The 144,179-nt window shown below is 39.7% G+C and overlaps 2 pseudogenes; both read right to left on the bottom strand.

Moving 5' to 3' along the window:
* Positions 1-81,161: 81,161 nt before the first annotated feature.
* Positions 81,162-137,794, bottom strand: LOC118522059 (heat shock cognate 71 kDa protein-like; annotated as a pseudogene).
* A 444-nt stretch (positions 137,795-138,238) lies between these two features.
* On the bottom strand, positions 138,239-139,570 carry LOC118522134 (26S proteasome regulatory subunit 10B pseudogene; annotated as a pseudogene).
* Between the last annotated feature and the right edge of the window lie 4,609 nt (positions 139,571-144,179).

Genomic DNA, 144,179 nt, shown 5'->3' with positions numbered 1-144,179 from the left:
TAGATAAAAAAAAAAAAAGGTATTACTCCAGGATGCATTGTATATATTTTAGTTTAAAAAATTGAGTAATTGTTCCACTAAAAGAATGACTTGTAAAATAAAAAGTATTAATAATCCTGCTGAGACCCTGCTTTCAGTCTGGAAATTCTTACTTTTCTGTTTATCTATATTGAGTCAGACTGGAGGTACAGGATTAAGGGCTAAAATCTGAATAATTATAAACCAAAGCTGACAGTGTTCCTGTTCATCTTCACACAGAATTCAAGGGGACCTCATTTTTAAATGTAGGGTCTGACTCTTTTGGTGTGCGTCTCTCCCTCTCTGACTCATACTTTGAATACATTGAAAGCATCCTATGAATACACTGGATGATTTATAAGCCGGAGAATGTACATATGCAGGGAATTAGCCTTTTGCAGTTGCATTTTGTTGTCTTTAAAGTAGTCTTCCTTCAGAATTGCCATGAATGAAGAGCCGTCCCGTTTTAGAGGCTAAAAGGTGAGCTCAGGATGTGCACAGAGAGCAGGAAGTGGCAGCGAGTGGCCCTGCTCCCTCAAGATTTAAAAGGCTAGGAAGTGGCTGGGCAATAAGCAACACCAGGACTGTTCACACTGCAGCCTGGCCCAGAGGCTTGCTGCATAAGTTTTTGTGCTCACTGCCTACTTTCAGATGTAGGATTAAGGGATGGTGTGGGCTGGGTTGCTTCTTCCTCACCCTGCTCCTTCTGGTCTTGACTGCGAGCGGAGTAGCCCCCAGACCTTGTTGGGAACCAGCAGAGGGAACCTTTTAAGTGCATGCTGCAGTGACATGCTGGGGCTCTGAGGCAGGAAGAGGTTCACCGAGGGCAGGATGCTGGTCTTGGAAAATGAGGAATCCCAGCTGGCCCACTTCTAGGCTTCCCCAAGGACTTCTGCTGTCCCAGAGAGAACTGTTAGCGATTTTAAAGGCCACCCAGGCCTCAAAAATTCTTGATCTTTGACCTATGACTGGGTCATAGAAGAGAATAATGATCAGATAGAAATTCCAAAGGCATTAGAAATTCCAAGCCTGACAAGCTGATGAAACTGCTTTAAGAGACAGGAACCTGTGCCAGATCATCTACGGGCCGCTATCTCTGATTTCAACTAGAAGGAAATTGACACTGAGAGCCACACTTACCTTATTTCCTTGATATCCAAGAAATACAAACCGTTGATTATGAAAATTGCATATGACTATGTTTCTTTCTTGCTTGCTTTTTCTAAAGAGTTATCACTAAATCAGTGTTTTAGAAATTAAGACCTTAAGGTATATCCCCCACCAAAAAACCACAAGGGTGAAAGGCAAAGGTGGATAAAAATATGCCCAAGATGGTTGCCCAAAGGTACAAATAACAGCCTTCAGAGGAAGCAACCACACTGGCCGTGGGGAGTACCATGAGCTGGGAGAAGGAACACTGAAACTTTCAAGACAAGAGAAGCTCATCTCAGATTGTTTAGGTCCATAAGCCAATCATTGATGGATCCACGTGTTTCTCCCAGAATTTCATGCCCACCGTGGAATCCATGCAAATTCTGCAGTTTGGGGAAGGTCTCAGAAAAAGGCATCTAGACCTGGGCACAGCCATGTTTTGGACTTGTGGCTGGGAGCTGAACCCAGCCACCAAGGGTAGCCTTTTAACAGACAGCAAGGTCTGAGGCAGAGGCCACATTTTGGGCTCTTGACTGGAACATGTGACTGATGATGGGACAAATGTCCTGATTGTGAGCATTCTGTTTCCCTGTGATATGGGTTTTTGTTTTGTACCTTATCACTGAATCTCTCTCACTTTTAATGTATTGCTGAAATGAATTAGCTAGTCATTTGCATAAGGCTTTCTTTCACATCTATTCAAGATGGGTTTTTTTTGTTTGTTTGTTTTTGAGCTTTTTTGTTAAATTTTGAAAACATGATTGGAAAGCTTTGCGAGATCATATAAGGCTTTTTTTTTTATCTCTCGCTACAATTTGATAGTCTGAACAGAGTGTGTGATATTGGAATGGGTGGTTCCCAGAGAGTTTGAAAGTGCTCATGAGTAAATCTATCGGGATCCAAAAAACAGAGCACAACACAGGAAAAGAGATCATTGGTTTTTCTTTTTATATGTTTTTCATTCCTGGATTCATTTCTTTTGAAGTATAATGATTTAAACTGCAGATAACTGAAGCCAGATGTTTGCTATAATTTATGACTTGACTTCTACTTCAAAGTCAGGAACATTGAAAATCCCTATCATCAAAGTCTTCCAAAAAGTTTTCTCCTATGTTGTGAAAAATGAAAAAGGTGTTGAATGTAATACCAAGATCCTCCTAGAAATCAGAGGGAAAAATCAGAATTAGAAATTCCAGGATCCTTATTAAAATGCATGTTTAAATATATTCTGATTATGTCTGTAATGTGTATATGTTCATTGTAATAAATTAAATACACAGAAAAAAGAGTCAGAAAAGACAGGCAAACCACTCATACTTATATCCATCCAGAGAAAAAGGTTACTTATATTTTGAAATATGTCTACCCTTTTTGCAAACATACAGTATATAGCTAATGTTGACATAATCTTTTGTTGCCAGATTTTTGCAACATGATATATCATAAAAATTTTCTCTTGGAAAATATGAAAAATACAAAAAAGAAAAAGAAAAATTATTTAAAATTTCCCATCCTAGAAATAATTACTTTTTAGATGTAGTTTACTTGCTTCCTGTATTTTTGTATGCATAGACCAGGAATTGCAGATTTTTCTGTAAAGAGCCAGATAGTAAATATTTTAGGCTTTTCACACAGATGGTTTTGGTCACAACTAATCTCCTCTGCCATTGTCATCCAAAAGCAGACACACATGATATATAAACAAATGGGTGTAGCTGTGTGCCAATAAAACTTTATCTACAAACAGTCATGTGCCAAAATTGGCCTTCGGGTTGCAGATGGCCAATCCCTGGCATAGACATAGTAAATTTGTGTAAACAGTTGTTTAGTAACATGTTGTACTGTTACTGTTTGTAACCAGATTTCTTCTCAGCTTTCTTACCATTTCAGGTGATAAAATATATTTCTAAAACATACATGCAGACAGTTTCAATGTATTATTTTTATATGTGTATACCATGATGTATATATTAAATCTCACATTATTGGATGCCATGGTTTACATTTTTTTTAACATTATAACTGATGAAAATAATTTATACATAATTTTGTGTGCATGTTTTTTATTTTTTTATGTAGAATAAAATTATGGAAATCAAATTATTGGATCAAGTAGAATAAATGTTCCTTAAGCTTTTGAAACTTATTACCAGGATGCCTGGGTGGCTCAGTTGGTTGAGCTGCTGCCTTCGGCTCGGGTCATGATCCCAGGGTCCTGGGATCGAGCCCCACATCGGGCTCCTTGCTCAGCGGGGAGCCTGCTTCTCCCTCTGCCTGCCTCTCCCCCTGCTTGTGTTCTGTCTCTCTCTCTGACAAATAAATAAAATCTTTAAAAAATAAAAAAAAAGAAACTTATTACCAAATTGCCCAATAGAAAGTTTGTACTGATTTATGTAATACCAAAAGTAAGTGAAAGTGACTATTTCCTAACATATTCTGTATCTCTTGAGTCTAACATCATTTAATTCTTTATTAGTGTTTCTCTGCCAATAATATTCATTTTTTTATATGTTTATAGGCTGTTGAATTTCTTTTTTTATGAATTTCTTCTTTCATGTTTTTAAATCATTTTTCTTATTGGTAGTTTTAATTTTTTCCTATTGATTAGTAAGAGTTTTTGTGACACCTGGAGGCTATAAATCTTTCATCATGCATATTATAAATTTTGCCCTAGTTTGTTGCTTTCTTTACATTTATTTGATTGGGTTTTTATTTCAATTCAGAAAACTTATTTTAAAGTAATCCTGTAAATAATATTTCTATTATAATTTTTTATAGAAAAGAAGAACTTCTTGTTATCTTCAAGGTCATATTTATGTTCTTTTAACATGTCATTCTAATTCATCTGGAATTTACATACATTAATGATATAGTTATATGTATTTAGTTTTTTCAAATAGCCAATTGTTTAAGAACAATTTTATGTGAAATATCCCCTTAATCATAAAGTCAATCCTTCTATTTACTAAGATCTATTTTTGTATATTTTATTCTGTTGCACTAATCTTGCTGCAGACTATTTCAGCAGTACCAATAGCATTTCATGTAATTTGTTTTCTTCATTAGGGTTCTGCATATTTATTTCCTAAGTATGTTTTAATTCCATGTTGCTATTATAAATTGATTTTTTTCATTATATATTCCAAAGTGTCATCTCTATAAAACTACTCCCCCAAGTCTGGAGTCTAAGGGTAATTCTGACCCCCTCCCTTCAAATCCAGCCCATCCTTGTGTTCTGTAGACTAGCCTTTCTTCTTCACCCCCACTGCCACTGGCTTCATACAAGCTCCGAACATCTCTTGGCTGGATGATTAAATTTTTCTATATTAATCTCTCTGGTTCCAAAATAATTTCACTCTAACCCCCACTTTGATGAGGAGTGATTGTTCTAAAATTCAAATATTATCATATTTCTCTTCAAAATCTTTTTTTCTTTTTTTAAAGATTTTTTATTTATTTGTCAGAGAGAGCAAGAGAGAGAGAGCACAAGCAGGGGGAGCAGCAGAGGCAGAAGCAGGCTCCCCGCGGAGCAGGGAGCCCGATGCAGGACTCGATCCCAGGACCCTGGGATCATGACCTGAGCCGAAGGCAGACACTTAACTGACTGAGCCACCCAGGCATCCCTCTTTTCAAAGTCTTGAATCTTGGGAAGATTCCCATTGACTTATGTCAAATTTTTAAGCATAGATGGTCCCGCAGTCAGCTTGTTGTCCCCTTTTGTCTCCCACCCCATTCTCAGTTGCCACTAAGCTCCAACCTTCCAGGCTGTTCACAGTTTGGAGTGAGTAATAAGTAGAGGACTCCATAGTTTGCATGCACTGTCTCCTCTGCCACAATGTCATCAAAATCATTCTTGTTGTTAGACTGAACATTGTAGTATTCAAAATAATTGAATTACTATCTGGAACAACCAAATCCCAAATTTTAATGGCTTAACACAGTGAAAGTCTGTGGTTCTCCTAGGCAGCTCATGTCCAAGTGGTGATTCAGAAACTCAGTTTCCTTCCACTTTGTGATGCTGCCATCTTAGACATGTGGCCTCCATGGTTTCCCCAGAGAGGGAAGAGAAGATGTGAGGATCTTGTGGGGGGTATTTTGACCAACCTTTGACATCCTTATGTCCATAGTTCATTGACCAAAACTCATAATAGGCTCTAACATGACTTCATGGAAAGCTGGGAAAGGAAAAGAAATTGATGAATACCAAACCAATCTCTGCCACAACTATTCAAGGGCAAGATCTATATTCCATTAGCTTCAGTATTCCCAGCATCTAGCACAGTGTTTGATATATAGAAAGGGTTTGTAAATATAGAGCAAACTGATAAATGCATAAATAATTGAATGAATGAGCTCAAAGTCTATTAACTATGCAAATTAATTCAATTTCTAGAATCCAAATAGGATAAATGGCTACAAAGGTAAGACTCTATTTGGGAGGGGGGTATAGTTTTAGGGAGGGGTGCTTTCAGGGAGAAGGTGTTACTTCAAGAGAGGCTTGCAAACAAATTCAAATGAAAAAAGATGCCAGTTCATTTGCTATATCTTGGGAGTTCCTTGATTTAGTTCTTCATCTACCTTTTCTTCTCATTATAGGTTTCATCTCTGGACAATTACATTCATACCCATGGTTTCAAGAGTCCTCTATGGATAGGCTCATGACTTACATATTTATATCCAAATTTAAACCTTTCTGTTGCAGGTCAAACCTGCACTTAAAAGCTATTTAGTTAGATTCTACCTTCAGTTTAAGACTCAAAGGAGACCTCTATTTCCAACTCAACATGGATCTTGCCTCCAAATCTTGGTCCTCCACAATATTTCCCTACGACAACAATGTTTTCCCTACAGCTCCATCCATACTGTTGCACAACGTGCTTGCTCCCACAGGCTTCTTCTGGGTTCTGCACTGGTGTGACTTGCCCAGGAGACAATGGGAGAGACCTTCCATTCCTATACTTCTCCACTCAATCCTAAGGAACTAATAAAGATACTACCTAAGGATGGGGGTGGAGCAAGATGGCGGAGGAGTAGGAGACCTGGATTTCATCTCCTCTCAGGAATTCAGCTGGATAAGGGTCAAACCATTCTGAACACCTACGAACTCAACAGGAGATCAAAGAAAAGAAGAGCAACAACTCTCTGAACAGAAAAGCGACCACTTTCTGGAAGGTAGGACGTGCGGAGAAGTGAATCTGAGGCGATATTCGGGAGGATAGACGGCGGGGGAGGGGCCTCCGTCAGCCGCTTCTGGCAAGTGATAGAGCCACGGAGCACAAAATCGGAACTTTTAGAAGTCTGCTCCACTGAGGGACGTCACTCTGGTGGCTAACTGGGGGGTGGAACCCTCGTGGGACAGTGTGGTCTCAGGACCCTCAGGGTCACAGAAAGACCGGGGGTGCCTGAATGCGGCAGAGCTCCCAGGTATCAGAGCGAGGAAGCCGGCTGCAGAGACAGAGCCCAGGCGCGGGCTCTCAGCTCGGGGTTGCCATAAACCGTGATCCGCGGCACAGTCGGGCCACTGCTCCTACAGCAGGGACCCAACAAGCGGCAGATCCGGGGAGACTCCCCTTCCTCCCCGGGAGGAGCAGCGCAGGAGTGCACCGCGGGGATCTGCTGGGTTTGGAGACTCCACGCGGGGTCGGGTGCCAGAGATAGAAACGTGCGGTCACAGGCCAGGTGAGCACGAGTGCGGCCGGAGACCGGGGAGATGGGAGTGACTGACTGCTTTTCTCTGGGGGCTCACTGAGGAGCAGGCCCGAGTTCTCGGCTCCTCCGAGGCGGAGATTGGGAGGCCGCCATTTTCACTCTCCGCCTCCAAAGCTGTACGGAAAGCTTGCAGGGAACAAAAGCTCCTGAGAACAAACCCGAGCAGATTACTTAGCCCAGACCGGGCAAGGGCGGGACAATTCCGCCTCCAGCAAAGACTTTTGGGAACCACAGCAACAGGCCCCTGCCCCAGAAGATCAGCGAGAACAGCCAGCCAAGACCAAGTTTACCGATCAATGAGAACAGCAGAACTCCAGCGCTAGGGGAATACTGCACATACAATTCATGGCTTTTTTACCATGATTCTTTAGTCTTTCAAAGTTAATTTTTTTTTAACTGTCTTTTTTTATTTTTGAATTTTTCTTTTTCCCTTTTTCAACCAACATCTTATCAATCCCTTTTTTAAAAAAAAAATTTTATTTTTCATTTTTATTTTTCATTTTTAGAGTCATATTCTATCCCTTCATAGTAGTTACCCGTATTTTTGAAATATATATATAAGTTGTTCTCTCTTTAAAATTTTGAGATAGTTTCTTCTAACAGATCAAAATATACCCTAAATCTCTAGTGTATGGTTTTTTTCTACTCCCCTGCCTGATCACATTCTCTCCCTTTTTTTTTCCTTTTTTTAATCCTCTTCTTTCTTTTTTCAAACAACTTCTTATCAATTCCTTTTATAAAATTTTTTATAATTTCCATCTTTACAGTCATATTCCATCCCTTCATCATATCAACCCTTATTTTTGTACATATATAAGTTTTTCTTTCTTTAAAATTTTGGGAGGCACTTTCTTCTATCAGACCAAAATACACCCCAAATCTAGTGTGTGGCACTGATCTATATACCACCCTGATCATATTTGATCACAGTCTGTTTTTTTTGTTTTGTTCTGTTTTTGTTTGTTTTTATCTTTATCTTTTTCTTTTTCTTTTTTCTCTCTTTCCCTTTCTTTTCCCACTGCTTCAAGTCTTTTCTGATTTGTTTAGAGTATATTTTCTGGGAACGTTGTTACCCTGTTAGCATTTTGTTCTCTCATTAATCTATTCTCCTCTGGACAAAATGACAAGATGGAAAAAAATCACCTCAACAAAAAGAACAAGAGGTAGTACCGACTGCCAGGGACCTACTCAATATGGACATTAGTACGATGTCAGATCTAGAGTTCAGAATCATCACTTTAAAGATACTAGCTGGGCTTGAAAAAAGCATGGAAGTTATTAGAGAAACCCTTTCTGGAGAAGTAAAAGAACTAAAATCTAACCAAGTAGAAATCAAAAAGGCTATTAATGAGGTGCAATCAAATATGGGGGCACTAACTGCTAGGATAAATGAGGCAGAAGAGAGAATCAGTGATATAGAAGACCAAATGATGGAAAATAAAGAAGCTGAGAATAAGAGAGATAAACAACTACTGGATCACGAGGGCAGAATTCGAGAGATAAGCGATACCATAAGACAAAACAACCTTAGAATAATTGGGATCCCAGAAGAAGAAGAAAGAGAGAGAGGGGCAGAAGGTGTAATGGAGCAAATTATAGCAGAGAACTTCCCTAATTTGGGGAAGGAAACAGGCATCAAAATCCAGGAAGCACAGAGAACCCCTCTCAAAATCAATAAAAATAGGTCAACACCCCGACATCTAATAGTAAAACTTACGAGTCTCAGAGACAAAGAGAAAATCCTGAAAGCAGCTTGGGAGAAGAGATATGTAACCTACAATGGTAGAAACATTAGATTGGCAACAGACCTATCCACAGAGACCTGGCAGGCAGAAAGGACTGGCAGGATATATTCAGAGCACTAAATGAGAAAAATATGCAGCCAAGAATACTATATCCAGCTAGGCTGTCATTGAAAATAGAAGGAGAGATAAAAAGCTTCCAGGACAAACAAAAACTAAAGGAATTTGCAAACACGAAAGCAGCCCTACAAGAAATACTGAAAGGGGTCCTCTAAGCAAAAAGAGAGCCTAAAAGCAACATAGACCAGAAAGGAACACAGACAATATACAGTAACAGTCACCTTACAGGAAATACAATGGCACTAAATTCCTATCTTTCAATAGTTACCCTGAATGTAAATGGGCTAAATGCCCCAATCAAAAGACACAGGCTATCAGATTGGATTAAAAAACAAGACCCATCGATATGCTATCTGCAAGAGACTCATTTTAGACCCAAAGACACCCCCAGATTGAAAGTGAGGGGTGGAAAACCATTTACCATGCTAATGGACACCAAAAGAAAGCTGGGGTGGCAATCCTTATATCAGACAAATTAGATTTTAAACCAAAGACTGTAATAAGAGATGAGGAAGGACACTATATCCTACTTAAAGGGTCTATCCAACAAGAAGATCTAACAATTGTAAATATCTATGCCCCTAACATGGGAGCAGCCAATTAGATAAGGCAATTAATAACAAAAGCAAAGAAACACATCAACAACAATACAATAATAGTGGGGAACTTTAACACCCCCCTCACTGAAATGGACAGATCATCTAAGCAAAAGATCAACAAGGAAATAAAGTCTTTAAATGACACACTGGACCAAATGGACTTCACAGATATATTCAGAACATTCCATCCCAAAGCAACGGAATACACATTCTTCTCTAGTGCCCATGGAACATTCTCCAGAATCGATCACATCCTAGGTCATAAATCAGGTCTCAACCGGTACCAAAAGATTGGGATCATTCCCTGCCTATTTTCAGACCACAATGCTTTGAAACTAGAACTCAATCACAAGAGGAAAGTTGGAAAGAACTCAAATACATGGAGGCTAAAGAGCATCCTACTAAAGAATGAATGGGTCAACCAGGAAATTAAAGAAGAATTAAAAAAATTCATGGAAACCAATGAAAATGAAAACACAACTATTCAAAATCTTTGGGATGCAGCAAAGGCAGTCCTAAGAGGAAAGTATAAAGCAATACAAGCCTTTCTCAAGAAACAAGAAAGGTCTCAAGTACACAACCTAACCCTACACCTAAAGGAGCTGGAGAAAGAACAGCAAATAAAGGCTAAACCCAGCAGGAGAAGAGAAATAATAAAGATCAGAGCAGAAATCAATGAAATAGAAACTAAAAGAACAGTAGAACAGATCAACGAAACTAGGAGCTGGTTCTTTGAAAGAATTAACAAGATTGATAAACCCCTGGCCGGACTTATCAAAAAGAAAAGAGAAATGACCCAAATCAACAAAATCATGAATGAAAGAGGAGAAATCACAACCAACACCAAAGAAATACAAACAATTATAAGAACATATTATGAGCAACTCTATGCCAGCAAATTCGATAACCTGGAAGAAATGGATGCATTCCTAGAGATGTATCAACTACCGAAACTGAACCAGGAAGAAATAGAAAACTTGAACAGACCTATAACCACTAAGGAAATTGAAGCAGTCATCAAAAATCTCCCAACAAACAAGAGCCCAGGGCCAGATGGCTTCCCAGGGGAATTCTACCAAACATTTAAAGAAGAATTAATACCTATTCTTCTGAAACTGTTCCAAAAAATAGAAATGGAAGGAAAACTTCCAAACTCATTTTATGAGGCCAGCATTACCTTGATCCCAAAACCAGACAAAGACCCCATCAAAAAGGAGAATTACAGACCAATATCCCTGATGAGCATGGATGCAAAAATTCTCACCAAAATATTAGCCAATAGGATCCAACAGTACATTAAAAGGATTATTCACGACGACCAAGTGGGATTTACCCCTGGGCTGCAAGGGTTCAACATCCACAAATCAATCAACGTGATACAATACATTAACAAAAGAAAGAACAAGAACCATATGATCCTCTCAATAGATGCAGAAAAAGCATTTGACAAAGTACAGCATCCTTTCTTGATCAAAACTCTTCAGAGTATAGGCATAGAGGGTACATACCTCAATATCATAAAAGCCATCTATGAAAAACCTACAGCGAATATCATTCTCAATGGGGAAAAACTGAGAGCTTTCCCCCTAAGGTCAGGAACGCAGCAGGGATGTCTACTATCACCACTGCTATTCAACATAGTATTAGAAGTCCTAGCCACAGCAATCAGACAACAAAAAGAAATCAAAGGCATCCAAATCAGCAAAGAAGAAGTCAAACTCTCACTCTTTGCAGATGATATGATACTTTATGTGGAAAATCCCAAAGACTCCACCCCAAAACTGCTAGAACTCATACAGGAATTCAGTAAAGTGGCAGGATATAAAATCAATGCACAGAAGTCAGTGGCATTCCTATACGCCAACAACAAGACAGAAGAAAGAGAAATGAAGGAGTCGATCCCATTTACAATTGCACCCAAAACCAGAAGATACCTAGGAATAAATCTAACCAAAGAGGCAAAGGATCTGTACTCAGAAAACTATAAAATACTCATGAAAGAAATTGAGGAAGACACAAAGAAATGGAAAAACGTTCCATGCTCATGGATTGGAAGAACAAATATTGTGAAGATGTCAATGCTACCTAGAGCAATCTACACATTCAATGCAATCCCCATCAAAATACCATCCACTTTTTTCAAAGAAATGGAACAAATAATCCTAAAATTTGTATGGAACCAGAAAAGACCCCGAATAGCCAGAGGAATGTTGAAAAAGAAAAGCAAAGCTGGCGGCATCACAATTCCGGACTTCCAGCTCTATTACAAAGCTGTCCTCATCAAGACAGTATGGTACTGGCACAAAAACAGACACATAGATCAATGGAACAGAATAGAGAGCCCAGAAATGGACCCTCAACTCTATGGTCAACTAATCTTCAACAAAGCAGGAAGGAATGTCCAATGGAAAAAAGACAGTCTCTTCAACAAATGGTGTTGGGAAAATTGGACAGCCACATGCAGAAGAATGAAACTGGACCATTTCCTTACACCACACACAAAAATAGACTCCAAATGGTTGAAAGACCTCAGTGTGAGACAGGAGTCCATCAAAATCCTAAAGGAGAACACAGGCAGCAACCTCTTTGACCTCAGCCGCAGCAACTTCTTCCTAGAAACATCGCCAAAGGCAAGGGAAGCAAGGGCAAAAATGAACTATTGGGACTTCATCAAGATAAAAAGCTTTTGCAAAGCAAAGGAAACAGTCAACGAAAAGACAACCGACAGAATGGGAGAAGATATTTGCAAATGACGTATCAGATAAAGGGCTAGTATCCAAAATCTATAGAACTTATCAAACTCAACACCCAAAGAAGAAAGAATCCAATCAAGAAATGGGCAGAAGACATGAACGGACATTTTTCCAAAGAAGACATCCAAATGGCCAACAGACACATGAAAAAGTGCTCAATATCGCTCGGCATCAGGGAAATCCAAATCAAAACCTCAATGAGATATCACCTCACACCAGTCAGAATGGCTAAAATTAACAAGTCAGGAAATGACAGATGTTGGCGGGGATGCGGAGAAAGGAGAACCCTCCTACGCTGTTGGTGGGAATGCAAGCTGGTGCAGCCACTCTGGAAAACAGTATGGAGGTTCCTCAAACAGTTGAAAATAGAGCTACCATACGACCCAGCAATTGCACTACTCGGTATTTATCCCAAAGATACAAAAGTAGGGATCCGAAAGGGTACGTGCACCCCGATGTTTATAGCAGCAATGTCCACAATAGCCAAACTGTGGAAAGAGCCAAGATGTCCATCGACAGATGAATGGATAAAGAAGAAGTGGTATATATATACAATGGAATATTATGCAGCCATCAAAAAGAATGAGATCTTGCCATTTGCAACGATGTGGATGGAACTGGAGGGTATTATGCTGAGCGAAATAAGTCAAACAGAGAAAGACATGTATCATATGACCTCACTGATATGAGGAATTCTTAATCTCAGGAAACAAACTGAGGGTTGCTGGAGTGGTGGGGGGTGGGAGGGATGGGGTGGCTGGGTGATAGACACTGGGGAGGTTATGTGCTCTGGTAAGAGCTGTGAATTGTGCAAGACTGTTGAATCTCAGATCTGTACCTCTGAAACAAATAATGCAATATATGTTAAGGAAAAAAAAAAAGAAGATAGCAGGAAGGGAAGAATGAAAGGGAGGAGATCGGAGGGGTAGACGAACCATGAGTGATGATGGACTCTGAGAAACAAACTGAGGGTTCTAGAGGGGAGGGGGGTGGGAGGATGGGTTAGCCTGGTGATGGGTATTGAGGAGGGCACGTTCTGCATGGAGCGCTGGGTGTTATGCACAAACAATGAATCATGGAACACTATATCTAAAACTAATGATGTAATGTATGGGGATTAACATAACAATAAAAAAATTTTAAAAAAGAGATACTACCTAAGAAATCCTATTTTTAAAATATCTGTCCCATTATTTCAACAAATGACAACTGGTGTGTAGTGTTAAGGCAGAAAACCAGGGCATGACATTGTGTGTGTGCTATGTTTACAAACTACATAAAAGAGACATTTCTAAGAATGACTGAAAGGGAAAATACAGCAATAACTATGTTTGGATGAGGGCATTATGGGTAATTTTTCTATTATTTAGAAAGACATTTATTTTCTAAATGTTCTGTAATATTATTATGGCAAGTGTACTTTCACAATGAATATCAAGAAGTAGAAAAAAACATTTTCCCTGAAAGATACAAACAAGAGAATTAATGATTTTCATTTCAGCTGGATAAGTGTGATGAGCAAACCCAAATAAACTGTGGGACTTCTCAAGCCATCTAAACCTGTCCAGAGATTGGATAAACCCCACTAGGGGTAGGTCTTCTTCCCTTCATGAGAGTCCTGGTCTGATGAGCGAATCTCACCAATGGAAGGAGCAATCAATGTGCAGAAACTAGGGCTACCAGCCTTGGGAGTTGGGAAGACTCCATGACAGGGAGCATTTGCCTGCACCTTAAAGGAAGAGCAGAATGACAGTGGTCATCAGACGTCCAAGGAGGAAAGCAGATTCTATCTAAATAACAGGTAATAATGTCTACAAGGGCAAATGCAGAGCGGTATCTGGTGTGCTTGGAGACTTGCAGTGAGGGGTAGGCTGATGAGACTGGGAGGCAGGTAGGGCCAGATCAAAGAAATTAGACTGATGGAGGGAAAGGGGGCCATAGTGACTGGTATCTGTCAATTACAATGAAAAGGGAAACCCTCATAGTCCCGGGTGATGTAACTAGTCATATTTTCCAAAGTACCACCCCATACCCCAGGACCTCTCAGGGGCTTCTCTTCTGGTGACTGGACCTCCAGCTGCATACCCTCTTTTTGGTAACTCTCCTCCCTTGATGTGACCTTCCATACCTCCCATTTCCAAATAACTCTCAGAATTCCCTGAGTCAAGCACAAAAGTCACAGAATATTTACTTCTGCTGGGTATTTATACTGAGGTATTGTAATCTCCTTAAAGAGCAGAGCAGAGCAGAAAAAAGGTGAAGTATGAGAGAGATGTTAAAGGGAACAGTAGAGAGAAGTAGGAGATTCATTAACTAAAGAAAGAACTGTATGTTTTAGCAATTAACAAATATAGCAAGATGTTTTTAAAATGTAAAATTATTCATGATCTCTTTGAAAAGCAATCATCTTGATTTAAAAAAAAAAAAATCCTTCTTCAGGTCACCTGGGTGGCTCAGTTGGTTAAGTAGCTGCCTTCGGCTCAGGTCGTGATCCCAGGGTCCTGGGATTGAGCCCCACATTGGGCTCCTTGCTCAGCAGGGAGTCTACTTCTCCCTCTGCCTGCCATTCCCCCCTGCTTGTGCTCTCTCTCTCTTTCTCTGACAAATAAATAAAATTTTAAAAATCCTTCTTCGATTCTAGAGAAAATAATCATCTGATAAATCTAGAGGTGAGCCAATTGGGTACAAATAAGGCCAAAATGGAGCCAAGGAAAGTTGCACAGGGCATCCCGTGGACTCTCTCAGGTGACTGCTGTGATTAAACTGATGATCTGATACACATTAAAAGGTTGGAGTTTTAAAAAAAGAAAGTTGGAAAAAAATGAAAGGAAAAAGATAATTGGGAACACCTGGGTGGCTCAGTTGGTTAAGCGTTGGACTCAATTTCAGCTCAGGTCACAATCTCAGGATTGTGAGATCAAGTCCCCTGTTGGGCTCTGTGCTGGGCCTGGAGCCTGTTTGAAATTCTCTCTCCCACTCCCTCCGTCCCCAACCCCCACTCATGCTCTCTTTCTTAAAAAAAAAAAAAAAAAAAAAAGATGCTTATATACAGATGTGATTTTTAATAAGGAATAGGAGATTTAGTGATGACCACACTTTTAATTTTTGTGTGAATTAAGCTATTATTTTTAAAATTGTATCCACATATTGTTGAACTCATGCGCATGATAGAATGTTACTGTATTTTTAACATAATGGTAGATAAATTAGAAAAGTGTCCTGACTTCGGAAGGTAATTTTATAGTTATCATTGGAGGTCCTAGCTACTTTTACTGACAACTTTGTGATATCAATTCATTTTGAAAGATTATGCTTATATAAAGTTTCTTACCTAGAACCAAATTCATCCAAACAGGGTGATCTTGTTTCCACCTTGTTGATGGGCCGTAATTCCTTCATCAACATCATCAGGTTTCTGAAGGTGTGGCATTTATTTACCTTTCCACATCTTCGCTTCCATTTTGCTCACATGAAGACTGCAAATAATGATAACCAGTAGCCTTGGCCTTTCATGGAAATCAGTCATCACTGATTTGACGTCATCTTTTTACGTTCTTTCCTCACCTCCTATCCTTGTCCTCACCTCCATGTCTTCCACTTTTATTGAACATAAATGTGTCAAGTACTTGGTCCCTACTCTTCATGACCTTACAATCTAGGCAGGGATTACTGGTAGACACATTAATACTATCAATTGTAATTGTTATACAACAGGGTGTTAACAATGAGTTATGTGAACAACTAATTTCTGTGAGGAGTGAGGTGAATATTCTGGAAAAGCTTCAGAAAGATGACACCTGAACTCAACAAAGAGTGAGTAGGAGCTGGAAAATGTATCCTGGAAACTCTTCAGGTGTGTTTGGGTACGTCCCTAGTCCATTCCACCCACATGCCTCATATGTTTGAGAGTTTGCTTTCTGGACCAAACATCTACATTTTCCCCTCAATAATGTGTTTTTTTAAAAAGATTTTATTTATTTATTTATTTATTTATTTATTTATTTATTTGACAGAGACAGAGATTGCGACAGAGATAACGAGAGAGAGAGAGCATCAGCGGGAAGGAGAGGGCGAAGCAGGCTCCCCACTGAGCAAGGAGCCCGATGCGGAGCTCGATCCCAGGACCCTGATATCATCACCTGAGCTGAAGGCAGACATTTAACCAACTGAGCCACCCAAGTGCCCGTCCTCAACAATGTGTTTCTTCTCTACTTTGGCAGAGATTAAATTCAAACTTAAGACTGTCATTCTAGAATACCATTGGCAATTAACTACCTAGTAAGTTTGCTTAATAAATTTTCCCATATTTATATGGATTGTGTCTACACTAAACACACACATACACACACACACACAACCCAACAACAACCCTAGAGATTAATTACTCTTTATAATTGAAGTGATGCCATTTTTATATTTTCCTCCAACCAAAATCTCTAGAGAAAGTTCAGGGAGGCCCAGATATCTGGAGAAGTGGACCAAATGTGAGCCAATTTTAGACTACTGTCTTCAGAAAATTTTGGACAATTTCTACCACTTAATGACCTAGCAAAATCCCAAAATATACTGCCCATTTTGAAACTATGTAATCCCCTCTAACGCTGAAATGCTCAATAAGCCTGTTTTCAATAAAAGGATCAAGTTAGCTATCGTAAAAGAACTTCCTGGAAGCTACAAGAAAATCTTGCTTATCATTTTACAAACTTCTACCTTTGGTGATAATCTCTTAAAGCTGTTTCTTGGTGGATTTCACCTATTGAAAATATCAAGGCTTTGGTGACTCAGGCCTTTGGTTGACTCAAGAGGGGAATGGATATAATTCCAAGCCCACCTGCTCTTTGACATTAGCGGTTGTTATAACAAAATGAGTTGGTGCCTTAAGGAATTTTGCACCCTTATAACTTTACTGAGGCTCCTTTTGTGCCAGGCTCCATGCTAAGTCATTTATATCCTTTCTTTTACTTAATCCAAACAGCAATTGATGAGATGCATAATATTATTTGACAGATAAGGAAACTAAGATTTAGATAAATTAAATAACTTGCTCAGGGTCAGAACTAAGAATTGATGAAGCTGGGATTCAAATTCAGATGGGCGTGACTTGAAAGCCGCCAGCACTGGGATATACTTGGTCTTCTCACAACTCAACAGAAGCTCCAGGAGAAGCATCTGGTGACTTGTGAAAGAAATCATTAAAGAACAAAGACACAATTGGAGGATATTTAAGATTTAACACAGAGACTTGTAAAACCTAGTCATCCTCATTCTTGGTGTGTGTCCTACTTTTGAACACTCCGTCTTTTATTTGTGGCAATTAACCTTGAGTTGCAGCCTGCCATGCTATTTCCTAAAATAAACTGCTACCCAAGTTGAGAATGTTTGTATTGGAATTATATATTCACATCCTCAAACACAGGCTGGAAAATGAAACTGCATCTCATAACTCAAACTGTCATTGATGAGCTCACAGCATACTGTCGATCATATTTGGGGGGCATGATGTGTGTCCCCAGGATGCCATAAGTATTTGGACACTTCATAAATCACAATGATAACCATAATATTGACATGGTTATTATACATAATTAAGACTATTAACACAATTTTGTCGCTTTCACTTACACACAGACCTTCTTTGGCTATCATACATAAAATCATTCTAAGTTTGGGGAATGGAGTGGGTTGAAGGAACAAAAGGAGGGAGTGAATTGATATAACTGTTTCTGTTTATGGAGAGGCTAAATTGCTCATGTATTTAAAAGATGCACAGCTTTGAATGAGATTTTAACTGAAGATGAATTCAATCTCTTCCAGTACATGTTGTGGACCTTTCCAATTAAATAAGTGGGAGAACATTTTCTTTCAACTACTGGGTTTAAGGCAGAGCAAAGAAAACAACTGATACAGCATTCAAAAAAAAATCAAGTAATATTAAGACTTGAGACACAAGAAGGGGGTGGGATAAATTGAAATGCCGACTTGCTAGCCCAGAGCACACCTAGACAAATTGAAAATGTGCTGTCCACAGGGGTCAGCTTTAGCATGTACTGATGCTTGGTATTGGAGTAACTGCTTCACTTCACTGCAAGCATGTGACTGAGCCCCTGTGCAAGGCGTTCCCTGATTCTCAGGCTCGGTTTCCTCTTTGTGAAGTGGAGGGATTCAACTAGATAAGAATTAGTCCTAAGAGTCCATCTAGATCAAATATTTAATTCTTAATCCAGAATAGCTTCCCCTGGGTACCCAGAATGGTCTACTAGAAACCTAATGTGCATTTATTACATATTCAGATATAAATTATTTTCATATTAACCCAAACCAAGCACACCGTATTAGGAAAGCAAATATTATAATTGTTAAATTATCTTTAATGCATATGAACAGTTTTTGGATAATGGGCATTACACCTTCCTTTTAATTATGTGGATAATAAAAAGTTAGCCATGGCACAGTATTCCAGACTACACTTACGCTGAATATAACATTAGTTCCTATTCAGGAAAATGGTTTTTCTCTCTATACCGTCAGGATTGTTTCTAAATGGAAAGGGATAAAATATGAAGATTGCAACACATTTCACTTTATTGAGGACTTGGAGCAACTTGAGTAATCACGATGAAGTAGATACACAGAAAGACACTCTTTGTGCAGTTTCTTCCACTCTCTACATTCAGGACAAAAATTATTTGGTAGGCACAATTAGATATTAGTGTATCTAATGTCCTGGATTTTCCCCCCAAATACGGTGCTAAGGATTGATCCCTTACTGAATTCTGTATTTGCCAAAATGACACAGTAGGTGTGTTAGTCACCAGACTAGCTGCACAATAGAATTACTGAAGGAGTTTGTTAAAAACTCAGGCTCAGTGGTGCCTGGGTGGCTCAGTCGGCTAAGCATCTGCCTTCAGCTCAGGTCATGATCCCAGGGTCCTGGGATCGAACCCCGCATTGGGCTCCTTGCTCAGCAGGAAGCCTGCTTCTCCCTCTCCCACTCCCCCTGCTTGTGTTCTCTCTCTCTCTGTCAAAATAAATAAATAAAATATTAATAATAAAAAATAAAATATTAAAAAAGTATCCCTCCTGAAGCCTCCTATCTGCAGATTCCTAGGAAAATGCATTTTCAAGAACAGCCTAGGTGATTTTTATAAAATAAGCCATTTAAAGAAATCTCTAAAAGGAACATATATGCCCAGTGTTTTCAAATAAGCTGCACAACCAAACCCTAAAGTTAAAGACTATTGCAACTTACTTGTTTCCTCAACCCACATTCACTGAGTGCTGATCACAGACCAAATACTCTTCTGAAGTAGATGTTATTTTAATTAATCAAGGCAAATATCATCTCTGCCCCTTTACGAGGGAAATAGACATAATCTAAGACATAAATAAGAATAAAAATATCTATACATTATGATGAAAGATGTATTATGAAGGAAATAAAATGCTTTGGGAAAGGTTATCAGGAAAGGCTTAGCTTAAAGGGGAATGTTATGAAAGGGTCAACACACAACACACAAGGGCTCATGCAGTGCAAACAGCAGGTGCAAAATTCCTGCAGGTGGACCAAAGTTTGAGTGTTTGAAAAAATGAGGCGAGAGTACCAGATGGAGTGTAGCAAACAAGGGAACAAGGGGCCAGGTTGTGCCAGAAAGGAAGAGGAGATCTGATTGCAGACACCTTCTTGGTCATGAACAGAGATTGGGGTTTTCTTTTAATTGCAAGGGGAAAACATGGATGAGTTTCAAGCTGGAAATGATATGATACAAGCTATGAGTGGACAATGGGTTACATAGAGGCAAGGAAGGGAACAATTCATATGTTTTTGTATAGATTTCAAGAATATTACTTAAAAGATTCTGAGATGCACACACACACACAATCTGATGTGTACTGATAAGATAGTAATTGCTGTTTTAATAAAAAGATGTTTTTCTTAAATTGTATATAAAATATTGTCTATTAATATTTATTAAAATTGTATATTTCCATAAATCATTTCTTTTTGATTGGAGTAAACAAAATGAGGTGCTGATTTCAAAGTGATTGGAAAAACCAAACACATCAGGACAAAGTGAAAGAGAGACATTAAAAACTGGGCAGTTGAAATCAATACCTGAAGGAAATAATTAAGATCTTCAAGGAATGTTTACCAGCCAAATGATCCTGCTTGATTATCCATGTTTATCAAATCATTTGTCTAGGGGCGCCTGGGTGGCTCAGTCGGTTAAGCATCTGCCATTGGCTCTGGTCATGATCCCAGGGTCCTGGGATCAAGCCCCGCATCGGGTTCCCTGCTCAGCGGGAGTCTGCTTCTCCTTCTCCCCCTGCCCTTCCCCCCCATTCACATTCTCTCTTGCTTACTCTCTCTCTCAAATAAATAAAATCTTTAAAAAAAATCATGGGACACCTGGGTGGCTCAGTGAGTTAAGTGTCTGCCTTCAGCTCAGGTCATGATCCCGGGGTCCTGGGATCAAGTCCCACTTCGGGCTCCTTGCTCAGCGGGGAGCCTGCTTCTCCCTCTGCCTGCCACTCCCCCTGCTTGTGCTTGCTCTCTCTCTCTCTCTCTGACAAATAAATAAAAATAAAATCTTTAAAAAAATCATTTGTCTAGCAGCTCTGGTTTCCACTTATCTCTGCAAGGGCTAACAGATTTTAAAAATATTATATTTTCAAAATGATGGATTATGAAAAGATAGAAGTCTACATAGATGCATAGCTATTTTATAAACTAAATGTAGCAAAACATTCATTTAGAATCTTTTAGGTGGTACATTGGTCCCCACACAATTCTTTCATTTTTCTGTAATTTCTCATAATGAAATATTGGGGAACATAACACACTGAAAAATTATCACACTTTCCTACAATATGCAGCAGAAAGTGTCTAATTCCATGAAACATGTGTATCAGGCACATTTTAGTATACATACAGTTTAATTGAAATTTACCCAATATACTAAGAATTTTTAAATTTATTTTTAGTTTTTTAATTTTTAGTATTTACTTGAAAATATATTTTTCTCTTTCCCCTCGTTTCTGGCAGAGTTCCTGAAACCCTTGTAATTTCCTGGGTGATAGGAGTGTCTTTTGTTCTGATGAGGCAACTCTGGGTGGGCCCCTGGATGGCTCCTGGATGGGACCTGGTCACTGGAAAAAATAAGCCATGATTAGAAGCTTGGAATTTTCAGCCTCACCCTGCATTCTCTGGAGAAGGGAGAAGGGCTGAAAATGGAGTTCAGGACCCATTACGCCTACATGAGGAAACCTCCGTAAAAGTCCCAAAAGTATGGAGTTTGGAGAGCTTCCAGGTTAGTGAACACATCCATGCCAGGAGGGTGATGCACCCCAAGCTCCTGTGCTCCCAACCCTCCAAAACCTCTCCCTATGTATCTCTTCATCTGGCTGTTTATCTCTAGCCTTTGTCCTATGCTTTAATAAACTGGTAAATATAAATCAGTGTTTCATGGAGTTCTGTGAGCTGCTCTAGCAAATCAAATGAACTTGAAGAGGGGGTCATTGGAGCCCTGGATAGGTAGCCCAATAAGAAGTTGTGGCATCTGGAGTGAAGTGGGAGCAGAATCACGTTAAAGTGTAGGACACCCAGCTGGTGTCCCTGAGGAATGCCTTGGTGGGGGAAAACTTCCACACATTTGGTGACCAGACCCAAGCGTTCTATGTGAGTGTGGTTGTGGAAAGAGAGGAGACAGGGGAGAAACACGGGCGGGGAGGGGGGACTACACAGAAGAGAAAAAAACGTGTTTCTTTAATATATTACTAAACAACATTTTGAATGACGGGGACTCCACATTTTAACAGAAGTCTCCAAATGATGGCCCGATAGCTTCCGAATAATATGTCATATCTTTTTTTCTGAGAAACCATGGAATTTTGGTAAAAAAAAAATTTCAAGAAAAGAGTTATGTGTTTATTTTCTGTAATTTCTCAGGGGAGTGACTGAGCACATTGCTTTTTTATTTTTTAATTGAATTTAGTTAAAAAGAAAACATAAAAGAGAAAGTAAATATCACCAATATTCCCACAGTCCCAGAGCTGACCACTGATAACACATGGCTATATATTATAGTCAAGGCATTTTTCTATCCATATCACATGTGTCTATGTATGTTTAATCCTACAGGCAGTTTAGTAGTAAGTGGAGCTCTGGGAGCACAAAGCAGGAGAAAAAAATCACAGGGTTATACTCAGCATGTTCACTGGGGAGAGAGGATGGGCTTAGTGTGGAAAAGAAGAAAGGAGCATCCAGGAGAGGTGGCCCTAGATCCAGGGCAGGAGGGGTAAGAAGGGGTGCATAGGAGAGAGGAAAGGAGAGGTCAGCGAGGGACAAAAAAAGGAAAGGGCAGCGTGCCTGGGTGGCTCAGTCTGTTAAGTGTCTGCGTTCTGGCTCAGGTCATGATCCCAAGGTCCTGGGATCCAGTCTCCCATCGGGCTCCCAGCTCAGCGGGAAGCCTGCTTCTTCATCTGCCCCTCCCACTGGCACACACACACTCTCTCTCTTTCAAATAAATAAATAAAATATTTTTTTTAAAAAAAGGAAAGGGCAGAAAATTAGGGCCAAGGAGACTAAACACAGGCCTGCCCTGTGCATGGTACCCTGTGCATGGTCCTCTGGCAGAAGCCTGATGTCTGGCTCTCCACATCAGAGCGTGGCTCCCCATCCCAGCATGTGCTCTCCACTCCAGCAAACGGCTTCCGCTTCAGCTCCAAATGTGGCCTCGTGCACTGGCATTTTCTGACCAAAGCATGCATGCGGATATATTCCACGGTCCCCTTCCGAGGGGATTTGCAGCTTCCTGCCGTGGAAACTGCTACACGACAGAGGGGTGGACATGACACTGAGGGAAAATTGTTAGTGCCCAGTGCTTCATTCTTCCTAAATGAAATATTTGACAGCACTCAACGAACGCCCAGATGGAAGAGGAAAGAGGTAGCCGTGCTCCTGAGGGTCATGTTTCAGAAAGCAGAGGACCTGAGGGAAGGCAATTGGAAGTGGTTGAGCTGAGAACTTCCTGAGTCAGCAAGAAAGGGCTTGCAAGGCACTGTCTGCATTTCAGCTGTCTTCCGGCATCAGCAGGAGTGAAAAGCTGAGCTAGCTCCCTTCTTCACTACAGGGGCTGGAATTCACTCCAGGTTTGCTTTGTTGCCCGGCAGGGCACCTCTGTTTCCTGTCCTCACTCATCAGAACAACAGGGTTTTGTGAGAAATGTCCCTCAACTAGGAAACCAAGGCTTGACTTAGGGGATCAGGCCCTGACCTCCTCAGGGAAGGCACTAGGCTGTCTGGCTTCCCATTTTCTTCTCTGTAAAATGGGGGAGACAGATTAGTTCCAAGTTGCTGGGATTGCTCTTCCAAGACATCTGCAAAGACAACTGAACTGTTCAGCCATGGGTCATTCCAAAACGCAACACCTCATTAGCTTTACGGATTGGAATGGATCTTTGAACATTACTCTTGCTCTTGCAAGGTAGTCTTTCTTCACACCCATTTGTTCTATTCCTTCTTGGATTAAGAACAAGCATCAGCAACCTGTGGTTCAGGAGTTACCTGTGTTCTAATGTAAAGAGATGTGGCAGTTATCACAACTGGCAATAGAGCATCCCCTGGTCTGTCACCTGACAGCTAACTTTGTAAATTGGACACAACCGAAGAGCATATGAAGTGTGCCTCATGAACGTATCTCTCAATATTTCTCTCTCTTCAGAGCCAACTTTTTGGACAAGTGACTACACTTCCATCAGTATCAGCAAAATGGTTTCCTTGCGGCTGTCATCAGAAATGTGAGGTTTGGTTTCTAAGGGCAAAGGGAAGCAGTGATGTGAGTGCACTCATCAGCATCATGTCCAAGGCCACAACTTCCAAAGAGAAATGCAAACCTTCTTTCCCCCTTGGCAGTCTCTAGAAGTATGCTATCCAGAGGCAATCCACTGCTTCTCAAACATAGATTTGCTATTTTATAAATGGTGAGCTCTGAAAAGGCAAGGCTGGAAGATTCTGCTCTGTACTATGTATACACCATGGCTCCAGTGGGAGATATGCTCACAGGAATGAAATTTCTACCGTTTGAGCAAATTGTTTAATGGAGGACATTAAGGTAGAGAACTGCTTAAGCTCTGCAGGAGGAGAGCCATGGGTTACTCTCCTCTCAGTTGTGTCTTTCCTTGTAAGTGAACTATGACATGGGCAATGGCTTAGGTTATATAGATATGGAAATTCATAAAGTGAATTGATGATAATTGTGTACCTTGACATATAAGTGATTTGATATATATTAGCTATTAAGAGTGAGTGTTTGTAAACTAAAAACAGTAAATGGTTCATTGCTTTTTAAAGGGAAGGCTCTACCATGTTTTAATTAACCTTTTTGTTCTCTGACTTCTTCTGCCATATTTGTATGGACCTGTGAAAAGACGAGGTAAATAAATGGACTACTTGCTCATTCACATGTCGAGCTAATAGGTTTGAGAAGCCATAGAGAGAAGACTCCAATGTCAGAGCTTTGTGAGATGAAATGCAGTTGAAAAATCAAGTCATTTCAGATCATTCTTTTAAAAATGTGGGATGTGCCTCTACCGCATTGAAAAGTTGGTTCAGGTTGATTGAATAACTCAAGATGGTAAAAGTATTTTTGCCTGTGAAAGCGTACATCATGTCCTTCCAGGCCCCTTAAGACATAAGCACAAATTAACAACAGAGGTGTTTGATGTTCCAAAATGAACAACTGTTAAAATTAAGTTCCTTGGAGAGCATAAAAATCACTCTCTCCAAGCAAGCCAAATCTGATTCAATTCAACCAATTGTTGAACGTCTACCATGAGCTCCGCCTGCATCTGGGAGCCGAGAGTGCATGACTAGAGTGACACTTTCATATATTGAGTGTGTTCAAAAAAACCCCTCAGCACAACCCTTTCAAAATTATTATCTATATTTTACAAATGACAGGCTTTAGAATTTAAAAATGTCAAGGCACTGACCTGATTTCACACAGCTAGTAGAGAGCAGAACTAGGACTAGATCTCAAAGTTTCCTTCACTCATTTATCCATTTACCTAACATTGTTGAGTACCTCCTAAGGGCAAGTACTGTGCCACATGCTGGGTACATGATTCTATTCTAAGAACAGAAGAGAAAAGAGTCTCACCATTATGGCCCTTATCGTTCTGAAAGGTAGACATTCATGAAACAAATAACCCTGAGTAAATTTGCAATGATAAATTATTTGATTGAAGGGCTCTCTGAGGAAAGGACATTTTATGCTGAGACTTGCAAGAGTTAATTAGGTGAAGAAAGTGGTATGTGCATGGGGAGGCAGGTGGGGGCAGATGGTCACCTGGCATTTCTTGACCCCCAGCCCCCCAAGGTAACAGGCAATCAAGGCTCTGTGGAGATAGATGGAGAAAGCCAGTGGGTGAGCATACTGCTGTTGAAAGAGCATGGCTTTCCCGTCACCCAGCCACTCAGGACAGAGTATCACGTCTGTCACAAATTATCTAGGCTGGGGGTTTTTGAAGTGTGATCCTGGGACCAGAGTCAGCCTTACTTGGGAACTTGTTAAAAATGCACATTCTCTAGACCCGTCCCAGATCTATCAAATTAAAACTCTGAAAGTGGGGCCTGAAATCTAAATTTTAACCTGCCCTTCAAGGGTTTCTCATGTACTCTAAAGTTTGGGAACCTGCTCTATGTTACTTTGAACAACTTTATTTCTCTGAGTCTCCATTTCTTCAGCTGCAAAATAGGGCTAATCCTCCGAGGGTCAAATGAGATACATTTGCTAAATACCTGTCTTCAGTGAAAGATGTTACTGTAGTAGATACTGAATCAGTAACTCCTCTTGAGGTACTCCAAGCGTGGTAGAAGCAAAAGGCAGGAACAATTATAACACTCCGAAGCCATGAGTGCTTAAATCAAGGGAGTATCTTTTCTGCTGAGATACCGTGTCTGCTTCTCCGCCTCACCTCCACCAGGAAAAACAAAGTCACTGTTTATTTTGTAGGCTGGGAAACTCTAGTATAGATTTTTAAAACCACTTGTATGATTAATCGATGATGGTTTGATGCAGGGTAATATACATTTTGGTCTATTTACACTGTACTCTCCCCTTTGTGAGGTTTATTCAGTGCATCAGGCTTCATCCATCCCAGTGAACTACAAACATGCAGCAAAGCTTCATTTATTCTGCCTAGAGGTAAGTGAAGGACTACCCACAGGCCCTGTTTGAACCTCAACCACAACCGTCTTAACCGTACAACACCAAAGGTGACTATCCAGAGAATTCTGGACACTCTGTATTTAGGAGAGAACTTTGAAATTCCAACCCCAGCTGCTATAAAATTAAAATTCGGCTATTTGGAGCTGAAAGATAGCCCCAGTTGACTGTTAATTCATAGAATGTGATTCATTAAAAATACCAATTCTGTCTTCCTGCAATTATGGGTGCCTCATATACCTTCTTTTTCTTAAGGTGAAATTCATTTTCTTAAGGTGAAAAAGGTGTGTGAATTTCTAAGCTCGACTTGCCTTAAGATCTTCACAAAAGGCCACCCAAAATGCGTATCTGTCTTCAGCTCTATTCCCACCCTCAAACTGTCACAGCTCAGTTTGAGGACTTAAAACAGGAAGTCTGACATTTCGACGGCTAAGCTAGTGTAAGCAACCCAGAGGAAAGTTCCGTGCCAAGTAAGCTTTATAGAAACCAAGTCATGGGTCATTTTCTCCAGTTACTGTGGGATACTGGAGGTAACCAAGACCGATTGAACTGGGTGGGAGTGGGGGGTCTCTGCTCTTTTTTTTTTTTTAAAGATTTTATTTATTTATTTGAGAGAGAGATCACGAGCAGGGGGGAGGGCAGACGGAGAAGCAGACTCTCCACTTAGCAAGGAGCCCGATGGGAGACTGGATCCCAGGGCTCCAGGATCATGACTTGAGCCGAAGGCAGATGCTTAACTCACCGCACCACCCAGGCGCCCAGGGATCTCCGCCCTTTAGCCACAAACCACATGCCAATGGCACAGGCAGCTCTATTGCATGTGTTTTCATGAAAATCCTGGGATTTACAAACACAAAGATATCATCTATATTCCTACTACTCCACTTTTCTGAGAGGTAACCACTAAAGTTATGCTTGCATTTTAAAAAGAAGGAATTGTATACCTGAAACTAATATGACATAGAATATATTCTAATTATACTTAATAAAATAAATAAAAAATGTAAGAGAAAGAATGTATTAAATGAATATAATTATATCTTTTTCATTTCCTTCCAGGCCAGAGACACAAATGAAAGGAATCTGAATCAGCCCAGCCAACAGCAAACTCCAGAGCCAAAGGTGAACACACCTTATAAATCAGAGACCTCGCTATGGCTCCTCGGAAGACACACCCAACGGCTGCTGAGCAAAGAGCAGATGATGGGAACGGGGGCTCTCTGCTGGCGCTCTCATGGGAAAGGGTGGCCTTTCCCAAGTTGATGGTGGTGAAATCCAGAAGGAGCTAATGAGGGAGTCTCACATGTTGGCAGTGCTATGAGAACATGCTTGAGTGTCATTATACTATCTCTACCCATATGATCATGTCTCCCACCGTGTTATTTCTGGGCAGTGACTGGGGTCTTGGTTAATAAACTGCAGATCTTATTACTGTCTGGCGTTGGCTTAGCCGTGATGTGCTTTCCCTTTCTCGTCATTCATAAACTACAACCCTGTTTGACTCTGCGAATTCTAGAACAACTTTCTCTCCTCTGGAATTGGTATGTGTTTTGTGTTATTTGCTTGGACTGGTTGTTGTTGCCTCTTGTGGACTGAAGTGAAGGAATAACAGAAGACAAGATCATCTTTTTTCTTGGGTGGGAGGAGTGGTGGTGCTGATTTTGGCTCTCCCCGTAACCAGAGACAAAGTTGGCCATTCACACATCCATCACATATGCTGCTTTGATTGTGACTTGCAGGTAGATGAGATATTAGTTCAAGTTGTAGTTTATGAATTTGCATGGAAAGTGGCCATTCAATTTAGGGGTTCTGTACACAGCTTACAAAGCATATCTGTTTGTCAGAGATCATTTACTTTGGAAGATTAAAATGAAATCTCTTTTCTCAGAAGCCAAGGGTGAAATAGCTAGTGTTAGTTCTTTAATATGTGAACGAATAGGTTTCCTGATAGGCAAGCAGGCCTCTGATCTCTTCCTATTGTTCTTCAGAAAAAAATAACTAAAAATCTTAATAACGAACAAACATACAAATTACATGACAAACAAAAGAATAAGCAAATGAAGATTTTTATTGGAACAGAGATTTTATTAGCATAAATTCTGTCATATGAAAATAGCAAAGAAACTTAAAAACACATGACCTTTTATTTTCCCTTTAGTAATAAATTAACATACATAAAAACTCAAAAAAATAGCCTTAAAGAATCCTAAATGCTTTTCAACATTTTATGTTATTTTTGATTTACATAATACAACTTCTAAAAATTTTTACTAAACTTTATACTTTCGAACAATTTAAAATTTACGGTAAACTCGCACAGAAAGTAGAGACTTCCTATAAACTCCCTCCAACTCACACACAATGGCCCCTGTTATTAACATATTGCATTGGGGTCGTACATTTGTTACAATTGATGAACCAATATCAATACATTATTATTTTTATTTTTAAAAAGGATTTTATTTGTTTATTTGAGAGAGAGTGAGTGACAGAGAGCACGAATGGGGTGGAGGGGCAGGGGGAAAGGGAGACGCACACTTCCCGCTGAGCAGGGAGCCTGACACGGGGCTCCATCCCAGGACTCTGGGATCATGACCTGAGCCGAAGGCAGATGCTTAACCAACCGAGCCACCCAGGTGCCCCACTACATTATTATTAAATGAAGTCCACAGTTTACATTAGGGCTCGCTCTATGCTATGCACTCAATGAGTTTTGACAAATGCATGTATCCACCACTATAATATCACCCAGAGTAGTTCTGTTGCTCTAAAGGTCTCCTGGGCTCCATGTATTCATCCCGGCCCCAGCCCTGTGCCCACTGTGAACCCTTGGCAACCACTCATCTTTTTCCTTTGCTATAGCTTTTCCTATTTTAGATGCCATGTAGGGAGCCTCTTAGGATTGGCTTCTTTCATTTAGCAATATGCATTTAAATTTCCTCTGTGTCTTTTCATTGCTTGAGAGCTCATTTCCTTTTATCATCGAATAATATTCCATTGTCTGGAAGTACTACAGTTTTTTCATTCAGAACAACATTTTTATGATGAAATCGTTGTAAAATAGTATTTCAGTGTATTATATGTGGGTTAGTACACTAATCTTTATTTCTGTAATGTGGCACATTGTGTTAATTTTTTTATAACCTGTATGAACTAATGTGCTTATTTGTGAAGAGAAGTCTTCCCCAGGAACTTACTCTTTGTCATCACTGGGAATCACCAATCTTTCTTTCCCCTCCTTTGGTTTTTTTCACCTGAGCAAGTCTCTGTGATGAGTCAAGCTTTCCCATCTCGTTTTTTTTTTTTTTTAAGATCTTATTTATCTATTCTACAGAGAGAGCAAGATAACATAGCAGGGGGAGCAGCAGAGTGAGAGGGAGAAGCAAGCTTCCCCTGAGCAGGGAGCCGGATGCAGGGCTCGATCCCAGGACCTTGGGATCATGACCTGAGCTGAAGGCAGACATTCAACTGACTGAGCCACCTAAGCGCCCCTCCCATCTGATTTTTACCCTAGTTTTCTCCTCCACTTCAATGTGAATCTTGGGATGACTCTACATTCCACCTATATTTTCACCGGTGTACTAAATACCTAAACTCATAATTTCTTTCAATTCACAACTTGGCTGATAACTCACAGCATTTGCCCTGTTGAGCAACTTTTCCTGAGAGACACCATCCTGTCCTGGTTTTGTCTACCTTCTAGGGCCTTGTTTAGCTTCTGTTGAATTCACTCTGCTTCCTCTGCCTGCCTTCCTCATTAGCGATGATCCCAGAAATCTATCATCACTACCTCCTTATTCTCCCAGCCTCAAGTATATGCTGTAGCTGAAAAGCCTCAATCCAATATGACAAATTGACATCCAGGCAACTGGACAAGATACAGGATTATAAAGAGAAGTAAGACACAGTTACCCATCTCATGGAGTTTTTGGACAAATATTAGATAAGAGAAGTAGCCTTGTCCCCTTTTTAAGCAATGAATTGTTTCTTTAATCACAGTAAGATGATTATGATTATTCTGAGCACTGCTGAGCTTCCAACACTATCTTGACTGGGATGTCATGCACTATGATGGCTTTTCTTTGGCGTCTTCTAAAGTATTAAAATCTTCACCTTCTTCCCATTTTCCCTGGATGTCTGCATCTTTCTGATTTGCTACATTCAATGACAAAATACTAGCATCCTTATTTTTATTTTTTTGAAGATTTGTTTATTTATTGGAGAGAGAGAGCACATGGGAGGGTGGGGCAGAGGGAGAGGGAGAGAGAGAATCTTCAAGCAGACTCCCCACTGAACACAGAGCTGGATGCAGGGCTCCATCCCATGATCCATGAGATCATGACCTGAGTCAAAACCAAGAGTTGGACGCTTAACCAACTGAGCCACCCAGGGCCTCCCAACATTCTTATTTTAGATTAGCTCCCCCAGCCAAGGATTCACCCCTCTCTCTGCTGCTCTCTACCTCACACCCCATCACCTCACTGTATGGCACCATCCTGCCATCACTGTCCCACTCCAAAACAACTTGTTTGGTTGTTACTCAGGGAATCTTTTTTTTTTTTAAAGATTTTATTTTTCATTTATTTGAGAGAGAGAGAACACGAAGGGAGAGGGGCAGAGGGAGAGGAAGAAGCAGACTCCCTGCTGAACAGGGAGCCCAACATGGGGCTTAATCTCAAGACCCTGAGATCATGATCTGAGATGAAGGCAGGCACTTAACCGACTAAGCCACCCAGGTACCCCATCATTCAGGGAATCTTAATTGATATCTAATTTCCCATTCTAAAAGAAATTCACCAAATCACAAATAGATTTCCAAAGGGGTGATTTGATTTGCCTATAATCAAGACAATGTTGAGTCTGAACATAGCATTTTATTCTGACTTTTCATTTTGAAAATTTTATGAATGTCCTATTTGATAATTACAGGCCATCCCTCTTTCCCCCTCACCAAAAACACATGTGCAAACTAAGACACATGCATTTTTTATCTCCTGCAATTATACAAGTTAAAGAACAGAAAGAGGTTATTTAGTAATCATGAACATAGGAATGGGCAATATCGTGTTGAGGCTGGAGTCAGCATGTCTCCAATAAGCAGCCTCTCATCTTGTTTTTTTCCTCATTGTTCCATGGCCTCAACACCCCTCACCCCAAGAGAACCACTTTCCCATACTCCTTCCCAGGTCAAACATCGAGGGTGCGGGTCTTGACAGTTAGCTGACTGACACCCACTTTCTCAGCATCAGGAATATTCAGAATTGTCACAGTGATATCCTGTGGCGTCTCACTGGCCAGCAAGCATTTGTCCCTGCAATTTTGTCTGTGTCCCCTTGCCCTATTAAATCCACTTCATTTTCCTTCCACCTGAGAGTGTGGTGGACACACACATAGTAACTAACAAAAATAAATGGGCTGTGGAAGGGCTGCATAATAGTGTATTACTTATTTGTGCAAAGTACCTAAACCATGGTGTTGGGTTTTTCTTTGTGGCTTATGTAAAGTTCTCTCATTACATTAGAGTCACAATATCCATGGAAGTTGGTTGCAAGTTCTCTCCATATTTATTGCCTGCCCTGCAGTCCCTAGGACTGAAATCATTCTGCCTGCTACCAAATTGATGACAATTCCTCACAGTCATTTCCAAGTTAGGTACAAAGTCAAGTGTAAGACACCCAAGTTTCTTACAGAGGTTTGTCTATGGCACAAGGATTTTATTTTTTTGTTGTTCGCCAAGTAGTTTCCACACAAATATTTTCTTTCTTGTCTCTCCTTGTTACCTGAGTTGAAACCTCTAAAAATGTATTGAAAGATGTCCAGCTTAAGAGATACACTCTCAAAAAGTAACTTCATCTCTGCATAAGTTTACCTGTAAGAACATCAACTCTAAGGGAATTTAGTGACTGAATACTTGCTGGGCATTGGAATCTCAGTTTAAGGCTGGGAGGCAATGCAAGAACCATTTATAGAGAATGGTAGATGTAAGGACACCTGTCAATGACATTAGGAAAAGGTTACTACACTTTTAAATGTAAGATAGCTGTCAATATATTAGATTAAAAAAATCAATTTGGACAAGAAAAGCATTTAGCATTGAGCTGCCTACATTGAGCATTACCATGAGCAGACAAAGTATGCCTTCAGAAACGTTGATTGTCAAGAAACATCATTATCTTACCAAATCTGTGTATGCATATTGGAGCACTGCTGTATTAGCATTCATTTAATTGAAAGCAATCTCATCATTATTCATTGATACAAACTCTTAAATGAGGGCAATTACTTTCCCAGCAAGGGATCATTAGGGGGGATATATAAATTATATTATCTTTCCTTTAGATATAGGGGGAATTGCATAGGATGGGAACTGAGGTGAAGCTGCTTCTCCATGTATGGTGTAGTGTTAGAGAGCTCAAATAGGAATCTTCAAAGTGAGTCTTTCTCTGTCCGGTTTCTAGAGAAGATGAATTGTGTCAAGTGTTTGCAGAGTTACTGAGCACTTACTCTCCCGGGACTTGATGTCATTTGCTATTTTTTATTTTTTTATTATTTTGTTATTGTTTTTGTTTTTGCTATTTGTTTTATTGAGGTATACTTGATACGTAATATGATATTAGCTTCAGGTGTACAACGTAATGGTAATCACCACAAAAAGTTTAGTTACCATCTGTCACCATGCAAAATTTCAAAAATTTTTACTTGTCATAAGAACTTTTTAAGATTTACTCTCTTAGCAACTTTCAAATATGCAATACAGTATTATTGACTGTAGTCATCATGCTGTGCATTACATTCTGAAGATTTACTTATTTTATAATAGGAATTTTGTACCTCTTGACCCCTTTTACCCATTTTACCCATCCCATCCCCGACAAACAACAATCTGTTCTCTGTATCTATGAGTTTTGTTTTGTTCATTCATTTGTTTTGTTTTTTAGATTCCACAAAGAAGTGAAAGCATATGGTATTTGTCCTTCTCTGAGTGACTTATTTCATTTGGCATAATACCCTCTAGGTCCACCCATGTTGTGGCTAATGGCAAGATTTCATCATTTGTCATGGCTGAGTAGTACTCATTATATGTTTCTCCATTCATCTTCTTTATTCATTCATCCACTGATGGATGCTTGGGTTGCTTGCATGTCTTAGTGATTATAAATAATGCTGCAATGAACATGGGGTACAGATATCTTTTTGAATTAGAGTTTTTGTTTTCTTAAGATAAATACCAAGAAGTGAAATTGCTGACTCATATGGTAGTTCTATTTCCAATTTTTTTGTGCCAATTTATAATCCCACCAATAGTGCACGAGGGTTCCCTTGTCTCCATATCTTAACCAAAACTTGTTATTTCTTGTCTTTCTAAGCCATTCTAACAGATATGAAGTGGTATCTCATTGTGGTTTTGATTTACATTTCCCTGATGGTTAATGATGTGGAGCATTTTTCATGTGCCTATTGGCTATCTGGATGTCTTTTCTGAATAAATGTCTATTGGAATCCTCTGCCCAATTTTAAATTGGATTGCTTGGGGGTTTTTTTGTTGTTGTTATTGAGTTGTACGAGTTCTTTATATATTTTGGACATTAAACCCTTGTCAGATATATGATTTATAAACATTCAGTAGATTGGCTTTTCATTTTGTTGACAGTTTCCTTTGCTCTGCAGAAGCTTTCTAGTCTGATGTAGTCCCACTGTTTATTGTTTGCTTTTGTTGCCACTGTCATCTAGTTTGTGTAAGCTTTTTTAGAGTAACATTAAGGCTTTCGTACTTTTTAGGCCTAAATATTGGAGTTCTTTATATATGTGTTTCACCTCCTTAGAGTGGCTCTGGAAAGAGAATAAATACAATTTCTTTCAACTACTTGAACCTCATTTGTTCTTACTGACTTGGTACACAGCCTTGAATGAAGCTATTTAAAGGAAAGAAAACACTGCAGGAGCAAAACTTCCTTTTTTCTTGAGAGAAAATTAGGAATGTCTGCAAATAAGATGGGAAGATTTGCCAGAGGAAATATCTTCTGAACCCTGACTTTACATCCCACTGAAAAACTATGGATAGAGGTTAATAAGCCCAGGCTGTCAGTCACCCTGTGCACCCCAGAGGAGAGGGAGCTCCCACTATCTGAAATAAAAAACTAATTTATTTAAATTTCCTGTTGTGTTCTGAAATTGCTTTCCATTGCTTCTGTAGAGTTTCATAGTCCACTACGAAAAGATATAAATTTTTGGTTAGGAATTCAGTGTGGCAATATCCACAAGAATGTTCCAGCATTTCTTCCCATTCTTTCTTAAAACATCCTCTTCATATATTGCGTAAGTAATGACCTTGAAAAACCATTTTTATCCTATGAAAAGAGGATATATGAACATCTCCAGGCCGTCACAAAGTAAAAATAAATCAAAGCTCATGTTTTTGCATAGTACACCATGGTAATTGAAAATAAACACCACGATACACATTTCCCTTCTCCATTTCCTTAAATATACTGGCCTTGACCTCTAGTAGCTTAGAATTTGGAATAATATAGACATTAGAGAATTTTTTTTCTAAAAAAAAAATGCATGAGAAAAGAATATATCCTACTTTTAGAAGAAACTAAAATCTTACTGTAATCCCTTCCACACTTTGCTTTCTCTATGACATGTTTTGGTTACTGATACTTTATCATTGAGCTCTCTAGTTATTAAGAAACACATTGATAAGAGAGACAAAGAGTCATGTTTAATAGTATCTGACATGGCTTTTTGAATAGACTAGCTGGTTTTTATAACCTCCCTGGATGTTCTAAGAACTTCTGCTAATTGAAACAATATTTATCACTGGCTTCTGAGAAACTTTGGAGAAACCAAGCTCACAGAAATCAATTCCTTAATCTCACTGAAAGAAACTCTCTTGTCCCCGGTATTTTTTTCTTGGAAGGCTGAGAGCCCTTTGGGAGGGGCCAATATTACTACAATTTTAAAATGGGAAAATTTCCACAAATATCCATTTCTATACAGATGAACAACAAGCAGTTAAAAAAGAAGTGATCTGGGGTGCCTGGGAGGCTCAGTAGGTTAAGCACCGACCCTTGGTTTCTGCTAAGGTGATTATGATCTCAGGGTCTTGAGATCAAGCCCACCTTGGGCTCTCTCTCTCTCTCAAATAAACAAACAAATAAAATCTTTTTAAAAATAAAGAAAAATAAAAACCAAGTGATCAAACAAAATAGGCTACAATCTTATCCTAGAAATGAACAGTCTTTCTTCAAAGCACAGACTTTTCTAAATGTCCCCCACAGGGAGACAGGGAGCATCTATGCTAGAGACATGCCTCTCACCAAACTTTGGAGCTCTGCATCAGGAAACTGTCCAGGACTTGTAGTAGTATGGGGGACACTAAAACCAGACTGAAGAGTAAAAACGCAGGCAAAAAATAAATAAATAAAAAATAAAGATGTGGGCAAAAATGTATTTTCAGTTAAGGAAGCCAGGGTTTAAAGAGGAGTAATGACTTTTCCATGATTACCCAACTAGTTCTTTGGATATTTAGTGAGTAGGAGAATTTCTGACAAGTATTATTGAGGGCAGCAAGTTTAATTTCTTTGTGGAATCTGAGACAAGATTTTAACCACTGGGCAATTTCTCTACCCATTAGTATGGGGGAAGGAAAGTTAGTGAACAACCATTTCTAACATATGTTCTTCCACTTATGTATTCCTTACTTAGTCTTTAGCACTGAACTGGCAAGAGTGATACAATGACAAGAAAGGCATAAGAGAACAGTAATGGAGAAATAGGTTATAAAACCTTTCATTCATTTATTCAATCAAGATTCATTGAACATTTATTATGTGCCAGTCTCTGATATAGGCACTGGAAATGAAGTCCTGGACAGACAATAAAGACCCCTAGTTCTTTTTAGATCTTATGTTCTATTAGGCAGAGAAATAAGCAAATATATAGCATAACATGAAAGATCACCATGGAGATTAGTCCTAGATGAATACGGGGTGAGGGAGGGATGTGAAATGTAGGACAAAGGAAATCCATGATTCTTTGGACTGGGGGGCTGTGCTTCCTTGGGGAGGTGACATTTGAGCTAAGCCCTACTGATTAAAATGAACCATCCATGTGCAGATGCAATGATGGAGCATGCCATGTAGAGAGAATCTAGGAGAGTCATGGGCAAGAGAAACCTTGATATTGTTAAGCAGCAGAAGAGAGGCTAGGAGGCTGGCACTCATGCGTAACACTGGCCCCAGCTCTAGTCTCCATCTCCTTGCACACATCCATGTAGTTAACCCCAGCTACCTTTTTATATATAAATTAATGACTTGAACTTCGCAACAGAAAATGAGAGTGTATTTATTTGTGGTAAGCTCTTAGTTTCCTTCCCCATGGCCATGGCCCTGGTCCCTGTCTCCTAGTCTCAGCCCTGGGCTCAGTGCGATGGTCTCCCATGTACATGCTCTCCTTCAGTCATCCTGGAGCTCCAGATTAAACTCTCTGAGATTTTTACTACTCAAAAGCATATAATACTTTACAGTAATCTAATCCAAAAGCCTTATTCTACCACTGAAGTTTTTTCTCAAATAGACTTCCAACATCAACCTTATTCTTGAAGGGACTCCCCTTCCAATCTAACAAACAGTGATTTGCTCTCTTTCTACACACATTATCCATTTCTGTCACTTTGGTCTTGTCATGTCATTCCCCGTACTCAGAATTCCCTTGTCTTATCAAAACACTTCCCATTGTTTAAAATTTAGCTCAAATTCCACCTTCTTCATAAATACCCTCCAGTCACTGCAGTGACTTGGAAATCCAACTATGCCATTGAAGAATGTCTTCTTCTTATTTTTTATTTTTAAAATTCTGCTAAAATGGAACCCTTCAAGTACGTGCCAATGCCTGTTGATTTGAAGTGAATAGACTTTCTGTCGGTTTATTTGTTATGAGCCTATGGCCTTGAAATAAACATCTTTTTTGTGACTGCCATGGTGCTTCTCTATGTTGGATTTTATATTCGACAATACATCGGACTAGACAGGCTTATGTTGCTGATTTAAACCCGCCATATCTGTTGGTGATGGAGGCCATTCAAAAGCTACTATCTGCTGAAAGAACAATAGATTATCATGATCTCCTTTCAGGGCTAAATGTTTTCCAAAAATAATTGAAGGTATTTTCTTAAAGTCGGTTGTGAGATTAGAAACGGATATGAATTATATTGTTCTCAAATCATCATAGGTTATATTTTCTGCACAAAGATGGGAAAGAGAAAGCACTATTGCATATGGAGAAAGCAACTAACTTTTGACATTTAATTTCTTTCTTCCTGAAAAATGGTAACTCCTTCTGTTTCTAAATTACAGTAGACAAAATGATAAGCAACTGCCTGGAACAAATACATCCTGAATTTCCCATCATCACAGTCCACACAAACCTAATAAAAATAAAAAAAGAGCCCAGAAGCAAACTATAAAGAGTTGTATGTGTGGGCCAACGTCTTGGTTTCTTGTTATGCTCATCCCGAGTCTTTGTGGCCTAGTGCCAGTTGTCATAAAGGCTCTGATGTGGTTAGTTAGCCCAGCCAGGTACTTAATAAAAGACGAAGCGAGAAATGTCTTCTGAGTCTTTGAGAGTTAGTTGGCATTCGCCCATTCTATAGTCACCAGAGTCATAGCAGGACCCATCACTAACCTTGTGGGTGAGTCTTGTGGGGAGGTCAGTGCAAAACCACCCTGATGGCATAAGACCAGGAGGGCCAGGAGAGCCCACAACACAGTGGAAAGTCATCTGCTCATGAACTTGTAAATGGGTGACATACAACTTCCAGGACCTCCTCTACCCCTCAGTCCTCCCTTGGTCTTCTCCCATCCTTATTTCTAAAATGCTCTTTCATCCCCTGACTACTAGCACCTTATTTTTAGTGGTTTACCTTGACCTCAGCATAATTCCAAGCCCTAAGTTTTTTTCTTAAATGTCCCCACCTTTATTATGTTTTAAAGATTTAATTATTTATTTCTCAGAGAGAAAGAGAGAGAGAGCACATGAGCAGGGGAATGGCAGGCAGAGGGAGAGGGAGAAGCAGACTCCCTGCTGAGCAAGGAGCCCAACACGAGGCTTGATCCCAGGACCCTGGGATCATGACCTGAGCCGAAGGCAGACGCTTAACCAACTGAGCCACCCAGGCATCCCAAATGCCCCCACCTCTAATCAAAACAGCTCATCTATTCATTTTATGGAGCAAAGGCTTCACCCCATGAGGTGTGATGACTATCACAATGAATCACCTAGAGGTGAGGTGAAGAGCTTATACAATGGGAATTTCAGGGCCAGGGCCTCTACAGGAGTTGCATTTTACAAAGATTTTAGAATTCTTTTTTTTTTTTTTTTTAGATTGGACTTCTCTGAAATTATACCATGTAGGCAGGTATCTGTTCTACTTAACCATAAAGTCCATGCTGATTGGCACATTTCTATCACTTCAGGCAAAATCTAATCAATATGATTTTTGACAAATTGCAAGGTTAAGCTCAACCCAATAATCTGAATTTGAACAGGTTCTTTGTAAGACTTGAAAATAGTTTCAAAAAACCAGGTGCACAGAACAGAAAGACTAGAACAAATTTAGCAATATTACTGGGAAGGGTGGGGAGAGGACAGGGTAGGAGAGCTTTATTTGACCAAAAGAAATTTAAGAAAGTTTCACCGTATACATGGAATTTTTACCTTAGTAATCTTAAGCTGGATGTGTTAATAAATATTACATGGAGATCGTTCCTTTATTTCAAATTAAAATCATCTTATCTTTGGAATTATAAATTACCTGGGGTCATGGATGAACAATAGGATATAAAAACATGGAGGGGCTTATTAAAAAGGGTCTTGAACTTATAAAAGACATCATTCTCTTGAATCACTTGCTCTGGGGGAGGTCAGCTGCCACGGCACAAGGACACTCAAGCAGTCATTGGAGATGCCCAGGAGGTGAGGAACTGAGACCTCCCACACACAACCACCACCAACATTCCAGAAATGTGGATGAGCCATCTTGAAATTGAATCTTCCAACTGTGGTCAAGCCATCAGATGGCTGCGGTGGTGCTGACAACTTGACAGCAAACCGAGGAGGCAGCCTGAGTCAGAACCACCCAACTAAGCTGCTCCCAAATTCCTGACCCACCACCATGGAAAGAAAATTCACACTCATCGTTCTTTTAAACAAATAAGTTTTTGATGGGGTGCCTGGGTGGCTCAGTCGTTAAGCGTCTGCCTTCGGCTCAGGTCATGATCCCAGGGTCCTGGGATCGAGCCCCACATCGGGCTCGCTGCTCGGCAGGAAGCCTGCTTCTCCCTCTCCCACTCCCCCTACTTGTGTTCCCTCTCTCGCTGTGCCTCTTTCTGTCAAATAAATAAATAAAATAAAATAAAATAAATAAGTTTTTGAGGTAATTTGTATGGATGAGAAGAAAGTTTCTGAAGCATGGCTGTGGAAAGGAGAGAAGAGATGGGGAAGAGGCCAGCTAAAGGAAGGTTTACTTTTAAGGAAGGGTATTCGTACAGAGTTGTCAGACATATGACTGCAAATACGTGGTTATCCAGAGATCACTGTGGACTTCTTACAATTTCAGGCAAATTGTGAGGACCAAAACCAAACTGCATGGGTTGAGAAATAAATAGATGATAAGATAGAGGAAGCAGATGACTTTATTTTATTTTTTTAAATACTAGTTACCTGTTTTTAAAGTACTAGTTACCTTACCACATTTTGCATTGGCAGGATCACATGGAGGAAAGAGTAGCAATTTGAGACACCTTATTGTGGGGGAAAATTACAGGTTATCAATCATTCAGAGATGCCACAGGGAACAGACTTCCTGGTGAGGCAGGGCACACTCCACCCCCAGTATCTATGTGAAGATTGTCTATCTCTCAGGCATTTTAGGAGGGATCTTGTCTTTCATGGAAGATTATTATCCCCTAAGTTCTTCTGGCTTCTAAAACACGTGTCACATATAAAAAAAAAAGTCTCGGAGTAAGCGCACAGTATATAGTTGTTGAATGATTCGAGCTATCAAAATACCCTGCCCTTGAAATAGATCGTATTTTCTGCATTCTATCTGAAGCTTTTGTGCTTAACTTTAATGCAATTTCACTCTAGTGAGCAGAATTATTTTTTGATGTGTAACTTTCAGCAAGTATTTTTAATGTTAATTTAGTGAAGTAAGCAGTTTGGCATCCATTGGTATACATGTGTCAATTGGAAAAAATGAATTTTTAAAGTGTTCTTTATCATATGGAAGACAGAAAAGGCTAGTATACCATGCAAAGGTGACTTCACTTTTATAAATCTCTGCAAAGCATATTTTTAATTCCAAGCTAATAGGTTAGGTAGGAGAAGTTAGAGAATTGGAGACAGTTTCGCAACTCTTTTTTTTTTCTCATCACCTTATGCTGACAAGGATTTCCAGGGCACCTGCATTATCAAAGAGAAATTCGATAAGTCAATTTGCACAAAGGAGTTGAGATAAATGGATTCATTTAAAGATCAGTAGCCATGTTTCCCTCACTACAGCATCCTCAAAAGGAAAGTTTCATAGGTATGTGTTGATATGAACAAACTTCTGTTATTTGCTTTCCTCATGTTTAAATGAAAGTAAAGCACATTTAAGGAAGGGTTTCTCTCAGAGCACCATAGCCTGTGAGTTTTGCATCTCTTTTCCTTAGTATGCACAGATCCTGATACATCTGGGCCTGTTATGGAAGACCTTTCACAAACTTATGTGAGCCATTTCTGGATTTCCTGAAATTGCAATGCTTATCATCAGCTTCAAAAGTTCTTAAATTCTACTAATGGCCTCCTCTGATAAATTATATTCAGAAATGTCTTCACTTTATACCCTAAGGCAACAATCTTCAAACTGGGGCACATTTACCCTTGTGGGTACACAAATACTTTTCAAGGTTTTGTGGGCAAGGAATGAATGTCTATATCTTCATCTTTCTTAGGCACTGCTTCCTAAAATGCACCTGCCTACAGTCAAGTTAGGAGGCCATTCTTTTCTCCGCTTTCTCTTGTACAGTTCTCACTTGCCCATTTACAAAAGAAAGACGTACCATCACTCTGAATTCCAGATGGTTCATTGTCCCTGCAGTACAAAATCCTCTGCACTATGAAGGATGGTCCAAAACATTAGCACCATCAAACCTTTAACCAAGTGCCATAATTCTAACAATGTCTTTTCTTAACTTATACGTATTTCTGATAAAAGGAAAGCTTGACTTTAAAAATGAGCTATCTCAATCCTTTTTGGAATGTTCCAATTTCAGTTACTGTGTATTACAGAATGAGGGATGAGAGTGACAACGCTCTCGCTTAACATCATCTCTTCTATAGAGACCGCATTGCTCCAAGGGAGAGGCCATGAGAACCAAGCAAAGAGAATGTCAGGAAGCAACACTGAAGGGCACTATTGAAAATCACTGAGGGTCAGTACTGAGGCTAGTACTGAGGGGCAGTTCTGAGGAACAAAGCTCTGCTTCAGCTACCTTTCTATCCACTTACCATCGGTTTAACTTTGGAAGTCATTTAGTTGTCGCAAGAATGCATTTTAACACATTTATTCAAATTGAAATGAGTCAGGTTTTCGGAAACAAAGTAAATATAATTTATCTGATTGCTTGATAAATCGCATTTTTGGTTGGATGGTGTGGTTTTTTTAACTGAATAAATTTGGAGCACCACGGTTTCATTGGAAATATCTTTAAAGCAAATAAACATATCTTGTATATTAAAAATGTGTGTTGGGATTAGTATCTTTATTTTCTAACTATTTCTGAAAAAAAATCAGTTTAAACAGGGGTCTATAAGTCAAAGAGGTAGGTATGAATAAGGGCAAGTTGACAGCACTGGTGGGGCCTCTTGGGTACAGGTCTTGGAGGCTGAGGAAGTAGGTTGCTAATGACTGGGGACAGATCCTCTTTGTGTGGAGTATTTTCCGTATATTTGCTTTCAATAAATAAAAGGAGAAACTAGCTGAGTCACCAGGAGGGCTTAATTGCCTCACTAACTGATAGAAGTATTAAAATTGTTGTTGATCACAGTAGGATTGTTTTGGCACAGAATCCAGAAGGAGTTCAAAAACTGGGTAAGATTCCTATAATAAAATTCCCTCCATTTCTCCATTTACTTATATACATGAACAAGGTATTTTGGTATCAATGAATAATTTTTTTGAGATACTAGAATTGATGCTGAAGCCTGCCTTGCTGTACCAGTAAATAATTAACATCTACAAATATGTGAGCTAATTTTAAAAGCCCCAACTACTACCAGGATTTACTGCTACTACCACTATCATTAATAATAATGGTAATGATAAGTCACTTTAGAACAAATCTAATTTGTCACAGCTGTTGTCACAGAAAATAAGAAAATTAATTTATGTATGTGTATTTTTAACAGAAAAGAATGACAGGGTGACCCTTAGAAGAATTTCCTGCACAGAAATACATTATATGAGGAGACAGGTTCTGTCTCCATTAATATGGAGAATGATAATAGAACTTCAAAGAGAAAACAATGTAAAATTTTCATCTGTTGGAAAACTTATTCAGGTATGTTTTAAATGGATGATGGCTGGTATCAAATTACTATGGTAATTAAATCCAATAAATGCCTTTAAGTGGTGATGTGAAAATTTCATTTAAAATCATCAATATTTATAATACTGAAGAAATTACACCTCATAATTGCTTAATTTATGATGAATTTTAAGTGTTAACCTAAAAATATGCAATGGTTGTGTATTTCCCAAGTTTCTTTTAGAAAGCACATAATAAACCATTTTGAAGATCACTGACAGAATATAGGCACATGATCCCTTTTCTTGGGTTCCAGATTCTTCAAAGAATGGGCAGTAGCTACAAGTATCCATGTCAGCTATTGGAAAAGTGGATGCATCATGGCACCACAAAGGATACTCTGACGTCAGAGCCCTGGGTTCATGTTCTAGTTTTTTACAGTGTCATTTACAAACTGTGTGATGATGGACAAGTTAACTAACCTCTTAGCCTGTCTCCCGCCAATCCGATGATTCCAGCAGGGACAAGAGAAGACTCCATCAAGTAACACATGTCAAGTCCAGGTTGTGTCCAGGATTCAAGCGTTGCTCATAGAGTGTAGGTATTAGGAAGATCTATTAGGGGCACCTCGGTGGCTCAGTCAGTTAAGCGTCTGCCTTCAGCTCAGGTCATGATCTCAGGGTCCTGGGATCGAGTCCCACATCAGGCTCTCCTTTCAGTGGCGAGTCTGCTTCTCCTTCTCCCTCTGTGCTCTCTCTCACTTTCGCTCTCTCTTAAATAAATAAATAAAATCTTTAAAAAAAAAAGATCCATTAAATGGATCTGCTCAGAGTTTCTCTATAAAAAGGTCATTAGTTTTTAGTTTTAAGCATCAGTTGGTTTTAATAGCTTTAATTTTCACTTTTCTTGGAATACAAGATACAGTTTCTCATTCTGATTCCCATTTTTTTGTGCAGCTTCATCTCCAAACCAAAAATGTTAAGAAGAGATAAGACATAGAAATTATGTTTGCTTTTAGTGTAGAGACATTGAACAAAAATATAAGGGAAGGAAAAGTGAGAAAGGTGTTAGAAGATGCTTCTTTAGAACCTGAAATAGGGACATTGAAAAAAATGACCTCAAACTAACATTAATAATAACAAATATGCAGTTTATGAAAATGGATACCCATCAAACTATGAAAGAAATTATGGTAGGAAGTAAAACAACATAGACAACTGAGACCGTTAAGAATAAACAGCAAGCCCTCTGCTTTAGGCACCAAAGGGCAGTTCTCACTCTCAGAAGAGAAGTATATCCTGGTCAGTGAAGTAAAGGTGGAAGGTATTTATGCCCTCAAGTAGGAGTACGTGCCCTAAGACCATTTCACCTAGGGACTGTGAATCAAACCAATAACCCATTCATGACAGGGCAGGCCCGGAACATGCAGCCTACAATTCTCAAATTGCAGCAGAATGGTGTGTAGCTAATGTATCTCCCAGTTGGGTTTGGTTGAGGTCGGAAGAGTAGGAAAAGCAATGGATGTAGAAAAGATAAAATTGTCAGTCCTCAAGGTCAGGGAGTGAGCCTTACTTGTTTCTGTGTTTCCAGATCTAACACAGGTGTAGTTTATTTAGGAAGTGCCTGCTCATTAAATATTTGTTGAACTGGACTGACCCTCCAGCTGGCAAGAGGGAGAGCAAGGGTAAGCCACATTGATCCCACTGTGAGAACCACTGCCGAGATTCCCTGAGCATAGCACCAAAGCCCAGAATTCCTGCCTCTTCCCTTACTCCTTCCTCAGTATCTATGTAAAAGGAAAATCCGATTTTAAACAATCAAGATCATACTAGTGTGGATGCCTTCATAAGGATGCCATTGAGAGGGACACTTGGGTGGCTCAGTCAGTTGAGCATCTGCTTTTGGCTCAGGTCATGATCCTGGGGTCCTGGGATCAAGTCCTGCATTGGGCTCCTTGCTCAGCGGGGAGCCTGCTTCTCCCTCTGCCTGCCGCTCCCCCTGCTTGTGTGTGCACACTCTCTCTCTCTCTCTGACAAATAAACAAAATCTTTTTGGGGCGCCTGGGTGGCTCAGTCGTTAAGCGTCTGCCTTCGGCTCAGGTCATGATCCCAGGGTCCTGGGATCGAGCCCCGCATCAGGCTCCCTGCTCAGCGGGAAGCCTGCTTCTCCCTCTCCCACTCCCCCTGCTTGTGTTCCCTCTCTAGCTGTCTCTCTCTCTGTCAAATAAATAAATAAAATCTTTAAAAAAAAAAAAAATCTTTTTTTTTTTAAAGGATGCCATTGAGATTCCCTAATCATAAACCAAGTGTGAATGTCATTTAGCTATTGCCTTGGTTCACTCCAGTGCCAAGTTCAAGCTGGATCATCAGGCAAAGATCCCTGGTATCGAACAGCCCTGGACTGAGTCATAACTCTGATATATAATCACTGTGTGATCTTGGGCCAATCACTTAAACTCTGACTTTGGTTTCACCTGTAAATTAGAGATAATAATAACTATCTTGAAGGACTATTATAAGGATTTAAGATACTGCATAGCACATAACCACTTAATGAAGAGGAGTCTAGTATTAAATGTTTTTATTGTGTCTGAGGTCATGCTACGATGTGCAGACTTCCTCAGAAAAAGGTTTTGGCCAGATAACTCTAAGATCATGAATGCACTGAGCAAATGTAAATCATATTCATTTCCATATATTGAGTGAGTCTATGAGATCATCAAAAAGTTTAAGCTGTGTGCTCACTTCATTAAAAATAATTCAGAAGATGGTTTCATTCATGTACAACCTGATAAAACTTGCTGACAAAAAAACCCAATGTGATACATTTTAATGACATCATTTTATGATCTAGTACCAAGTATCCATTTATGCTAGAATACCACTAGAGGTAGGTTGGGATGCATATCTCAGTGTAACAAATTTAAATTGTTTAAATCTAAAGGCAGAGGATGACGGTTGAAGGTTGGAGAAAGAACATTACTTTTTGATTTAAAAAAAATCAGAAGATATAGGTAAATGGTGAAGGATCTCATAAGTACTAAGCCTGTTCCTGGTTGAGCTTGAGAATGCTGAGGGTTATTACCATTTTGTCAGGCAAGACGCGAGTAGACAATTCTCTTAACCATCTGGAAAGTTGGTCTTTAAAGTGTCCTAAAATCGCTCCTGATGTCATTGTATTTTAAGTGCTATTTCAAATATTTGAATTTTCAAGTGAAAGGGAATGGCTTTTTATTAAGTTTGGCTTTCACCCTTGGTCAAATAGAAATGAACAGAAAAAAAAACTACTGGAAATTTGCTTCAGATTTCAAGAAATGTCACTTTTATCTGTGCAGCTCAAAAAACTTGAATTATTTTTTTATTTTGAAAATAAAGCAACACATTCTATGGCTATTGAAACTGGTTACTAACCTGACCATTTTCATCCCAGGAGGCTCTTCTGAAGTTGAAACACACCATTGTTTCATCAATAAGGAAACAAACAAAGGAGCAACAGATAAATAAAACCATTGTTTCGGTCAAAGTTCCCACAAATGGTAAACAGTTATTTGGTTTTTTTTTTTTTTTTGCCCTAGAACAACTTAAAATCTGAGGTCAAGATACTGTACAATGGAAGCACAGAGAATAAAATAAGTTGCTGACCAACCCAAAGGGCTTAAAGATTGACCCACCCAAATAGTCGGAGTCCTGGAAAAATCTCAGAGCCTCATTCCCCCTGCCACCAAATGGAAGCACCTTCCTCTCATAGTTCATCTCATGATCCCCACATTTTTAACGTGATATACTTTTATCATATTAAACATGGATTTAGCTAAATAATAAGTGGATGGTTAAAAAAATCAAGCAATTTTTTTATTTGTTAATGCATTTAAAAAATACATGCAAAAGATAGGGTAAGTTTAATTCATAGTGGCTTGGTAAGATGATCACAGAAGTTTATATGACAGTATTATCTAGAAGTATTGAGGAGAAGTCAACACACCTTATTAATCCAGCAGATCAATGCGTAGAAATAGTTCCCTTAGGAGGTAAGAGAGTCACAGTCACTGGAGTACTTTATTCCTGATTCAGAAGCAAAGCTCCTCCAAAGCTATTACATAAATGGAGGCAATGCCAATTCTAGTTGCATCTTACTGGTCCCTTGGTACAGAAAAAAAAAATTTAACAGTGCCACTGAAGGATTTCGAGAAATATGGTGGACTTGATTATTGAACAATCCTTCTACTGCTTCCTGCTTCTTCAGCACTTAGAAATGCTGCTGGATTAAAAAAAAAAAAAAAAGTCTTTAAAATCCTAGCTCATCACTAAGAAAAATAAGGGGAATCTTCACAAGCCAGAAGGAAAAGGAAAGTGAAAAACAGAGCAATAAAGGGAACTGACTCCTCGAGATTTTCCAGTCCCGGTGACCGGAAGAGGGTTTAGGTTTATTGGTCACACAAGGACTAAGTGCCAGACCTTGGCCACAAAGAGGTGGGTTCTACCTGCTCCTGGAAGGACTACATACTCTATGAAAGGGTGAAATAGGACCTAGATCCAGTCTGAGGTGCAGGGAGAAGAAAAGAATTATTTACAGTCTTTGCTCAGGGCTAAAGTAAAGATAGAGGAAACTTGGAAGAGAATTTGTATCTATGGGCTTGTTTTCATTTTGACCGGGATTTCACTTCATCTTTATGGCCCAAGGATGCCCAAACTGAGAACTCAAATTCTTTTAGACTGGTCATATTCCAATAGGGTTACCTATTGGAAACAAATGCAAAATGTTTTTCGGGGAACACAGTTTCAATCTGTACTGTATAAGATCTCCACACAGAAAAATGAATTAGATTGACTTTCAGTTATTATTGAATGATTTTGACTTCATGGACACCCAAGGTTGTCAACGTTTGTTAAGTTCCAACACTCCTGTGGGAATCAACAGGTTTTCTTCCAGCAAATTCTAGTAAGGCAGTAAATCTCAATGAAGGTAAATGTCCACATTTTTGGACAGATGGAATGAAGAGGGTTTCTGAGTTTGAAGCATGTAAATGCACACATATACACTTTGAATTCCCTCCTAATGAATAGTTGATTAAATCTTTAATGTACAAGAGGATTTCTTGGAAATTAAATCAGGGGAATCCCAGGCTCACTGATACCATCTTCTTTGTTCTTTCTATATTCCTTTTTCTCCTCTCTCACATCTTTTCTCCTCTCTTTCCATCTTCTCTTCCATCCTTCCTTCCTGCTTTCTCCAATGTACACAAACAGCTTTGAACCAGTAGATTTGTTTCTTATTTCCATTATGAAAAAAACTTACGGCAACAGCTATAGTAATGGAAAAGTTCTGCTATTTGTCCACAGTTTAAACCTTTGATGCTTTTGGAAGTGGTGTTTATTCCGAAAGAGGAGGATGTAAAAATCTAGGGTCACTGGTTAAATCCATGGAAAAACAAGTTAGCCTTACCCTAGTTCACTGTGTTGTGAGCCTTCATTTACTTTTTTCTCCTCCTTCCTCCCTTTCTTCTCTTTTCTGTCTTAACTCCATTAGAAACAATTCTAAGGTAGCTGATAAATAAGCTGATGAGGAAATTGCAAGTATAAAAATAGAGATAATAAAACCAAAAAGAGGCCAAGTGTGAGGCTGGTACATAGACTCTGTGCATTGAAATCTGGTTGTCCTCCGGGTAGATCACCATGCCCCCTCCTGGTTTCTCAGGGAATCAGACTAAAGACCATGGAGGGAGACAACTTCAAGATACAACACCAGGTATGGGTCTGAACCACCTCCATACTCTGGAAAACACCACTCAAATGTGACTAGTCCCCCCGCCCATGACATTCTCTCCTATGCCCCCATTAAAGAACTTAGCTCTTCCTCACTCCCCACCTCCAAAGGAAATCAAACCCCACAGTTAACTAGTAAATACTTTACATTTTATTAAAGGTTTTATGGGGAGACTAAGAAAAGTTAAATTGTAACTAAAAGCACACCTTAAGGAAAGTTCTCTGGAGAACACCTGTTTGCCCCTACAAAAATGCTCTTATGTGCCAGGCACCATCTTTCCAAATCATTTTCAGGGTGGGCTGAAGCTCTGGGAAGAGTGGGATATCTAAAAAATGGTAGTGACCACCAAGTGTGTAGGGTGGAGCAACAGGAATCTTAATCTTCCCCCCACCCCCAAAGAGAGAGAGAGAGAGAGCACCAGCAGGGGGAACAGCAGAGGGAGAGGGAGAAGCAGGCTCTCCACTGAGCAGGGAGCCCGATGCGGGGCTCGATCCCAGAACCCTGGGATCATGACCTGAGCCGAAGGCAGACACGACCAGCTGAGCCACCCAGGCGCCCCACAAATCTTAGTCTGAATTGCATCCTGGTGCCTTAAATTTGGCATCATATGTGCCCATCTATGGCAATGTCCGGTAAGGTTCTATTTGCAGTACGTGCCCAGTCGATCAAAATCATCAGGTAGTTTTTCCAACCTGCAAAGGCATGTCACTGTGAGACCACTGTGGCAGATTCAAAGAAGGATTTGTACCATAAAGGAACTTACAGTCTGACCAGGGAGATGACAACGTACAAAAAGAATCATTGGAAAGTGGCACAGTAAACATGACAAAAGAGTGCCAGGGGGTGTAAGTGCCCACGTGGTGAGGTCTCCTCCCTGCGAGCAGTTGTCCTGCAGGCGTGGGTGATCATAAGCAGGGTTCACTTGTACCATAGAGGCAGCTGTGGGCGGATGGAGAGCTGCCATGACTGTGAATTTCCTTCTGGGGACGTTGTGTCTTAGGAGGTTACTGGAAGTTACGAGAGGTTTCTACCCTCTGACTATTGCCTGAGGCTCACCGAGGAATGGGAGAAACATAGATCCACAGCAGGAAAAGAGATCCTTTTCTTCTTGTGCTTCTAATGCATAAGCTCCAGGTGCCTGCCATGTGGGGATAGGTTTCCATACCCACTATATGTTATTTACTCATATTTTAGTGAATCTAAATTCCATAGAGGCTTCTGCTGTTTTGAACGCTTAGGATTGTGTTTTATCCTTCGCGAAAGCTGAAGAAGAGATGAACCCTCATATGAGATTTGTGGTGAGGGGGGCAGATGCTGCTTTTATGTTGCTAGTGATAGATTTCTAAGAGCAGAACAATTCCCCTCCACTTGGATGGCTATGACATTGATTCTACAATAGAAGCATGCATTATCCACCTTGTAAAAGATTTCTTAGGTCATCATTGAACAGGTTACTAAGGGCCCACTGGAAACACAACTTTATCCCCTCTGCCTGGAAGTCTTTTATCCTTTGCTCCAATGCATTTAACTCTTTAAGAACAGTCTCAAATGCCTCCTGCATCCCCAAGCCTGCCCTGACCACTCCTTCTTCATATAGCTGCTTCCTCTCTAGAACTTTCTAAGATCTCTTTACCTCTTTTATGCCACTTAACATAATCCGCTTTGCAGAGTAATCATTGATTTCTGTCTCAACCCTCCACAAGTTTTTGGTTACCTAAGGACAGGAACAAGATTCAATCATGATGCAATAACCTGAGTCCCCAGCATAATGGACCGAACACAGTGATTACAATCATGTTGAATTGAATTAAAACTTTTTAGGGGCGCCTGGGTGGCTCAGATGGTTAAGCGTCTGCCTTCGGCTCAGGTCATGGTTCCAGGGTCCTGGGATCAAGCCCCATGTCGGGCTCCTGGCTTAGCGGGGAGCCTGCTTCTCCCTCTCCCTCTGCCTCCCCCCCGCTCATGCTTGCTCTCTCTCTGTGTCTCTGTGTCTCAAATGAATAAATAAAATCTTTAAAAAAAAAACTTTTTAAATGATCTCGCCTGAGGCTGTATTTGTCAATCTAAAATTCTCTTCTTTCCAGCATTTTGGAGGATTCTGTGTTGCACTGCTCAGATCCCCCTCCAGGAACAGAAGACTTCTTGCACCAGCTGCTGAGAGTCCATCCTCAGCTCCCAACACCTTCAGGAATTAGCTCAACTGCCCAGCGCTTCGTCACCAAGGTCACAGGTGACCAGGGGGCATAAAGGCGGGGCACTGTCGAGTCATCTGTTTTCAGGATGCCCTGAGGGTTTGCACAAGTGAGTACGTCACAGCCGGACTCTTCCCTCTGCTTGATCCCACTTCCTTTCCTTCCCCGTGTATTTATCCCAAGAGCACTCACCATAAACCTCCTACCCACTAATCTTCTCAGTCAGTCCCCTTTCCAGGAACATAGTCTGAAAAAACAATAGTGCTCCAAGGCTTTACCTCTCACCAGACTCATGAGAAGAGTGGATGGAGGTGGGTGTGGGGGGTCTCATATTTTCATGGTGATGTTCCACTCCGTGACTCGCTGTATTTTATTTAATAGCCAAGGTATGCTGCCTCTCCTCTTTTTGTTTTTTTGTTTTGTTTTGTTTTTTGTTTTGTTTTTTTTCTGGAAATAAATACAGCAGATGGTTGGTGGAAGAAATGAAATTCTACTTCTAGCTCTCCTGGGCCTTGTTTAACTTAACTTTTCAAAACAAATAGTCATACTATGTTTACTTGCCAAAAGAGAAATGCCTGAATTCATATCCCTTTTCCTATTTGCAGAAGTTATAAATGTCAGAAAGGTTGAGATAATTTTCTAGGTGCTTTGAAAAGCCTCTTAGAAAGAAAATCCCTACACTATAAATTATGTATGAAAGACACATATAAAAATGCTTCTGTGGAAACAAAGTAAGTTAATGAAAGGAAACTTATTTTCAATCTTTTCTGAGATAAAAGGCATGAGCCGATTTTGGGAGAAAGCAGTTGAAAATCTACATGTGAGGCCACAGCATCAGAAATAACATTCTTGACAAATATAAATTTCAAGTGGTATTATAAAGCTAGTCCAGAAAATTCAATCTTTTCTGAACATTTGATTTGTGGGATGTCAAACTCGTATTAGGTATTGTGATATTTTGGGAATCCATTAAAGTTCTTTAGAGGAAAAAACGTGGTCCACAGAAATCACATTTTAAACTTGCAACAAGTTTAAAGTAAGTAAAGATTAATAAATGCAGGGAAATGGCTTAGTGATAAAAATATTATAAATAGAAAATAAGCCATATTTTCATGGCAGGATTTCTTACCATAGAAATCTTTATGATCATCAACAAAATCAACTCTGAAAATAATTCACGATATGAGCTTGAATTTTGTTGTGTTTTTTTTTTTTTTTTTTTAAAGATTTTATTTATTTATTTGACAGAGAGAGAGACAGCGAGAGCAGGAACACAAGCAGGGGGAGTGGGAGAGGGAGAAGCAGGCTTCCTGCCAAGCAGGGAGCCCGATGTGGGACTCGATCCCAGGACCCTGGGATCATGACCTGAGCCGAAGGCAGACGCTTACCGACTGAGCCACCCAGGCGCCCTGTTGTGTTGTTAATATTAAGAGCTACATCAAGTGCTTTTAAGGGAAACCATGCCATGACCACAATTTTAAGCGGATTATACTTTTAAATGTGAATTCCCAGAAACTAGCTCCCTTTAGGAATTTATTAAGTGCCTTAAAATTTCGCTTCTGTGAACATGTGTGATATGCCCGATGTTTCCAGTGTATAAATGAACTTAATTTTCACACCTATCTTTTTGAGGTATCACCGTCCCATTTTAAAGACATGAAGACTGAGGCTCAGAGAGATTACCTAACTTGCCTAAGGCAGGATTCCAACGAGGATCTAGAAACTAAAAGATCACTTCTAGCCAACATAAAATCAATACCAACATGGATTTGCTTTTCAGGTTTTAGGACTGGTTCAGTTTTTCTCTTTTCTTTTTTATTAGATTTTATTTATTTATTTATTTATTTATTTATTTATTTAAGAGAGAGAGAGAGAGAGCATGAGCTGGGGGAGAAGTATAGGGGGAGGGAGAGAGAATCTGAAGCAGACTCCATGCTGAGCAGGGAGCCGGAGCCTGGGCTGGATCTCAGGACTGCGAGATCATGCCCTGAGCAAAACCAAGAGTCTAACGCTTAACAGACTGAGCCATGCAAGCACCCAGGACTGGTTCAGTTTCTGATTGGGCACTATATTTAGTTCTTGGACATGGTTGTCCCCGTTTTTGATTTGGGGTGGGGGAGATTCTGAAACTCTTCGAAGTGTATTTATTCTTTTTGAATTTTTTTTGAACTTACCAAAAAGTGATCTTTTTACCCAAAGATCTAGATGATCATTTTCTTTCTCTTGCAAGTATGATCATTGCGTTTGAGGATGGATTTCTCAGAATCTATCATTAAAGATCTATTTTCCCAAATCCACCATGGGCCCTTTTAACAGGTCTTTCTTTTCAGATTTTAAATATTAGTTTAGTTCTGTGCCTGGTTTTTCTTCTTCAGGGACTCTATGGTAGATTCTCTTTCTTCTGTGTCTATATCTTTCCTTTTGCCTTCAATATTCTTGAATATTTCTTTTTCTGTTTCTTTATTTCTGTTGTTTTTCATAGTTCTATTTTCATGCCTCTTTTCAATGTCCCTTATTATATTTTCAGTTGATTCTAGTCTCCATTGGATATTTGTAATTGGTGTTCATTTCTAATATGACATTGCCTCGTCCTCAATTTTTTTCTTGAAATTAGTCAAGCCTTACTTCCCATCTTTCTTTGGTTGCTGTTGCTGTTTGTTTTTTTGTGCTGAGTGTTTGAGTTTTGAGTCAGGGTGCTGTTTCATATCTAATACTGCTTTTGATGATCTGTAACTCGTGCTGGAGTGCTGGTTCACAGCTTTCCTCCTCTTTGTATTTGATTTTTGGTTCTTTGTAAAGGTTTTAGGTTTCTGCCAAACCATGAATAACAGTTCATTTCCTTCAGGGGGAGTGAATATGAGTGGCTTGTGGGGTTTCTTAGTTAAAAAGTGCCTTCTTGGGGGCACCCGGGTGGCTCAGTCGGTTAAGCAGCTGCCTTTGACTCAGGTCATGATCCCAGGGTCCTGGGATGGAGCCCCTGGGGTCCTGTAGGGCTCCCTGCCCAGTGGGGAGCCTGCCTGCCTCCCTCTCCCTCTGCCCCTCCCCCCTCTCATGCTCTCTCTCAATCTCTCTCAAATAAATACATAACATCTTTAAATAAATAAATAAATAAATAAAAAGTGCCTTCTTACGAACAAAAAACCAGACTCTTAAACACAGAAAACAGGGCGCCTGGGTGGCTCAGTTGGTTAAGCGACTGCCTTCGGCTCAGGTCATGATCCTGGAGTCCCAGGATCGAGTCCCGCATCGGGCTCCCTGCTCGGCAGGGAGTCTGCTTCTCCCTCTGACCCTCCTCCCTCTCATGCTCTCTGTCTCTCATTCTCTCTCTCTCAAATAAATAAATAAAATCTTAAAAAAAAAAAAAAAACACACAGAAAACACACTGGTGGTTGCCAGAGGGGAGGTGTGCGGGAGATGGCGAGATGGGTGAAAGGGGTTAAGGGTACACTTACCGTGATGGGCTCTGACAAATGTATAGAATTGTTGAATCATTTTACTGTACCCTTGAAACTTACATAACCCCATATGGTAATTATACTTTAACTTCAATTATACATTAATTAAAAAGGAAAATAATAACTTAACAATACCCTCTTCTATTGTAACCCAAACATTTTTAGTTTCTTGACAATGTGGCCTTTTGGACAAACAGGTTTCGTTGTTGTTGTTCCTTATTCCCATGATATGCTTTGACTTAAGTAGGATTCTTCCTTGGCATTGGTTGCTTCCTTCTTTCCCTGCATAGGTGAGCCTGCGAAGCATTTCACTCATGGGAGATTCCTTCTCAGGACTGGCCCTCTGGTCTGCACACTGCCAAGGCTCTTCCTTTCTCTGCCCAGGAGACAGTTCTCCACCTCGGGGTCTCACTTGTCAGTATTCCCCCTCAGGCTGGGACCTACCTCCTGTGTGGGCGATTTCTATCTGGTCTGTTACCACTTCTCCCCGGGCCCTCTCGCCTGCTCTGTGTACTCTCCAACCCCACTTCCTGCTCTCCCAGGGCCTCTGGAGCTGGCTCCTCTGGTCTGGGATATTCATTTCCCCACCTACAGGCAAACTGGCATGTAAAATAGTCCATGTGTCCTTGTTACCCTGTGGGCACGGGTTTATCTCTCTATGTTCTTTGGAACTATGTGGAGACTCAGAGTTCAAAGCTCTAAAGTAGACCTGTTGATTCTAATTTTGTGTCTTCGTCTATACTTTCACCTGTAAAATCTGTCAAATTCTGAGAATACACACCAAACATATCCCATTACCATCGTGCTTTTATCTGGTCCTCTTGTATCTCCAAAGTGAATATTGCTGCATTATTTGGTACCATCTATAGGCAAGGAAAATGTTTTCCCTGACTCTCTTGGGGTCCCTGGCTGAGTCTAAAAATTAAACCAACAGATTAATGGGAGAAAAGCATACGCATTTTATTAAATATTTACATGACCCTGGGGAGCCTTCACAAGAGCATGAAGACCCGAAGCACGGACAAGAGGAAGAAAATTTTATACCTCCTTCTAGACAAAGAAATAATAAATTTGTGAAGAATTGACAAGACAAAGAGGTTTGGCCTAGGGAAGTAAATGATGAAGAAGTGACAATGTTTGTTTTCCAGCCTTTTGGCCCTAAAGTCAAGACATGGATGAATCCCTTCCTCCCTGTACAAGGAGAGTACATTCACGTGGGAGATGGATCTCCTGCCTTCAGGGAGGAAGGTGGTTGGGGGAGGTCAGAGTGACCTTCCTGCTTTTGTCATTTTCACAAACTCCCTAAGATATTCAATATGCCAAGGTAGCATGTCTTGAACCCCATCTGTGCATAAAAGATTATGACAACCCTGTTTTCTTTGTGGATGATAACTTCTGTCCATTTGTAACTTTTGACACATTAACTGCTTTGGCCTCAAATTCCACTACTCTGATATTACTGTTGCAATTTCTGGCTTCTTATGACCTGAATTTTCCTGGTAACTCTGACCAGGAATTGTCAATTCCTCTTTGTTACTTACATTACATGTGTCTTGTGAACAACACAGAGCTGTGTTTTGCTTCTGAACCAAAGAGGAAATTCTTTAATTTTACAAGAAGAATCCAGCCACACACATTTAGTAAAATAATTTACACCCTTGCTTTTATTCCTACTATAGCATTTTGCCAGTTTATTTTGTTAACTTTTGTTTGGTCAAATACATTTATCCCTCCCATCTATATTGTCACACTCGATCTGAATTATCTCAAGCCTCAGGCACCTCATTTTGTCATCCTCACTTGTCTTTCAGTTCAGTCTCCATACAGTAGCCAAAGGAAGATGTAAACCAATCAGGTCACTTTCAGGTTGCAATTGGAATAAGTCACAGATTTGCATCATGCAATGAGTCTCTGGAATCTTCTGTCTTCTTGTCTGGCTCTCCAACCTCCTGCCATTTTTCCTTTCGCTAATTTACTCTGCAACAGCAACACTGCTTTCTCTTCCTCCTCCTCTTCCCCCTCTTCTCTTTCTCCTCCTCCTCCTTCTCATCCTGTTGTTGTTCCTCCTCCTCCTCCTCTTCCTCCTCTTCCTCTTCTTCTTCTTCTTTTCCTTCCTCTCCTTCTCTTTCTCCTTTTTCTTATTCCTCTCCCTTTCCTTCCTCTCCTTCTCTTTCTCCTTCTTCTTCTTCCTCTCCTTCTCCTCCTCCTCCTCCTCCTCCTCCTCCTTCTTCTTCTTCTTCTTCTACTTCCTCTTCTTCCTTTTAAAACTATTTCTTCAAAGTGCTAAAATCATTTGAATGAACTTAAGGACTTCTCCTTTACTCACTTTGGAAATTCTTTTCCCTAACTCTTTACCCAGCAAGCTCCTTTCAACCCCTCAGATCTCAGATTAGATGGCATTTTCCTTGACAATGTCCATCATATCCAATGATTGATTTCCTACAGAGCAACAGGCAATAAATAAATAAATTATATAATTATAAGTTGTGATGTTACAGGTACTAAAACATAAGCTTTATAAGGCCAAGGGCCATGCTTGTCTAACATCGTATCATATGAAGCACTTAAACATCTGTGGGATGCAAATGTAAATGTACCCTATGTTTAAAACTATATCAGATAAATACTCAGGACTCTGCCATTTCTCTCACTCATGTGTTACCAAAGCAGCTTCCTCCCCCCTCCAATCTGCTGGTACTGAAATTTACCCTGTGGTGATTTCCTCCTACTTGTAAAATCCAATAGCTCTGTTTCAGGCCTCTTTCTCTGGATCTCTCTGCAGTCTTTGAGTGCTGGCCATTCCCTTCTCCTGAGAATACAACCTGAAGTGCCCAGCTGCCTCAGCTGGAATCCCAGCTCCCCTGTTGGCCACTGCGTGGTGTTGAGGAATTTTCTTATATACTCTTCCTCAGTTTTCTCATCTTTAAGGTCTGATTAGGTATGTTATGAAAATTAAAGAGTTAGTATGTGTGAAGTCTTCCAAGAGTACCTGCCATATAACCAATTGCCACGTATGTTTATTTATTTACTTTTATTATGTTATGTTAATCACCATATGTTACATCATTAGTTTTTGATGTAGTGTTCCATGATTCATTGTTTGCGTATAACACCCAGTGCTCCATGCCGTACGTGCCCTCCTTAATACCCATCACCAGGCTAACCCATTCCCCCACCCCCCTCCCCTTGAGAATCCTCAGTTTGTTTCTCAGAGTCCATAGACTCTCATGGTTCATCTCCCCCTCCAATTTCCCACCTCCTTCATTCTTCTCTTCCTGCTATCTTCTTCTTCTTCTTTTTTTTTTTTAACATATAATGTATTATTTGTTTCAGAGGTACAGGTCTGTGATTCAACATTCTTACACAATTCACAGCGCTCACCATAGCACATACCCTCCCCAATGTCTATTACCCAGCCACCCCATCCCTCCCACCCCCCACCACTCCAGCAACCCTCAGTTTGTTTCCTGAGATTAAGAATTCCTCATATCAGTGAAGTCATATGATACATGTCTTTCTCTGATTGACTTGTTTCACTCAGCATAATACCCTCCAGTTCCAATACAAATGGGAAGATTTTATTCCTTCTGATGGCTGCATAATATTCCATTGTATATATATAACACTCTTCTTTATCCATTCATCTGTCGATGGACATCATGGCTCTTTCCATAGTTTGGCTACTGGGGACATTGCAGCTATAAACATCGGGGTGCACATACCCCTTCAGATCCCTCCATTTGTATCTTTGGGGTAAATACCCAGTAGTGCAATTGCTGGGTCATATGGTAGCTCTATTTTCAGCTTTTTGAAGAACCTCCATACTGTTTTCCAGAGTGGCTGCACCAGCTTGCATTCCCACCAACAGTGTAGGAGGGTTCCCCTTTCTCTGCATCCCCGCCAACATCTCGTTTCCTGACTTGTTAATTTTAGCCATTCTGACTGGTGTGAGGTGGTATCTCATTGAGGATTTGATTTGGATTTCCCTGATGCCGAGCGATGTTTAGCACTTTTTCATGTGTCTGTTGGTCATTTGGATGTCTTCTTTGGAAAAATGTCTGTTCATGTCTTCTGCCCATTTCTTGATTGGATCATTTGTTCTTTGGGTGTTGAGTTTAAGAAGTTCTTTATAGATTTTGGATACTAGCCCTTTATCTGATATGTCATTTGCAAATATCTTCTCCCATTCTGTCGGTTGTCTTTTGGTTTTGTTGACTGTTTCTTTTGCTGTGCAAAAGCTTCTTGTCTTGATGAAGTCCCAATAGCTCATTTTTGCCCTTGCTTCCCTTGTCTTTGGTGATGTTTCTAGGAAGAAGTTGCTGCGGCTGAGGTCGAAGAGGTTGCTGCCTGTGTTCTCCTCTAGGATTTTGATGGACTCCTGTCTCACATTGAGGTCTTTCAACCATTTGGAGTCTATTTTTGTATGTGGTGTAAGGAAATGGTCCAGTTTCATTCTTCTGCATGTGGCTGTCCAATTTTCCCAACACCATTTGTTGAAGAGACTGTCTTTTTTCCATTGGACATTCCTTCCTGCTTTGTTGAAGATTAGTTGACCATAGAGTTGAGGGTCCATTTCTGGGCTCTCTATTCTGTTCCATTGATCTATGTGTCTGTTTTTGTCCCAGTACCATACTGCCTTGATGATGACAGCTTTGTAATAGAGCTGGAAGTCCGGAATTGTGATGCCGCCAGCTTTGCTTTTCTTTTTCAACATTCCTCTGGCTATTCGGGGTCTTTTCTGGTTCCATACAAATTTTAGGATTATTTGTTCCATTTCTTTGAAAAAAGTTGATGGTATTTTGATAGGGATTGCATTGAATGTGTAGATTGCTCTAGGTAGCATTGACATCTTCACAATATTTGTTCTTCCAATCCATGAGCATGGAACGTTCTTCCATTTCTTTGTGTCTTCCTCAATTTCTTTCATGAGCATTTTATAGATTTCCAAGTACAGATTCTTTGCCTCTTTGGTTAAATTTATTCCCAGGTATCTATGGTTTTGGGTGCAATTGTAAATGGGATCAACTCCTTAATTTCTCTTTCTTCTGTCTTGTTGTTGGTGTATAGGAATGCCACTGATTTCTGGGCATTGAATATATATCCTGCCACTTTACTGAATTCCTGTATGAGTTCTAGGAGTTTTGGGGTGGAGTCTTTTGGGTTTTCCACATAAAGTATCATATCATCTGCAAACAGTGAGAGTTTGACTTCTTCTTCGCTGATTTGGATGCTTTTTATTTCTTTTTGTTGTCTGATTGCTGTGGCTAGGACTTCTAGTACTATGTTGAATAGCAGTGGTGATAGTGGACATCCCTGCCGTGCTCCTGACCTTATCTGATATGTCATTTGCAAATATCTTCTCCCATTCTGTCAGTTTTTCCCCATTGAGAATGATATTCGCTCTGGGTTTTTCATAGATGGCTTTTATGATATTGAGGTATGTACCCTCTATGCCTATACTCTGAAGAGTTTTGATCAAGAAAGGATGCTGTACTTTGTCAAATGCTTTTTCTGCATCTATTGAGAGGATCATATGGTTCTTGTTCTTTCTTTTATTAATGTATTGTATCACATTGACTGATTTGTGGATGTTGAACCAACCTTGCAGTCCAGGGGTAAATCCCACTTGGTCGTGGTGAATAATCCTTTTAATGTACTGTTGGATCCTATTGGCTAGTATTTTGGTGAAAATTTTGATGTCCATGTTCATCAAGGATATTGGTCTGTAATTCTTTTTGATGGGGTCTTTGTCCGGTTTGAGGATCAAGGTAATGGTGGCCTCCTAAAACGAGTTTGGAATTTTTCTTTCCATTTCTATTTTTTGGACAGTTTCAGAAGAATAGGTATTAATTCTTCTTTAAATGTTTGGTAGAATTCCCCTGGGAAGCCATCTGGCCCTGGGCTCTTGTTTGTTGGGAGATTTTTGATGACTGCTTCAATTTCCTTAGTGGTTATAGGTCTGTTCAAGTTTTCTATTTCTTCCTGGTTCAGTTTTGGTAGTTGATACATCTCTAGGAATGCATCCTTTTCTTCCAGATAATCTAATTTGCTGGCATAGAGTTGCTCATTATATGTTCTTATAATTGTTTGTATTTCTTTGGTGTTGGTTGTGATCTCTCCTCTTTCATTCATGATTTTATTTATTTGGGTCATTTCGCTTTTCTTTTAGATAAGTCTGGCCAGGGGTTTATCAATCTTGTTAATTCTTTCAAAGAACCAGCTCCTAGTTTCGTTGATCTGTTCTACTGTTCTTTTAGTTTCTATTTCATTGATTTCTGCTCTGATCTTTATTATTTCTCTTCTCCTGCTGGGTTTAGGCTTTATTTGCTGTTCTTTCTCCAGCTCCTTTAGGTGTAGGGTTAGGTTGTGTACTTGAGACCTTTCTTGTTTCCTGAGAAAGGCTTGTATTGCTATATACTTTCCTCTTAGGACTGCGTTTGCTGCATCCCAAAGATTTTGAATAGTTGTGTTTTCATTTTCATTGGTTTCCATGAATTTTTTTAATTCTTCTTTAATTTCCTGGTTGACCCATTCATTCTTTAGTAGGATGCTCTTTAGCCTCCATGTATTTGAGTTCTCTCTGACTTTCCTCTTGTGATTGAGTCCTAGTTTCAAAGCATTGTGGTCTGAAAATAGGCAGGGAATGATCCCAGTCTTTTGGTACTGGTTGAGACCTGATTTGTGACCTAGGATATGATTTATTCTGGAGAATGTTCCATGGGCACTAGAGAAGAATGTGTATTCCATTGCTTTGGGATGGAATGCTCTGAATAGATCTGTGAAGTCCATTTGGTCCAGTGTGTCATTTAAAGTCTTTATTTCCGTGTTGATCTTTTGCTTAGATGATCTGGCTATTTCAGTGAGGGGGATGTTAAAGTTCCCCACTATTATTGTATTGTTGTCGATGTGTTTCTTTGCTTTTGTTATTAATTGCCTTATATAATTGGCTGCTTCCATGTTAGGGGCACAGATATTTACAATTGTTAGATCATCTTGTTGGATAGAGCCTTTAAGTAGGATATAGTGTCCTTCCTCATCTTTTATTATATAGTCTTTGTTTTAAAATCTAATTTGTCTGATATAAGGATTGCCACCCCAGCTTTCTTTTGGTGTCCATTAGCATGGTAAATGGTTTTCCACCCCCTCACTTTCAATCTGGGGGTATCTTTGGGTCTAAAATGAGTCTCTTGCAGACAGCATATCAACGGGTCTTGTATTTTATCCAATCTGATAGCCTGTGTCTTTTGATTGGGGCATTTAGCCCATTTACATTCAGGGTAACTATTGAAAGATAGGAATTTAGTGCCATTGTATTGCCTGTAAGGTGACTGTTACTGTATATTGTCTCTGTTCCTTTCTGGTCTATGTTGCTTTTAGGCTCTCTCTTTGCTTAGAGGACCCCCTTCAAGATTTCTTGTAGGGCTGGTTTTGTGTTTGCAAATTCCTTTAGTTTTTGTTTGTCCTGGAAGCTTTTTATCTCTCCTATTTTCAGTGACAGCCTAGCTGTATATAGTATTCTTGGCTGCATATTTTTCTCATTTAGTGCTCTGAATATCTCATGCCAGTCCTTTCTGGCCTGCCAGGTCTCTGTGGATAGGTCTGTTGCCAGTCTAATGTTTCTACCATCGTAGGTTACAGATTTCTTGTCCCGAGGTGCTTTCAGGATTTTCTCTTTGTCTCTGAGACTCATAAGTTTTACTATTAGGTGTCGGGGTGTTGACCCATTTTTACTGATTTTGAGGTGGGTTCTCTGTGCCTCCTGGATTTTGATGCCTGTTTCCTTCCCCAAATTAGGGAAGTTCTCTGCTATAATTTGCTCCAATATACCTTCTGCCCCTCTCTCTCTTTCTTCTTCTTCTGGGATCCCAATTATTCTAATATTATTTCATCTTATGGTATCACTTATCTCTTGAATTCTGCCCTCGTGATCCAGTAGTTGTTTATCTCTCTTTTTCTCAGCTTATTTTCCATCATTTGGTGTTCTATATCACCAATTCTGTCTTCTGCCTAATTTATCCTAGCAGTTAGCGCCCCCATTTTTTATTGCACCTCATTAATAGCCTTTTTGATTTTGACTTGGTTAGATTTTAGTTCAAATATGATCAGGCTGGTGCATAGATCAGTGCCACACACTAGACTTTCGGTGTATTTTGGTCTGTTAGAAGAATGTGCCTCACAAAATTTTAAAGAAAGAAAAACTTATATATGTACAAAAATAAGGGTAAATATGATGAAGGGATGGAATATGACTGTAAAGATGAAAATTATGAAAGATTGTACAAAAGGAATTGATAAGATAAGAAGTTGGTTGAAAATAGAAAGAAGAGGATTTAAAAAAAAAGGGGGAGAGAATGTGATCAAGCGGGAGACTAGAACAAAGCCATACACTAGAGATTTAGGGTATATTTTGGTCAGTTAGAAGAAACTGTATCCCAAAATTTTAAAGAGAGAACAACTTATATATATATATATATATACCAAAAATGAGGTTAACTACTATGAAGTGATAGAATATGACTCTAAAAATGAAAAATAAAAAAGATTTTTAAAAAAGGGATTGATAAGATGTTGGTTGAAAAAGGGAAAAAGAAAAATTCAAAAAAAAATGAGAAAGAAAGTTAAAAAAAATTAACTTTGAAAGACTAACGAATGATGGGAATAAAGCCATGAATTCTATGTGCAGTATTCCCCTAGCGCTGGAGTTCTGTTGTTCTCATTGATCGGTAAACTTGCTCTTCTTTTCTTCGATCTCCTGTTGAGTTAGTAGGTGTTCAGAATGGTTTGATCCTTATCTAGCTGAATTCCTGGGACCAGACCAAATTTAGGCCTCCTACTCCTCCGCCATCTTGCTGATTGCCACGTATGTTAACAACATTGTGGTTCTTTGTCCTCCTTGGCCTCTAGCCTCACCTGATTCTCCCCCAACTCTTCACCCATCATCTGACGCCTGTCCTCTTCTCTCCTCAGTCTTCTCTCTGGGTAATCTCATCCACTCTTAAGTTTTTGGCCACCATTTGGCATCTGAATATTCCACAGTATCTAATTTATCTTCATCATGAGTTTGCTTCTCACTTACTTGGAAACCAGGGAAGAGACTCAAAGCCTTCTCTTGCTTCTTCTTCACCAGGACTCCACCTCTAACTCATCATTGACATTTGCCAACATCATCTATTAGAGTCTCCTGAGCTCTACCTCTGCCTCTCCCAGCTCATTAGCTTCCCACCTCCAGGAATGATGTCCTCGGATCCATTCTCTATGATCCCTCTCTCACAAAACTTCCAGAGAGATCCATCAGAACCACAGAAGTCATTCATTCCCCTCCTGATTCTGCAGCCTCCTATCACAAGGGTATCAAGTCAAGTTCCTCATGTGCATTTAATGTTCTCCGTGATCTTTCCCTGATGACCTCTCCCATCTCAGTCTTTTAAAATCACTACATCAATTTTATTTACAGTCTAGAAATACCACCTCACTATCGATTTCTCTCATGCTCTCCCCTCCACTTGAAATGATATCCCCCTCTCTTCCCTTCCACTTATACTTTGCTGAGTAAATCCTGTTTATCTTTTCACAGTTAGCTGAGTGCTTAGTTCCTCCAGGGAGCTTTCCTTAACCCCACTCCTCCCAGCTAAAGTCAAGACTCACTTCTGAGCTCCCTTAATTTCACATGTTAGCATTTCCAATATTTCTTGACTCATGAACTATTTCATAATAACATAATCTTATGTTCTTTCTTAGACAATTCACGGAGTGTGAGAGAGGAATGTTTTAAGTTCAAAGGTTTTATTTTAGATTGGTATGATATTACAGATTTTATTATAAAGTTCACTTAATAAAATCTTTAATATTTATGCTAAATTGAGACAAATGTTGACATTTCTCTCTTAATAAATTGTTGGTTTTTAAAATTTATTGCCAGTTGATGAATAAAAAGCATGATTAATCACCAGCTAATATAAAAACATAATATTATGCTTGGTTTGGGAACAGAATATATATCATAGTGTGGAGTCTTAAATTCATGCAAACCCTCATGCTTGGAAATTTTTATTTTTTTCTAAAAATAATCTTTGTGATTTTGTTACTAAATGACAAGCTGAAGAAACTTTCACAGGATACCCTGCAAGCAGTTCTTTTCTAAAATGATACTGAAGGTGTGAATAATCTTTTTTCTAAATAGATGAAATACATAATTTGTATCTTTTTACATTTTTAACTTTCTAAAAATTTATTAAAACATCCTGATTGCTACAGAAAAAAATTTGAGGAGCTCTAGACTTAAAAATCTGTTAAAGAAAATCTTGAGTTAGATTTGTAAAACCTCCTTCCGTCTTCCCCTCCCTTACTAACATGTTACACATCAAAGGGATATTTGGAGGAAAAATCCTCAAACTTCTGGAGGTCTCTGATTTCCTAAATCCAACAATTTCTAATTATTTCAACTCTAGATTAGAAATAATGGCAACCTTTGTTAATGTGGGACTATTGAAAATGACAATGTATAGAAACTAATTTGTGATTAGTCCAAACACATATTTATATTGTTCTAGACAGAATAGTGGCTCTCTAAGGATGCCCATGCCCTTGTCCCTGGAATCTATAATATCATAAAGGGACTTTGCAGATATGACCAAGTTAAAGATCTTGGAGTAGGAAGATAATCCTGGATTATTTAGGTGAACCCCATGTAGTCACAGGAGTCCTTATAAGAGGGGGCAAAGATGTCAAGGTCAGAAAAGGAGTGTGGTGAGGGGAGATTGGAGTGGTGTGAGGAAAAGTCTGTAAGCTGCTGGGTGGCCTCTAAAAGCTGAAGAGGCAAGGAAACAGATTCTGTACTGGAGCCTCCAGAAGGAATGCAGCCTTTCTGGCACCTTGATGCTAACGTTTCTGACCTCTAGAACTGTAACTTAATATATTTGTGTTTTAAGCTCCTAAATTTGTGATAATTTGTTACTGCAGCAACAGGAAATGTGTACATGTAGATAGTATACATTTACTTTATAAACTGTCAAGGAAGGTGACAAAGCCATTTTAGCTAAAATGTGAAACATCTTTCAGAATGGGAGGCCTAGCATACAAAAGTGATGGGAGAGATTCACAGACAAATGAATAGCCTCCATCTTAGACAGATTGGTTGTCTATATAAAATTAAAAGGATACATACCTCCAACATTCCATCATTTCTTTACAGAATGCATCCATCTTGGAATTCCATGAGACACACCTCCCTTCTGTGATTATGTGTCATCGAGTCTTCACATTCTCCCATATGCCATGTCATCTGAGAGAAGTCTCCATTTTTCTTGCCTAAAATAAATTAAAAGAAAAGCTTATGGATTCTTTTTTTTTTTTTTTAAGATTTTATTTATTTATTTGACAGAGAGAGACACAGCGAGAGAGGGAACACAAGCAGGGGGAGTGGGAGAGGGAGAAGCAGGCTTCCCACCGAGCAGGGAGCCCGATGTGGGGCTTGATCCCAGGACCCTGAGATCATGACCTGAGCCAAAGGCAGACGCTTGCTTAACTACTGAGCCACCCAGGTGCCCCAAGCTTATGGATTCTTTCTCTTTCCTCCCTCTTTCTCTCAGTTTCACTGTTCTCTGGGGAAATGGAGGTGTGTTTACTATGTACTGGTGGGTCAGGTGGGTAGGCAGGAAAAAATTCCTCTAAAAGAAGACTCCTGCTAGTGCTTTGTTCTTAGCTTAAAAGTAGTTCTGGAGAGAAACTGCATGTTATAAAGGCCTACCCAAAATTTTAATTAAGGATGTTGAAATTCAAACTCAATGTAATTTGTTCTGTTTAACCAGCTATCTATTATGGGCTATGATAGGGTAACTTACACTAAACTAGACCTACCATAAGCAGCCATAAAATTATACAAAATAGATGAGGCAATTTCCTGACCTCAATACAGCATGTGGGGTGCAATGGTCCCACTGAGCTTGGGGATACAGAAATCAGGGTCTACAACAGCTGACAAAGCTTCATTCTGCACATGAAGGCACACACACACAAAAAAAATAGGGAGATAATTTATTTAGAGGGAGTTCCCAAAGTCCAAGTGGGGATCCCCATGAGGCCTTGTCCAAGGGCTGTGCTTGACATGTGTGCATTAAGGTTTCCCAGGAAATAGTAGCTCCAGATTTGAGAGCCAAGCACATCTACCATTGATCAGTCAGTGTGGGGGTCATTGGAATTCCAGATTGGAGAGACAGGTTAAGACTTTATTAACATGGGACATCCAACTGTTGAACTAAATTTCTTGGCTCAAGATGGAGCCACTCCTACCCACAATGCAACATCAGCAAACCAAAACTTAGATGACCACATGTCCCTGTAAATGCTCCACTTGACAAAAACACACTATGTCTAGTCAGCCCAATCCCCAAATGCCAAACCACCTCTGGGTCTTCTCACCCAAAACAAAGTAGACTATGTGGCCCCAGACAATCATATATTTGCTATTGGCCTCTTCCTTATTCTTTATTCTTCAGACTGTAACAGCTTCTTACCTTCAGCCCCATTTTGCAGTTCTTAGAAAAGAGACTGTCCACTTAATGAGGTAGTAAATAAGTTGTTTAGTTGTAACATCTAAGTTGTTTCCTTTAGTCATTTTTTAACACAGTGGAGACACCAAAAAGGAGGTACTATAGGAGTAAAAACCAAGACCTTATTTAGAATAAGTTCTACTCTAGAACTACTCTAAAAAGCTTGAAACCAAACACCAATAGGATCCACAGAATACAGTTGAGCAGTTGAGTTCTGCTAAACAAAAATGGTTTAGGGCTTTCCACAACACCAAACCCACCATATATAAAGCTAAGCCTACAGAAGTTGGAGTAAATCAGCCAGTAATTGAATTGCCTATCAGAACAAACATCAACTCTCCTCAGAAGAAAGTTATAGAAACTAGAATCTCTAAAATATGTCACCACCATGTTCACTAAACAACCACAAAAATGATAAAGTTTGTATATTTATGCAATGAAATTCTACACAGCAATGAAAAACGATTACAGATATATACAACAACATGGGAGAATCTCAAAATCATTATGTGGAATGAAAGAAGCCAGACACAAAAGAGTACACACTGAATGATTCCTTTACATGAAATTTTAAAATACTAATCTGTAGTGATAGAAGCCAGATCACGGATGACCTAAAGTAGGGGGTGGGACTCATGGACTTCAAACGGGCATGAGAAAACTCTTTGAGGTGGTAGAAGCATTCTCTATCTTGATTGTGAACATGTCACATCTATTTGTCAGAATTTACTGAACCATACATTTAAGATGGATGCTTTTTGTTGCACATAAATTACACTTCAGTATTTATTAAAAATATAGCCAACAATGAATAAAAATAACTCCAGATTATATAATAGTCAAAACCTATCCTGAGCTGAGAGGCTAAAAAATAAAAAACCACAGGGACCTGTGAGCACAGATCCTTGCGTAAGCTTACCAGATCCTCTCAGATACTATCAAACTGCATTCTTTCTTAAAGGGAAAAATTTAGTTTATGTATTAATAGCTTTCTTAAAAACAGAATGTCATGATAGCCCAAACCCCCATGAACCTGTGGGAAATTCTGAACGACCACTGGGGCCTCCTACTTTGAGCATATTCCTCTTATTACATAGATCATGCTGTATCATAATGATCTTAAAATGTGCTGCTTTCCCCTAGTAGACCATAAACATATTAATATTAGTTCCTGTATCTCATTAGTCTTGTGATTGTAGGACCTAACATGGTGCCTGGCACAAAAATAAGTTCTCAAAGATATATTTGTTCAGCACCTGGGTGCTCAGTCCAGTTAAGCATCTGCCTTTGGCTCAGGTCATGTCTTGGGGTCCTGGGACTGAGCCCTTCATGAGGCTCCCTGCCCCAGGGGGGAGTCTGCTTCTCCGTCTCCTTCTGCCCCTCCCCCCGTTCATGCTCTCTCTCTCTCTCAAATAAATAAAAAAAAAAACAGGAATAACTATTTTCACTATATATATATATATATATATATATATATATATATATATATATAGTGAAAGAACAAAATCTGTTAACTAATTCTGATCAAATTCATATGTTGGTTGTGAGGGGTTTTGTTTCTTCTAAAATTTTGGACATTGTTATATTAATTCTTATACTAAATAATGGACTAATTTTTTTAAACAAGAACATGGGCAGAAAACTACAAAATAGTTTTCCAAAGAATACTTTAGGAAAGAACAATAAAGTAGAGTAGTTTGAAAATGAAGTCCTCTTTGTAAGAAATGCCTGGCATTTTTTGAGCATGAACCATCAGCATTTTGGTTGGTGGTCACTGATGGAAAGAAAGTTTCAAAAGGCAATTGCTTCGATCATTTTATATCATTACCAATTTTATCCTATTTTTTTCCTTCATAAGCAAAAGTTTGCAAAGCTTGAGATAGAAAAAAAATATGGGTTATATGGAAAACTAGGGATAAACCTTTAGAAATTCTCAACAATTGTTATTTTTTTTACTGACAAAGATTTTTCTCCTTGACCACACTCTGGTCAGGCTCCTATGAACTTTCTTCTCAACTAGGTCCTGACTTTTGTGTTTCCATGTTCATCTCTGCATTGTCCATTTTCAGCAAGAGTCCTATGAAGTCCGTTTACCTAGAATCCCCCGTCCTTCCTATTTGATCACTCTTGATATCTATTTGGGTTCTTCATCATCCATTCTCCCCCATTCCCTCATTCCCATTCACCCCCACCTGCCTGCCTTCAGCAAGAATCCTGTTGGGTTGGGTTAGCCAGAATCACCCTTCATCTCTGATGTGTTCTCTTTGTAATTTTCCATCCACTGGCTCCCTACACTGCTCTTTGGCTATAAATTTCCACTTCTCCTTGCTGTTTTTGGAGTTGAACCCAATCTTTCTCCCACACTGCAGGACCCATTGCAGTGGTCCCTATACCTACCACAGTGGTACTTCTTAAATAAAGTCTGCTTTACCATTCTTTAACAAATGTCATGAATAATTTTTACTTAGCATAACAATGGAATTCTTTCTATTTTCTATGTCATATGTTGATTCCAAATATACTAATACTAATTAGTATCATCCTCCCTTTTATAATGTTTCTATTTTTGTTGGAAAAAGATTGTTCCCTCTCACATTACAAACATGATACATGTTAAATAAAATTATCTTTGTCATGTATGTATAAATACCATGGTCACAGAAGCCACTGTAAGAAGGGGGATTAAGGGATGCCCAGATGGCACAGTCGGTTAAGCATCTGACTCTTGGTTTTGGCTCAGGTTACAATCTCAGGGTCATGAGCTCGAGCCCGGCATTGGGCTCAGTACTCAGCAGGGAGTCTGCTTTGGATTCTCTCTTCCTCTCTCTCTGCCCCTCCCACTCATGTGCTCTGTCTCCCTAAAATAAATAAATACATCATTAAAAAAAAAAAGGAGGATTAAAAGTATATTCTTCCTCTCCCCAAAGTTTACATAGATTGAATTTCAAGACTAATTTGGCTCGAGAAATAAAGTGAAATATTTAGGAGTAACTATTTTCATATATCTAATTTTTGTGTGTATAATATAATTTATTTTCCTAACATAAAACTTTCAAATCTACAATTTAAAATAAGTGCAGAGATTATAAATGACATGTTTAGAGTCTGTTTCAAAGAGAATGTGATAAACTCTCTTCCTTTTGCAGATGTGATCAACATGAAAATGGGACTTGCTTTCCTTTTGAATACCAGAAGGGGCAGTTTAAGTTTCCCTGAGCCAGCAGAAAGGAAGCATTCTTGTCGTTCTTCACTTTTTCCAATTCTATCCCAACTGCATTCCCAAAAACTTAAGCCAGATCTAGGAGCAAATGCCTTTGCTCAGTCATAGCGACGGCCATTTTGATTTCCAAGGTCGGGGCAGGGGGAGGTATGATTCACCGTGAAGGTAACATAGTTTTACCTCGCTGACAAAGCATAAAGAAGCCAGACACTCCTTTGGAAGGATAACTATGGCTATACATCAGCCAGCTCTTACCTAAATTATTTCTTTAATTATGGCATTAGAGTTATTCATTGTTTTCCCAAAGATTTTTTTTTTCCCTCTGTCTAGGCTGCATAATCATGATTTTTGTCTTCTGAAATCCTTCTCATTCTTCAATGCCCAGCTCAGGGCAAATTTACTGAAAATAATCTTTAGCAAATTTTAAAAGTTCATATAGTTTTGAGCAAAGAAATGCTTGCATTGCACATAGAGATGTGAAATTTTTTTAAAGAGAAAATATGAAGACTATTATGTCGAAGTTGACTTTCAATTTTCTGAAGTCTGTAGGTGTCCACCTCCATGTCCGTTACCTAAGGAAAAGGTGCTTGCTAATTGCAGCTGGAGACTTGTTATCTAGCAACACAAAAATGATAAAAGCAAACCAGCGAAATCTTTGCCAGACATACTCAGCGTGAATTAATCTCATGTTCTTCTGTGATTTAACAGTGTCTAAGCTTTCAACTAGCTTTGAACACTTAAAAAATTCAATTGCACAAACATTGATTGAAGACCTGTTAGGTGAAAAATAACATGCTAGGGAGAGGCTATACACATGAACAGGATATGAGTCAAAAGGAGCATGGAGAAAGAAGGAATACCCCAAAGGGGGTGCTGTGAGTGAAAGTAGGGGAAATGGAGAAAGAAACATAATAATCTTGGTCTGTGGAGTGAGAAAGCATTCTAGACAAAAAGAAAGTGTGGTCAGGGAGAGCCCAGAGCAGAGAGCTCTTTTGAGCAGTTTATAATCCAGTGTGATTATAACCTTTCTGTGCTTAAAAATTGCCTGGACAGCTTATTAAAAATGTAGATTCCCAGGGCTGCTTGTCTGGAGAGTCTGATCCATAGGTCTGGATTGGGGTCCGAGGACTGGTGTCCCAGGTGATTCTGATTGTCAGTGGCCCAGATGCAATTCTGAAAAGTCCTGGTCTGAGTGTGGATGATAGAGGACTCGAAATGAAGTTCAGACTAGAAATTTGCTTCAGAATAGATGGTGAAGAGCTTCGAATGTTTCACAAAGGAAAATTCAGTTAAGAGCCAATGAAGATTTTAAGGAAAACTGAGGGTCGAAGTTTAGGAATTTCACTTTGGGAACAGTGGAGATGATGAATTGCAAAGAATCTGAAGACTTAAGAGGAGACAAATGCAGACCCTTCTCTGACAGTTGAAACAGGTGACTAGGGAGGGAGCAGAGGTGAGACAGGCTGTGCCAGCAAGACTTGGGGCACCTACGGATCTAAAATTAGGTGGGCAGGAGAAGCCAAGATGATGTGAGGTTTCTAGTCTAAGGGATACAACCAAACAAAGAACAGGGAAGGAAGAAATCAGTAAGTTCGGTTCAAAACCTGCTATCTTTGAGGTAAAACATTCCTTCAGTGGTGTCTACTAGGCTCATGTGTATCTGGAATGCAAAAGAGAGGTCATGGCTGCATCCATCCATCCATCCATCCATCCATGCAATCCTTCCTTTAATAAATATTGACCAGGTATGTACTGGGGGTCAGGCTCTGTTCAAGGTGTGGAGTATATATTTATGAGCAGGAAAAAAGCAAAGCTCTTGTCTCCATCACACTTACATTTTAGAGGCAGAAAACAAATAAATAAATACACAATATCATGTTAGGTGCCAAAAAGCCTACGGAGAAAAACTAAAAGCAGAGAAGGAAATAGAACATTTTGGAGGGCGCTATTTTTGATGGGAAAGTTGGGATAGATTTCTCAGCGACATTTGAAATGAGACCTGAAGAAAGGTAAGAAACAAGCAAGCAAAATGAATAACTGAAAGAAAGATGATTCTAGATGCCATGGTCTATCTACGTAATTTTATATCTTCCAAGTGTGAAGCTGATCTGTGCACATTCATGCCCTCATCAATTTAATAGTTACTGACTGAGTCCTACTCTGTGCCAGGCAGCTATTCTTGGCATTTTGCTTACATGTTTGTAAGCAAAATAAACCACCCCCTTCAAAATAAACCCTAGGGTCATGGAGTTTACATTCTAGTAGAGGAAATAGATAAACAAACATAAAAAAGATAAATGAGGGAGGCCTGGGTGGCTCAGTCAGTTAAGCGTCTGCCTTCGGCTCAGGTCACGATCCCAGAATCCTGGGATCGAGTCCTGCATCAGGCTCCTTGCTCAGCAGGGAGCCTGCTTCTCCCTCTGCCTGCCCCTCCCACTGCTTGTGCTCTCTCTCTCTCTCTCTCTCCCAATCTGACAAATAAATTAATAAAAATCTTAAACAAAACTATTAAAAAAAAGATAAATGAGTCATCAGGAGAAAAAGTAAAGCTGGGAGCTGAGAAGTGGGTTATGGAGTATCAAAGGGGATGTAGGTATAAATGTTAGACTGTGTCCCTGGGCATGGAAGCCTTCCAGGAAGGTGACTCCTCAGTAAATGTCTGCAGGAAATGAAGAAGCTAGCCATGGGGCTATCTGGAAAAAGAAAAAAAAAAAAGGCTTTCCAGGTAGAAAGAACAACCAGTATAAAGATATGGAGGCAGAAGAGCGCCAGGCATGCTCAAGCCAGTTGGCCTGGGTGGAATGTAATAGGGAGAAATCAGTAGCAGATGAGGCACGTGAGATCATGCAGGCAGTTGAAAATCATTATAAAGCCTTTGCTTTGAAATAGACCAGAGGGGCGCCTGGGTGGCACAGTCGGTTAAGTGTCAAACCGTTGACTTGACTCAGGTCATGATCTCAGGGTCGTTAGATGAAGCCCTGCACTGAGCTCCACGCTCAGTGGGGAGTCTGCTTGAGATTCTCTCTCCCTCTGCCCCTCCTCCCACTCATGCTCTCTCTCTCAAATAAATAAGTAAATAAATAAATAAATGTTAAAAAAAAAAAGAACTAGAGTAGAAGCCATTAGAAGTTTTTAAATAGGGCGCCTGGGTGGCTCAGTCGTTAAGCGTCTGCCTTCGGCTCAGGTCATGATCCCAGGGTCCTGGGATCGAGTCCCACATCGGGCTCCCTGCTCGGCAGGAAGCCTGCTTCTCCCTCTCCCACTCCCACTCCCCCTGCTTGTGTTCCTGCTCTCGCTATCTTTCTCTGTCAAATAAATAAATAAAATCTTAAAAAAAAAAAAAAAAGTTTTTAAATAAGGGAGTCACAAGGTCACATTTATAATTTTTTTAATTAAAAATTTTTTTCTTTACTTTTAGTTCCAGTAAAGTTAACATACAATGCTATATTAGTTTCAGGTATACAATATAGTAATTCAATAATTCTATACATTATTCACTGCTTATTCTGATAGGTGTACCTTTAATCCCCTTCACTTATTTCTTCCATCTCCCCACCCACTTCCCCTCTGGCAACCACCAGTTTGTTTTCTATAGTTAAAGAGTCGTTCTTTGATTTGTCTATCTTTCAGTGTAGAAAGACATGGAAAGAACAAGTACAGCTACTATGATTTAAATTATTATTTAATTTACTAAAAAAGTCTAAATCCCATACATATTTTCCTCAATCCTTTAAGTTCATTATACAAATATTATTTATTTATAAACTTAGTAAAATAAGTACAATTACCCTTTCTCTGATTAATGTTTGATTCATCCATATTGTACAGAAAAATTCCTTTAACACTCTTTTAATGTAACTAGGATTCATTAAATATCCTAAATTCATGTGTCAATTTAATAGATTTGATTTCCTTTTTAAGTATTTCAAGTGCCTGACAATGAAAGCCTATGGCCCTAACAACAACAACAACAAAAAACAAAAAACCATGGGGCGCCTGGGTGGCTCAGTCGGTTAACCGTCTGCCTTTGGCTCAGGTCATGATCGTGGGGTCCTGGGATCGAGCCCTGCATCGGGCTCCCTGCTCAGCGGAGAGCCTGCTTCTCCCTCTCCCTCTGCTGCTCCTCCCTGCTCCTGCTCTCTCTCTGTGTCAAATAAATAAATAACATCTAAAAAAAAAAAAAGAAAACTTTGCAAGTACTTAAATTATTCCTGTTAACAAATGAAGCAATCACATACATACAGTGACTATCAAGCCCCTTTTTCAAAATGTTTATAAATGTAGTCAAATTTCTGATGCTTATTAACTTAAAGACACAATTTTAAAATTAAATCAAATTCCCGGGGTGCCTGGGTGGCTCAGTAGGTTAAGCATCTGCCTTAGGCTCAGGTCATGATCTCAGGGTCCTAGGATCGAGCCCCACATCAGGCTTCCTGCTCAGTGGGGAGTCTGCTTGTTCATCTCCTTCTGCCCCCACCCCTGCCCATGTTCTCTCTCTTTCACTCTGCTTTCTCTCTCTCAAATAACTAAAATCTTTTTTTAAAAAAATAAAATTAAATCAAATGCCCTAAAGTCCTAAATTATGAGAAAAATTACAAACATACTCATTGTATTAAACCTGATGCAAAAGTATTCATACTCTGCATAATCCTTGCTTTCATCATTTCAATGTTCACTCAAGTCTTTCCAGACTTGAAGTGTTGACCCAATTAAGGGGATCAGATTTGCTCTAAGAGTTCAGTTGAGTCTTCCATCTAACTTAGAGTTGCCTAATGGGCCCAGATTTGAGACCAAGAAGCTTGCTTTATCTTCTCAGGGGAGCTGAGGTAACATACATAGCCATGAAATATGGTTTATTATGTGTCAGAGACCCGAAACCAGCTGGAAGACCCATGAGCTACATGCCTACAGCATGTTTCTATCAGGTCAACAGCTGGATGTGTTACTCCAAGGCCACGCTCTTCACACGCGTTAGCTCAGCCACCCACCTTCCCCTTAGTCCAAGCTGTACTTTTACCTATCTCCTCACCTTTTATCTGCTTTTTTCAACAGATTGTGACAACCCCTACGTGAGTTCTTTCACCCCCTGAAAATGTATTCAGCAAAACTATTTACCGCCAGATTTAATTCTGCATTCCTGTCATATTTTTCTCTACCTGTAATTCTAAAAACACGTGATTGTCATTTCATTCACGCTCAAGTGCTTCTTTCATGGTTACCTGGCTCGACAGCTGTACCTCTAAGTGATGATAAGCCATTTAAAACAAAAATTGTTATATTTTCTGCCCAACATTCCTGAGGAACAGATAGGGGACAGATATGATTTAACTCCTATTTATAAAAATATTGAGATGCAAGAAGAAACAACTTACCTAGCCCTGGATCACTTTGGAGTAGTTTAATCAAAAGAATCTCTCTCAGTTATCCTGGCATTTCATGCTCAATGCCTCTCAATGAGAGATCATTTGTCTCTTTTAAAGGAAGATTAGTGAATATTTGTGTATGAATATTAAAAAACTTAAATAGCAGTCTGAAGTGATTGAAGAATACCCAATGCTATAAATGAGAAAGAAGCTCTAGAGAACTTCTGGAAACTTACTAGGCATGTCACTCAAAGTAGAAAGAAGGTACTTCACTCCAAGTTTGGATCAGAATTAACTACCTCCCGTGCCTGTAAACTCTGGAAATAGACAAGACTGCCATTTAGAGAGTAAAACAAATGGCCAACTTACAATCCATTTTCCATCCTTTAAATTCTTCACGAAAAATACTCAACATTATTCCACACTGCCACATCAGTACCATTGGAGTAGAAGGGAATTTATATTTATAAGATGATTTCATGCTTAGTGTATCTCCAAGTACAATACAAAGTAATAAATTAAGTAGAAATTGTACTTAATTTAGGCACAAGTAATCTTGTTTCTGCTAGAAAGAGCAATGGGTAAGAACATTTTCTTTCCTAAAGGATCTTGCATTTTATAGAGCTCTTCTTATCGGTTATTAATCTGTTAAATTTAAACCAGTGTAAGAAGTTGGCACTCTTAATACTTAGAAACTTTTTGTTCATTCAAAGAGCTTTATGTGGATCTGGCAGCTTTTTTCAATTTACATGATAGGTTGAGTAAATGCAACATTTATTATGTATCCAATAAACTTATTTCTCTCTCTCTCTCTCTCTCTAAATATATATATTTCTCTACATTTATATGTGTAGGACATATCTTTAATATTTGTTTCAGTGGAATGAAGCAATTATTGCTGCAGAACTTATTTAACTAAGAATGGCAATATTGGGTAGATTTTCGAGATGCCAACGTGGGTGCACGTGTGTGTGTGTGAGTATGTGTGTGTATGTGTGTGTAGTGAACCTTGAAACAACAAAGGGTAGTAGGGAGAATAGGTACACACTTGAGAGTTTCATCAATAAAGTCAGGGCAATTGAGTCATGGAAGGATGTTCATAAATTGGCAAAGTTTTATTATCGTTAAGAATGCAAAATAGTTCTTGAGATGTTCTATGAGGATTTTGAGGCCCAGAAAGAGATGAACAAATATAGCTAAGGACCCAGCCAAGCTCCCTAAACAGTAGACTGAGGCTGGACCCCTGGGCTTCTGATGCCTGCGCTCCTTCCAAAGATGTTGTTGCTCATCAATGCTCTTTAAACATTTTGACTCACCCAAATACATTCTTGGCTTCAAGAGGCATATTTTATAGTCTGAAAGAGTCCTGATCAATTGTCTGCAAATGGAGGCAGAGATGGGAAAAGAATCTGGGATAAAGCAAGATAGTGAAGCTTGGAAATCCTTCACTGACGAGTAATTAAACAGTTTCTCTAGGCATAATTGCAGAATCACTCATGATATTTTGTGGCTGAACAGATTAGCTGCAGACACAAAGCATCAGCAAAGGGACTGCATATCAGCAGTGACTCAGAGAAATAACCTATTCCAGTCACTTTTTCATTTTTACAGACCGTAGTTTATTAAATCATCTTTAGTGGCTATTGATACAGATGTAATTCCTTTCAATTCTTTATCTTTCATAGGACTTCCTGTTTTTAGAACTCTTACAGGATTTTCCTAATGCGAACATGTCAGAAAAGATTCTGAGTTTCATTCCTTATAGAGGCTTTAAGCTACAGTCGGCCTCAGTAGCTTGGTCTGGATGATAAAACTCCAACTTATGAAACACGCTTGAGTGAACAAGAATTGAAAAACTTTTAAATGAACACATCTGGCCAAGGGAATTTCACTGGTACTGTCGGAAAGAGTTAGCCAACCCCCGCCCCGAGTCTGATACCAGGGGAGCTCTTTTCATTTATTGTCTATCATCTAACCAGTACCATTTTCATTTAGCTTTTAGCAAGTGTGAATTAGCAACAGATCCTCCACCTGTCTGATAACTTTGAAGTGTCAAATCTCATTTTTTCTTCCCTTGGTCAGGTGTTAGAGACCAGTTGAGTTGTGTTACACATTTGACGCTGTTGTCATTTCCTTTCTCGTGTTCTTCTGTAACATTACTGAGAAGAGAGCAATGCATATGAATATGGCTTTATATGCATAGTAAATTTTGATAGCACTTTGTTCTTGGGACTCATCTCTGGATATAGATCTGTAATTGTTAATAGTGAGTTGAAGAATACAGTGCTATGCTTTATTAATACATGACAGAGACATAATTTCTCCTAACTGAAAGATACCATTTGACCAGTGGGTCAGAGAATGGCAATTACTGTGGAGGTACAGGTTACAACAATGATAGAAAATCATTAACAATGACATTTTGTTTTAAAACTGTATACTTTCTGAAATGTTTCCCTCAATTGACTAATTTCCCTCAGGCAGAAATAAAGAAAGAGACCAGCTCAGTTTAATAGCTTTTAAATTTTCCTATCTATGTCTGAGGCTGAGACTATTTTCTTTGAGCACATTGGGAAATTGTTCCCAGACCTCTAAGGGTAAGGTTGAGTGAATGTAATTCCCAGAAAATTAAGCAAAGTTTTGTGTCTTGATTTATTTTTTTAACATCCTCATCTAGTATCTTTGAAGGCAGCTGGTCATGCACAGAGCAAAATATGTGATAGAATTTTTTTTTTTTTTTTTTTTTTTTTTTGCTTTCAACTGACTGAGGCCAACACCACTGGCCAGACCATGAGATGGCCATCTTAAACTGAATTTTAAGAGCAGAGAAGATTCACTCATGGAACATTATCTGGGACCCTAAAAATGATATTAAAATGAAAAGTTAGTATGATTTCAGCTCCAGGTAACGGAAAACCCTGGCTCACCATGCCTTTAAATAGAACGGCTCAGCACGACGTCTGCAGATCGTTCATCTCCAGCGCTGGGTTATACAGAGCAGCAACAACCTCAGTCTTCCCATTCTGATGCCATCAGCTTAAATCATTTTACAGATAGTATGTTTGCATGGCAACATTCTGAGGCAAAACATGAACATGTTCTCTCAAAAGTTTCACTGACAACAGAAACGTTTCCTATAAACCCCTCGGCAGATTTATGCTCACTTCTTAGTGGTCATAATTGGCTTGCACAGAAACCAGCCACCGCAAGGGCAAAGGTCCACCATGGTTGGCTTCAACGATCACGATTCACAATCTGAGGCCCTCCTCGCTAGAAAGATGTGGCCAGAAGAAGAGGATGGATCCCTGAACAAATGCAGGGATCTATTAAGAAGGAAGGAAGAAAGGAAGAGGAAGGAACCTTGATGTGTACATGACAAATCCTGTCTGGCATACCAACACACCTATACAGTTAAAAGAAAATGTCAGTTATTTAGAAGGGTCCAACACATTTACGGTTTCTATTTGTTCTTAAGTCTTTAAGTGATGCTTCAAATTTTCAAAATGCTGTATCGCACATATTATCAAATTTAATTATGTAATTGACCTTTATTTCATAAACCAGGACTATAAGTATGTAAAAATCTGTTTTATAACTGAAATGAATTTCTACCCTAACTCTCCATTTTAACTGAGGTAGAAAAGCTAATTGTTGTATATGCATCTCAGACTCAGTTCACTTACAGTTTTATTTGCCTCTTTTCCCTCCCCCAGCTTTATGGGGGCAGAGATGGGAAGGTTATGTACCAGCAAAGTAAGTGGGAGAAGTGGAGAGCAGGATTTGCTTATCTGTCATTATGTGTCCATACCAAACAGTATCCACTGACACGTCTGTCATCAGTTCTGGGTTGTTCTTATCCTTTGATGTTGGTAAATGCAGAAACATTTGTTTATTCATGCCATTATCTACCATTGAACTCCTTCTTCCCAACTATGAGATGTTTTCAGGTGCACTGAATGTATCAGCTACATCCACTCTCTTCCATCTTCATCCTATCTTTCACGCCCTTCTGGTGAAACTTACCCATGTTGTCTCAGGTCCCCTGCCTAAACAAACACACAATGTCCCATCTGCCTCACTTCCAGCTTTTTATGGTGAGGCAAGGAAATCTTGGTTACCCATCTTCCATATCTTCAGAAGACAGTGGGGCACACAAATCTACTGCTTAATGTCCAAACTTGTCTTGAAGTTCTAATACCCCTCCTCACTCCTGGTTTGCCTTATGGGAGCAGGATGCTCTGACTTTTGAGAAACCCACATAGCTAGTGCTCTGGCTTAAACACCATGCTCAGCACCCTTATGGATCTGAATTTTGATGGTCAAAACACAGGTTTTTTAGACCCATAAACCTCTTTTCTCAAACTATTTTCTCTTTGTGGGTCACAAAAGTCTAATTTGAAAGTCAACAGCTTAGGGAAATTAGTACAGAAACGCTCGCTGTTACTTGACTGTGAAGAAGGCTGGGATATCAGGAAATACTGAAGGAGGAACCAAAGGCATAACGAGTGAATTATCATCCTGCTACAATAAGGAAATGGCCTCAAGTAATCCGTAGCTAGTTAAGGAAAGAGTCATGGGATAGAATGCAAATTTTCCCTTTCAAATCCTGTGTTCTTGTCACTCTGACATCATACCATTAGCTGTTCAGAATATTTTCAAAACCCAAGAAGCATTAATAATATTTGTATCTGGCTCCTGGCCTCAAAGCATCCAGTTGAGAATTGTGTTTGGGCCAGCCACCCCAGTGGGCAAAACTTGTTAGCCAATCTGCCCATCCTCAACTTCCTGGACCAAATACTGAAGGCTGCCTTTCCTGGAACTACTCAGACCCCAAACATTTTTCACTCTGTGGCTCATTCCCTCAGGACTGAGTGTGTCTCCTCAACAACAGTTTAATCTGAGGAATTAATCTCTGTCAACCTGTTACCTATTCCATATAAGTTATGCGTACTTTTACCTAGGCACCTTGGGAACAAGAGTTTAATTCAGTGGATGACATGATTCTGCTAGTTAGAATTTCATGAACCAGCTAGACCAGAAGAGGGAGAAAAGGTAATTTGAAGGATTATAAGATCATTTGTTTGTCAAAGGTACCCCGGAGGATGATGAAAGTATACTCAAATTCCTTCAAATCTGTCCCGGTGGATCATTGCCTCCTGGCTGGAAACAGTCCACTTCATACTTGGAAAAACAGGAGACCCAGAACTTTCCCCTCCAAATAGAGGGCACAGTTCAATCTTAAATTCCAAAAGAACATCTACACAATCTATTAGTATTTACAGCTTTGACATTTGGCAAGGAATTTTGACTATGCCCAGCTGAGAAGCAATAAAACTCCTTTGTGTGACAAATTGCTTTGGTATTGAGGGTCACTGCCTCGGTATGAGCAAAGTCAGTCAAGGAGAAAACTAACCAGTTCAGAGTGTAGTCCTAATGGTTACGCTTTAGTGGAAAGTTAACTCATTATTTAAAAATTAAGCTACCATTTCTAATCTGTCTTAGTATAACTAAGATTGAAGGTGGACACTCCGGAGTTGTAATTCGTTAATACACCTTGACGTTATTAATCTCTTTATTTAGTATGTTCTTAATGGCAAGGGCAGTAAAAAAACTTTTCCACCAAACAAATAAAAAATCAGATGTGTACTTTTAACAAATTAATTATTTCAAGTTATATTTATTGAAAACTTACTATGCCTAGTAGCGGGTGGATACAAAAAGGTATGGCGTTCTTTTTTTTTTTTTTTTTTGTGGTGCCAATTAAATACAGTTTTATTTAAGACATTGCATTTTCCACTTAACAATACAGTGCTTATAAAGTGCAATGTTTATTTCCTTTCCCTGTGCATGTATTCCATATTCAAGTATCAAGAATGCCCAGTTTATTTACTATAGAAGCTCAACATTAAAACTGCCATGGTATTTGCTACAAATTTGGGTCCTTCGAATATTTTGTGTGGAACAATGCTAGACCTATTCTCAGGTTGGCTTAATCAACCTCTTCGATGGTGGGTCCAGAGGAGGCACCACCAGGAAAGCCTCCAGGCATTCCTCCTGGCATGCCCCCTGCACTCTGGTACAGTTTGGTAATGATAGGATTGCAGACTTTCTCCAGCTCTTTCTGCTGGTGTTCAAATTCTTCCTTCTCTGCAGTCTGGTTCTTATCAAGCCAATTGATGATTTCATTGCACTTGTCAAGGATCTTCTGTTTGTCCTCATCATTGATCTTGCCCTGAAGTTTTTCATCTTCAACGAGCAGCTTTCATGTTGAATGCCTAAGACTCAAGTGAATTCTTGGAAGACACTTTGTCCCGCTATTTCTCATCTTCAGCTTTGTACTTTTCAGCTTCCTGGATGCGCTCAATGTCTTCCTTGCTCAAGCGGCCCTTGTCATTAGTGATGGTAATCTTGTTCTCTTTTCCTGTGCTCTTATCCACAGCAGAGACATTGAAGATACCATTAGCATCAATATCAAAAGTGACTTCAATCTGAGGAACGCCATGAGGGGCAGGAGGTATGCCTGTGAGTTCGAACTTGCCAAGTACGTTGTTATCCTTGGTCATGGCACGCTCACCTTCATACACCTGAATAAGCACACCAGGCTGGTTGTCAGAGTAGGTAGTGAAGGTTTGTGTCTGTTTGGTAGGAATGGTAGTATTACGCTTGATGAGAACAGTCATGACTCCTCCAGCAGTTTCAATGTCAAGAGAAAGTGGAGTGACATCCAAATCCAACAGCAGCAAATCTTGAACATTTTCAGATTTGTCTCCAAAAAGGGTGGCTGCCTGGACAGCTGCACCATAAGCAACAGCCTAATCAGGGTTGATGCTCTTATTCAGTTCTTTCCCGTTGAAGAAATCTTGTAGAAGTTTCTGAATCTTGGGGATATGGGTAGAACCACCCACCAGGACAATATCGTGGATCTGAGACTTGTCTAGCGTGGCATCCCAAAGGGCTTTCCCTACAGGGTCCAAGGTGCCACAGAACAGATCAGCATTTAATTCTTCAAACCAGGCACGAGTAATAGAGGTATAGAGGTTGATTCCTTCATACAGAGAATCAATCTCAATACTGGCTTGCATGCTGGAAGAAAGTGTATGCTTAGCACGTTCACAAGCCGTACGGAGACGACAAACTGCCCTCTTGTTTTCACTGAGGTCCTTATTATGTTTGCGCTTGAACTCCGCAATAAAATGGTTGACCATTCTGTTGTCAAAGTCTTCTCCACCTAAGTGGGTGTCTCCAGCTGTGGATTTGACCTCAAAGATCCCATCTTCAATAGTAAGGATTAACACATCAAAAGTACCACCTCCTAAGTCAAAGATCAGCACATTCCTTTCAGCACCAACCTTCTTGTCTAAGCCATAAGCAATAGCAGCAGCAGTTGGCTCGTTGATGATTCAAAGTACATTGAGACCAGCAATAGTTCCAGCATCTTTAGAAAACAGCTGTCTGGTGATCTAGCCCAGCGTTCAATGAGCTGTATGGCATTCTTTTACCTCTAGGTGCTTCTCATTTAAGGGAGGACACAGATAATCAAATAGATGAAGAAAATTTTAGGTTAAGTATCCAGCAATGGGTAAAGGGGTGGAGTCTTACGTGATTTAGGAAAAAAGAGATGCTCCTTTTGTCTAGTGATAAAGAAGGATTTCATTGAAAAGAGACACTTGAAGGATGGTGGGATTTTGAAGGATGCCTCTTGAAGGATGGTAGGATTCTGAAAGAAAAATTGAAGAAGAGAGTGTGGTCCCTGAAAGTATAACCTATGAGACACAGGAACTACTATTTCAAAAACCATCTGTGGTTTCCTCTAACACCTTCAAGCTTTTTCAGGGTTCCATGCATTGGATGACTAAGCCAAATGGCCCAATTATCTCCCAGGAAGCTCAAAGATAGATTTAAAAGGCAGATAAAGATTTCTACATCATACCTAAAAAGACCTCATGAATGGAAGAAGGCATCCCAAACTGCACCAACATTTACCAATTCTAGGATATAAATGGCACATGGAAGTTCATAAGCTGCCTCTCACCGTCAGGTTGACCTACCTTGGATATAGAGCCCAAGTCATGAGTACTTGTGGGAGCCACAAATGACAGCCCGAATGATCCTGCCAGGACAAAGTCAGGGATGCTTATGTTGACTTTCCAGTGTCTGGCATGACACATGGTACCCAAAAGGGGGCCCCAAAATATGAATTAAAGAAGAAAACAGAAATCGAATCAGTCTTAATGAATGCAATTACTCTTCATATCCTCTTCAGCTAACTCTCAATTACTAGACAGGTAGGGTCAGCCAAAATTTATATTAAACAAGCACTTGGGGGTGAGATGAGAGAAGAGGATAGAAGATTGTTCATAGGATCAGAAAATGGTCATTAGGAATGATGTTAATGCATTCAAGTCATTCTATGTCTCTCTTCATGCCTTTCAGTTTGTGTGATGCATCTGTAATAGTTATATACTTTCTGTCCACCCTACAGGCTTAATGAATCATCATGCAATCATCAAATTGGACTCTATTCTGATTTTCTCTCTAAATAACGGAGAACACAACTCTCTCAATGACACAGCATTGCCCGGTTTTATCATCTGCCAAAATAATTATTCAAATTAGTTATTACTTTACTCACTGCTCATTTCTGGGATGTCATTAGTAATAATAAATATCATCTTACCTAACCAGTCTTCAATTAGGCCCAAGTCAATTCCTATTTACACTACCTTAGAAATTTATCTAGGAGATTCACCAAAAGCCACTTTCTACTTTTCCTCTTTACACAAACATAAAAAAGTTACAGACTACCTCATGCTGTCTTGCAGATGAAATCCTCAGATATTCATACTTCTTTTACTGAGGTAAGCAAAGCAGATGTTATTCACACCATCCCTATTTTATAGCTAAGAACAGGGAAGAACATAACCTGCCCAATGCCACACAGATGGGATGTGCCTGTCCCTATGCTATTCTGCTAAACTGAGCTGTCTCCGACTTCAACGAGGCCTTTCATTCTGAAATTACTGTTCTCCACCCTGTGCTCCAACCCTCCACCCACTGCTCAGCGTCACACTTGTTCTAATTCCTGGCTGGGCAAGAATAAAATGTAGAATGCTTTCATTGAAAGCACTGTACTAATTTTCTCAGATTGTTTTCCATGATGATATTTACTTCTTCTGGCAGCTTCCACTGTGTCATTTAGGCCATTTAACTGGTGTGTCTCTATCTTCAGTGGCACATGAGGTTCCTGAGCCCATTTAGGGAAAAAAAATGGAGTGGTCAAATTTCCTCACTGCAAATCCATAATTTAACCCAAAGATTTAATTTCCTTCCCCTGATCCATTGCCCTTGAGGTGAGATTCTTTTGCAAAGGGAGGCCAGTATCTATTTCTGCACACTCTGCTTTATATCAGATCTTTATTACCCTTCTGATAGACAAAGTATGGGCAGCAAGTCAGTGTTTCCCAAGGTAGAGTTTTCAGGTCAATGAAACAACTGCTTAAGTCTTCAGATGTGAATATCAGAAAGTGAGTTTCGTCTAATTTCATAAACTTAAAATATATTTTATCCACTGGACTTTGACTTATTAATAGAGGGAAAAAATCAACACACTCGAAGAATGTAATAAAGACCAATTTTAGCAATTCTGAGTAAAGAGATCATCATCAGTAATTGGTTTTCTGGAATAAAATTTGATTTATTGTAAAAAAAAAATATATCTACATTCCGCAGAAGACTTAGAACTTTGTTCTCTATGCAATATAGGAAAAAGCATCTTGAATACAAAGGTGTTCTTTCTCAATATAGTTATAAAAATAGACATTATAAAGCTTTATAAAATAAACATAAAAATAAATTTAGTTATACAAAGGAGAGCAATCTCAAAACAGGAATATATATATGTGTGTGTATATGCGTGTGTGTGTGTGTGTGTGTGTGTATACTTATATATATATATATATATAGTATATTCAACACACAGATATAGATATAGATATATATATATATATATATATACTTTACATACACATATGAGAATCAAACCTACTCTGGTTTCCAGGGTCTGTGCTGGCTATTAGATCTGTCCACTCCCATCCAGATCTGTCCACTACCCCTTTCCAGAGTCCTTGGAAACTATCCTCTAGAAAATGCTTCAGCTGGACTTCCTTACCCGTTGGCTTCAAATTTGGCCAAGGTGAGGCACCAGTAGGAGATTGCAGCTTGGGAAGAGAAAGAAATCAGAGTATTTATTCCCTGAGCTAGCTCCCTCCCTAATGGACCAAGATCAGCGATGGCTCTGTTCCACGACCAAAGGCCATAGGTCATACTGAGTAGTCTTCTAAGGATGTCTCCTCTTCTTGCCCTTTTAGGCCCTAATGGTGGTAACAGCTCCCTGCATTTTGCTTGTTTATTAGCTCTGGGGTATATCACCAACCCAGCAGGTTATCTTTACCTCTCCCTTCACCTTTGTTAATTATGTGTTCATTAAACTCTCTTCATTTACCCAGTTGAATGTGCCATCTGTTTCCTGTCTGACCCTGAGTGGCCAGCATCCATTCTCCCCATAATTGGGGCGCCATCATTCCTACCATCATCTCTGCTCTATCTCACTCCCAGGACCAAACCTAACCTACAACAATGGGCACTAAGCAATCCCAATGCTTTCACCCTCTCAGCCACTGCATCACATCTCCCTTGTAGGTTTTTGGGGCCCTGAAACACACTGATGGATTTGCCTGTCATGTTCATTTGATGGGACTTCCAAGGCAAGGGCCATGCTGTTACATCCCCGACAGAAGGAACTAGACAGACCAGGTTTACCTCATTTTGCCATCATGTCTGTCCTTTCTAGCCCCCTCTCCCTCTAACGGGATCCAGCGATTGAAGTCCCAGAACTGCTCATGGGTTTTTCTTTGCCAACTGACCGTGTAGGTCTCTAATCACTGGCTGCTATGAGGCTACCCTGTTCGTAGCCATGTTCCATTTTCCTTTGGAGAGTCCTTTCCTTTATTCCCATACCTACCTCTAGAAATTGGTTGAAAACTCCCCAACGCTGTCTTTGCCCAGTTACCACCTCGGGCTGTTGGCAACTCTCTCTGGACACCATGTTCTGCTAGCCTGGTTTCAGCCCCAGAAATTCATCCAGTGCCTCCAGTGCCCACTTAATGTAGCTGCCCATTCCAACTGAGCTTATCCTCTTACTGTCTCACCAGTTACAATTCTTCAAGGCATTTTCCTTGACCATTTCATTAGCGGAATGAAATTTAGACCCTGCCTCTCCTCTTAGTGGGGCATGCTTGAGGAACCATAAAAAGCTCTAGTCCACTAACCAATAGGTTTTCTCCACCCTCACTCATCTTCCCCTGCAGTGGAAAATGGAAGCTGATCCCTAAGAGTAGAGAAACTGTTTTAGACACTTTGAAAGACAAGGTCCAGAACGAATTTCTTTTGAATAAAATGTTACACGTAATTTAGCACTTTTCCCTCTTCCATTGCCTCACAAAATCTTTCTTAAAATGTTCACTTCTTAATAGTTCCTGAGAAAGTGGAGCTGTCTGTGGCATGCTTCATGCTGCCTGCATCGAGGGGGTGGGGGGTGGAAGTGAGTGCTTTCTGAGTCCCTGCTATATGGGCTACTGGTTTTTTTCCAAATCAAGGAAGGGAGGAAACACCTATTTATCCAACTTGTCTTTAATTCTCCGTCTAATTCTCTGGGGAAGATAATTACTAATTAAATTGCTCATTTCCAAAACTCTAATTTGTATCAAAAACAATAAAGCAATCAACTAAGAAGTAAAAGCACGGATAAATCAACTAGTAGTTTTGCCAGCTGCTTTTGTTTATTTGCTTAATGAAACAGGTCAAAAGACACCACGGAATTGTTCCATTTACCTTTGGTGTGCCCGAGGGAATAGAGGAGCCAGAGTTGCTGCAAACCCGCTCCAAAGTCAGCATCCCCTCCTGGTTATGCTCCGTCGCTGGAAGTACTCTCACATATTACACGATTTTGTAGCAAGATTGCTAGTAGGAGATTTAAGTGGTGATGTAATTTGGAAAGAAAACATTTGGCATTTCAAGTTTTCATCCATTTTTTGGAGTATATGCCAGTGTTAAAGAAATGGAAAATCAGATTTTATTGAAAATGTGGGACAGCACATCTTCTAAAACTGAACTTTTGATTCTTTTCATGAGCATCAGAGATGTAGAAAAATAAAACATCTAGCTTTTAACTTCTCAACTGATATTAGCATAAAATTCAAAGCTCTTACCAGGACCCTATGTGATCTTGCTCCCAGTTTCTCTCTGACTTCATCTCTGTCCATGATCCACTTTGATCTCAGGACCTCGGCTACAGTATAGTCCTTAATGTACCACAGACAGGTCAAGCACACCCTGCCTCAGGGCCTTTGCACTTGTTCTTCCCTTTAGAGAGATATGTTTGCAAATGACTCTCTTCCTCACTTCAACTAGGTCTTACCTCAAGTGGTAACTCATTGGAAGGACTTTTTTCCATTTTATCAGGACTTTCCCCTCCAGAACCTTCAACCCCTTACCCTGCTTTGTCTTTATAACAGTGACCATTCCCCAGGCTAGTATTATGTAACTATTTATTTGTTTATTGCTTGTCTCTCCACTAAAGGGCAAGAACTTTGTTTTTAAACAGGTGAATTTTATTATAAATGTAACATCTCTGCAAAAACTCAGTGGTATATTAATGTTTATTTTAAAGCCTTTCAGAGCTTTGGGTAGACAGCATCTTAAGGAATCAAGTATTTTTATTCCTAGCTCCAATAAAAAAAATTACCTTGTGCATGTAGGTGTTTAATAAATATTTGTGAATTGAAAAATTGAAAGAATGACTGACTTTAATCTCTATTTGTCAATAAATTTTCCACTTTTTAAAATCAATTTGTTTTCCAGGCTCTGCAAGGAAGGTGTTGTTCTCAAGAGGATTTATATTTACCACCACTACTTTGATCTCTTCAGAAAGTAAAAATGGCCTCTCTTTTGAAAACAGAATAGAATTCCAATACACACTGGATGGCTGGTACGCTTGTATATCTACCCATGTGAGCCAGTTTGCCACACAATAAAGCTGATATTTACACACTGGCAAGTCCAAAAATGTAACAAGAAAACCCTTCTTCAAACAGATTCACCTTTTCTTCTGAATAACATAAGATTCATGAAAACCTATCAATCCACATTTTTTATTTTTATTTTATTTTTTAAAGAGATTTTATTTATTTATTTATTTGACAGAGAGAGAGAGAGAGAGCACAAGCACGGGGAGCAGATTTTTGTGAACACTTCTTTTTTTCTGTCTTTTGGATTCCAACCCTTCTAGTAGGTATGAAGTAGTATCTTATGGTTTTGATTTGCATTTTCTAATGATTAATGATGTTGAACATCTTTTCATAGGCTTGGGGGTCATTTGTAATATTCTTTAGAGAATATATTCAATTTATTGAATGTATTATTTATTCAAATCTTTTGCCCCATTTTTCAATTGGATTATTTGTCTTTTTATTGTTGATTTGAAAGTGTTCTTTATATATTCTGAATACAAGTCCTTTATAAAATAGATGATTTGCAAATATTTTCATGCATTCTGCGGGTTGTCTTTTCATTCTTAGTCGTACCCTTTGAAGCACAAAAGTATGACATTTAAATGAAGTTTAGTGTATCTGTTTTTAATTTTGTCACTTGTGATTTTAAAGTCATATCTAATAAACCATTGCTAGTCCAAGACCACAAAGATTTGCTTCTATATTATTTTTCTAAGAGTTGTATAGTTTTAACATTTACATTTAAGTCACAGATCCATTTTGAGATAATTTTTGTATATGATGTGAGGTAGAGATCCAAATGCATTTTTTAATGTGGAGATGCATTGTCACATATTTATTAAAGAGACTATTCTTTTCCTATTAAAAGGTCTTGGCCCGCCTGCTGGAAATCAATTGGCCTTAGATGTACAGGTTTACTTCTGGACTCTCTGATGTGTCCTATTGATCTGAATGTCTATCCTTATGCCAGTACCACAGTGTTTCGATTACTGTTACCTTGTAGGAACAAATAGTGGCCATTATCTTGAGGTAGAGCTTTTGAGGGGGACTGAACTACCCTCACCCTTTCCAGGGGCTGCTAAGCTGCTGATTTTCATAGCCAGCATGCTTGTAAGGCCATTGGCTTCAAGACCACTGCTGAGCTGGGAGAAGAAGATGGGAATGAGGCAAGTTAAGATACCACAGACTTCTTGTTCTGACCTTAGTTCAGCCACTTTTCATTAATAAATGCTCCTTAGATTTTTTGTAAGCATTTCACCAATTTCCAGAGTTTTGAGTAAGTGTTTGTTGTTGTTGTTGTTGATTTGTTTATTTTCATCAGTGTAATTGTTTTTATGAAGTAGCAGATTTTCAAAGACATGTACTCCACCATTTTGGATATGCTTCTACTCCATACATTTTTTTTTTCTTTTCTTGCACTCCATCCATTTTTTAACATACAGTTAATTGTGTAACTGGCTAGGCCTGCCACTCAAACCTCTGCAGTGTGGCTTGGCACTCACTTTGGGCCACATGTATTGCTTTATTTTTCCCAAACAAGTTGTAATGAGAAGGCTTGAGGCCAAGAGTCCCTGCTTTCCAGAGAAAGTAGCCCAAGTGCTGCTCTGCTGAGGAGATGGTCTTATATACATAACTTACCCACGCTTAGAAACCACCAAAGTGGCCCTTCCTTTGAAAGGAGCAGAGAGAAGGAAAGAGGGATGGTGGGAGAATTTTGAATCTCAGGCTATACCCCTAGAGATTAGGTAGCTAAACAGAGAGGTGGAGCTAATTCTTCCTTAAGTCGTTGAGAGTCCTTGACCTTGGAGACTAGAGGAGGAGGAATGTGAGGGGAAGTGAAGTTCTCCAGTAGTAGATAAGCAGACTGGTACTTCCATGGCATTGAGAGAGAAGGAGGAACTGGAAAAGGCATGGGAGGGGGACTTCCTGCAGGGGTGTTATTTAATAGTTGATATTTCACCAGAACTGGCTGCTTCTACCTAAGGGACATGGTTGAGTTGGTATTGCCTATAAAACACGCCCACTAGTCAGTCATCTATTAAATTATTTCTTCTTATATTCAATTTTATCAACATTATTTTCAATCGTTCAGTTGCTGGTGTAAATTGAGAAAAAAGTATCTCTGGGAATGTGAACAACACAAATGACTCATCCTTAAACTACTTTATTACAATTTGAGTAACAGATGGACAGAGCAGAGAATGTTTCTCCAGTGTCAGAGTTACATTTACTAAAGCAGTTGGCAAATGGATTATAATCATTTTCATCCTTTATTACACACCTCACAGGGACTCCTGCTGTTGTTGGTGGTACTTGTTGACTTTGACCTTGTGCAATTAATTTTCAAATAAGCTAAAGCTGACTCATATGTGTCACAGTAGTTGTCAATCAGTAGTTCTACTGATTAATGAGATCAACTGATGTTTGAATTTGATTTCTGTTTCCAAGATTGGATCAGCAAGAGATAACCAAAGACTTTTTAGTGTCCAATATTTAATTTCACAGTACCCTGGAAATAAGTATATTTTGAGGCTCTTGGTAAACATATCAATTGTAACTGTGAAACAGAATAAGGTTAATTATGTTAAAGTCAATGTGTGAGTGCAGGAAGAAGGAAGATATATTTATATTTGAGAATTGTTTGGATTAATCTAGACACAATGGCTAAAACATTTGTGATTGAAAAATCCTTTGGGATTAAATTACTTTGGAAGATTCGTCCTCTAAAGACACTCTATCAAAGATTGTAGTTCATGCCAAAACTCATTTACCCTGAAGTAAATCTGTGGAAGACATTTCACAGGAACTAGGAATGCTAAAGTATTCCTTGCAGTGGGAAATAGAAATTTTTTTCAAAAGGATAGATTTTGAACCTTCTTTAAGACTGTCTTTGGGGAAGGGGAATACAAATTTTTATACAAAGACAAGTTATGCTGCCAAAGTGTGGAAAGAAGCCTCTCATTTATAGAAATTTGACAGTCCCAAAGGGTTCCCTGGGAGAGAAGAAGGGCTAACTACAAAATGGTAACTAAATGCACAACATGAAGGTAACAGATCTTTGTAGACAGACCCAAGGCTAGACCTGCATACTTGGGAGTGGGAATAAGGGGTAACTAACAAGTCAAGATGTGTAAAGGAGGTGTGTTAGTCAGGGTTCTCCGAAGAAACAGAACCAAGTGGAGGGGGGAGTTTTATTATGAGGAGTTGGCTCATGTGATTATGGAGGCTGAGAAGTCCCACAATCTGCCATCAGCAAGATGGAGACCAACCAGTGGTATAGTTCAGTCAGAGTGCAAAGGCCTAAGAACCAGAAGAACTGATGATGTAAGTGCCAGTCTGAGGGCAGGGGGATCAGTGTCCCAGCTCACAGTCAAGCTGAGCGGGAGAGAATTCTCCCTCAGCAGGATTAAGTTAAGAATGCTGTAAAGGGTTCTTGACATGTTCTAAAGCTACTCTTACCATGTGAAATCATCTAATATGTGACATAGTCGAGTCTCTAGCAAAGGGTTTATCGAAATTCAAAGAACAAAGACACAGATAGTTTAAATCATTTTATTGATAGCCTCTATTTTCTTCATGGTAACAAAAAAGCCTCCTAATAGGAAATCCATACAGCTTACCTGTGGAGATCAACAAGGGATTGATGGCCTATTAGGGAAGTTTAGGAATTCTAAGAAGCTTTATTTTCTGCAATTGCATTTACTTGGAAAGAGTAGAAGGAGCTGACTGGGGCCACTGAGGCTAAACGTAAATAATTATAAAGAAATAACTGTTGATTAAAATATGAGTCAATTGTAAAGGGGAAAGCAAACTTTATAAAATTAAGCAATAATCAGTATGATAGCAATTATTTTTGCTGAAATTAAAGATATTATGATCACACAAGAAGGATTCCTATCTTATTAATTAGGCTAATGTTTCCTTTGCAATTTAAAATTCTATAAATATATTTTTATTTGCTTTTGAGAATAGATAATAAAATAGATTAAAAATTGGCCTAATAGTTTAAAAATTCCAAGTGTCCATGAAGATACAGGGTGACAAGCGAGTGTCCCTCTTCCCTTATCCTTCCTCCTCCAGTGAAGGCCTCAGTTATCAATACAGTGCTATTTTATGCATTTACAAACACCTCGGTAAAAAAGTGACAGAATCATGAATCATATGTCAACTGATGGAATCAAGGTAGCCTAGAGGAAGCAAGAAAGCAAGAGGTGATGACTTGAATTGGAATGCTTGAAATTGAGATTTGTTGTTATTACTTGATTAAACACCCACTATAAGACATGTACTATATTAAACCCTTTATTTGCATTATTTGTTTAATTCTCCTACCATTCCTAAAAATTATCCTTATTTTGGTGCCAAGAAAACAGAGCCTCAAAAAAGTTATATAAATTGCTCCTGTTCATGCAGCTAGATATATGTGAAAGAACAGCTTTAAGCAAAATTAGAATTACTCCAAAGCACTTCTTGTCTACAAAATATTTCTTAAAAAAAAAAAAAAAAGGACTTTCCACAGGCTAAGTATTTTTCAGACAGCAGGAATGTGATAACTTAAAACATATCTGCAAATCTAAGGATACTCCTTCGTCTGTCCCCTCCCCTTGAACCTGAATGGGCCATTGTGACTCTATAAATATAATTTGGGGAAAATGACACTGCATTACTGTCTTTTTTTTTAAGATTTTATTTATTCATTTGCAAGAGAGCATGCACTTGGGGGGAGGGGCAGAGGGAGAGGGAGAAGCAGACTCCCCACTGAGCAGGGAGACAGACTGGACCTGGGGCTCGATCCCAGGACCCTGGGATCATGACCTGAGTCAAAGGCAGATGCTTAACCGTCTGAGCCACCCAGGCGCCCAGACACTGCATGACTTCCAAGCCTGGACTAGAAAAGGCCATGCAGCTTCTGGCGATTTCTCCTAGAAGAGCCCCAGCTACCCTTGTCTTTCAGCCATGGTATCAGCCATGTGAGCAAGGAAGCTTTCAGCTTGCCTACTGCCTCAACCAGCGTCGAGCTACAACTGGGTAAGAAACCTTGAGGATTAATAGTAATAATAATAAACTGTTCTTGCTTCATCCAGGTGTTTGTTTTGCAGCAGTGCGTAACTGGAACAGTGAACGACTATGGCAAGTTTAACCCATGGAGATACGATGGAATCTTGAGTCAAAAGGCACTTCTCCACCTTACGTTTTGTTTTATCCACACACATCCTTGCTGGAGACACAATAACAATAATTGAGTATGATTTTTTAAAAAATGCATCTGCTCAGATTTCTGTTATCTTTGCTCTCTCTCTGTTCTACACATATGTCTGAGGTTAATTCCCTCAGCGATGATTGATTTCATTCTGTGGCTTCTCAGTTTGAGTTGCTTGGTTGCTACGCTCTCCTATGATTGCCGCCAGAGGCTGAGACCAGCATTGCCCAGGAAGATCACTGTGGCGTCAATAGCCATTTATTTCTTGTACCAGATCTTCAAATGGTGAAGGCCTGTAACTGCACAGAATCGGGGGTACTGCTGTGGAAAGCACAGTCTGTTTTCATACACGTAGCATTCTTTATATTTGCCTGTTTTTGTTTTTGTTTTTGTTTTTAACATTTGTGCAACCCAGATCTAGGAAAAACAATGTATCAAAATATTTTAAAGTTAGGCACTGAATTCTGACTCTCACTTCTTGGCCTTTGTCTTTCTCTGATGTTCTCCCGGCTGATTTCATTCTTTGCTTATCAGTCCTTCTTCACCGCAAGGCTGTGAGGCCCTTGCCTTTAAAAAACATGTCTTAAAAGAAGATAGCAGGAGGGGAAGAATGAAGGGGGGGAAGTCGGAGGGGGATACCAACCATGAGAGACTATGGACTCTGAAAAACAAACTGAGGGTTCTAGAGGGGAGGGAGGTGGGCGGATGGGTTAGCCTGGTGATGGGTATTAAAGAGGGCATGTTCTGCATGGAGCACTGGGTGTTATATGCAAACAATGAATCATGGAACACTACATCAAAAACTAATGATGTAATGTATGGTGATTAACATAACATAATAGTAGAAAAATAAATAAAAATAAATTAAAAAAATATAAAACATGTCTTACTTTCTTTATATCCTAACACCAAATCACCTAACTTTTCGTGGGCTTAACACATCACTATGGAGGTAATGGAATAGTTTGAAGCTGGGTTTTTAATAACAGTAGGAGTTAAGTGTGCAGTGAAACAAAGGATAGATTGTACCATCTCTGTACATGTCCCTTATATTCCTGGGAAGCTTCCAGGGCTTCTGGTCTACAAAGTAGGCTCCAGTTGAGCCCTGGGTCCCCATGATGTCAACTGGTGTCGCACTGGTTAAGACCATTTCCCAAGAAACAAAAACCAAGAACACCAAACCACATTTGATGATGCAGATACCTCTTTCTTCCCTGAGTGTAAATGTTCTAATACAAATCTTTTTGTTAATTGTAAAAAAAAAAAAAAAAAAAAAAAAAGTCTGGACTCACAAAAAACGATACTGGGGTTCCCAGGAGCCCAAGGATCTGAAAGTGATTTCAGGAAGGCTCTGGTCCCAGGCTCTGGGATCCTCCCTCTGTTCCTTGAACACGTTCTTTCCCTCCTCTGTTGGGGGCCAGCTTTCTCCTTTCCCTGGACATGTCATAAAAAACTTGAAAACCCCCAGCTCTGGAGTTTCTCTGATATCTTATTAGGAGTATCCTTTGAGGCTGCACGAGCCTGGTTCACTTCTGCAATGGCAGCTATGCCCACAGTTTTTGTCAACAGCCCCTTGACTACTAACAGGCATTGAAAGAACCTCAAAGCCAGCAGAGATGGAGGGGGAGGCTCTGCACTTTGGGAAAGCTCATGCTCACCTTATTCCTCTACAGCAGCAGGACCTGGAGGCAGGAGATAAGAGCAAAAGTCAGGAATCTAAAGTCTGGGAGAGCCCAGAGGCTTGCCTATGTGTCCAGTTCTATCCTGTGGACAGACAGGTCCTGAGAACAAAGAGTGGTCATAACTCATCTTTCCATAGTTGGCAGGTGGTTCTCAAGAAGTTAGTTTTGACTGCCTTTCTCCCTAACTAGCTGATCGGGAAGGGATGCTGAAAGGGCACGAGGAATAGAAGATGGAGAAGCAGCTTGCAGATGTGGGCTTTAAGCACATACTTCTGAACTTAAGCATTACCTCCTTGCCTGTCCTGCCAATCTCAACAAATTCCTTAGTTCCACTGTATAAACATGGCTGTTGGAAGCCCAGTCTTGGGCTTAAGGGCATGTTTGTGTGAAGTGGGTGATGATACAGAGAGAAGTAGGCTCAGTAGATAAGCCAAGAGGAATCAATTGCAGATGCTGTTAAAAATGCTTCTCTGATAAAGATAGACAAGGAATCCCTGGTTAAGCCGGTTTTTTTGCTACATCACCTTTCTGAGCTTTGAATAAAATTATGTTCAATGTGAAAGTCAGGGAATGGCCAAGAAGGGATGTTAAGATGCCCTGCTTCCCAAATTTATTTAATCCATAAACCTTTTATTTACATGTTCCACAAGATACCATTTGGGAAGTATATTAGTATATCTTGTGCTTGCAATCTCCATGCAAGTTTATACAGAGAATATTCAGCAAGTGTAATAACCTTAGGAGTGTTCTTCACAGTGGCCCTAGCCCAAACGTTTCGGCGGCAGGCTAATCTATAGTCGGCGCTACTCCTCACACACCTCCCCCCCCCCCACCCCTTCATCAACAGTGAAGCAGTGCTTCTAGAAGCCGACCATCACTCAGAAGCCAGAAGACAGTTTTCTAATCGATGCATCTCTCTAAAAACCAACTACTATCCAAGTCAAGACCCGGGGCAGATACTTATTTGACTCTGTTCTACTTAACACTCAATCTGTTACCTGGAAATGGGCGAGCCCTTGGCTATCTATCCTTTGCCTCCCGCCGATCTGGAAGGAGTCCACCTTATGAGCTGAGCAAGGCTGAAGCCTCGGGCTCCGAGTCCTCCTTGAGCTGGAGAACTCCAGAGAAGGGAGAGCGAGGCTTCACCCGTTCCCCCATCCCCGAGCCCTCTGCTTTACTGCTGGGCACTCCCGCAGTGGGCCAGCCCTCCTACCACGCAGACTTCTTGATACTCCGATGACGAGCAAATACTGGGTTCTGTGAAGCTGATTCACTGCTCAAATTCTGAGTACCTCCCACTCTCACAGGAATGATTCCATCCAGCCTCCTCATTACGAGCCTTATTTATATGTGCTCTGACAATATTGCCGATTCCTTTTTTAATGAGTTTAAATAGATATCTCGAGATGAAGTATTTGCCTTAGCAATACATATGCCTATGAGCCTCCTACACACCTTATAATTCATGCAGTCTTCCGTGTGTTCGTATCTGAAGTAAAGCATTCTGTCTGTTCTTTTCTTGAAATCTTCATTACCTTGAAATCTCTATGACTTCTCCACTCAACAGATACTCATCAAAATACTATGATATAGTCCATATAATATAGTCTATCGGCTCTTATGTTTGCTTACTGAGATGTTTCTAGAGCAACTTCCCGTCTGCTTTGTCCACCTCCAGCTGGACCCATGTCAGTCTCCCTCTACACCAAGCCTCCTACCCTGTGTGAGCCCATGCCGCTCACATCCACAGTTCTTCCCTGTTTGCCTGGAACCTCTTTTCTGACCCCCTCCCTGAACAATTTTGCTTAAGGAAGGTAGTTCATCAAAGTCATTTTGATTATTTTAGAACACTTGGAAAATAAGTGTGCATTGCAGGCATGAGCCTGTCAAATCCAGTCTTGTGAATCTGTGCCTACTTTAAAAATGTCCCACAAGGGGATGGGGATGGCTTGGAGTTGACAAAAGCTTTGTGATCATGAACCTGTCTTTAGGATGGATGGGTCTCACCTGGAGCTCTCAGTTCCATCAGCGATATGATTATAGTGATGAAAATGCAGGCTTTAAGTGCTAAAATTTCATCTAAACTCTGCCCAAACTAAAGTCACTGAATGACAGAATCTTCAGAAATTTAGAAATAAGCCTTATTTTTCACTAGTATGGTTGTGCAGAATTCAAGCAACGCTAAACAAAGCACTTCTCAGACTGAAGTGGTTAAAGTGGTAGCTGGTTGACACATTCGTGTGAATTAGTACAAATCAAAATGCAACAAAAACACCTGCTATGTTAAGGGATCTAATCTATAACTTGAATAAAGTTATTGCTGCTGTTTTGGTTTTTTTAATTACTTGAGTAATTGACAGTAGTGCACACTTGTCACCAAAAACCATAAGAGGTGCACTCCTCAAGTACAAAAGTTCTCTCGTAAGTGTGGTAACCGACCATATATTGTTGTAGAAACCAAAGATCCTACTTGGTGGTGGAGACCATCTTTGGAAGAACACTGGACACATCCTCCAACTCCTCAGTCTGGTGAGAACCCAGACTAAAGAGGGGACAGGGCCAAATCAATAAAGAACACTATACATTAAGTGAAAAAAATTGTGTGTTCTATAGTCAGGAGTTTCCATTTCAGATAAACAGGAGGCTAAGATGAATTCAAGCAAAAGTGAGATTGAAAAGGAAGTCAGTTGCTGGAGACGTGGGGAATAGACAGGGATTTATGAGAAGACAGAATGTATGAATAGATTGGTAGCTCCTGCAAAGAACTGGAAGGCAGATTTCTCAGAGATACTAAGTGAGGTAACATAAATCTGTAAGCAGATATATAGAAGTCCTTGACATGATGCATCAGGCAAGAACACCCTCTCTCCCCGCACTGGCATGACTGATGTGGCATCTCAGTAAGAGGCCCATCTCTGATGGCCCAGCTTCTGGTTCATTACACAGCTATTCTTTTTTTTTTTTTTTTGACAGAGAGAGACACAGCGAGAGAGGGAACACAAGCAGGGGGAGTAGAAGAGGGAGAAGCAGGCTTCCTGCCGAGCAGGGAACCCGATGAGGGGCTCCATCCTAAGACCCTGGGATCGTGACCTGAGCAGAAGACAGACGCTCAACGACTGAGCCACCCAGGCGCCCTCACAGCTATTCTTTTCAGAACTCAATTGCTTCACATTCTAATGATGACTCTTTGGACCATCAATAGTGGTGTTACTTTGATTAAATATAGAAAAATAATAATTCCTGCCTTCAACTAATTATATCCCATCTGGGATTGCTTCTGAAAACCTGTAAGATTGGCTACCAAAATCTCATAATTTTACCCTGGAGAAGGCCGACTTCATTATGGCTAATTTAAACTGGTAGGACTTCACACATTTGCAATTCGTATTCCACTAATCTTCACAGAAATTGGAAAGAAACTCAGCTGTGGCATCCAAGAAATGTGAATGCATGCAAATTCAGTAGTTGTTATGGATTAAAAAAAAAAAAAGTGATGGAGCCTTGCCCACCCAAGTAATGAGATGCATACTTAGGTCATAGAAGGCGGTAACCAGCAGGGAACATACAGAGGAAGCTGCACTGACTCTCCTATATGTCTAACATCAGAACTGAAGTTATAAAATCCGACGACTCTGAAGTAATCAGGGTGATAACTTAAAACTGAGTCAGAATCCTGAACTTATTATCTATGCATCCAGCCCACTAGTTCAAGCTCAAAACTCCTTAACAACAAAAAAAGGAAAGAAAGAAAAGAAAAAAAACTCTTGTCTTCTAACAATTATTGTCATTGGGGAAAAAAAAGAGTTGTTAGCATTTGAAATTGACAAGTAATTTAGACACGAATGAGAAAAATGAAAATCATAGAAGGCAGTCAGTTGAAGGACTGTGACCCCTCGCTGGGGAGGAGTATGCAGATGCCCAGATGGGGTGGGAGGCTGGGCTGACAGAGATGGCAGGTCCCCCACGCCCCCCGTCCCGTGCTCCATCTACTGTCATCAAAGAAGGGGTTTTTCTCGTTAACACGCCATCAGAAAGGGAGGAGTCACTTGAAGCTTACTTATGTTGTGTTCGGATGTTATCCCATAAAAAAGAATGATTTCCTTTGTGTCCAAGAGAAGGATACTCAAATTTCACTGCTAAGCAACTTGGCGATATACTTACAATTTTGATCCTTACTTTCCTCATGCCTTCCTCACAGGGCTGCCATGAAGATAGAATCAGCTAAGCTTCACGAAGCATCTACCACAGTGCCTGGCTCACGGTCAGCACTCTTTGCCTGTTTTTCCTCTCCAAATTAATTGGCTTAAGGGAAAAATATTTCCAATCGGCTATAATATTTTTAAAGATATAAAATATCCCAAATAATAGACTATTGATAAATATATAAACCCAGGCCTTAAACCATGAGGGTGGGTTCTTTAAAAAATTGTTGGGATAAAAATATTAGATCATCTTGGAAAACAGCCTGAACTGTGCTATACTTCCTCCTTAATTAAGATATTGCCATTGTTGGATTTTTAGTTTGCTTTACTTCCAGGAATAAGACAGTTTGGCAGAAGCTTTGTTTTTATAATGTGAGAGATCCTGCCTGGCACACAGACACAGACTCTGAATTTTTTTAAAACCATTCCAGCAAATGTTTCATCTATCAAAGCAAACTTGAAATTCTCCAGCCTATTATTATCTTAGCTCTAGAACACATGAATTAATGGGTTTGAGGATGCAAATTGGATTTCTCATACCATGTTACATGTATCCAACTGTCATTTCCCCTGGTGACTTTATTAGTGGGAATGCCATTGGTACCAATGCTACTGTAGCAATGCAAATGAACTTCACATGTCTCCTAAAATACAGAGTCTATGACTATAGATCGTGCTTTGATATTTCCGCTGTGTCTGAGTGGCTATTGCTTTTTAACGGTACCAACACTTAATTTGGGGATAGACCTAAGGCAGTGCCTCTGTGTCAAATTCACATCGCTGGAATAAACCCAGAGACAAAAAGATGTGCATGAGGGCACAGGGTTTGCGATGCCTACTGTCTTCACCCCAGCAATTCCTAGGTAGATTGCCTGGTCAGTGATCTTGCCTCAGATTCTCTATTCACTCTTAACGGGAACTAAAATTAGGGATTCAGAGATGGCAGGAAGCTTGGTGAGTCCCAGAGATCCATTCTTCAGTGGATAGGAGAGAAAACTGAGGTTGAGTAAAGGTTTTGGCTGAGGTCACACGGTGTTTTCAAGCCAGGCTGAATCGCACTCCGGCACTCTCACAGCTACTGTGTGTACACGAGTGAGTCACCTGCTTGTGAAGGTGAGTCTTCAGGTCTCCTGGGTGGGTTCTTCTTCCTTCAGGGGTCCTCTTCAGAGTGAAGAGAAGAGCTCCTTTAACACTCTCCGCACTCTCCCTTGCTGATCTCTTCCACTCCCTAGCTTCAAACATCTTCACAATGAAAACATTCCCCCAATGACTCATTTCTAGACTGAACTTGACTAATCATCCTCTTTCAAGCTGGATGTACCACTGAAGTCCTACACACTCCAGCTATCACATGCTCCTCGTTGTGTCCTGGACAACTCTTGCTCTGTTCCAGTTTCCACAGTGCTGTGCCCTCACTCTGTTTCGACAAGCTTTGATCCACTTCTCGTTCACTGAAGTCTTACACAGACACCTATCTACGTTAGGTCTTACCTTCTCCAGAAAGACTTCTCAGACGTCCCTACTCCCACCTCCTCAGCCCCCAGACCTGAGTACTCTGTACTATGATTATAGCAGCTTCCTTCTGTGTCAAATCTGTGCTGCAAGGCACTTGAATGGAGGCGTGTTATGCCTCTGCACAAAGCCTGGCAGTAGTTATAAACATAAGCAACTGGTTGACCGAGGCACTTACTATGGATTACATGGAATTATAGAGAAAATGATTTCTCCAAGTTGTATACAAGTTCATAAGGAAGAAAATGAGATTATTAACCAAAAGTCCATTCATGCCTGAGATATTCCTTGAGAAATACTGTTTCCAACAATTGATTATTTACCAGGAAACAAACCAAAGGCATTTCATTGCTTATAGAATGCAATCTAACTTGACCACTGATATTGACCCAATTCTCCTCTCTATTTAAATTGCTTTGAATTCACTGGCAATATGAACCTTTAATAAATCGATCAATACAAAGTCTCTGTTTCTATTGATTTGTCAGAAAACCGTTCTGGTATATTATCAGTCATTATAATTGAAATAACTTTGAAAGGACAATTATTTCTTAATGTATTTTTAAGGTTAGTTGATACTATGATAAGTACCTTAAGCCAGTTTGTGATCAAGTCAATCAAAATTACTTACTTTAAGAAGAAACATCAGAAATCAATACATCCAAGGTTAGTGTTTGACATTCAGTAAGTCTTCTTACTTCAAAATATGTGATTAAATGTCCTAATGGAGACACTTGTAACTTAGATAACTTGTTCGATAACTGTGAAGGGTCTGAAATTTTACCCTACTTCCCAGCTAACAGGTTAGCCTTCCAGTTTCATGGATGCTGGCAGGTGGCATGAGACCTGTGCATCAAAGACAAAAACAGTTGTTCACAGTAATAGTGTAGACCAAGTATCGGCATTTTCAACAGTTCCCCTACTATAAAAAAGGCTTCACGTCTTCATCCTGCACATGCAGGGGGCTACATAATGGGAGAATCTTTTACAATGGGCAATAAGCCTGTCTCTACTTTCCCTGGAGGGCAACAATAACTTTCTTATGGTGGATAGTAAAGAAACCTGCCTTTTGCCTGGGGGAGACATACTCTCTATACTCTGAGGCTGTTCTCTGTACAGTTTAAAAGAGTCTGCAACAAATACGGTCAGTATCTCTTCTTGCAAGACACACAGAAACTCAAAAGACCCATGGAGAATGATCTCCCAACAGGTACATATGAAAATATTTAAAATTCGGAAGTAACTTCCTTAATTAGAGTCATTCACTTTGAGTTAACAGAGATGATTGTGTTGGTGCAGATAAGTACTCCAGTGAAGGGAAAAATTGTACCTTTGTTGAGGACTTTTTATAAAGACAGACTTACCACTTTGATCCTTGAACTGATAAAGGGAAAACCCAACGTGGGTGGGTTGCTGCATGACACATCTCAAAAGGAGACCACTCACAACCCTCAATTCCAGAGCCAAAGAAACAAAATGAATTGGAACAAGCCTTATTGTTTTGCAGCTCAGAGTACTGCTGCCCTGGGACATGGAATTGTTTTGGAGCACTCTGGAATGGAACGTTTTGCCTCCCTCCTTCCCCACTGACATGTCTCCATTTTGGACACCCAGGCCCCATCTTCTTTACAAAAACCCACACCCACAGATACGTGCTACCATGACTTCGGTTGCTCTCATCATACTCTAAATCTTATGTGTGTGACATATCCAGACACATCTAGTCAGCAATATAACCACCTATCTTGTCAATAAATATTGGTCCATCCACAGCCCTCTTTATGACTATATGGCGTTCTCTTATAGAAATGCACTTAAAATTTAATCAGTCCCTTGTTGAAAGTTGACGATGGTTCTACTCTTTTGTTATTATAAACAATGCTGCAATGAATATCCTCGAACACAGTTTTTTCACATTTTTTTACAATTACCATAAAACTTAACGCTGACATTTAAATTCAACTCTAAGCATACTTTGTTTTTAGTAATGACTTATATAAACACAAACAATTAGTCAAAGCAATTGATTTTCAAAAGAGTTCAGTATTATGTTCTGGTGACAAATGTGGAATGTTTGTTTTGCATCTCTAAGGTTTTGGTTAACTTTATCCTGAGATGATTTCTTCTAAATAGAACTTTTCTTCCTTAAGAGGGAATACAGTAGGAAAATAAAATTGAGCTGAATTTGTCACTTCCCTCCTCTCGTCTGGAAATTTACAAGTCAGATAGTAACTACATGAATCACTGTTTTTGCACTAGATTAAAAATAAACACAATGAATTACGGGTCAATGCAGATACATACATGATAACACCTTTTCCTCTATACAAATCTTTAGCTTAGAATTTTCTTTTCCCATACTTGGCAATACTTCCTGTAAGCCTCAGATAGACTTTGATTCAAAATGATGTTTCATTAACCAAAAGAACTTTGAAGAAAAGGGACTATTGACCGATATCTCTTGGTGCCAGTAGTTCAGGGAAGAAGAGAAGAATTAATTAACACGTACGTAGAATATTGGGTCTTTTGTAGATACATTTAAACAACAAAAAGGAAGCCCTAATGATGTACTGTATGGTGACTAACATAACATAGTAAAATAAAATAAAATTAAAAAAAAAAAAGGAAGCCCTGATGATTGGTTTACTGAGAAGTCAGGCACTCAAATTACCTTTAATAGATGCTAAGAAGGTACAGAATTTGATTCTTACCTATTCCTTTTCTGAGAAAGAGGATCATATTACATTACTATTCATCAAGAAATGTGTAAATAGGGGGCGCCTGGGTGGCTCAGTCGGTTAAGCGCCTGCCTTCGGCTCAGGTCATGATCTCAGGGTCCCAGGATCCAGCCCGGCATTGGGATCCCTGCTCGGCAGGGGGTCTGCTTCTCCTTCTTCCTCTGCTTTTCCCTCTGCCCCCACCCCTGCCCCTCGTGTGTGCTTTCTCTCTCTCAAATAAATAAATAAAATCTTAACAAAAAAAAAAAAAGAAAAGTATAAATGGCTTTTTGATTTCCAGACTAGAAGCTTGACTCAAATTAGAATTGTTCAGGGTAGATTCTGGAAAGGTCACCAGAAATATACACACTTTAAACCAGATGAATAATTTAGGTCTTTTAGGGATATAGGCAGGTGGCCGATACCTCTTGGAGCCAAGCTCCAGAAAGACTTCTCATCCTGGCTACTAAGACAAAGATGAAAATTGTAGGGCTGCTTCTCTTACTCTCCACGAAAGTTCTGGCCACTAAGTCTACTTCCTGATGTGCAGCAGGGTTAGAGGGGTCAGGAGTAGAGGTGACCGAGGCTGCAGCTGCCTGCGTGTCCTTCTGGAGAAGGGCAGGATGTGAGACTCATTCCAGAGGGGCGTCCTGAAGAACCTGACACCGCTGGTTTTGCACAATAAAGCTTACTTCCATATATTGACTAAATTGTTATCTGATGTGTTTTGGGTTTTTATTGGTGGGGTTAAATTCTATCTATCCGAACCTGACTGGTTGTTAAACCCTGTGAGTAAGTGAATTAAGGTGTCAATGAGCAGCTGGGGTTCCCTGACATAAATGAAGATCGAAAATGTCCGGACAAAGGCAATACTTGGAAAAAATATTCCCAATCTCTTCCGGATGCCAGTCAGTCTGTCGCTCCCATTTTGTGTTAGCGCTGTCACACCTGGTGGAGGCGGCGGTGGGCAGCAAACAGTGCAGCTGGCTTCCTCTGTCATACGTGGGGAGGCTCGTCTCTTTCAGCCAATAGCAGGCATGTGAGCACGCTTCCATCGTGACCAGCCTCATCTGCGGGAGAATGAGGCGCTACATGTATTACTACTTAGCACCCATTTTCACAGAACTTTTAAGTAGATAGTGTATATAGGTGAATGACTAAAAGACAAAGATTTTAAAGAGTAAGCTGAGCCTGGCATCTCCTTCCCACCTGCAAGAATTATCTCTGGGCTCTCCGAAGACGGAAATGTGTTCTCTTACCTTTCCTAGGCTTACCTCTCCCTTCTATTCCTTTTTTTAAAAATATGTTTAGCGAAATTTATTTTCAAAAGGCTATTTAAACGCTTTTATCATAGAATACATATCCGTGATTTATAAATCACAGTACAGATTTAGCTTGTTTAACGCTATTGCTGCTCCCGCCAATATATATTTTTGTTCACTACTTTTGTATCTTGGAGATGACCTTTGTAGCTTCAAATAATATACTTATGCTTTTATTGATTGTCTCAACAACGATAATGACATCTTTAAACAGCACACCACGTAAATGAGAATATGACCTTTGTTTAGTTTTACCTCTCTCTCCTTCTTCTACCTCTTTCACTAGTACATTTGCTATTCTATTAGCTTTACTAAGATAGAATTGACAAATAAATTCTAATATATTTAAAGTGTACAGTGGGATGATTTGATATACACATGCAATATGAAGGGATTTCCACTACTGAGTTAATTAACACTCCCATCACCTCGGGGCGCCTGGGTGGCTCAGTCTTTGGGCGTCTGCCTTCGGCTCAGGGTCCTGAGATCGAGTCCCGCATGGGGCTCCCCGCTCAGCGGGAAGGCTGCTTCTCCTTCTTCTCCCACTCCCCCTGCTTGTGTTCCTGCTCTCGCTATCTCTCTCTGTCAAATAAATACATAAATAAAATCTTTAAAAAAAAAAAATGTTTAAAAAAAAAAACACTCCCATCACCTCACATATCCACATTTTATTTTTCAATGAGAACACTTAGGTTCTATTCTCTTAGCAAATTCTAATTATACATTATAGTGTTATTAACTCCAGTCACGATGTTAGACATTAGATCCTCAGACCTTATTTATCTTATTTATCTTATACTTGCAACAGCTAGCTTGTACCCTTTTACTAGACTCTCTCCACTTTTTCCATCCAGCACAGGGAAACTAATATTCTACTGTTTCTATGAATTCAACTTTTTTTTTTTTAAATCCCACATATATGAGTGATATGATGCAGTATTTGCTTGTCTCTTTCTGGCTTATTTTACTTAGTCTAATGCCTTCTAGCTTCATCCATGTTGTCAGAAATGGCAGTATTTACTTCATTTATTTTCATTTCATTTTATTTCATGCTATTATTTTATTTTAATTCCAGTATAATTAACATACAGAGTTATATTAGTTTCAGGTGTACAATATAGTGATTCAACAATTCAATACATCACCCAGTGCTTATCACGACAAGTGTACTCCTTAATCCCCATCACCTATTTCACTTAGCCCCCCACCCACCTCTCCTCTGGTAACCATCAGTTTATTCTCTATAATTAAGAATCTGTTCCTTGGTTTGTCTCTCTCTCTTATTTTTCCTTTGCTCATTTGTTTTGTTTCTTAAATTCCTTATATGAGTGAAATCATATGGTATTTGTCTTTCTTTGAGTGACTTATTTCCTTAGGATTTTAGTCTCTAGCTCCATCCTCATTGAAAATGGCAAGATTTCATTCTTTTTTTTTTTAAAGATTTTATTTATTTATTTATTTTAGAGAGAGTGTGTGTGTGCGAGCTGGGGGGGGGGGAGGAGCACGGGGGCAAGGAGAGGGACAAACAGACTCCCCACTGAGCATGGAGCCTGAGGAACTCAATGTCTCAACCCTGAGATCATGGCCTGAATGAAAATCAAGTCGGAAGCTCAACCTACTGAACCACCCAAGCGCCCCTGCATTTCATTCTTTCTTATAGCTGAATAATATTCCACTATATCCATTGGGTATGTATATCCAATCTGTCAATGGACACTTGGGCTGCTTCCATAGTTTGGCTATTGTAAATAATGTTGCTATATAGGGGTGCATGTATCTCTTTGAATTAGTATTTTTGGATTTGGGGGGTAAATATCTGGTAGTGCAATTACTGGATCTTAGGGTAGTTCTATTTTTAACTTTTTGAGGAACTTCCATCTGTTTTCCATAATGGCTCCCCCAGTTTGCATTCCCACCAACAGTGCATGAGTTCCTTTTTCTCCACATCCTCACCAACACTTGTTGTTTCTTGTTTTTTTTATTTTAGCCATTCTGACAGGTGTGAGGTGATATCTCATTGGAGTTTTGATTGCATTTCCCTGATGATGAGTAATGTTGAATATCTTGTCATGTGTCTGTTAGCCATCTCTTTGGAGACATATCTGCTCATTTCTTCTTCCCCCTTTTTAAATTGGATTATTTGATCTTGTGTATGTGTGTGTTGAGATATATCAGTTTTTTTTTTTTAAGATTTTATTTATTTATTAGACAGAGAGAGACACAGAGAGAGAAGGAACATGGGGTGGGGGGAGAGGGAGAAGCTGGCTTCCCGCGGAGCAGGGAGCCCGATGTGGGGCTCAATCCCAGGACTCTGGGATCATGACCTGAGCCGAAGGCAGACACTTAACGGCTGAGCCACCCAGGTGCCTCAGGGTTGTATCAGTTGTTTTTTTTTATATATATTTTGGATACTAACCCTTTATCAGATATGTCGTTTGCATTCATTAGATTGCTGTTTACTTTTGTTGACTGTTTCCTTCGCTGCGCAGAAGCTTTTAATTTAGATGTAGTCCCAATAGTTTATTTTTGCTTTATTTCCTTTGCCTTAGGAGACATATCTAGAACAATGTTGCTATAGCCAAAGTCAGAGACATTACTACCTGTGCTCTCTTCTAGGATTTTTATGGTTTCAGGTCTCACATTTAGTATTTCCTTCATTTATAAGGCTGAATAATCCCATTAGATAGATAGATAGATGATAGATAGATAGATAGATAGATAGATAGATAGATGATAGATAACCACAATTTTTATCCATTCATCTGTTGATAGATACTTAGGTATTTCCACATGATGGTTATTGTTAATAATGTTGCAATGAACATAGGAGTATAGATTTCTCTTTGAGCAATGATTTCATTTCCTTTGGCTATATACCCAGAAATGAGATTGTTATATCATATGATAGCTCTATTTTCAATTTCTTGAAAAACCTCCATACTGTTGTCTTTTCAGTTTACATTCCTACCAACCGTATAGAAAGATACCCTTTTCTCTATATCCTTGCCAGCATTTGTTATCTCTTGTCTTTTAGATAATAGATATCCTGGTAAGGTTATATCTCATTGAGGTTTTGATTTGCATTTCTCTGATGATTAGTGATATTGAGCACTTTTCATGTGCCTACGTGCCATTTGTAGTCTTCTTCAGAAAAATGTCTATTCAGTTCTTTTGCCCATTTTTAAAATTGGGTTATTTGATTTCTTTACTACTGAACCATATGAGTTCCTTGTACATTTTGGATATTAACTCTCTGTTGGATATGTTGGTTTGCAAATATTTTCTCCTATCCTATAGGTTGCCTTTTTATTTTCTGAAGGTTTTCTTTCCTATGCAGAAGCTTTTTAGTTTGATGTAGTCCCAGTTGTTTTCTTGTTTGTTTGCTTTTTGCCTTGGCTTTTGGTGTCAGATCTAAAAACACCATTGTCAAGACCAAAGTCAAGGAACTTCTTCCTTGTTTTCCTCTGGAGTTTTATGATGTCAGTTCTTATGCTTAAGTCTTTAATTCAAGTTAATTTTTGTAAGTGCTATAAGATAGGGGTTCAGTTTCATTCTTTTGCATGTAAATACACAGTTTTCCCAACAACATTTATTGAAGAGACTATTGTGCATTCTTGGCACTGTTGTTGAAAATTAATTGACCAGATATGCATGGATTTATTTCTGGGCTCTCTCTTCTGTTCCATTGATCTATGTGTCTCTTTTTATGTGAAAACCATATTGTGTTAATTATCATACTTTGTAATATAGTTTGAAATCAGGAAGTATGATGTCTCCAGCTTTATTCTTCTTTCTCAAGATTGCTTTAGCTATTTGGAGTCTTTTGTGATTCCATATAAATTTTAGGATTTTTTTTTCTGTGAAAAATACCATTGGAATTTTGGTAAATTACATTGAATCTGTAGATCTCTTTGGGTAGTATGAACATGTCAACAACATTAATTCTTCTAATCCATGAGAATGGACTATCTTTCCATTTATTCACATCTTCAGTTTCTTTCATTGATGCTCTATAGTTTTCAGAGTACAGATCTTTCACCTCTTCGGTGAAATTTATTCCTAAGTAATTTATTATTTTGATGCTATTGAAAATGAGATTTTTTTCTCAATATCTCTTTTGGACAGTTTATTGTTAGTGTATAAAATGGAACTGTTTTTTACATACTGATTTTCTATCCCACAACTTTATTGAATTTTGTTTATTAGTTTTAACAGTTTTGGGGTGAGTCTTTAGAGTTTTTTTAGTATAATATTATGTTATCTGAAACAGAGACAATTTTGCTTTCTCTTTTCTGATTTGGATGCTTTTTATTTTATTTTATTTTTTTCCTAATTTCTCTGGTTAGAATTTCCAGTACTATGTTGAATAAAAGTAATGAGAGTGGACATCTTTGTCTTGTTTCTGATCTTAGAGAAATGCTTTCAGTATTTTACCACGGCGTATGACATTAGCAATAGGTTTGTCATATATGGCCTTTTTATATTTCTTTGACCCATTCATTGTTTGGGAGCATGTAGTTTAATCTCCGCATATTTGTGATTTTTCCAGTTTCCGTCTTATAATTAATTTCTAGTTTGATGCCACTGTGGTCAGAAAGCATTTCTAATATGCTCAGTTTTTTGAGAGTTTTTCTATCATGAAAGGATGTTGAATATTGTCAAATGCTTCTTCTGCATCTATTGTAATAGTAATATGATTTCTATCCTTCATTTTGTTAATGTGGTGTATCCCGTTGATTGATTTGCAGATGTTCAACCATCCTTGCATCCCTGGAATAAATCCCACTTCATCATGATATATGATTTTTTTATGTACTTTTGAATTTGGTTAGCCAATATTTATTGAGGGTTTTGGTATTTATGTTCATCAAGGATATTGGCCTGTAATTTTCTCTTTTGTAGTTTCTTTATCTGGCTTTGATATCAGGGTAATGCTGGTATTGTGAAATGAGCGTGGAAGTGTCTCTTTTCTTCAATTTTTTGGGAGTTTGAAAAGAATTGGTATTGATTCTTCTTTAAATGTTTGGTAGAATCCATTAGCAAAGCCATCTGGTCCTGGACTTTTGTTTGTTGGGAGGTCTTGATTACTAATTAAATCTCTTTATAAGTAATTGACCTACTCAGATTTTCTCTTTCTTCTTGATTCAGTCTTGGCAGGTTGTATGGTTCTAGAAACTCACCTATTTCTTCTAGGTTATCTAATTGGTTGGTATATAATTGTTCATAGTAGTTTCTTATCATTCTTAGTATTTCAGTGGCATCAATTATAATGTTTCTTCTTTCATTTTTTATTTTATTTATTTGAGTCTCCTTTCTTTTTTTCTCAGTCTAGGTAAAGGTTTGTCGATTTTGTTTATATTTTCAAAAAACCAGCTCTTAGTTTTATTTATCTTTTCTATTGTCTTTTTAATCTCTATATCATTTATTTCCACTCTGATCTTTATTTCCTCCTTCTACTAACTTTGGACTTCATTTGCTCTGCTTTTTCTAGTTCCTTTAGGCGTAGAGTTTCGTTGTTTGAGAGCTTTCATCTTCTTAATATAGACAATTATGGTTATGAAATTCCCTCTTAGAACTGCTTTTGTCACATCCCATAAGTTTTGGGTTGTTGTGTTTCCATTTTCATTTGTCTCATAGTTTTTCTCCCCCCCCCCTTTTTGATTTCTTCTTTGACCTGTTCGTTTTTTGGGAGCATGTTGTTTAATCTCCACATATTTGTGATCTTCCCAGTTTTCTCTTTATAATTGTTTTCTAGTTTGATACCACTGTGGTCAGAAAGGATGCTTGATATAATTTCAGTCTTCTTAAATTTCTTAAGATTTTTTTCTGACCTAACATATAATCTCTCCTGGAGAATATACCTTGTGTGCTAGAAAAAAACATGTATTTTGCCACTGTTGGATAAAATGTTCTGTGTATCTCCCTGAGGTTTACCGGTTTAATATGTAGCTTAAGTCCATTATTTTCATTTTTAATTTCTATCTGGATGATCTATTCATTATTGAAAGTGGGGTACTGAAGGTCCTACAATTATTACATTATTGTCTATTTCTCCCTTCAGGACTGTAATATTTGTGTTATATATTTAGTGCTCCAATGCTGGTCTCCTAAATACTTATAATAGTTATATTCTCTTCATGCATTGACCCCTTTATGATTGCATATTGCCCTTCTTTGTCTCTGTTACAGTTTTTGGCTTCAATTCTATTTTCTCTGATATAAGTATAGCTACCCATACTTTCTGTTGGTTTCCATTTGCATGGGATACCTTTTTCTATCATTTCACTTTCTATGTGTGTCCTTAAGGTTGAAGTGAGATTCATAGGTAACATGTAGTTGGGTCCTGTTTTTTTTATTCATGCAGCCACTGGTTATCTTTTGATTGAAGAATTTTGTCTATTTGCATTTCAAGTAATTATTGACAGGTATGGACTTACTATTGCCATTTTGTTAATTATATACTGATGTTCTTGTGGTTTCTTTTTTCCTTTATTCCTCTTTTGCTCTCTTTGGTGATTTGATGATTTTCTGTAGCAGTATGTTTTCTTTTTATCTTTTGTGTTTCTGCTATAAAAACAGTAAGTTTATGCTTTGTAGTTATGATGAAACTTATACAAGCATCTTATAGTTATAACAGTCTATTTTAAGCTGTTAACAACTTAACTTTAAATAAATAAAAATGTTCTGCATTATTACACTCCCCCCCCCACACACATTTCATAGTAATGGCTTTTAATACTGTTTATCCATTAACAAATTATTTTAGTTATAGCTAATTTTTAGACATTTGGTTTTTAACCTTTATACTAGAGTTATAAGTGATTTACCTATCATCATTACAATATCAGAGTATTCTGAATTTACCTATATATTTACTTTTACCAGAGAGTTTTATACTTTCATATGTTGTCATGTTACTAATTAGTACCCTTTTGTTTAGGCTTAAAGAATTCTCTTTAAAATTTCTTGTAAGGCCAGTCTAGTGGTGATGAACTCCACTGGCATTTGTTTGTCTAGAAAACTCTTGATCTCTCCATAAATTCTGAATCACAACTTTGCTGGGTAAAATATTTTTGATCGGCAGAGTCTTTCCCCCCAACACTTTGAATATATCATGGTAGTCCCCTCTAGCCTGCAAAATGTTGGCTGAAAAATCTGCTTATAATCTTACGGAAATTTCCTTGTACATAACAAGTAGCTTCTGTCTTACTGCTTTCAAGATTATCTCTTTTGACAATTTTAATATATCTCTACGTAGGTTTCTTTTTTTTTAAGACTTTATTTATTTAAATAAAGGGGAGAGGGAGAAGGAGAAGCAGACTCCCTGCTGAGCAGAGAGCCCGATGCAGGACTCTATCCCAGGACTCTGGGATCATGACCCGAGCCAAAGGCAAAGCTTAACCAACTGAGCCACCCAGGCCCCCCAGTCTATATAGGTTTCTTTAGAGTCATTTTATTTTGTACTTTCTGTGCTTTTTAGCTCTTGATGTCTGTTTCTTTCCCCAGGTTAGGAAAGCTTTCAGTCATTATTTTTTTTTTCTCTATCTCCTTCTGGGACCCCTACCATACACATATGGATCTACTTAATGATGTTCTTAAGTCTGCTAAGCTATCTTTACTGTTTTTTATTCTTTTTTCTTTTTTGCTCCTCTAATTGGATGAATTCCACTGCTCCATTTTTGAGTTTACTGAGGCGCTGTTCACTTTATCCAGTCTGCTTTTGACTCCCACAATTGAATTTTTCAGTTCCATTGTTCTATTATTTAGCTCTATGATTTCTTTGGTATTTTTGATATTTTATCTTTGATGGAATTTTCATTTTATTATAAAGTGTTCTTCTGACCTTGGTGAGCATTTCTATGACTGTTATTTTGAACTCTCTTTTTTGCTAAATCATTTATCTCCATTTCATTAAGATCAGTTTCTAGAGGTTTATCTTGGTCTTTTCATTGGAACATATTCCCCTGTTTCTTCATTTTTCTTGACTCTCTCTATTGATTTCTGCACATTAGATAAAACAGCAACTGTTCCCTGTGTTTACATATTGGTCATGTGTAGGAAATGAACCTCATCAATCAGCATGGCCCAAGCTCCTGGTTGTCTCTCAAACATTTGTAATTGTCTACCACCTTATTTGTTCTTAGTGGCTCCCAGAAATTGAGACCAGTCCCAGACCGATCTATGTCCCAAAGGGAAGTTTGCAGTCAGCACCTAGATGCAGACTGATTAGAAACCAGATGTTTAGGTAGCAGCTAGGAAAGTATGTAATAAGTCCTTTCCAGGGAGAAACTAGAAGACGCGTGTTTTTACCTACGCCCGCTGAACTGAGTCCAGGAGGATAGCCGTGGGGAGGTGCTCCTGTACCCATTTATTTTTTTTTAAAGATTTTATTTATTTATTTGACAGAGAGAGACAAAGCTAGAGAAGGAACACAAGCAGGGGGAGTGGGAGAGGGAGAAGCAGGCTTCCCGCCGAGCAGGGAGCCCGATGTGGGGCTCGATCCCGGGACCCTGGGATCATGACCTGAGCTGAAGGCAGACGCTTAACGACTGAGCCACCCAGGTGCCCTCCTGTACCCATTTAAAAACTACTTTTTTGTTGCTATTTTCCCATGAATGAATGCAAGCCTCATTGGCTATCAGACCTAGGTGATTTGGGGGGAGGGTTGGCAGCTGTAAAAGTTGGGGTACTAAATGTGTCCATAACCTCCTTCCAAGGAGATGTTGGCAACTTGTTTTTAATTGTTGGAACAAGCCAGAGGGAGAAGGTGGGTGAGTGCCTACTGGGTCTTTTGGGTCTGGGGAAGGTCACAGTCAGTATTTATGTGTGCTAATTACAAGCCGGACCCTCAGGCAGGAACTCATAAAGTATGCAGTCAAACCCCTTCCAGTGAAAGACTGGGGGGTGGATGTTTTTTGCCTCAACACTGAGCCCTGGGGTGATAGCCATGATGAATGCCTGTGTGTTTGTACATTTAAAACTGCTTTTTGTTTGCTACAGTTCTGTGTGCAAGATCCATTGACTATCAGAGTCAGGCAATCTGGTACCCATCATTCAAGTGGAACCACAAAAGTTGGGGTACCAGATGCATGTATGTGCTCCTCTGGAGAGGTGCTGGCAACTTGGTTTTATCATTCGAGTGAGATGGTGGGAAAAGGGGAAGTACCCACCCGCTCTCCCAGGCTCTGAGGAAGATCACAGTCAGCACCTAGATACATGCTAATTAGGAGCTGAACCCTCAGGCAGTAGCATGCAAAGCTTGCAGTCAAACTCCTTCCAGAGAAAGACTGGGAGATGGACATTTTTGCCTGCTCCCTCTGTGCTGAGCCCTGGGGAGATACCATAGCGAATGCTCACACATGTGCCCATTAAGAATTACTTCTTTGTGAGCTGCCAGGGGCCTCCTGGGCACAAGCTCCGTTTCCTGTCTGAGCTAGGTGTTTTGGAGTGTTTTGGAGGCCCGTGCCTTGGGCGGAAGCCTTAGAAGTTGGGGCACTGGATGTGCAGAGTAAAACTCCTTAGGGGGAAGCCAGGGGCTGGGGTTTCTTTCACAACTGCATGTCAGTGTGCCGGGGTGGGGTTTACGGCCTACGTCTCAGCCTTTCCCACCCATTTCAACGTGCATATTTTCTCATTTACCTGATGTATAGAAGTCACTCAGCTAGTCTGGATTTCTCTCAAACGGAATTTTTTCTGCCCGTAGCAGCACATTCAGTGCATCCACGTGAGGAGAAGTTCAGGAGTCTCCTCTGCTGCCATTTTGGTCCCTCTCCTTTTTTTCTCCCTTGTATTTATTCCTAACCCTAAACTAGCTTCGAAAGTCTGCCCCCACAAAAAATTCTCTTCCAAACTTTCTCCCTCCTCATTCTCTAACAGACTGTTTCCAAAACTCATGTCACCCCCATTAGACAAACACATTTGCCTCACTCCTAGTTTATATGGAAAAAGCTTAACTTGTGGCCTATTTCAGAGTCTGAATCATTTTTACCTTATTGTTTTGTTAAAGTACCATTGAGGTAGTGGGTATTAAATCCACTTGTTACCATCTCCAGGGACGTATGCAGGGAAGCCACCTGTGTAATGTTTTCTCCCCAATTAAATTCACTCTCTTTATCCAGCATGAAATATTTCCATTTTTAGTAGTCAGAGAATTATACCCTATCGAGACACCCAAGAGGCCTATAAAACTGTAAAGAAAAAAAATTGTCAGCTTTGAAAAACATTGGTCTGGGAAGCTTTATGACCCTATTTTACACTGTGCCAGCCAGAAGTTTTGGCAGATTTCCCATTGACTTACAGAGCCCAAGGCAAGTCTAGTCTGGAGTTGCCTTGAACTAATTACTGCAGGATTTCAATGTGTGCCCAATTACAATGAACATGTTAAAGGGTGGCCCTCAGCTGCACCAGAGTTGTAGTGGAACAACGTTTACCAGAAGTGTACCAAACTCCCCAGAGAAGAGTGGGGTTGGCCATGTGTGAATGCGCCTCTCTGTTTCTTGGTACAAGTATACATAGCTCTTGTGCTTTCATTGTGAAAATGGAATCGCACGATGGCAGCAGTCCTCGTGGAAAGGGTAGGTTATAAATTGAGCTTTAATTTCAATTTGCCAGGTAACTGAGGCAACAGGAGATCGGACTTATCTAGTTAAGATTGAGTACACTGAGCGAAATTATCCCAGGAAAACAAATCAGCATCCTGTTTGGAAGAGATTTCCAGGGCGGGAAAAATACATCCGTTTTTCTTCCAATCCGCTGGCACCGCCTTATATAAACAGTCAGCCTGACTTTTGTCCGTTCATTAAACTTCTAGCAACACACACCCAGTAGTGACACATTTGTGAGGTTAAAACATGTCCACCAAAGGATATTTTACCATCACATTGCAGGTGTTCAATAAATGTTCACAAAATAAATAAAATGTTAAATGCACTACTATTGCACAGAATTGGTCTTCACTCAGAGATAAATGCAACCCAGCCTATCTCATTCATACTTCCCTGACCTAACCATTCTTTACATGATCTTGTACAAGACTACTGTATTGGGGCACCTGGGTGGCTCATTCGGTTAAGCATCTGCCTTTGGCTCAGGTCATGATCTCAGGGTCCTGGGATTGAACCCTGCGTTGGGCTCCCTGTTCAGTGGGGAGTCTGCTTCTTCCTCTCCTTCTGCCTGTGCCCCCTGCTTGTGCTCACTCCCTCTCTCTCTCTCTGAAATAAATAAATAAAATCTTAAAAAAAAAAAAAGACTATTGTATTAAAAGGTCATTATTTTACGAGTCACTCGTGAAGAGTTCGTCTTCCCTCTCTAGCTCTATCTTATACAAGTCTGGAACATTATTCATTAATTTAAACAATAAATGTTTACCATATGCATACGGTATGCTGGATTCTGGGGACAAATGATAAATAATATTGAAATGACCTCTACACTCGGTCAGCATACAGTCTTAAGGAATAACAACTATTGATGACTGAACCACTGTTAGGAGCACACTGGGAAAGGTGAAGTGTTTGCCTTTCCAACACTTAGGAAAGCTATGTGTCATCATCCCCATTTTATAGTTGGAAAAACTGAAGCTCTGAGCTTAAAATGGCCTCTCTAAGATTTCACAGCTATTAGATATCAAAATCTGCCTTTGAATCCTCTTCTATCTCAATAGTTGCTCTTCAATATTTTGAATCAGATAAAACAGTGTAATAACTATATATTAGTTAGCCACTCACAAACCCTAGATTTAAGTAGGTCATTTACATCTCTGCAATCCTATGTCTGTGTTCTACTTTTTATAATAAAAGTCACTGTACTTTTATCAAGTAAGCTTTCATTTCTGAAAGTTCCTTCCTTAAATTATTGTTTCTCCTCTACTATAAGATACAAACAAATGGGGGCAGGGGGAACAAACGAGACCATTAGGAGAAACTGTACATCCTGGTTTAACATCTTTTCTTTGCACTAACTCAAAATGTGGTCTCAAGATACAGTTCTAACTAAAACACTTATTTTTTATAGTGTTGTATTTCTGGCATTGGAACTTCATGAAGTTTGATATCACATACCTCTAGACAAAGAAATAACCTTAACTAATATAGAGGAAGAATGTTCTGACATAAATATTTGGGAAAGCAATTAATATTCAACAGACTTTAGATTTAATTTCGAATCTATTTCTTTCAAACAGTATTTTCTTCAATATTTAGTCAAGTTTTTTCTTTAGTTCGTGAACATATTCTCTCACCCTGTCACATAAAAATATACATTTTTTCTTCAAAACTGTTTTTCCCCAGGGCGCCTGGGTGGCTCAGTTGGTTAAGCGACTGCCTTCGGCTCAGGTCATGATCCTGGAGTCCCTGGATCGAGTCCCGCATTGGGGTCCCTGCTCGGCAGGGAGTCTGCTTCTCCCTCTGACCCTCCCCCCTCTCATGTGCTCTCTCTCTCATTCTCTATCTCTCAAATAAATAAATAAAATCTTTAAAAAAAAAACTGTTTCTCCCCAAATGATAAAATTATTTTGTTGCTGATGCCATTGTAGGTTATGATTTACTGGAGAATCCATGGTTTCCCTGGTAATGATAAGTCCAACAATGTATCCTACAGAAATTTAATAAATGATATCTTCTACTGATGATTAAGTAATGATGAGGATTGTGATGGCTGATTTTTATGTCAACTTGACTAGGACATGGGGTGCTCAGATAATAGGTAAATATTTTTCTGATTGTTCCTATGAATGTGTTTTTGGATGAGATAGCATTTGAATCAGTAGACTGAGTAGAGCAGATTGCTCTTCCTGATGTGGGTGGACCTCATCCAATCAGTTGAAGGCCTGACTAGAACAAAAAGTTTGACCATCTTCCAAGTAAAAGACAATTCCTCCTGCCTGCCTTCAAACTAGGACATTGGTGTTTTTCTGCCTTTGGACTTAAACTGAAACGTGGGCTCTTCCTGGGTTTCAGACCTGTTGGCTTTCATATGGGGACCACTTCATTAGTTCTCTGGTTGTCAGGCCTTTGGACTCAGACTGGAACTACACCATCTCATATAAATATTGAATAAAAGGAATTGGCTCATGTGATTATGGAGGTTGACAAGTTTGAATATCTGCAGGGTGAGTCAGCAAGCAGGAGACACAGGAACCTTGGTAGTATAATTCTAGTCTGAGTCTAAAGGCCTGAGAACCAGAAGAACTGAGACCCAGGAAAAGCCAGTGTTTCAGTTGGAGTCCAAAGGCAGGATCTTGCTGGTTCTATTTTTCTTATGATGACAACAATGATTACAATGAAGAAGAAGAAGGAGAAGGAGAAGGAGAAGAGAAAGAAGGAGGAGGAGGGAAGGAGAAGGAGAAGGAGATGGAGGGAAGGAGGAGAAGAAGAAGGAGAAGAAGGGGAAGAAGGAGAAGATTTTTAATCAAAAATTTTAACTTCTGAATCTTATGCAGCCTGGGAAAAAAGAAATTAAGATGCTTACTTTGAGTTTTTTAACTTTCATTCATTCAACTATATTTGTTACTAATCTACTCTGTAAAATATATTTATGAAAAATCTTTATAAGAATCTTTGCCTACAGGTATGCTCTCAAAAAAAGGAAATAACACATTATATAAAAAGCAATATAAAATAAGTAGCAGCTGAATACAAAATGAATGAAGAAAAAGAAACAAGTGATTAAACGTGAAGAATTAGAGAAGTTTTAATAGGGTGGACATTGTTTGTGAAGTGATATAGGAAAAAATACTGAGTGGATGTCATGCTCTGAGTGAAGAAGTATGAGCATATCTGAAGAGTGTACATAAGATATGATAGATTTCTTAGTATAGTTCTTTTAAGATGAGACTATAAAACTCATACTGAAGTCTTCACAAGTTTATGGTTTCTAAAATTGTGTGTTATAAATTGAAAGGCAAGGCAGTTTGATTTTACCCTAGAAAATAAGGTGATTGCTGACCCACTTGTAACACATTTCATGGTCACAGAAGGTGTGCTCTTTTTAAACTGTCAAAAAATTTTTATCATCTATATCAGAGAATTCAAGGAGATGCATTAGGTATACCTTCATTCCAAGCTTGCATAGCCATTTGCATGGTCAATACAACTAAAAATGCACAATATTTTATTTAATAAATTTATCTCTTGCTGGAATTTTCAGGAACTTTCCCAGTGACAAAATAAATTTTTTATGCATTGCTCCCTTGGCACTTACAATACACTACCATGTTAATTGTGTGCTAAGAGGCAACTTGATGTAGAGTTTCCGGATCATCCAAAAGCTTTGCAAGAAGCTTTCTTTTACTCTTTTACTCTTACTTCCCTTTTTAAAAACACTCACAAGAAATGGTTCTTGAGGAACTCCTCCATCTTTTGAAAATTCTCTGCAATTTGTAGAATTAATCATAAACTTTGGAAAGTAGGTGCTATCATAATAGTTGATTAAACCAATTTCATGTAGAGGGCACCTTAATGGCAATTCTTGAAGTCTCCCCTAATTTAATCCTAGTATTTATTCAATGGACTTTTTTCAGCCACTAGATTTCAAGGAACTTTTTTTAAAGGTCTAGAGTGTTCAGAAAAGAATAGGCAGTGTTTACCCTCAAAAAATGAAGTGGCAGAGGTAAACAAGGAAACTGTTAATAGTGTGTAGTGTGATTAATACTAAAATAAAGATATGCACAGAGAGACCTGTGCTCTGAGAGACCAAAGTAAGAGCAGAGAGGATAATCACTTAAGAGCCTGTTGGAGACAGACAGGCAAGGTTTCTATACAAGGTTAATGCTTAAGCAAAGATGCAGGAGCTAGACAAGAAATGAAGCAAGTGACAGCACTCCAGGAAGAGATGAGAGAGGTTAAATATATAAGGAAAGTTGGTACATCCAACATAACCCGCCTTCTCTTGTTACACCCTGGTGTGTCATCTTGATCTTTTCGTGTATCTTTTCACAAGTTCTCAGGTGGCTATCATTTACACGCCACACAAGAAGCATGCAGTAGAGGTCACCCAATGATGTTCGAATCATGTGAACAATTTGTACACATCAAGTAAGTCAAATTTGCTCCATCATTTAGGCACATTGGAAGTTAGCTACTGAGAAGTCAAAATAACTGGAAAAAACTGGTACTACCTGCATGGCATCATTTCCCTGTGTTAAGATGACTGGTTCTCTTTCACAGGAAGACTTCTTCTGATACTATCTGAAATAATACTGTCTTGGCTTTGCTTGTGTTTTTGCTTTTAAGTTATTCACTTTGAAATTAAAATACTTGTGAGATGGATTTTAAATTCAAGCTGTTATCACTCATTCATGTCTTAGTATGAGGAAGTTTTAGATTCTGTTCTCTTAGCAGCTTCTGATAGGGAGAAGGGGTGAAAGTATGATGATGAGCATTGTTTGAAGAAGGGAGAGTATACAGCCACGGAAGATGACTATAACTCTAAGAACTGGAGCTGGAAATACCTCATTCTTGAACATAGAAGGCTCTCAATAATATTTGTTCAATGAATGAAGAAAATGAATAAATAAAATCTCAATGATTTATAATTTTTTATGGAGCTGTTTCTAATAACCAGAAACTATTCATTTTATTCTTCCCTTTGACAAAGATCAATCCTCAATGACAGGAAAACATTTGGAAAATATTTTTGTGGAAGAAGAAACCTTTCAAATTCATCTTAATGTTTGTTTTATTACATGGCAGTGCTTTTAAAAAACCAAAGGGAAAAAGGTACTTAAAAAATAAAAAGAAAATAGGGTAGAGCATAAAAATTTAACAGGGACAAGTAGCATCCTGACAAAACAAAACAAAATTCAGGGAAGGAATTGACTAATGAGAAAAACTTCTACGTAAGACAATGATAATATTAAATAATTGAAGGGACATAGGCATAAGAAGGTGGGGCTTAACAAATGTGTTATAAGAAATCTAACACAAAATCTGCTGGCCCAGGAAAAGACTGTGGAAAGGATATTCAGCCGCATTTGAGCTTCCAGTTCACTACGAGAAAAGGCTTGGAGCCATGCTGGCAAGAGTATGAGAAAGAAAAGGTAGGGGTGCTTGGGTGGCTCAGATCATGATCCTGGCTTCCTGGGATCGAGCCCTGCGTTCAGCTCCACCCTCAGCGGGGAATCTGTTTCTTCCTCTCCCTCTGCCTTTCCCCCCTGCTTGTGCTCTCTCTCTCCCTCTCTCTCATGCTCTCTGTATCTCTCTTTCTCAAATAAATAAATAAAATCTTCAAAAGAAAAAAAAAGAAAAGGCAAAGTTAAGGGTGCAAATAAACAATTAATGATTTGTATAATGAAAAAGAAGAGATTAATACTTTTTTAGCATAAAAGCACCAACAGAAAAAATAATAATTCATAAACCAATATAAAATTCCTAACTCCTTTCTTCCTGAAGCAAAGAAGCAATCAATTTGTTCTGCGTTCCCAAAGCGTTGTGTTTCTAACACAAAGCAGCAGTTCCTCATCACACTCCAGTTGGTTGTCTTCAGTGGATCATGTTGCTCATGTGAGGAACATCTCCAGGGAAGGGTCAGTGTGATAGCTGTCATTTTGTTCCCAGTCCCAACTGCTTAATCCAGAAAAGAAACTCAATGTGGAACTAAATTAAGGAGCGGGGAAAAGTAGCATAAATGGAAACTGTGGAGAAGAGGAAAAAAACTACTCTTCCTTTCTTCAGATTCAGTTTCTTTCTAAAACATACAATCCTCTGTCAACACCTAAGGTTTTCAACTCGTCTCTCTCACCAGCTGCTCCTTTCCCTGTAATGGCTACTGAAGGAAGAGCTGCATTCACTGCCTCCATGTGTTCACACCCAGTCAGTCCCTGAATCCCTGACAACTGGTTTCTGCCCCCCATCGTGGATCTGAAACATCCCTCTTGTGGCTCCTATCTAGAATTAGATTTCCAGGCCTTCATCTTCACCTACCTCCCTGCAACCTTTTATATTAATGACCACCATTATATGAATCCCCCTAAATATACACCATCTGTTCCTTCTTTTCTGTTCACTTTACTCTTCTGTCTGGGTTCCTTGTCCTTGTCTGTTGTTAAGAGATCAGGGAAGATGATTATAGTGCAGAGATATTGAATTGTCAATGAAGGGAGAGTCTCAGACAGATTAGAATAACTTCACAAGTGGGAACCTAGAGACAGAAATCACTGTGAGATCATTTCTTTTTCTTTTTTTTTTTAGATTTTTTATTTTATTTATTTTAGAGAGAGAGAAAGAGAGTATGAGCAGGGAGAAGGGCAGATGAGACGGAGGAGAGGGAGAGAAGCAGACTCCCCGCTGAGACTGACCCCAGGCTTAATCACTGAGATAATTTTTTAAAACCAGATATAGGGAGTCAATACTGAGGGAAGAAAAAAAAGCCTTAAAAATAAAGACAGTTACACTTCAAGGTTGTACAGGATCTGGACAGAATTTAAAAGACTGGTTGTAAAGATAAGCATAGAATATTTCAGCCCCTCCAAAATAAATTTTAAGACGCCATTATTACTCACTTACTTTTTCAGAAAATATTTACTGAGCACTTACTATGGACATGTCATAGGCACGGGTTATAAAGCAGTGAATGAGGCAGATGTGTTCCCTGCTCTTAGAGTCTAAGCAAAGCTTACTCTTCACTGAATGGAATTAGGACTTTAAGGGAAGACTCAGGACAAATAGTGCATGCCAGAAGAAGGAGCCATGCAGGAAGAATGGCGGATTAAAGTACTGTCCTGGATGAATTGTTAGACTGATAATGGAATAACACGTGGGAGAATTACTCCTCTTAGCAATTGCAAGGTGCACAAGGATTTGTTTCACAAAGAGTTACTCTTGACTCAAACTCATCTATGTCATAAATCTTACCATGGGGCTTCCCACAAGGTAGAATCTGCTCAGATATGTTAGGAATAGTAGTTACTGACCCCAAAGGAAAGGGAAATGGAGAGAAAGTGGGAAAGCAGGAAGGCAAGAAGGCAGGCAGGAAAGAAGGAACAAAGATTGGTTCGTTGGTTCTGATCTTATACATGGAAGACTAAGTTTAGAATGAACTTTGAAGTAGCTAAATTTTTTACAAATTCAGTGGAGCTTACCTGAAAAAAGTTGGAGAACAATCAGTCATGTCCTCCGTTGCAAAGAAAAAGTAGTGACAAAAAGGAATGATCTCGCTACCATTTTCATAACGGAAGTTAGTCCAAGCCTGGACAATAAAAAAGCAGAGAGTAAAGCTATGTTTTGAAAAGCATCTTGGAGAGAACAGATTGCATTTTGCTGTACCCTCTGACAGCACAGGTTTTGGATACAGCAAAATAAAGTTTGGTTCAGGGAACCGCTGTGCCTAAGTCTTCAGGAATTGGGGGAAAACTGCCTTCAAGACAGGTCTCTGGAATTCCAAGACAGGAAGAGTGTCTAATAGTTCATAATGTCTTATGATCTTTCTGGAGACGAAGGAGAAAGAGGATCACAAGACACTGGGTCTGTGGAGAAGGAGGGTAATAAGTTTGCTTGGAACATTCTCTGTTACGAATGCTCATAAGAGGAAGTAAAATCTGTGTGTCGAGATAGAGCCCATTTCAGGGTGCCAAGATAAAGCAACACTGTTGATGGACTGGAGATCCCCTGGGATCCCACCACAGCAAATTCCTAAATTTTGCACGATGAGAGTGTTGAAAATACCCCTACTTGAGAACAGAGTCAATTTGTAAGATGAATGTTTTCCTGGGAATTTAGGATGCGTAGGGCATGAAAGAAAATTTCTCACAGCAATATAGTTCAAGTTCAGAAATTAGCTGGCATCCTGTAAACCTAAAATAGGGAGATTGCCTCTTCGCTCTTTTCTCTAAGGTTTCACTGCTATGGCTCTTGGCTAATTACATCCACAGCAGTGTAAATCTACACTGAAATATTCATTTACTTCCAAAAACATACTTATATTTGATGCGCCTGTTGAGATATACCTGTTGAGAATGGCATGTTGGCTTCTATATTTTGTGGATGTGGGGCTAGAGCCAAGGTATTCAATTTATCCCATTGACATGTGGATTCATTGGAATTGAGATCAGTGAAGTGTTCATGTTAGCACTCATTCAACTTTGTAGATGCTGATGGAATTTCCCACCCTCCACTTCCTGGGAGGAAGGCTGAGGATGCAGCTGCTGAGGGGGACATCCAACTCACATGGAGCATCTTTGTGAGATCCCCCTGACCAGGACACAGTAGGAGGAGATGGCAAGGAGAAAAGAATTCTGGATTTTAGTTTCCTTTCACTTAATCTGAGAGAATTTATTTCATTTCTTGGACTTGGATTTCTCTCTGGAAAGTTAATAATTGGAGGTACCCATGGGTGTTGTATGTAATAATACCCCAAATTTGGGAGTGTTTTGTGAAGTCTTTTATTCCCTAAGCTCAGAATTTCATAAGAAGTGGCCTAAGCTTCCCCATCATTGGATAGGCGTGGATGGCGTGTGAAATTCTAAGGTTGAGCAATTTTGTTTGCTCTTTCCACTTTGCACTCACTCTTTTATGAGAGTAGAGAAGTAACTAAGGAGATCAGTGATGTCCTGGCTTACACAGTTCCACCTTTACTTGTTTATTTGTTTGTTTGAGATACCAAGGCCACACATAGTACCCGTCCCTCATCTTCTAATGGAAAAGCTGTCCATAATCCTTTACCCTCTACATCTGAAAATGTTGGGCAGGTCCTAGGTAGCGTGGATGCATTTAATTTGGAGTGGGAGAGAGGACAAAGGCCTACAGAGCTCTTTAAACTGATTGCCATGAAAGAATCTTGCTTTGGGGATTATTAGGAAAAGAATTTCAGATTAAATTGACAGTGAAAATAAGAGCCCTAAGCCAGGAGTCACGTAGCCTGGCGCTCATTCTGGATTCTCATGAATTTTCTACTGCAACTCACTTCATTCTCTTAGACCTGCCATACCCTTCATGTTGCTTTTGTAAACTCAAGCTTATATCAGACTGTTTTGGTTTCCTTTAATGTTGCAACCAAGAATTACTGAGAACCTGTTATAGGCCAAGCTCTACATTGGACTCTAAGGAAATTACTGTCACAATTGCTGATTGAATACAATATCCATCCCCTCTTGGGTAGAACATTCTAGTGGCAGTGTCAGGCATTAGCAAATTGTAACAAAAACTATAATTACAATTTCAAGAATGCCTTCCTTCTTTGCTGCTTTAATTTATTTTTAGCGTGTGTGTACTTTATCTTCGCAAGGAAATGCAGTTTTGAAAATCGGCATCCACAAGTTGAGTAACACAAACCTAAGTTGCTCCTGACCTACTCCTTAGTGTAGGAAGTTTAAGCTCTTGGAAAGAGAAAAAAAAAAAAATGCATTTAGCTGCTTAGGGAAGGTCTGTGAACTTTAAAATTTGTATTATAATCCCTGTGTTTCAGGCATTAATGTATGAACCGAGCCCAACATTTATTCGCTGGAAGAGAAACTTCAAGAATCCATTTAAGTATCTGTATCAGTGCCTGTCACTGTTGAGAAGCACCATAGACAGTGTATAGCTGATCTGGTGTCTGTTGGCTCTACCATGTGCAACACAAATGTTCAGTCAGCACTCCCACAATGATGCCGGTCAGTTTTGTCTTTAAAAGAATCAACCTTTGGCATCTGTATTATTGCAATGTTCTTGTCCTATTTAGCAAATGTACAGTAAATGGATGTGACTAGTTTTCTCCAAGCTTGCAATTCGAAGTTGTTATTTTTGTCCTAAAACCTAGGAATTTGGGGAAAAAATTGTTTCCTCTTTAGTACCCATGACAGCTTCATTTTCCTCACTCTTCTTCAGTTCCAAAATCTTGGGAAATTTTGTTTTCTTACGGGTTTCCTTTCATTTTTAGCTTCTTGGTAGCTATTTTCTTATTAAAATATTCTTATTAAAACTTATTTTGTTAAGTAAGCAAAGTTTCTTCTCACTTAAACTTTACAATAGGAGAAAAGCAACTAACAAAAGTGTAAGATAATTGTGAGTATAATAGTAATCGAGCCAAATTCTTTTAGGTGCTTTTTTAATATCCCTGGGGCTCCTGCTTAGGAAGGATGCCAAGGGGGCCCAGATAAATCCCAGCATGTTGCTGTACCTTATGTTGAATGGAATCAACCAAGAACTCATGTTGTTTGTTTCCAGTAGCTCAATAGGTTGAGAAAAAAATATATATATTGTTTCGTCAACAGAGATATATACCAAGTGTACTTAAATTTTATATATCCAAAATGGACTCAACAGTGTGTATATGTCATTGTGCTGTTGTGTCAAAAGAAGTGTGACCCTAATAAATGTAGAATGCCCAAATGACCCAGTCTTTGCAGAAAGATTTCTAAAGGCATACAATTTAATAGTCACAGGTGATTTTAAAATAATCCCATTTTAGATTTTCGTTCTTACAAAGACACTAAAGCAGCTCTAGTTCATAACCCTCAAAAATATCAATTGAAAGCCCTCATGCTCAATACTCAGGCCTCTCAGTTGCCCTAAATTCATGAGAACTTCTCTCCTGACCCAGCTTCTCCCCTTTCTTCTTTCCTGATCCAGCTTCTCCCCTTTCTTTCCTCTCACTACTTTTAGTATATGGATCATCTTAACCTCTTCCAAACAGAAGAATATTCTTCCTCTCTAGCAAAAAAAAATCAAATAGGGAAATAAATACCCAAAGGAGAATCATCTTCATGGGCAGGATGGCTGGAATAAGGCTGTGAGCATCACACTGAGTCACACTGACTCTTACAGAGTGTTCCCTAAGAGTCCTTGCTGGGCCTGCCATTCTATTCTCCCATCCAATGAGTAGCTATCGAGCCATTTACCACATTTCAGGGACTATTATACACCTTGGGCTGAAACTATGAGCAAGAGAGAGAGCATTTCTTTCCTATGTTATTGTTTCTATTGCTGCTGTAACAAATCACCATATACTCAGTGACTCAAAACAACACACATTTATTATCTTCCAGTTCTGTAGGTTAGAGGTCCAAAATGGGCCTCACAGGACTGAAATCAAGGTATCTGCAAGCGTACATTCTTTTTTGGTCGCTCCAGGGGAATCCATGTCCTTGCCTCTCCAGCTTCTAGAGGCTGCCCACACTCCTTGGCTCATGGCTCCCTTGCTGCATCTTCAAAGCCAGCAATGGTGCAACCCCATGAGGAATCACATACTCAAGGTTTTCAGGGTTAGGATGTGGACATCCATGGAGGTTATTATACTGCCCACCAGTGTAATAGGCCGCTCCGGTTAGTAGAAAATCTAAACCAGCAAGCAGGTAATCAGCATACAGTGGTGGGGAAAGTCTGGGAATGCCTGGAAAGGTCACCCAGCAGAGATTTCCAGGTTAGAGAAGCCTCTGGTCATTATTCCATAGTCATGGCTCTCTCTGACTTTCTTCTGCCTCCCCTTCTACTTTTAAGGCCTCTTGCGATTACATTGGGCCCACCTGGATAATCCAGAATCATCTCCTTACCTTCAAATTAACTGATGCTCAGCCTTAATTCCATCTGTAACCCCATGAGAAATCACGTACTCATGGTTTTCAGGGTTAGGATGTGGACATCCATGGAGGTTATTATACTGCCCACCAGTGTAATAGGCCGTTCGGGTTAGTAGAGAATCTAAACCAGTAAGTGGGCAATCAGCATACAGTGGGCTTAGTGCTGGTGGGGAAAGTCTGGGAATGCCTAGAAGGGTCACCCAGCAGGGATTTCCAGGTTAGAGAAGCCTTTCCAGAGAAAGTGATAGTGAAGCTGCGATTGGGGAGAGAAGTAGGCAGAGTCAATGTATGTTGTGGTAGTAGGGGTAGGAAGAATATTCCACAGAGATGGAATACCAAGCACAGAGCCACAGAAGGCAGAGAGGGAAGACAGAGCATCTTCCAAGTCGGGAACTGAAAGAAGTTCCTTATGGCTAGGGCAAGGACTCAGGATAGGGAGGGGCATGTGAGTCCAGAAAAGCAAGAGAGGACCAGATCAGGAAGAGATGTGTTGGCCTTGCTAAGTGGGAAGTGGGGTGAGGCCCCGCCCTGCTAGGAATGCACACCCACTGCAGGGTTTCAGCCAGAGGTTGGTTGGCACTGCATTGGCATTTGAGAAAAATCATTCTGGCAGCTGTGTGGAAAATCAATTAGAGGAAGGTCAGCCGGAACATCTTATTAGTGACCTAAATGGGTAAAAGTAAAAGATCATCCATTAATTAGCATAACAGACTAACAACCTCATGTCAAGTTAACTCCAAAGAAAAGCAATGTTAAGGAAGAGACCTGAAAGTTTGAGATGTGCGAAAGTTACAGATGTGCTCAGATCTAAGTGCTGCTGATTATCAAAAGAAACAGCATCTGGGATGAAGTGGGGAGGATGACTATTTGGAAAATGAAACCTATGAGAAAAATATTTTTAAAAAGTCCCTATTGGCCACAGGGCGCCTGGGTGGCACAGTCAGTTAAGCGACGGACTCTTGGTTTTGGCTCAGGTCGTGATCTCAGGGTCATGAGATCAAGCCCCATGTCTGGCTCTGTACTCAGCACGGAGTCTGCTTAAAATTCTCCCTCTCCCTCTGTCCCTCCCTGCCTCCACACGCACGCTCTTTCTCTCTCTCCAAAATAAATAAATAAGGGGCGCCTGGGTGGCTCAGTCGTTAAGCATCTGCCTTCGGCTCAGGTTATGATCCCAGGGTGCTGGGATCGAGCCCCGCATTGGGCTCCCTGCTCCGCAGGAAGCCTGCTTCTCCCTCTCCCACTCCCCCTGCTTGTGTTCCCTCTCTTGCTGTGTCTCTCTCTGTCAAATAAAGAAATAAAATCTTTAAAAAAAAATAATAATAAATAAATAAATAAATCTTTTTCTTTTTAAAGTACCTATCGGCCATATTAGAAACTTATCTCAAATCACACCTAATTATTGCAAACATATGCAAATTGTCTGTAAGTCAGCAATTGGTGCTAATGCACTAAGGGCATAAGCAGATCATCCTGTGGTCCCGTTGTCCTGTGGGAGGTGGAGGATGGGGGACTGCTCTGTAATACGACATTATACCGCACTGCATAGATACAATGTGTAGTGGAATTAATTCTACAAATGTGTCACTTAGCTTTTAAATGCTTTCGGTGACTTATTTTTACCTCTCTTGCAATTTAATTCCTCCCAGATACTTGGCACTTCTTTCTCATCAGTAAGATCTGACCAGTAAGTCTTTTCAAATTCAATAGACAGCAAAGTGTCACATCTCCCCCCCAGGATTCTGGTCCTCATTTCCTTGACAATTTGTTCTGTATTTAAGATAAAATAAAAGAAAAAGTTCTAATTTAAATCTTTCAAGATTTATGAGAAGCATACTCTCTGCTCGGAGAAGTTGAAACCCAAAGCATTGGAAAATCAGATGCATCAAGGAGAGTTTTTTATACCTCTTATTTGTACTTTCCACACTACCTGAGGTTGCCAGCTTGGGTAGAACATCTCGTAACAAGCTTCCTGGTGAGAGTTTTGACACTTCTACTTCTGGTTCCTATTGGAAATACCACAAAATAAGCCTTCTGTGCAGCATTTCAGTAATTCTCATGCCAATTCAGGAATTACAGAAAGAGAAACTTACCCCCAAACTTCAGAACTTTAAGAGGCTGTAGTTCGAAATTAGTGGTCAAGCTCTAACGGCGCTCCAAAATCCCTGATTTGAAGATAAGTGTATCAGGAAAGAAAGCTTTTACTTGAAAGTAACAGCAAACTGGATTAACACAGGCTTACACGGGAAACATCTGCTATTGACTTAAAATCAAAATCAGCAGGTAAATCTTCCAGAGCTGGGCCAGCCACTCCGCAACACTGAAGTTAATCACTGTTTCCTATCAGCTTCAGCATCTGAAGATTTTTCTGGGACTGACCATGAATTTGTTGTCTAATTCAGAACCCTTTTGAGTATGAAAGGGGCATTATCAATAATTATACTGGGGCAGCGGGATTCACCTGGGACTGTCTTAGGCAAATGAGCACATATAGTTACACAATTTTTTTTCCTCAGGCTGTTGCCTCGTTGTCTCAAAATGGCTGTCACAGTTCCAAACATTGTTCTTATCACCACATTCAAGGGCAAGAAGCAAGGTGAAGAGGACATGAGAGCAAGCTTACTTTCCAGGCCTGCCCCTTTATCAGAAACAAGCTGCTTTCTTGGAAGCCCTCATTAGATATCTACCTATATCTCATTGTCACTATTAGCTGCAAGAAAAGCTGAGAATCTGTGTCAGCCAAATAGAATCAGTCATGGGGATAAGCTTGGAACAGTAAGAGCTTAACATCTGGGGCAGGGCCCAACAAACAAGATGGAGCTCTGTTAATAGGGAATAAGGGAGATGATTTGGTCCATACCAAACTGTGAAGGCCTCAGCCAATGTCAACTTTCACCCTTTTAAAACAGGGAAATTGTTAGGACGTTGGACTTTGAACATAACTCCATGTCAGAGTTTCTAGTGTACACCAATATTCAGGTTTTCCTTTTCTTGCTCCATATACATCTAGTTTATATTTTATACCCTCCCTTGCATTTAGATGTGGCCATATGGCTGACTTCTGATATAATCTGTGTCATTTCTAGGAAACCCCATAAAACCCCTCTAAGGGCCATTTTCCCTCTCTCCATGCACTAAACAGAAGGGAGAAAACTCTGGAAACATAGAGGAAGGTGAAGCCTTGGGGCAGAAAGAGCTTGGGTTTCCTAATGATGACACATGATAAGCAGGTCTCTGTCCCCCGAAGGGGCAGTGACATGTTAGTCACCAAAATACTGAGTTGGATTGCTAACATTGGTTGGTCTGTCCCAGAGAATACCGTCCATTTTAGCAAAATTTCTTATCACCTGGATTAATTCACTTGCCTGACTTGGGGGGGAAAACCACTCCATTCTGACCTTCTTAGCAGGTAGCACAGAGCCCAGCACAGAGTAGGTCCTCATTACATGTGTCTAAATGATTGAAAGGAAAACCCTAACAGAGAACCAAATGGACTCTTCCGTCTGGCATCTCTAAATGCAAACCTAAAATACAGGGGACACTCTTCACATCATATTCTGTGTCCACAGGTAAAGGAAGTTCTTGGTAATAAAACACTAAATCATTTTTCACTTTTGTTTTCCAAAATCAATGTGTCCCTCACTAACTGTCCCTCACGACCAGGCAGGAAGGAAACATTTGTCTTCCTGAGGAGGTCCTTCGTAGGCAAATCAACGTGGCTTTTCTTCACCTGCCATCATGGGTCACTCGCAGGGGCTGCTCGTATCCGTCCTGTCTTCGTTGTCAAGTTAAAACACCTGGTAGACCGGAAGCTGCCACGCATGAGAGGCACCCGAATCTATGTCCAATATCAGTCGTCTCTGTGACCTCTCTGAGCAAAGAGCTGCACACCCTCTCAAGTCCTTTCCTGTGGGCTCCTTCTTGCGGCCCCGAAGGAAGTGGTGGGGGTGAGGTGGGGACCCTGGCTCCCCTGACAACCGCTGTGGGGACTTCAGTGGCCAGGGGGTCAGATGGGAGCCACTACCAGGGACTGCTTCTCATTGTAAGGATTTCATTGGGCTCTTTCCTGTGATCCTTTGTTAAGCCAGTTATTAAACAACAACAATGAATAATAGTAATAGTACTAATAATAAGTAAAATGATGAAATTGGTTTTAGAATAAATTATATATCTTAAAATATCTTTGAATGTGCCTCACCTGGACTGTGTCACCGGAAGCAAATTCAGGGTGACATGAAGTAACAAGCACGCATGTGTCGAAGTTAACAGCATTGGGCTGGGGGCAGAGCGTCAACTTTACCCTTCACTAGCCACGAGGCTTTGGACCAGAGTTTGTCCTCTAATTTTCCATATCTTAAAAAAAAATGGGGACAGTAAATAGGTTTCAGGGTTTTGTTGGGAAGAGAACATAAGATAAAAGCTTGGCTGATAACACCTGTCACTCGCTGCACGCAGTCTGCGCTGTGGGAGCCTGGACAGTCGGATGTCATTTCCTCTCTGGGAGGAAAGGGGCTGAGAGGATGCCCTTCCTGAACCACTGAGCACCAGGGTGCAGAGCCGGGTCAGGGGGCATTCAGGACTCCACGTTCCGTGCTAATTCTGTGCTCCTAGCAAAGGGCCTCACGCTCCCCAACTGCATCCTGGCTGTATGTTAGATTCTTTAGGGTCAAGGGCCACTCACGAAGGTGCTATTTCATTGCAGTGAGCAGCACCTATAAGGCTGGCCTATGTCTAACACAGTGCCGTGATGCTGAGCCCTTGGCAAAGGGCACAGAGGCAGAGGGCGACCGTGGTGCTGTCTCCTTTTCTTAAAAGACCTAAAAAATGAACCGCAATATCAAAAGAAGGAGTTCTAACCACCATGCACGAGTCCAAGTTACCCCTTGTGTGTGATCTTTCCAGTGCCGTAAAAGCCAAAGCAGAGACTCCCAGGCAGAAACCAAGCACTTAGGGGCTGCAGAAGCGGGCCTGCGCGTCTCAGCCCTGCCGTGCTCCCCGCGTTCAGTGCTCACGCCGCACGGGCGGGTGCAGCATAAACTATAGGAGCAGTGCCTTGCGAAGCCTCTTTTCCGGAGTACCCTGCAAGTGGTTGGGGATACCCTTAAATCTGGGCATGGATCTGTCTCCTAGCATTGCTGATTACAGCACAGCAGCTGCATGAACGTTTCCTCTACCCAAGTGACAAGGATCTTTTGAAAATTCTGCACCAGTGCCAATAGGAGAAAAAGAGAGCACCCAAGGCTTCTCACTGGCAGTGGCTCTGGCAAGAATGAGTGTTCCTAAGACAGCGTGCACCGCTATCCAGGATCTCAAGAGTCATCGCAGAGGATTTCCTAGAAGTATTGAGTGTTGACTCTGTGTTCCACGTCTGGTGGCACACAGCCCCCCTGACCCCACCCCTCTTCAACCCGAGTTAGCTGTTTTCCTAAATCTTCAGCTCAGGGTCTTGGGTTGTGCTGTTGCAAAATCCAGGCAGAAAATACCAGTGGCTGATTTGACAAGCTTGGCCCAATAAGAAAATTAATAAGGAATTAATTTACGTGATCAAGTAATTAATTAAATGGAAGCTAAATTGAAAGCCTGTTAGATTTTCTAGTCCAATTATTGCATTCAAAGTTAAAATTATCAAATTCAAGGTGAGACATCTTACTATTTTTAACTTGTGATACTTAGCTTCCTCCCCAATCCAAAACCTCAATTTTAAGCTGTTTTAACATTTAACATGTGCGGGGCTTATATGTTCTACCGGAAGCAAAATACACGAGGCTTTTTTTTTTTTTATGAATAGGGAACCCCACTCTGTGCTTTGCATGTTATTTTGTTTTTGTAACACCGTTCTTTAGGGTTTACTAGGTGCGGGGATGTATTAATATCTCATTTAATTCTCATAATAATCCTCTAAGAATGTTTGTTAGCCCCATCTTTCAAAGGAGGAACTTGAAGCCCAGAGAAGTTAAGTAACTTGCCCAAGGTCACACAGTAAGCTCAGAGCTGTGATTTTCCTGCCGGAATCTGGCTCCAGGGTGTGTAAGTTCCTACCACATCTGCCCTCCTATTAAACCCTGCAGGAACTCTCGCCACAGTCTCTAAGAAAGGATGTGCTTCTTCCTTTGCCTTCTTGTTTCCTTCCACGTGTTTGAGGGCCAGAGACTGCTTTTGATAAATGTTGGCTGAGTAAATAAAGGTAGCAGTATTATTAAGTTTACAAGAAAAAATGGAAGCTCCAAGAAGCTAAGCAAGGCAGAGCGGAACCACTCAAGGTTCAAAGTCGAGTCTGTCTGCTTTTAAAGCCCATGGCATTTGCCATTCTCACAGCGCATGCAACCGTCCCGTACGTTCACCATGGAATTCTTACAGCGTGCATTACCGTTTATGTGCTTACAAGCCATTCTCCTCAATTCCTCCGAGAACTTTTTCTGGAGGCGGGGGAGAGGGTGGGGAGATGGAGTTTAGTGGTAGAGTCATTTTGTTCTTGGCATCCCCGGTACCCCACGATTTGCAACAGAGCGCACCAGCAGAGGTTTGTTAGAGAAGTTGCAATATAAATGAGAGCATGAAGGGTGACTTAAACAACCATGCCTTTATTTGCTTCTTTAAAACCTTTCCTTTGCTTTTTTTTTTTTTTTTTTTTTTTTTTTACACAGAAGGCTCCAGTCAGCAATGAGGTCATTTTTATTCTATCACTCAAATTTTGCTTGAGAAAAACATTCACAAGCATCTCCCTCCAGAAATCTTGCAATCAATTTGTTTAGTCATGGGGGCCCTGCGGCCATCTGCTACTCAGCTGCCAGAGCTGTTTATTCATACTTTTGCCCATTCATCTGTTTCGTGTTTCCTTTTGTCCATTTCTCACTTAAGATAAACAGAAACCTATCAGTGTGTGACGAAAGCCAAGCCTCGGACTCTGTGTGTCATGAAAATAAGACTATTTGTCAGGGGAGGGAGGAACAGAGGGTAAAGGAAGAAAACCCACTTTCTGGTTCTTAAAAGGCAGAAGGTCATTTTAAATTTCTGATTATGTTGTCCTCTTGTAGCTGACCTTGGCAATGCCCTTTGGATTGCAAAAAACAAGAGGGGTGTGACATGGAGCCATTCCAGTCACACAGACTTTGCCAACACAATTACTCCTTTTCGTATTATTTAAAGAATTTCTGATGATCTCACCTGGGCAGAAAGCCTGCTTTTCCATTTCGGACAACATGTGCATAGAATGGCGTAGGTTTTGCAAGAAAAGAGACACCATTCTCTTAGAAACTCAGAAACATGAGGGAAGATATTATTAGTAATTCCTCACCATCCATTTCTCATCACTTTGAATTGATCCCTTCCAATTACGTGTCATAAGTGACAGAATGCCCGAACCAAACCGGCTTAACCAAAATGAAATTAATTATCCCTCATACCTGCAAAGTTCCGAAGTGGGGCTGAACTCACGAAAGGTTTGAGCAGGATGTGCATGAAATTGCTAGGGCCTGGTTTCTTCTGTCTTTCATCCCTGTGTCTGTGTGTGAGGGTCTCCTTGTCCTGTACTTCATACAGTGGCCAGTTGGAGATGTGAGTTTCAGTGATATGTTCCCAGGTACACTGCAAAGGGAAAGGATTTACTCCATTTGGTTCCAGAAGCCTCAGCAAATATTTCCTCATCATTCACTGACTTTGATGGTGACATACCTATTCTCCAGCCCACCACTGAGGCCAAGGGGAGCCAAGGCACTGATTGGCCAGGATTCAGTTGACAACTCTGAACGTTCTGCTGGAGGATGGAGAGGTGGGTTTACGCTTCTGGAACTCTCTAGTAGATCCCCAGAGATAATCTGTGGCTACTAACCCCAGAAGGGCAAACAGGTAACAAACAAAAGATCCGGGTGGTTAACTGAGTGATGGTATCTGCATACTATGGAAAATTATTCAGTCACAGATTTTTTCATATGATAACATTAAAATCAAACAATATGCATCAAATGACCTAATTATGTAAAAACCACTACATTTCAATATTAATGTTTTGTAAACAATTACTAATATTAAATATATTAATATCTTAATATAAAATAATTGGAGGAGATGTGACAGGGAGTGTTAGTTACCTTGTGGCATCCACTCTCCCTTTTGCTCTTCTTTTTTGGAAAAAAAAAAAAAAAACAAGAACGGAAACAAGCAGAGAGAACACTGTATTTTTGCACATGCTTGAGAACTTGGAATGAGAGAAACATCAGCTATGGGGACTGTGACAAACCAGCTAAAGGAGAAGCCATTTACTCAGCTCCGACAGATATGACAGCTAAGGAATACAGTCCAGTTTCTAGAACTAGTCTTTTAAGAGAAACTAAGAATGAGATTTTTATGTGGATTCTCCTACTTTTTTATACTAATGGCTACTGACTCACTTGGGCCATATAGAAAGCCAGTCCTCTCCTAGGACTTATCACTCCTTTGGCCATAAGGGTAACAGGCTGGGTATGTAAAAAGATAAAAGGAAACACCTACCTCTATGCCAATATCTACCTTACAACGAGAGGATTGATCAATTTAGTTAGACTTACTCTACACAAATTACAAAGAAAAGAGATGTTATTAATACCATCTTAAAGTCATTATCCTCTATTGAACCTTACTTCGCAGGACCTTTAGACAGATAGTCTAAGATACTTACAACTTTAGCTAAAATCAGTCAAGTGGACATCCGACCTTTATCATTGCTTCCCAGTGAGTTTCTTCTCAGGCCTCAGCCAGGATCAAATTGAGAGAGTGGAAAAATTTTACCTACACCATTGGGATGATTTTTCAGATGTCTTCACGGGGGCCATGTAGGGCATATTGATTTCTTGAAGTTAAATCATAGCCTCCTCAGTTTAATTCCCAGGAGCTATATGAATTCTCTAGTTCAATAAGTATGGTTGGAGTTGGAATTGCTATATTTTCCAGAGTTCCAGATGCATGAGAAGAACAACTCAGAGATTCTAGCAGAGTGGAAAGCCCACCCATCTGTTTTGGCTAGTCTATCAAGTTGGCCATCCTAGTCTTAAGGAACTTTCTTCATACAATTGTTTAAAATTGTCACGTGAGGGCGCCTGGGTGGCTCAGTTGGTTAAGCGACTGCCTTCGGCTCAGGTCATGATCCTGGAGTCCCGGGATCGAGTCCCGCATCGGGCTCCCTGCTCGGCAGGGAGTCTGCTTCTCCCTCTGACCCTCCCCCCTCTCATGTGCTCTCTCTCTCTCTCTCATTCTCTCTCTCAAATAAATAAATTAAAAAAAAATAAAAATAAAAATAAAATTGTCACGTCATTATTTACATGATAAAATTCCATAATTTCACTGAAGTTCCAGGTCTAGACTGAAATGTGCTAAAACTTGAGGGGCTGCTGGGTGTGGCTGGTGCCTTGGAGCAGCTTGCACATGGGATAGTGTCTCATACACCACAGATGGCTGGGCTCAGGTGTACAAAGAGATATTTGTATTATGTGCCTGCACAGCTCCAGGTCCTCAGCGTGAGATGAAGTGTGGTTCCTACCCTCAGGAAGCCCGTAGGATGGCGGCACCTCAGAAAGTAACACAGCAGCCCTTACACACCCACTTCTCAGCAAACATCCCAAGCATCAGCTGGGCCAGGGTCCCTCCGGTGGAACCAGCCTCTCCTAGAAGATCGGAGTTACATCCAGAAGATAGAACCAGACCATTGTAGCTTCAGTAGGCTCCTTGATATTTTGTGAATTCTGACAGTGCTAGAAAGAGTTCCCATTGACCTGAGGAGGACAGATGGATAAAGAATATCATTCTTCAGAATTGGACACCCAGGAAGACTCTATTGCTTTGCTGTCAGTGAGCTAACTTGTGGGGGAAATAAACTCAGATCTGTTGGCCTTCGGAAAACTAAAGGCTTGTGACTGAAAGTATTCGCCCTTGTTCATTTGGTCATTTCTTTCCTGGTCCATTTATCTAACAAATATCTGTGGAGCAGCCACGTGTGCCTCTGGAAATCCTTTCCACTGGCTTAAAGGATGTTCTCTTGCTCTGCTTCTCTTGCCCTTCTCTGTCCCTTCTTATACTTCTTCTTTACCTTTCCATGTTTGTTCCTTAAATGTCGGGGTGGCCTTGGTTGTAGCTCCATTACTCCCAGTTCGACTACTTCTTCTGCCAGTTCTGCTTTTCTCACTCCCTCCTCCCTTAGAGACATTGTCCCTGTAAGTGCACCCCAATGAATGTAAAATAAAGCACACACATCCCCATCTCAGGGTCTATTTCCAGGGGTGCCCTGCCTGTCACAAAGTCTCTCCATGAATTGACCAAAGCCATTCTTTCTTCCCCACATGCAGGTCCATTTTTTGTTGTTGTTGTTGTTGGAGAACTGAATCAAACAGATTTTATTCAACTTTTTAGGATGAGGAAAACAAATGATATAAAATAAGTCATAAGAAATGCTCTCTTGTACTATTTCAAACTACTTTCAATGTTTTACAAAATGCTCACACAGCAAATACGAAAAGCTTTAACATAGTCTTATAACTTCTGCTGCAATAAATGCAACATTAACAAACATACAAATTTCTTCTGTACCAATCTTAAAAGAATTACTGAATTACTAATTTTTGCAATGTTATTCATACTTATTTTTATCCATATGTATTTAATGAGATCATTGCCAATACATACATTATTTTCCTTAACTTTATTTTTACATTAAGCCCGGTATCTGTCATGCAGCCATCAAAAACCTTCCAGAAAATTACACAGGTTTGTAGTCCAATTTAGACTCTAGCTTCTTAGAATCAGCCACTTTTCTGACTGCTTTCATGAAGTCTTCCTGTACTACAAAATCATGATCAGCACGAATTGCAAACATACCTGCTTCAGTACAAACATTTCTCAGGTCTGCTCCATTAAAGCCACCTGAAAGCGTCACAATTGCTTCATAATCTATTTCACTATGCTTTGTAATCGGACCTGCATGGATTTGCAGTATATCTAATCTTGCTTGTTCGTTTGGTAAATCAATATGTATTTTTCTATCTAATCTTCCTGGACGAAGCAAAGCAGGATCCAGTGTATCTGGTCTGTTTGTAGCCATGATCATTTTAATTCTATGTAGAGTATCAAATCCATCCATTTGATTCAGTAACTCCATCAAAGTTCTCTGAATCTCTCTATCAGCTGAAGTACCCTCAGAAAACCAACGACCACCAATAGCATCTATTTCATCCATAAAAATAATGCATGGTTGATGATCCCTGGCATAATTAAACATTTCTCTGATCAAACGAGCACTTTCACCAATGTACTTGTCTACAATAGAACTAGATACAACCTTTAAGAAATTGCAGTCCAGCTGGCTAGGAACAGCTCGTGCCAAGAGTGTTTTTCCTGTGCCTGGTGGTCCATATAACAAACAGCCTTTTGGAGGTATTATTCCTACACGCTGGAATAATTCTGGGTTTGTAAGAGGTAATTCTATCACCTCTCTTAATTCCCGAATCTGTTCTGATAGTCCCCCAATCTCAGAATAAGAAACATTCCCAGGGTCCTCATGAGACATGTTGTAGACCAATGGATCCACCTCTCTTGGCAAATATCTCATGATAGTTAGTGTAGTCATATCCAAAGCAACTCTTGTTCCTGGCTTCAGCTTACTTTTATCAAGCTGTCAACGACAACCCACAACATACTTTGGTCCATTTGTAGCTTTAACAATGAATTTTTCTTCAGTTAGTTGCTTAAGTACTTCACCCACAATCTGTCCAACACTCTGTAGGGCCTTCAGATCATTTTCAGACTTTTCATACTGCTTGGTAAGTTCTTTTAATTGCTCCCTTAACTCCTTGAGACGGCTGTCGATCTCCTTGTGCTCCAGCAGCTTCTTGCGGTAGTCCTGAAGCACCTTATCTCTAGGGTCCGCCATGATGAGAAGCCGTCGCTCATAGGGGATGCCGGGAATGGCCATGGCTGCTCAGGGCTTTTTTTTTTTTTTCAGTCTTCAAATATTTTTAATTGGAAGGCCATGCATTTTTTTTTCAGTCTTTAAATATTTTTTATTGGAAGGCCATGCATTTTTTTTCTTCTGCTTTCTCAGGGACCATTTATTCTGAAACAAACATGAATTTCATTGACATTGGCCTTTATATTGTATGAAACCAAGTCAATATATACAAATCAAGAAATAACCAAAATTGACCCCATTTCCATGAATGGTGGGGAGAAAATAGCAGGTAGATTGTTCCTTGCAAAGAGGGTTTTACTGCAGAGTCCAGTTCCTCTGGTTCACAAAGCTTCTCTCTCTCTGGACATACAGATATTTGTACATGGGAGCACCAAGTCCTGCAGTGTCCCCATGGGGAAGCCACACACGCGCCGGGACTCTACCCTATGCTACATCATTTCAGTATTTCCATTCGAGCGTCCTCGAACTGGTCACATCACCTGGCAGAGCTCAAGTATCTTAAAGTAGGCATCAGTGCTTTTTCAAGTCTTCTGTTTTATCCCAAAAAGCCAAGATAATTTTGCATAATAATCATATACGTAACACTTATTTCAACACAGAAAAATATCCTCCTCTACCCCCAAAATCTTCAGTTGAAACCCTCAGTCTTCTGGAATCTTCTGCTGACCCTCACGTGACTCGAGCCTCAGGGTAAGAAGCACAGGCCTGGGCAATGGCTGACGATCTTTACCAATGGAAAGAACACCAAACTCTTGGGTCCTGCATCAAGGCAGCCCCACACCTTCTTAGGCTTGTTCTTCTCTTGCCAATATGGTGGATGTTCCAGATCACTGTAGAATTAAGTCTAACCTGAGGTTGAGCTTTCAAATTATTCTGCTGATAATAAATTGCAGACTCTAAATCTTCACACTTAGGTACCCAGTTTTTCACAGGGTGATCCAAGGCCATCCAAAAGGATTAGGCAAATCAGCCTGTCATAGACCTGGTCTAGACAGGTCCATCTTCACTTACTCAAAATGAATCTTGATGTGGGAAACAAAGGCAAAAGAAAAAAATTAAATTTCCTGACTGCCTACAGCCCATTGACAAGTCCTGGAAACAGGTAGAGTGACCTTCCTCTGGGAGCTCAGCTGCCTTGATGTGAATACTTAGCTAAGGGCAAAAGGCAATCTTGGCTTGACATTATCTCGACCCCCAGGATCCTGTAAGTCTTCTTTAACATATAAAAAATTCCTTTGAAACTTCCTTTGTCTCTACCCCCCAAGATTCATGGCCCATCTGAAGGGTCTCATGACTAAGGTTTTATTAGGAAGTAATAAATGACCTTTTCTCAACAATAGCTAGCCCCTCAAGGTCCTGGAATCCTTGCTTCCAAAATTCCTTAGAGACTTACGCTATCCCTAACCCCCTCCCAACTTGAAAGTATCTCATGGGCCGCTTCTCATGACTCTGGTACAGCTCTTTCTGACCACAGGTCCTGTCCCCATGCTTTCATAAAACCACCTTTTTGCACCAAAGACGGCTCAAGGATTCTTTCTTGGCCGTCGGCTCCGAACCCCAACATTTCCTACATCAAACCCCACCTCACCTGCCACTTCCTCCATGAGGCCTTCCCACTGGATGTAATCCACATTCCTCTGAACTACAGATACAATTATCACTACCCCTTTTAATAGTATTTATCATTTCTACTTTATTTAATGTCAATGTCGCCTTTCTTTTATTGCAATGGTTATTCTTGGAGGTCAGTGCCTATCTGCTTCATTCTTATATTTCCAAAGCCCCTAGCACAGTGTTTATTGTTGTCAAAAGTGGGAAAAGATTAAATCCAAAGCTGACTGTCTGTTTTGTATAATGAATGGTCACCTTTAATCCTTTTTCTGCCACTGTCATTAATTTATATTTATTGAGAAAATAAGGTTTCAGTGATATGATAAACAAAAACCAGAGTTGGATTATATTTATATTCATATTCATATTTTTATTATGTTAGATTACTATAGCCAAGTACAGCAAAAAAAATTCCATAATGCCAAGCCACCTGGTCAAGCTGCTAGGGAGACCAGGGCACCCAGATGGGAATCATGATAATTGTGACATCAAAATGACTGTGGATATTGTCAACTATTATCCCTTAGGAAGGGGTTACTACTTGCTACGTAATGTACTGAATTACCTGTATTATCTAATTTGATCCTCCCAACAACCTTATGGCATAAATACCATTAAGGGCACTTAAAAAAAAAAAGGAAACTCAGGGAAAGAAAACAACTTACTCTTACCCATGGTCATGTAACTAATGAAGGCACGCAGCTACACCCAATCCTATAAAGAATACTCTTATCCTTCTCCCCCTGTGATAGAACCACTCAGTGAGTGTTAAATCAGTCTAAACACACAATGTCTCTGAGAATGTCTGCATATGATACATTCCGGGTTTTATCAGGTGCATCCAGCTGCACAGCACGTAGGACCCAGCCTCTGCTGACCTTATGGCACCAGCAGCTCTAGTATAGTATTGTAACTGGGGCTGGGACTCCAGCTGGGAAATCTAGGGAACTCATCTAGCTCAACGATGTCATGTTGCCATCAAACCATACTATACTTTAAGTCTTCATTGGAATACCAGGGTCTTGCATTTACCATGAGCTCTCACTCCTATCAAGCATCCTATCATTCAATAAATAACTATTTGTGAATATTTAAGTTCCTAAAATAGTCTCAGGTTTATTCCTGGCATTTGGGTGTATGGTGGTGAACAAAACGAACACACTCTGTTGTTCACTACTTTCATCCTGACACTAGACTACAGCCTAGAAAATACTAATTGCTCAAAAATACTTGTTGAATGAGGAATGAATGCATGAATAGATGGATTTCTGCCTTAGCTCCTTGACTTAGCTTCTTCCCCATCTTATCCATGTAGCTCATGTCTTCAGGTCCCAAATTTTGGTAAATAAATTTTCCTTCCTGGGCCAGCATTCCTGCAGCTCTCCTCATCCCCACCCCCTTCTCTGACCAACTCAATGGTTGGTTTAATTTCCATTTTTCAGTTCCTGCTAGAGGGTACCAACCAGTGTTAAGTGATTGTACCAGTCAGTTTAGGCTAAGTTATGCTGTGGTAACAACTGAGCCCAGTACCTCAGTGTTTAGGAAAACAAAGATAAGTTTATTTTTCATTCACATGAATGACTGCTCATCAGATATAGCTTTACTCTAGAAGCAGCATATTTGAGATATGCTAATATCAGTTCTACAGCAAAGGGAGATGACAGAGTCAACAAATACCTTTTAGAGCTTCTGTCTGGAAGGGGCATTCATCACTTTCATACACATTCATCAGCCAAAACAAGTCATGTGACCAAACCTCAATTCAAGGTTTAGACCAGTACAATCTTTCCACAGAAAGGGGTACCATGAGTCATCTGACAAAGCCTAATGTCAAGGAGACAAGGACATGTAACCCTTCCATGTGAGGGGCAGTGAATCAAGCCATGTCAAACTGGCCCTTGCCAACCTGGAAACCTACATGGATATTCTACCCCCAAATTCACTGGAAGCCTGATTACATTAGAAACTGAAGAGGTCTTTGAAAGCTCCTTTGATTGAAGAAGGGATGTAGTAGTATCTGAGACGCCCTGGAGACAGTACTGATCCCACAGGGATATTCCAAGAGCATTGTCTTATCATCTAAAGCTTGCAACTGATGACCTTCAAACTTCCTTTCAATTCCAGGTTCTGTGTAAAAGAAAAAAGCCCTGAAAGAGTCTTTAGAGAACACTCAGCAGTAGATTTCACTTTTACTTTGTGGCCATGATTTTAACATCCCTTAAAGTAGGAATATGAAATATGGGAAGAGGATAAATCAAGGACATTCAGGATTATTCTGAAGCCAGAAGAGGTAAAGCATCCATATTATATAGTTTGTTACTGTCTTCTTATTGGAAAACTTCCTGGTGATTGTTGCTCTTTGTGACTATGTCATTCTCAGCAGCGAAGCAACACACAAGACCAGCAGCCTCCATCTCCTTATTTATTAATTAAGATTGCCCTCTGACCTGCTGCTGGTTTAAAACCTTGACATTTTCAAGGTTGCCCTTCTCCCTTAAGCTTTGCCTCACTGCTACTAAAAACTGTCTATCTGATCATTTTAAAATCAAAAATATGGTTTTAATATGGAGTTTTGGTGGCTTTCTGTTTCTGTCGTGTGGAAAATTGGAATTTAAACTATCCCACACCAATGGGTAGGAGGTATATAAAGATAAAAGAAGATCAGTAAAGAGGTTCATAGAAATAGCTAAAAATTGAAGCAAGTCGGTGAAGAGGGCTACTGTGTTTGTCCTGGCATCATTTCTATGAAGAATTCCAGAAATCTCTATCCCTCATTAAAATAAAGATCTAACTCCAGCTCGTGTCCCTCTGCCAGCTTCACGGATCACTTCATGGGGAGCCAAGTTTGGCATCCTCAGACAAAGGTGTGACACCACATCAGGGAAGTTGTGGGCGTGGCCTGGCCGGGGAGGGTCCTGTGTCTGCCAACCTATCAAGCCTTGAACAGAACTTAACCACACTGTGACTGAAGCAGCCTGACCTCAGCGTGTCAGCAGGAGCAACAACTGTGCACCCG

The sequence above is a fragment of the Halichoerus grypus genome, chromosome 5 (assembly GCF_964656455.1).
Source record: "Halichoerus grypus chromosome 5, mHalGry1.hap1.1, whole genome shotgun sequence".
Classification (NCBI taxonomy): domain Eukaryota; kingdom Metazoa; phylum Chordata; class Mammalia; order Carnivora; family Phocidae; genus Halichoerus; species Halichoerus grypus.
The sequence above is the reverse complement of the archived record's forward strand: the minus strand, read 5'-3'. Positions and strand labels throughout refer to the sequence as shown.